We start from the raw sequence: 144,179 nt of genomic DNA on the forward strand, positions 1-144,179 counted from the left end.
AGCATATATTGGCATGTCTCTCAGGAAACATCTCACGGGGAGAAGGCCCACATGGTCGGATATGAAAGAGAGTGTAAAAAATTGTGAAAATACGTATGCTATACCAATTGTGTGTCAACCCTTTTTTCCCTCATCAAATTTTCTTTCTTCACCATATATAAATAGTAGCATATCTCATCATATGTAAGACCTCTCCCCTTGTTTTTTCCAAGGGGTCTTCTTGCCTTCAAACAGAATTTACTTCTCCGATAATTTTCAAATCATGATAAATTTATATTGGAGTATTGGACAGATCCTTAAACCTCTAAAGCTAAAAGAAGTTAGGGCAAACATTGACGTGAAGCAATGACTAAGAATTTAAATTCCATTCCTCTAGGATGTGAAAGAACCTGGAACAGTTAATGGGAGTACCCATAGACCAGAAGCTAGAAACATTTGATCTCTGTCATCTTCAAGCGATGGATAGAACATTTTGTCCAACAGATCTAAGAATTTACAAAAGAGCAACTTCAATCAAGCAGCCTGCAGCATGCCAAGCAGCAGAACTTTTGTCACCACAAAAGCACTTCTGTAACACAGCTTACATCTCCTGCCCTCCACTTCTCATGAAACATACTCTTCTAGCTTTGTGAAGTAGCAAAATACAATAGCAGGATGAAACAAAAGAAAATTTCTCATAAGCCAATAATCTTCCTATGCGACTGGTGTCCAAAAGAATCCCCATCACCATCATGGTCATGATGGTGAAAGATGAGCGTCAAAATTCCCACCAGGCACAACACAGAACCTACAAGAAGCTTGTCATATCGTTCCACCCAATGGAACTTGAGCTGGCTGGCACCGTAGAACGAGAGAGCAACAAGTGAGGTCATCACTGTTATGGTGCTGCAAATTAACGGCGAAGTTGTTAAGTTAGATGAACATAACAAATATTTCTACATGTATAATGTAGTACATTAAGAAGAAAAATCAAATGCTTTTGCCATCCCAAACAGTGTAGAGAAGAATATTCTCAGGACTTTTGAATTTATCCGAGTGTACAGTTTGCCACTACAAAAATTTGTAAACCATATGAACTTGATTTCAGAATAATGATGCACACACTTCCCTGTCAAACTGGTCAAGTACTGATATTCTGAGAATAATGAAATCATAATATAGAACACAAAGAAGCAATCTCACTTATCACATTTCCAACCATTTTAGTTGGCGAATCACTTTCATCACTGATTTTATTCAGTTTGTCCTGCGAGCTGTGAGACCATCAAGTCTTCCTTGCCGTGTTCACTTGAGTACTAGAATAATTTCCAGTATTAGTTCTAATTTCATAAAAACTAGGCAGTCACTCTTGAAACAGATAGAATTTGGAAAGACAAAAATGAGTCAAATACAACCAAGGCATGAAGGTCAAAACAAGTCTCAATGTCTCAAAAACTAGGCTGTCCAAGAATTATAGATGCTCATTTAGATAATAATGTTAGGTAATGTACAGAAATATATTATTTTCAGCTAATCCATATTGTATATACGAATCGAATCTATGTGATTTCTAAACACACCTAATCCATGGCCTACAATGCATTACCAATACAGAGTAAGAAACTGTATGAACATGCCAGAGTATCAGGTTTAAATCATTCAATGTATAGGTTGCATCAGATGGCACATCAGCAAGTCTAGGAATCCATAAAAAAAAAAATGCAGAAACATCAGCAAATTATTGTGCAAGCACCACAGACCTGAAAAGAAGCACTATGATAGCAAGCACCATCATGGATGATGAGTTTCCGACAGCAAGAAACACTGGAAGTGTAGTTGCACAGGGTGAAAGAGCAGGAACAAGGACAAGTCCAGCAACAGCCATTTTTTCCATGGGGTGGTTGTGCGCATGACTGTGACCACCCTTACCCAGCAGAAACAAAAGAATGTAGCTGCCCCCAAGAACTATGAGTAGCAGTGAAGCAAGTTTATGCACCGTTTCCTCACCAGCAATGGTGTTTGCCATGGTTATTGCTGTTATGCCAAGGAGCGCAGTTGAGATTACATGCAAAACTGCTCCAAATGCAGCTGCCAAATTTAAGGCAAGTTAGTAAGTACATTATTGGAAAACAACCAGTACATTCTGAGGGACTAGCTATCAGAGGAAAAAAGTATGCAACAGCTAGAACTCAAACTAATAGAATCCCTACTGGGAATTTGAACTTGAATACAGCTTCAAACTCAACAAAGATGATGTCATGGTTTCACCATTAAATAACATGCGAAGCTGCTCCACATGCAGCAGCTAAGTATAAGTGGGTAAATATATGATTGGCAATAACCATCACTCTCTCTCTCTCTCTCCCAACCCCCAATAAAAAAAAACACACCAATTTGAGTGGGACCACTCACCCAAGTATTTCATGTCTTTCAAAATGGAAATTTTTTGGGATTTGGGAAATATTCTTTTGTTAGGATAAAATCATTAAAACTAAGTCAAAGTTAGAAAACAAAAGTTTGGTTTTCCAGTGAGATAGAAGATGTTAATATAGACAAGTCCCCAGTAGTAATTTGACCTAGCTAAAAAAAAATGTTATGTGCATCATGCATGATGTAAGTGAAACTATAATACTCATTGTCAGCAATGCATGATACTCAGATATCCATAACAAGTTATTAACAGCTAAGATCACAAAGTACAAGTAAACCCAAATGACACGTGTACAAATAATAAAAATATAACATGGGAAATCACTTGCAAAATAACTGGGGTCATCACCACCGCAACTAGGGTGGATATTGTACTGCTATTGATTACATCTCTGTTAATCTGTTAATATAAATATTTTCTGAATACCAAACAAATCATAATTCATCTTTGCTTCTCTGTCAGCATCCAAAGGTAATTTCTGTGTGCTTTATATTTACTACTTTTTTCCTCAATAGTTTTAGAATGCATTTCCCTAAATATAGCGCAGATACATAACATGAGTAATTGAGGACAGACCAGTCTGACTCAGAAGTTGGAGGATAACTGTCTGGTTTAAATGGTTGGATTTTTATACCAGATCATAATCATGCCCACACAGTGACTGGTCTCTGGGGTGCTGTCTCTGATAGGGCTAGACTCACTAAAACAAGAAGTAGCTACACCCCACCCACAAGCAGGACTGTAGGGTATAAATTCCAGCAACAAAAGGGGATCGATGGCCAAGGAACCAAGGCCTAGATCAAGCCCAAGTTCTGGTCGACTGTGGAGATAAGGTAGAGGAACAATACTCCCAAGTTTGATGGGGGATCCAAGGGTTAGATTGATTGTTATAATAGGAAGAACAGAAAAGAAAGTAGGTATCATATTTATCAACAACCAATGCTTACAAACTGCTGGACAGACCAATACCAATCTAGAATCAAAGGTAGGGATTGATGGCTGAATAAATCTCTCGAAATATGTCATCAACTGATGGTTAGATGGATATTGAAAGATAGGAACAAAGGCATGAAATTAGTAAGTTGGGACAGATTTAGTAACTAACGAATTTGGAGCAGAACTAACCATTAGATGGGTTAAACTTCTGGTCAATAGAAGTCCTCCAACAATAGAACTCTTCAAAACACCACAAGAATCTGCTGGAAAGATTGGAATATATGAGGGAAAGAAAACTGCTGCAATGAAACTTCAAGGAAAGGTGCTGCAGGGTATGGGCGAGTGGAGAATGGACTGTTATTGATCTCTAATCACCACCAACAGCACTTTACTCCAATGGTACCAGCAGGCAATAACACAACTTCAGAAGGGTCTCGGACAGCTTCACAGAGGCTAGGGTTGCAGAAAAATAAAGTAAAAACAAATGGGAAGGAGAAGGGGATATGACCAAGGCCTCTCACTTATGGCCTTGGTCAGCATCTCATTAATTAGCAAGGCATCTCACAGCAAACAAGAGCACGAGGCCAATACTCATTCATTATCAAAATTGTGGGAAAGGCTCTAAGGCCCCTTACAGTACAAAGAGGAGTGTACTACCTCTAGAAAGGAAAGCAAATAAAATAGAAAATACTAAAATAGGCCACACATGTAGTAGTGGTGCCTTGTTCATCAAGGAAATAGAACTAATAAAAGTAGAAACTAAAGATACTACTAAGTATCATCAAGGAAATAGAACTAATAAAAGTAGAAACTAAAGATAATACTAAGCAACCAAAACAGAAACCAAGTAGAAACCAACGATACTGCTAAGTAACCAAAATAGAAACTAAGGCTAACTATTTAGAAGTACTACAAAACAAACCCACGATTCTGGTTTTGAGTGAACCAGCAAACACCCAAACCTTGGGCTTCGTCTGGCCTGAACCAAAAGTCCAGTTAAAGAACCATGGCCTAAGTATGGGCCTGGTTCTTCTTACTCTTGCAGATGCACTGTTTGTAGTGCAGCTTGTTACATCAGTCTCCCTCCCCTCCCCCCCCCCTCCCCTTCAATTGGCCATTAATCCATTAACTAATCACTTCAGCTTAGTTGCTTTTCCATCCCTCTGACAGCCCTATTGGCAGCAATCGATTCTCAATTTCAATAGGATGTACAGTTCAACCTCGTGAATTTTCTTACATGAAAGGGTTCCTAAGAGGAACTGCAGCAAGCAAAGAGTCACAACACCATGGAAATGCTTTATCTCCTGTTTATTCGAAATATCTGTTTAGGAAAAAAAATTTGCATCTTTGATGGTGAAGGTTTAAAGGTTCAATTGTCAAATCAGTTTAAGAACCAAAACAGCTAATGCAGTTGTTCAAGACATTAGTTCATTGAGGCAATCTCCACATTACCTGTTGAAGCAAATGCAGGAATTTCCAGCATGTTACATACTCAATGGTCAGAATGGGATTGATATGAAAAATTCAAATATTTCAGCTAGAATCAGTTTAACAATCTGATTAAAAATGCTATCAGACATAATCTCCATTGTGTTTTACGGCTTGAATAATTCATGAAATCCTCAATATCCTTTCAAACAAGGCAAAACGATTACAGGTGTCATATCTACTGTAAAATCAGAGCATAACGATGAAAAATCTTGAAGAAATCATAAGAAACTGATCCCCTCTCTTAGTCAGTTCGTTGAATGTGAGGAATCTTGGTGATGGAAGCGCTTAATATTTACAATGTTTCCACTTTCCTTGAAAAGTAACTTTGATTTGTATTCTTGAAGCTCAATATCATTGAATGTTCAATCCTTCATTGGCTATCAGATTTTGATGCTCTGAAATGAGAACCTGTGTAAGCTTTTACAGCCTCCAGATTCCTGCTTGGCCGGACCTTACTGTACAGCCCACATGGCCCAAATTTATTTGGGCAGGAAGGTAGGTACAGGGAACCCTGTTCACATGTCATGTTTTCAGCCCTAATGGAGTCGATATGGCAAAATAAGGCTTTCAAAGTCCATTAAAAAGTAAAATTAGTATGAAAATGGTTGAAACAAATGGACAGTGGAAAAAGGAAGAGAAAAATGTCAATAGATGGGGAGAAGGTGGTTAAATTTGGCTCTAAACTTTGAAAAGTGACCCACCAGACCACACCTATTTATCTAATGGTTGGAATTGGCACACCGGTTTTCCATGTGGCAAAAACAAGGTGAGCCGTATAGGAAGCCCTTCCTATGTGGACCATGCAAAGAACCTTTTGGCAATTTTCACATACAACTTTTAATCTTTTTTGTGCATGTATGGATGTCTTCTTTTCCTTGCCTAGAGGCTGGAATTGTTCTTTCTTAGAGGAAATTTCATTTGTACCTGTGTCTCTGGAGTTCATAAAATTATTAGTAAGGTCTCGTTAAATCCTCGTCATTTTAGGGCCAGAAACTTTATTTGTGAAAGGTTATTAAATTATAAAAGTAGCTAGTGCAAGGAGGCAGTGTTCTTCCCAAGGAAGAATGCCTGAGAGGGTTCAAATACAATGATGTTACACAATTTATAGACTGAAATACATGTTTTGGAACTCATACATTAGTTCAGTACAAAACCAACCCTTATAACTGGATGGCTATTTTCATTAACTTTCAACTCCCAAGCAAATTTTTCCTACCATCAGACTTTGACTCTCTACAATTGACAATTTAAACAGTCTGAATGCCGGGTCCAACAGTCACTGCAAACAATGAAAATAGCCTTCTTTATACTGTTTCTGCTAAAACCAGAAAGTTTGAGCCCCAACCACTGTATGTTAATGTTTTGCAGAAATATCAGGCAAGGTTCGAAGTTTTGGTTTCAACCAAAACCTGGTAAGTTTCGGCTGCAGGTTTTGACTGCTGGTTTCGAGGCTCAAATTGCCAAATTAGGTCTCAAAACTTATGGGAAACCCTATTTTAGGGCCACCAAACAGAGTGAAACCCTTAAAATGTAAACAAACACACCCAAAATGATAGTTTGGATTCGGACCTTAGGTTGGTAGTGTACGTTGTTGTATACTTTCTCTAATGTACTATTGTACACAAAATTAGTACTAGAACACACATAATTCAATCAAAACAACTAAAATATGCATTAGGAATGAATAAAAATAAATTAGAAACCATTTCACAATTATAAAATGTTATACATGGTCATTACAAAGATATTGATTTTCCCAAAAATCACAAAAAGTGAGGTTTTCTAAGAAGTTCTCCTCTTTGCAATCGAAACTGTCGAAACTAGCGAAACGATACCGAAACCCAAAACATGGTCGAAATTTTGCCAAAACTGTGAAATTTCAACTTAAACTTGGTAAGAATAAATAAACATAAATTAGAAACCATTTCATAATTATAAAACGTTATACATGGTCATTACAAAGATAAGGAAGTGATTTTCCCAAAAAACACAAAAAGCAAGGTTTTCTAGGAAGTTCCCCTCTTTGGAGTCGAAACTAGCGAAACAATACCGAAACCCAAAACATGGTCGAAATTTTGATTGAACCGATGCAATTTATAAAAAGGGTTTGACAGCAATGATATGAAACCGAAACATAGTCAAAATTTTGCCAAACTGTGAAATTTTGACCAAAACTTGGTAAGACCCAGGTATCGAACTTGATTTCATTTCAACCTCTGTCGAAACTGAAAATTTTCGTGAAAATTTCAGTCATTTCAACGGAAATTTTGGTTCTAGGAAAGGAAATATTCCATAAATGTTACATGTCCTCCTTGATTCATACTCAATACACATAACCAATCCAAAAGTTAAACAAGATAAATTTTACATTTCCTCCTTGTTTCGTACTCAATACACACAAGCAATCCAAAAGTTAAACAAGATTTGTATATTTTCTAAAATAAAAGGTAAAAAAAATTCTATAATATATAGACATCATAGTTAAGGAATTCATAAAATATTATTTTCAATACCTACAATAAGTAAAATTGGTGAAAGACAAGGAAATCTCCATAATAGTGATACCAGGAATAAGATAGAGAAACATAGGATGAAGAGGAATGATGCAATGTCATTTAAGGTTTCAGAATTTGAAAGTAACGATAAAATTACAAAGACCATGCAAGACAACTCATAATTGACCAAACTTCGTCCAAGAGGCTTAATTGGTCGAAGGAAAGCTGCAGTTATTAAAAAATAGATTATCTGCAATAAGGTGGTGGAGGTTTGCAGGTCTGCAAATCTGCAACTCTGAAACAGCGAAAAAAACCTTGTATCAAGTGATGATAAGGGCTCAAATGAAGGCGAATCAAAAGTTACAATGAAAAAGCAGAATATTGAAAACAGAACGTTGGACAGCGAAGAGAGAACTGAAAACAGAATACAAAAACTTAGTGCACAATCAAGGATTATGTGATGGAAATCCGCAATAGATCAGAATATAATGTACACTACTTAAATTCAAAAGAAAACTTGAATAAAAAAGGACCAGTCAGCATTTCTCACAGAGTTGAAGACCAACAACTGAAGTGGTTGAATAATTAAAATGGAGGAGAAGAAAATGACAAGATGATCAGTAGGTATCCACCTAGATAGTGAGGAAATTTATCCTCCATCATGAATCCACAAGGGCTGGACAGACACAAACACACACACTGTTGCTGAGCAAAAAACTCAATTGTTTTGCATGAATAGCGGACCAGATTACATGTCAAATTATAGATTTAAATTATTAATACTCCTCCCTACTAGATAATCAATTCCCATTAGGAACAAGCAACACTGCATTAGAAATTCAAAGGACTCTAAAAGAGACTCATATCTCCAAATAAATAGACTGAAAAAAACTACAACTACAAATCCTATTTGAATTAGGATTGCATAAAATAAAACTAAATAGATTAAATAACAACTACATAATTCACAAATCAACTAGGACTGACCCAAACTCAATTAGGGAAAAGAAACCCAAAAGGAGTGGGCCATGAGTGGAACCATTAACCTATTGGCTAGATGAACTGTGTCACCGAATGGACAGAGAGATTGCCAAGACCTTTTCCTGGGCTACCTAAGCCCATGACCTACATCACAAATAATAGAACAATTCTCCAGACATTGAAATTTTTTCAGAGAACTGATAGATTCCATGTCTTTATGATATGGACCAACTGTAACTTTGAATTGTAATAATTTATGCTCCTAACTTTTCCATTGCATATCCTCAAATTTGAATTCAATCAAAATAAGCCTTTTCCCAACTAGTTAGGGTCCACCAAGGGGGTACTGTTCCATCATTTTATTCTATTTACGATCATATCTTCATATGTTCCCACCAGCAAGCATTCATGTCTTTTGTAACCATCTCAAGCCAAGTCATTTCCAGCCTTCCTCATCCTTTCATCATCTTCAACTTGCAACACATAATTGGTTTGCTATTTGGTCTTCATTGCACATGCAACAGGATCCCTGGTTAGAGAATTAGCCTCAAAAGAAATGCATTTCAGGCAACAAGGGTGGCCAGAGTTCCTGGAGTAATCATCAGCAGCATTATCTTGAGAATTGAGATTCACAGTTTCTAAGTCTTTTCCTTTTTGGTAGGTTCCCATTCTAGCCTATTCTATGGGGGAGGGAAGATTAGAACCTGAAGGTTCGAACCCAAGACCTCCAGGTAGGATGGGTTTTTTACACACCACACCTACCCCCTGTGCTAGGCAGTGGTTCTCAGTTTCCAGTCTTTTATTGGAATTTTCCATTCTGACTTCTTTGCAGAGATGGAATATAACAATGGTTCATAGGGAACTCCCTATTATTGCAGTTTTGATGCCAACAGCCAGGAGTTTATAGTGTCAATTTTGTAATTTAATCTAATTTAGTAATATTCTATATAACCAGTTGTTTGTACCCACTTAAGAGATGAAATTATCATTTAGCAGCTCCTTACAGTGTCTCAATCTCCTCAGGTTGACCATGGATTGGGCCAATCATATGAGGAAAAGGGCTACCTTGTCTAACTCCTGATCATTCAGGCTGTGGCAGACTCTGACTACAAGTGATCACTACACCTATCTTCACATAACAGCCCCTGACTAAAGCCTCCTTACTGAAAATAATTCTGTGTGATGATAGAACCAACAATTTAAATAACTGCTCACAGATCTCTTTACAGAACCAACCCAATGAACCTTTCCAGCTTTGAAATTTAGTAACCGAGACTACGACCTATAAGAGGTTTCACTTCCAAACTCCCCCTCCCTTCAGAAGGACTACACTATATGGATTTGGTTCCATAAAAACACCATCCAATTAAATCTAGAGAGAGAAAGAGATTCCAAACTAGCTTTTCTCTCAAACTTGCAAAGTTCAAAATAGGCTGGAAAATGATGTTACCCGCAAATAGTTCCCAATATAGATCTCGAAAAGTGGGGAATCGCTAAATCAAGCATTCAAACTTGTCTAAAGCACGGATCTCGACTGTACATCAGAATATAAGGGTTTTACACTAAGAAGAGTATGATAATCAGACATAGATAGACTGAAAGAAAGACGGGATCTCAACAAGAAGAAGAACTTACTAACAAGAAGAGTCCTTGAAAGTGTCCAATTCTGTGCGCGACCAACGATCGAGAATGGCAGCCAATGCGTAGGGATAAAGGAATGAAGAAGAGAAACAGTGGCGATTCCTCCAATGGTAGACAGATCCTCGGCACTGAAACTCTCCATTTCCAAATTCTAATCTAAAGAACCGAAGAACAGAGACTCTTTTTAATGAATAGCTAGTTTTCGAAATTTGGTAAAACAAGGAAAAGAATGGAATGGTTTACAGAAAAAAGAGGTCCAAAAAGATCTGAAATTTTTCTCAATTTCTTCGTTCACGGGAACTGAAATTATTTCTTACATTACATGGCATTAGGTTTTGTGTCACTGTGTCAGGTGGTCTGGTGGCTCCAAATTTGTGGCGCTTTGATCCACATCATCATCTGTTGGATTTGCGAATTTTTCAAATGAAAAATAAAAATTTTAAAAAAAATGTAAAATACTTTCCCGAAGAAATTTTTTTTTTAACTTTACAGTACCTGGGTACGGAATTTGTCACAGACTTTGTCTGTCCTCATAGATAAAATGTGTTTTACTTGATTGAGTTGATTCGAAGGGCAGATCAAGTAATTTCACATTTACAGTTATTTTTTCCGCTTTTGGTTTCATTTTTCATTTTTATTTTCATTTTCATTTTGCTCTATTTAAGAAAAAAATCATTACTAAAAACCATTTTGATAAAAAATTAAAATCTATTTGGATTCTAATATTTATGTCTTTCACTCTGATTACAACGTATACATATATTGCAAGAGAACGCTAACGGGTCTTGTAACCCCTACACCAACACGATAGCCAATATAAATGCACATAGAAACTTGATCTGGGAAAATTTATCACCCCTAGTAGGGGGGGGTGCTGTGCGCATGGTGCGGTGCAGCACCGCCCATGTGTGCACAATGGACTTTGATTTGGATGCATTTAACCGGGGGCTGAATGATCTTTTTTATGGAAAATTGAACATCTCGTCATCTCACCATTTTCAACTCTTACACTTCATAATTTTATAGAGGGCCGATTCTTAAGACTGAGTTTTCCTCTATCCACAATGAATGGTATTTCATTCACTGCCGGTGTCAGATGGGGTAGGAGAGGACATCGCGAGGATGCTCTGAAAAAATACTAAAATCCTATCGTAGGATTGTAGGTGAATCGTCCTCTATGATACGGTTAGAAACCCCATCGTAACTACTAATAAAATACACTTTCAATTTAGTTGCAACTGATTTTGATGAAGTGAACTGCTGCGCAAAATTACCAGCCATTGTGAACGCATCAGGGAGTAATTGGCATCAACTGTCACTGGATATTTTGCATCAGAGAGAGCGGAAGAAAGTGTTTACGTCTTAATTGCTAATGGATAGAATTGTTTTCCCTTGCAGAGAACAGAACTCACTTTTAGCAAAATTTAATTAGATTATGGTACATCAAAGCAAGAGTAGTCCACAAAATGGAAGTAATCAAAGAATACAAGAATTTCTTATATGTTAGAATTTAGTAACCAACTTATTCATAGTTATCTGGGAAATAAGTTAGTGTAGGTTCCTATTGTTGGAACCAATGAAAAAAAATGTTTGGGGGGAGGGGGAGGGGATTAACACTAGGTTTAAGGTGTTAGCATGTGAGCGCAGCAACAAAAACTCGAGTGGTTTGGCAAACTGATCGTCCAGCTCCATCAACATCACGGGTCCATCCGGCACCATCAACATCATAGGTCCATATCAACTTCATGAATGAGCCTCAGCTGACCATCAAGGCAATGACAAGGGTTCTACAAAAAATTAGAAATCCCAATGAGTCGCGAAAAAATGCAAATTCAAGTACCAAACCACTAAATATTAGCTGTCTCTTATAGGGCCATCTTCAGATTCCTCTACTGATTCCATATTTGACTATAAGAAGCTTTAGTTGAATTTCTGTTCCTTACCAACATATTAAAGACTACTAAACATGCTTCATGTAAAACACAAAAGGTTCTCTCCATCTGCATAAGATTGTACTTAGGAAAAGTAATTTCGAGCACCAATTTTGTGAGCTGGTCTAGGTAGAGGAGAACAAGAAACAAGATAGAAACCAGAAGGCAGTAATCATAATCCCCAACCCCCATGAACAAATGGTACAAGACTAAGGTTTTTCAATAAGCCATCCAAGCAAAGCAAGTGACTTGCTTGACAACATAAATTAAGAACTTCCAAAAACAACATAGAGTAGAAAATCAGAGTTGAAAGAGAGAAAGCTGCAAACCTGTATATTACTAGAGACCCATGGGTTTAAGCAGAAGAATGCGAGAGAGAGAGAGAGAGAGAGAGAGAGCACCTACGATACTCTTGCAATACTTAGACGTCAGCTAAGCCTCACTGAGTTCTCCTTGCCTACTCTTGAGGGTGCTGGGTTTCCGGTAATGAAAATAGATGAACTGAAGAAGTATCTTAATAACATGTCAAGATTCTATTTTCTACAAGTTCATAATAATTTCTCTGAGGTTAATAAAATGGTACTTCAAATTCAAGAAGAGCAATAAAATTCCAGCAACAATCCTAACAGGAATCAGAATCTTGTAATAGACTAAAGTTATTTCTTCAAAAACTAATTTTCAATCATAATAATAAACCTTCAAGAAGAACAAGGAACACTTTCCTAACAATAACTAAGTCTAAAAGTTAATTAGGAAATACAGACACAAAACAAGAATTTATGCACTACATGGAAGGACAAAAAAGATCTGTAAAAAGATATGACAATTGTTCAATAGAAGTTTCTCCACAATCAGTAGGCACCAAGGAGAAACTGGCTTCCACCACAGGACCTATTTACTAATAATAATAAAGGGAAAGGAGTTCATCGATTGAAGTATTTCAGTATGAGGTACAACAGGGAATGTCGTCTAATACCCTGCTCCTTTTGTAGACAGGCATTCAGCCCCCACCCCCACCCCCCACACCCCCCCCCCCCCAAAAAAAAAAAAAACAAAAATTAGATCATTTTGGCATGATATATAAAGAAAAAGGATACAAAAAAATCCAGAAGCACACATCCTGCAGCATCCACCAGCCACGGCATATTCGGTCTGATTTTCGACCATCTCAAGCTGCTCACAAGTATGCTACATAACAGTTGAATAAAAAAAATTAACATTATCATATATTTAAGCCTTAAGAACTAGAATCAAACTAATCTAAGACCCATAAACCCAAAAAGTGAACCAACATTTCCTCACCAAGATATTTTGTATTACTAACAGAGAGACCAATCAAATGATACTAAAAACATAAGCATGAGGTCACAATTCCATAATATCTACCAAGCAATAGGCATCAACAAACAAGAACATTATGATAAAACAGTCACCTTGCCACATATGTTGCATTTCCAAGTAAAGCAAAGACGAACATTAATGGATTCAGCCCCTACACATAATAGAACAATGGAGATTAGACATGCGCCATATGGTCAAGCTCTTAGGATCCCATTCTACCCAAATACCTAAAGGAGCATTTCAAGTAACCATGAGTGAAATTTGATGTTTATTGAGGCTAAGAAATGATGCACGGACCTAAACAAGTGTGGGATTTCACATTAATACCAAGGGTGACATTTTAATTTGGGAAAAGGATGCAGCAAAGACATATAGATCATAGTTGTCACGGCGTCACGGCGATCCAAGTCGGTCAAGGGGTGTCATGTCGATATATCGACATGTCGCCCGCCATGGCATTGCCATGGCGAGCATGTCAACCATGTTTTATTTTTTATTTTCTCTATTTTTAATGTCATTTAGTATGATATAATATATATCCTATAACATCAAAAATCAACATGAAAGTGTACTACTGTTAAAGATATACCAGAATACCAACCGTAGGGGCATTCTGGTCTTTTTCTGTTTTATTTTTCTGTTTATTATATTTTATGTAATCCTAGATTCCTAGTCATATCTCGGCTAGGACTAGGGCTTTTCTTTTTTATTGTTTTTCCCTCAGCCTAGTTCTATTTTTGGGATTCCTAGTTGTATTAGGAATTCCTAATAGGATTAGGACTGAGGCAGCATTCATTCCTATTTGTACATTGATTTAGTGTTATTCAATTAATATAAATAAAGGGCCTGGGTGATCTATTTCGATCACTCAAGCATTCTCTCAGTTTTCTCTTCTAATATGGTATCAGAGCAGATATTTTCAATCTAGCCTGGTTCCTAACCCCCTTCCTTCCTTCCATTGTTCTCTTCTTAACCTTTTTTCACTCGATCTCCTGATCCTTCTCCTACCACTCGATCTTCTTCACTTTTTTTCTGTTTTTCTTCCTCAGTTAGGGCAGATCTAATGAGGTGATCTGTAAGATAGATGCTGTCCTAATCTTTTCACCTCAACAATTGATGATTTAACAGGTTTTTTGGTTCGATAGCTGCTGCCCACATCTCTGCAATTTTTTTGGAGTTCTCCCTATTGAAGATCAGTCTTCCCTTGACAATTGAAGCTGCTTTTCTTCTTGAGATCCACCTCTGCAGGTTTTTTGGACAGGTGCTGTCTCGATTTTTTTTCTTCCCCAGCATTGCAGGCTCTCACCATATCAAGTTACTTTAGGGTTTTGCTGAAAAACCCTACCAATCTTCGATCTGGTTTCTCTCTGTTCTCTGTGTGGGCTATTTTTTTTGAGGATCTTCATCAACTTTTAGTGCTGATTCTGCAGACTTCTATCACTGCTTTGAAGACCCCTAACTCCCAATCGATTTTCCCTTCTAGGGTTTTCCTCTAAAACCTTGCTTATCGATTCTGGAGTTAGGGCTGCTTGTTTCTGCCTTCTAATCCCTGTAGTTTGCTGCCAACTATCAAGTTTTATTTCAGTTTTGCAGCCACTATTTTTTTCTAAATTATGGGAGACTCAGAAGTGACCACAGCCAACTCTGGAGGTGATTCTCAGCCGCGGACAGAATTCCTCCCCTATGCTACTTCTATTAAACTTGATGGAACAAATTATCTTATATGGGCCAGGTCTCTCTCCTTGACTGTGGCTGGTAGGGGACTCAGTGGGCATCTTAATGGTACATCCAAACAGCCTACTGAAGAGGGCACTGCCAAGACCCGATGGGCTGCCAATGATGCTATGGTTATGTCTTTTATCTTGAACTCCATGCCACAAGATCTTTCCAGCCAGTATCTTCTTCATGACACAGCTGCACAAATATGGGCTGCTGCTAAGGGCACTTATGGCCAATTGGGGAATGATGCACAGGTGTATGACATTCGCAAGACACTCCATTCTACTACCCAAAAGGAGCTGTCCGTGACTAAGTACTATGCTGTCCTCAAAGGTTTGTGGCAACAATTAGATCACTATGCCCCCTTTCAGCCCACTACAGCTGCTGATGTTACTGCTTATTCAGCCTACGTGGATAAGTTTCGTGTTTATGACTTCCTGGCTGGTCTTAATTCTGATTATGATCCCATACGTGTGCAAGTCCTTGGTAGGGTGCCTTTCCCTACATTGGAGCAAGCCTTCTCTTATGTTCTCAATGAAGAAACACGTCGAGCTGCAATGATGTTGGGTACCTCTGTTGAAAGATCAGCCCTACAGGCTGCTGGTTCTAAAGGCACTTCATCTGACTCTACTGCCACTGCCACTGCTACTGCTGCTGCCCCTCCAAAGGAGCCTGTCAAGTGTGAACATTGCCATAAACTATATCACACTAAGGCTCAGTGCTGGAAATTACATGGAAAGCCGGCTGATTTTGAGGCTAAACGTGGCCGTGATAAACCTAAAAACAAAGCCAATCACACTGAAAGTGTAGCTCCGGCACCCACTGCTGACAATAGTTTCTCCCAGGAGGAGTTCCAGGCTCTCCGGCGTATGTTACAGTCTTCCACTACATCTGTTCCTGCCGGCTACTCCACACCATCAGGTTCCCACTTTGCCCGCTCAGGTATTCCTTTTGTTGGTCACTATGCATCGGTTGTCTCCGCTCCTTGGATTATAGACTCCGGTGCCACTGATCACATAACAGGTTCTTCTAACCTTTTTCATCAATATTCCCCTTCTTCTGGCAAAGATAAAGTTCGGGTGGCTGATGGTTCCCTCTCCTTTGTTTCCGGCAAGGGGTCCATTAGCTGCTCCCCTTCACTTACTCTATCCTCTATTTTGCACATTCCAAAATTTACTACTAATCTTCTCTCTATTAGTAGTATTACCAAGAACTTGAATTGCAAAGTGACTTTTTTCCTACTCATTGTGTCTTTCAAGAACTGGACTCGGGGAGGACGATTGGATCGGGTAGGCTGCATGGTGGATTGTATCTCCTTGATGATGGACCACAACAAGCTTTACCATCTCAATTTTGTCGGGCGATGAAAGAAATAACTGATTAGCCCTTCTACTGTAGGCATTATATTTTTTTTGCTTCCGAAAAAGAATTAAGAAAGACTCATGGTAACAATTCGAGCCGATGAAATTAGTAATATTATTCGTGAACGTATTGAGCAATATAGTAGAGAAGTAAAGATTGTGAATACTAGCCATCTTCTTTTTCTTCTGAATTGCACCAATGGCATTCTAGGTTAGGACACCCCTCCTTGGGCACTTTATCTCTTTTGTTTCCCACTTTGTTTAAAGATTGTAATAAGGAAGAATTTTTTTGTGAGCCTTGTGTCTTGGCCAAACAGACACGTTCCATTTATCCTATATCTAATAAACGCAGTTCTTCCCTATTTCACTTAGTTCATACTGATGTGTGGGGACCTAGTCGCAAGGCCTCTATTCATGGCCAACGATGGTTTGTTACATTTATTGACTGTCATTCCCATTTCACCTGGGTATACCTCATGCATAACAAGAGTGAAGTCTTCTCCTATTTTCAGCATTTCCATAAAATGATCCAAACCCAGTTTAATGCCTCTCTAAAAATTTTGAGAAGCGATAATGGGACAGAATATATGGAAGGTCCGTTCCAAAGATACCTTTCTGCCCATGGCATCTTACACCAAACCAGTTGGGTTGATACCCCAGCCCAAAATGGTGTGGCTGAAAGGAAAAATCGCCATCTCTTGGAAGTGGCTCGGGCCTTAATGTTTGCCCGTAATGTTCCCTCCTTTTATTGGGGAGATGCTATCCTTACTGCAACCTATTTGATTAATAGGTTGCCGACTCGGGTTCTTGCTTCCAAGTCCCCTATTGAGCTTTTACATGGCTCTTCCTTTTATATTGTTCGCCCTAAGGTGTTTGGGTGTGTCTGTTATGCTAGGGATACTAGATCTCCTGGCAAACTAGAGCCCGTAGTCTCCACTGCATATTTTTATGTTACTCTGCCACTCAAAAAGGGTACAAGTGTTATTATCCTCCTGCCCGCCGTACCATGGTCAGTATGGATGTTATCTTTCACGAAACTCTCTCGTATTATTCGTCCCCACCTCTTCAGGGGGAGAGTTCTAGTGAAGATGTGTTGACGGTAGACCCCCCTCTTAGGCATGTTTATGAGGAGTCTACTCCTGCTGTCCCTGCTATTCCTAGTATGCCTACCCCTACCCTTCCACCCATGTCAAGGGGAGCTATTCCTACACAGGGGGAGGTTCCCCATTCCCCTTCAGGGGGAGATGGTCTTGAACAAGGGGAGGTTTCCACAATTCCTGCTCAAGGGGAGGTCACCCCAGTCCAAAGAACCATTGGTGAATTTCAGCAAAGGACTGATGCGACAAATTTGAAGGTTTTTTCAAGGAATAAGACCAGAACTAGGGAGCTTCAATCCACTGTGACACCTGTTCCCGTCCAATTGCCAACTCCGGCTCCTGAACCTACTTCTCCACTTGGTAATACTTCTTATTTGGATCTCCCCATTGCTGTTCGCAAAGGTGTGAGAACTTGTACTCAACATCCTTTATCTCATGTTGTTTCTTATGAATCTTTGTCTCCATCCTTTCGTGCATTTGTTTCCTCGCTTTCTTCTGTTCGTATTCCTCAAAATTGGCAGGAAGCCATTACAAATGGAAAGTGGAAGGCAGCTATGATGGAAGAAATGGACGCCTTGAAAAAAAATAAAACATGGGAGCTTGTGACTCTTCCACCAGGGAAGCGAACTGTTAGATGCAAGTGGGTGTTTGTAGTGAAGCAGAAGGTGGATGAAACTGTGGATAGGTATAAGGCACGCCTCGTGGCCAAAGAATTTACTCAGACATATGGGATAGACTACCAGGAGACCTTTGCTCCTGTCGCTAAGCTGAATACTGTCCGAGTACTATTGTCTTGTGCAGTTAACCTTGGATGGGACTTACAACAGCTTGATGTGAAGAATGTCTTCCTTAATGGGGAACTCGATGAAGAGGTTTACATGGACATTCCACCAGGTTTTTCTTCTGACAGCAATCGAGGAAAGGTATACAGATTGAAACGTGCTCTCTATGGGTTGAAACAATCTCCTCGAGCATGGTTTGGCGGGTTGAAACAATCTCCTCGAGCATGGTTTGGCGGGTTTCACAAAGCAATGGTTTCTGTAGGTTACAAGCAGAGTAATGCAGATCACACTCTCTTTATCAAGAGAGTAGGCGAAAAACTCACTATCTTGATAGTCTACATTGATGATATTGTGGTCACTGGCAATGATGGTGTTGAGATCAGGAAGTTGAAGACATTTCTTGGTCAAGAGTTTGAAATTAAGGATCTAGGAAAATTAAGGCATTTTCTTGGGATGGAAGTTGCCAGATCTTCAAAAGGCATCTTTCTTTCCCAACGAAAATATGTCCTAGACCTACTGACTGAAACTGGTTTGTTAGGATGCAGTCCTTCAGATACTCCTATGGATGCAAATGTTCGTCTCAAGGAAAAGGAGGGTGATCCAATTGATAAAGGTCGATATCAAAGACTAGTGGGAAAGTTGATTTATCTCTCTCATACTCGTCCCGATATTGCTATTGCTGTTAGTCTTGTCAGTCAGTTTATGCATGATCCCTACACTTCACACATGGAGGCTGTTCTTAGGATTCTTCACTACTTGAAGTCCGCTCCTGGAAAAGGAATTCTCTTAGCTCCACATGGTCACCTACGCATTGAGGCGTATACTGATGCTGATTGGGCAAGATCCCTGGATCGGAAGTCTATTTCTGGTTACTGTTCTTTTGTGGGTGGTAATCTTGTCACCTGGCGTAGCAAGAAGCAAAATGTGGTGGCCCGTTCTAGTGCTGAGGCAGAGTTTCGTGCTATGGCACAAGGTATTTGTGAGCTACTTTGGTTAAAAGGTTTGCTACAAGATCTTAGCGTTGCTATTCGCCTTCCTATAATGTTATATTGCGATAACAAGGCTGCCATTAGCATTGCACATAATCCGGTACAGCATGATCGCACGAAGCATGTTGAGGTGGATCGGCATTTTATCGAGGAAAAGTTAGAGGAAGGCCTTATTTGTGTTCCTTATGTGAAGTCTACTGATCAGCTTGCTGATATGTTCACCAAGGGACTGCCTGGACGGGTCTTTCATCCTAGCCTAGTCAAGTTGGGCGTGCTTGATATCTTTGCTCCAACTTGGGGGGGAGTGTTAAAGATATACCAGAATACCAACCGTAGGGGTATTCTGGTCTTTTTCTGTTTATTATATTTTATGTAATCCTAGATTCCTAGTCATATCTCGGCTAGGACTAGTAGGGCTTTTCTTTTTTATTGTTTTTCCCTCAGCCTAGTTCTATTTTTTGGATTCCTAGTTGTATTAGGAATTCCTAATAGGATTAGGACTGAGGCAGCATTCATTCCTATTTGTACTTTGATTTAGTGTTATTCAATTAATATAAATAAAGGGCCTGGGTGATCTATTTCGATCACTCAAGCATTCTCTTAGTTTTCTCTTCTAATAACTACTAATTCACTATGGTTTAATTCATGAAAGTGTAATATCTATTAGTGTATATGAAAGTATGAAAACATAAATTAGCCTATCAAATAATTGAAAGCAATAGTCTTGACTGTGTGCAGGACAAGAAGAAGAAAAAAAAATACACCTTCTCTGTCTATGTGGAACTGTGGAAGCATGCAACTGCAAGGCAAGAAGTAGAAACAAAAAACCGAGAGGTTGTGTGCAAGCCTGCAAGGCTGCAATTGCAAGGCAACAAGAAGAAAAAAGGAAGAAAAAAAAAACTGAGAGGTCTGCGACTGTAAGCAAGCCTGCAACTGCAAGGCAAGAAGAAGAAAAAAGAAAAAAAAACCGAGAGTACTATGGTCTATGGCTGTAACTGGAATAAATCCCTCCCCTCTGTCTCTTGACTATCTCCCTGTGACTGTAGTCACTGTACAAGCAGTTGCGTAGAAGGAAAAAAAAAAAAAAACCGAGAGGCCCCCGTCTCTCTCGACTATCTCCCTGTCTCTGTGACTGTACAAGCAGTTGCGAAGAAGAAAAGAGAAAAAAAAAAAAAAAAAAAAAAAAACCGAGAGGACTACTAAGTACTAACTGAAATAAATCCCCCCCTTCTGTCTCTTGACTCTCTCCCTGTCTCTGTGTGTAACTGCGTATGTGTGGCTGTGCAAGGCAAGAAGACACAAAAAAAAAAAAAAAAAAAACGATACTAATAGTGCTGGCTGTAATCACTAATCATTACCGGAGGCTGGGAGGAGATTAGGAGAAGAACTGAAGAAGAAGAAGAGGACTGCCTGGGAGGAGAAGAACTGAACTCAAAGATCGAGTTGCCGGAGGACTGGGAGGAGGAAGAAGAACCAAAATTAAAAAAATAATAATAAAAAATTACTTACCTGGAGTCCTGGAGGTTGCCGGAGGTGGTTGCAACTTCGAACTTCGAAGGAGTGAAGACCTATGTCGCCGAGAATTGCAGGAAGCCTGGCCGGAATCTCGACCTCTTCTCACGAACTGTTCCTCTGTCTCGAGTCTCGACTCTCTCCTCTCGACTCTCGTCTCGAACAATTTTGGCATTGCGATTTCTATTTCCCCCCCCAATTAGGGTAATTAGGGTAATATGTTTGATGTTTTTAATTTTTTTATGTTAATGTGTATTGTAGGTGTATATTTTTAAGTTACACCTCCAATAGACATTAACGAAAAAGCATCTAAGCTATTAAATGGTTTTTTTTTTTTTTAAATTTAAGTCTAACTTTACATTCAAATGTACAAATATCGACCGACATGCCCATATATCGTGGTATGGCGTCCATGGCGACGCCATGGACGTCATATCGGACGATATTTTTACATTCACCATGGCGTACTTCGATATGTGCCTTTCCCCAGAGCCATGGCGACGCCATGACAACTATGATATAGATAGAGAAGGCAGGTTGGGACCCTTGATTTATGCCACATGGCATGCCAATTGAGCAAATTGGGAATGCAATGAGGATGCCATATATTGATCACGTGTTAAATTTGGAGCTGCAAACCAGTTGCAAGGCCCACCAAGTATTCTCTGGCAATTGAAAATTTTCATCTATGTTTTAACAATCCAAAACCATCAAAGATTATTAGTTTTGAACCATTTTTCTTTACTTTAGTTTTGACACATGGCAGGTTCCATCTAGACCCCATACTTGGCATATGAGCATGGGAGGGTGGGGACCTACCTCACTAAAATTTGGGCCCCAACCAACCTGCCATTTGCCAAATGTTGCTAACATTCTGCGAGCATGCAACTGGAGGCAGTTTGGACAGTACCATCTTTGCACTCCCTTTTAATCTTGGTGCGCATGACAATAGAAATTTATAAAAATAAGGAAATAAAATGACAGAATGTAAGAAAACTATGCTTGTCCAGAAAAAACTCTTCAATGAACATGAAGCACCTAAAACATAGAAGACAAGCAGGTTTACCTCAACATTGCCTCTCCTAATCTGCAAAACCGATTTAAAACAGATCTATGTTAGTTTGAATCACATACAATTAAATGGCAGTGTGAAGTATAACTCAAATAAAACCAGCATAGTCTGAAAAAGGCCCTCAAAAAACAAGGGTTATGAAAGCAACATTTTTGAACTACATCATTCCAAAATACTTCATACATTCTCATACATAACAGATCCAATCCACCTCCACCACCTCCTCTCTCTCTCTCTCGTTTATTTCCCATCTTCTTTTTTTTTGGGGGGTGGGGATTCTTTTCCTAACATAGACGTCAAAACTTGTAATTGCTAACGTAATAAATAGAAACATAACAATCATCCCATCAAACCATGATAAACTTTATTACATGTTCACAAAATCATGGCAAACTTTTGGAAGATGGGAAAATTGAATGACAAGAAAAAATTATAAAAACGCAAATTAGAATCTCACATTTAAGAAAATCTGAGGAACCCGTCCACCCATGTATATAGCTGCCATTGCCCAACCAAGAAAGGATCCAATGCCACTGTGTTCTTCAACTTCATTAACCAATAATAATCCACCACCATTCTGGAAAATCCAATCCAAAGAAAATCAAATGAACTATCCATGCCTACACTGGAAGGTACTGGAAGAAAGGGGGAGGGGGCAAAAGCTCAAAAAAGCCAAAGTTAGAAAGATTATTCCAACTAAGTAGGAAGTGTATAGAAACTTCAAGATCACAAAAAAAAACCATCAACTTTAATTGTGGTTTTATCTCACGCATGACCAATTTGAGGAAAACCACTTCTTCCCATTCATAATTAGATTCTTCCGCAATTTCATCAATCCCGTTTGTTTGATTGATGAGGAATTTTACAGCAAAACAACGCTTGACCAAAATGAAACTGTTGAGATAGGCTACGTTACCCACTTGAGGTAACCTAGTCCTAGTTGCTTTCATTACTTATTTTATTTTAATTAGTTTTTTTATTGTTTTATTCCTGTTTGTCCCCCCTATACGATTTCTATTTGGGATTCCTAGTTATAGTGGGAATTCCTAGTAGGAATAGGATTGGGGGGGGATTCATATCTATGCTGTAACTTGTTTTTATTATAAATAAGAGGCTGGGATGATCGATCAGATCAACTAAGCATTGTTTCCAAGGCTGTTTACATGGTATCAAAGCCTAATCTGATCTAGGAACAGCTACTCTCGATTTCTGGTTCTCTCCTCTCTCTTATTTCTCAGTTTTTCCTTTTTTTCTGATCTTCCCCTTTCTCGGTTTCTGGTTTTTTTTCTTTTTTCTTTCTCTCCATCACTCTCGGCCTTTTTTCCCCATCAGGGTAGCAACTATGAGGTGATATAGTGCAAATTCAGTTGCTGCCCTCAATGTCACCTCATTAAAGATCGAAGAACAAGAGGTGTGACCTATTTCTGCCGGCAGGTTTTTTCCAACCTTGGAGATCGAGCTATTTTTCAACTGGAGTTTGATTTCTGCACTTATGGAGATTGGTTCCTGCTATTATTGGTCTGCACCAGCCCTTGTTTGAAGACTGCAGCATTGGTTTAGATCCAATTCTGCATTTTTTCTGCATCTTTTTCCTGCAATTTGGGTTTCTGCAATCAGATTATATTCATAAATTTGTCAAAAATTTAGGACTTTTTATTGGCTCATTAGAAAGAGCTAATTTTTGGAAGTTCTTTTCCCTGCTATTAGAGGGAAACTCGACCTCAGTTTCAGCCTATTCTGCAAGCTGAAAATTCTGCAATTTCAAAACCCATTATTCACACTCGAATCAGGCTTTTTGAAGATCTGATTTTTTTCTCTGCTTGGCTGAATCATGGATGACTCAGAGATGACTACTGCTACTTCTGGAGGAGATCAAACCAGGTCTGATTTTCTCCCTTATGCTGCTGCCATCAAGCTTGATGGTACAAATTACTTAATTTGGGCCAGATCATTATCCCTAACAGTGGCTGGAAGGGGACTCACTGGCCATCTTACTGGCACCACCAAACAACCTACTGAAGAAGGGGCTGCTCGCACTAAATGGGCTGCCAATGATGCAATGGTAATGTCCTTTGTTCTAAACTCTATGACCACTGACCTCTCTAGTCAGTATCTTCTCCTTGACACTGCTACACAGATATGGACAGCTGTCAAGGGCACTTATGGTCGTTCAGGTAGTGGTGCTCACAGGTTTATGAAATTAGGAAGACACTCCAAAACACTACTCAGAAGGAGATGTCTGTCACCAAATACTATGCTGCCCTCAAATGTTTATGGCAACAATTGGATCACTATGCTCGGTTTCAGCCTACTACTACCACTGATATTACTGCCTACCACACCTATGTAGACCAATTCCGTGTCTATGATTTCCTGGCTGGCCTCAATGATGACTATGACCCTATTCGGGTGCAAGTCCTTGGACAGGTTCCTTTCCCTACTCTAGAGGAGACTTTTTCTTATGTTCACAGTGAAGAGACACGAAGGGCTGCCATGATGATTACTCCCAAAGTTGAGAGATCAGCCTTATAGACTGCTGGTTCCACTCCTGTTACTTCTGCTGACAGTGTTGTTACTTCTACTACTACCAGCAAAGAGCCTGTTAAGTGTGAGCATTGTCACAAACCATATCACACTAAGGCTCAGTGTTGGAAATTACATGGGAAGCCAGCTGATTTTGAGGCTAAACGTGGTTGTGCTAAGTCTAAAAACAAAGCCAATCACACTGAAAGTGTAGCTCCAACTCCCACTGCTGACATCGGTTTCTCCCAGGAAGAACTCCAAGCTCTACGTCGTATGCTGAACACATCTGCTGCCTCTACTACGTCTGCTGCCAATTTAGGTTCCTTCTTTGCCCGTGCAGGTATTTCCTCTGCTGGTCATTGTGCATCAGTAGCATCCACTCCATGGATTATAGATTCTGGTGCTACTTATCACATGACAGGTTCTTCCAGTCTTTTTAATACATATTCTCCTGCTTCTGGTAAGGATAAAGTCAAAATTGCTGATGGGTCTCTCTCCTCCATCTCAGGGAAATGATCCATTGGTTGTTCTCCTTCCCTTACACTATCATCTGTGTTGCATATTCCCAAATTTACAACTAACCTTCTTCCCATTAGCAGTATCACTAAATCCCTGAATTGTAAAGTGACTTTTTTTCCCACTCACTGTGTCTTTCAGGAACTGGACTCGGGGAAGACGATTGGATCGGGTAAAGTGCATGGTGGATTGTACCTACTTGATGGCAATCCTAAACATACTCAGACTTTACCTTCGGCATCTTTCTCCTCTGACTTACATAAATGGCACCCTAGACTAGGCCATCCCCCTTTAGGTACTTTATCAAATTTATTTCCTGCATTAGATAAAGACTATAATAAGGAAAACTTTTTTTGTGAGCCTTGTGTCTTGGCTAAACAGACACGTTCAACTTATCCTATTTCTAATAAAAGATCCTCGTCCTTATTCCATATTGTTCATACTGATGTGTGGGGGCCTAGTAGGAAAGCTTCCCTGACTGGCCATCGGTGGTATGTCACTTTCATTGACTGCTATTCTAGGTTCACTTGGGTATACCTTATGCACACAAAAAGTGAAGTTTTTTTATGTTTTCAGCACTTTCATCAAATGATTAAGACCCAATTTAATGCCACTCTTCAAATTTTAAGGAGTGACAATGGAAAAGAGTATATGGAAGGTCAGTTCCAACATTACCTTGCTGCGCATGGAATCCTCCATCAGACCAGCTGTGTCGATACTCTAGCCCAAAATGGTGTCGCTGAGAGAAAAAACCACCACCTCTTGGAGGTGGCTAGGGCTCTTATGTTTGCCCGCAATGTCCCTTCCCTTTATTGGGGGGATGCTGTCCTTACTGCAGCCTATTTAATTAATAGGCTGCCCAGTCGGGTTCTTCTCTCGAAAGCCCCTATTGAGCTATTATTTGGCTCTTTTTTTTTTATAGTCCCACCTAAGGTATTTGGCTTCGTTTGTTATGCTAGGGATAAAAGGTCCCCTGGTAAACTTGACCCACGTAGCCTCCGCTGCATTTTCTTGGGATACTCTGCTACCCAAAAGGGGTACAAATGTTACTACCCTCCATCACGCAGGACTTTTGTCAGCATGGATGTTGTCTTTCATGAAAATGTTCCATATTCTGTGTCCCCACCTCTTCAAGGGGAGAGTGTTAGTGAAGATGTGCTGACTATTGACTCTCCACCTCCACTTCAGTCTGTTTACCATGAGTCTGAACCAGTTCGGCCTGCCCCTGGTACCCCCTGAGTCAGGGGGAGAGGTTCCTATACAGGGAGAGACCGTTTCTATTCAGGGGGAGCAAGCTACCCCGGTCCAGACTCCTGCCCAGAGGACTATTAGTGAATTTCAGAGGAGGATTGATGCCAGTAATATGAAGACCCATGCAAGGAAACATAAGCAAGTTCAATCAACTGTTGCTCCAATACCCATCCAATTGCCGAACCCGGATCCAGAACCTGTCTCTCTACCTGGTAATGTTCCTGATTTACCTATTGCTCTTCGCAAATGTGTCAGATCTTGCACTCAGCATCCCATATCTCATGTTGTTTCTTATGATTCCCTTTCCCCATCCTTTCGTGCCTTTGTTTCCTCTCTTTCTTTTGTTCGTATTCCTAACAATTGGCAGGAAGCTTTATCAGCAGAAAGTGGAAGGCAGCTATGATGGAAGAAATGGAAGCCCTGAAAAAAAATAACACATGGGAGCTTGTGGTTCTTCCACCTGGGAAGAAAACCGTTGGATGCAAATGGGTGTTTGTGGTGAAACAGAAGGTGGATGGCACTGTGGATAGGTATAAGGTACGACTCGTGGCCAAAGGGTTTACTCAAACATACGGCATTGATTACCAGGAAACTTTTGCACCTGTTGCCAAGTTAAATACTGTTCGTGTGTTATTATCTTGTGCAGTTAACCTTGGATGGGATTTGCAGCAGCTAGATGTAAAAAATGTCTTCCTTAATGGGACACTGGATGAGGAGGTGTATATGGACATTCCACCAGGGTTCTCTTGTGACAGAAACCAAGGAAAAGTATGTAAACTGAAGCGTGCACTTTATGGGCTGAAGCAGTCACCTCGAGCATGGTTTGGGCGGTTCCACAAGGCCATGATTTCTGTGGACTATAAGTAGAGTAATGCTGATCACACACTCTTTATAAAGAGGGTTGGTGAAAAACTCACTATTCATATAGTCTACGTTGATGATATAGTGGTTAATGGCAATGATGGTGATGAGATCAGACGATTGAAGACCTTCCTTGGACAAGAATTTGAGATTAAGGATCTAGGGAAATTACGATGCTTTCTTGGGATTGAAGTAGCCAGATCTTCTAAAGGCATTTTTCTCTCCCAGAGGAAGTATGTCCTAGAGTTATTGGCTGAGACCGGGTTGCTTGGCTGTCATCCTTCAGATACCCCTATGGACCCTACTATTCGACCCAAGGAGAAAGAGGGTAAGCCTGTTGATAAAGGCCGGTACCAAAGACTTGTAGGGAAGCTGATTTATCTTTCACACACTCGTCCTGACATTGCTGTCGCCGTGAGTACTGTGAGCCAATTTATGCATGATCCCTACTCTTCACATATGGAGGCTGCTCTTCGTATCTTGCACTATTTGAAGTCAGCTCCTGGAAAAGGAATTCTTTTGTCTACGCATGGTCTTCTACGGATAGAAGCGTACACTGATGCTGATTAGGCTGGTTCTGCAGATCGCAAGTCTATTTCAGGGTATTGCTCCTTTGTAGGTGGAAATCTTGTCACGTGGCGTAGTAAGAAGCAAAATGTTGTTGCTCATTCTAGTGCCGAAGCTGAGTTTCGAGCTATGGCACAGGGTATTTATGAGTTACTCTGGCTTAAAGGGCTGCTACAAGATCTTGGTGTTCCTATTCGTCTTCCTATGATGTAATACTGTGACAACAAGGCTGCAATCAGCATAGCACACAACCCAGTACAGCATGATCGTACCAAGCATGTTGAGGTGGATAGGCATTTCATCAAAGAGAAGTTAGAAGAAGGGTTGATTTGCATTCCCTTTGTGACGTCTACTGATCAACTTGCAGATATCTTCACTAAGGGATTGTCTGGGAAGCTATTTCATCCAAATCTAGTCAAGTTGGGCATGATCGACATCTTTGCTCCAACTTGAGGGGGAGTGTTGAGATACGCTACGTTACCCACTTGGGGTAACCTAGTCCTAGTTGCTTTCATTACTTATTTTATTTTAATTAGTTTTTTTATTGTTTTATTCCTGTTTGTCCCCCCCTATACGATTTCTATTTGGGATTCCTAGTTATAGTGGGAATTCCTAGTAGGAATAGGATTGGGGGGGATTCATATCTATGCTGTAACTTGTTTTTATTATAAATAAGAGGCTGGGATGATCGATCAGATCATCTAAGCATTGTTTCCAAGGCTGTTTATAGAAACCAACAAACACATCACAGTCGTTGGAAAAGTCAAGACAAATAAAAAAGACAAACACATCATGTAAAAAAAAAAAAGAATTGCTTCTTACAAAAAGGAGGGGGGGAGAAAGTCCTCACATATAGATGGTTCATTATCAATCTGCCATATCTAACCTTCCTAAACAGTGTCTTTTGTTCAGACAAAAAGGTCAAATGGATATTATTGAATTACTGCCAATCCAACTGGAATTGCATTGAATTGATGGTCTTAAGTGTCGAGATGGTCAACTAACTGACCAGTGGATGAAAGGAACCATGGAGCTTTTATAGTTGTCACGGTGCCAAGGCGAGCCATGGAGGTGTCCAGGTGACACTTAGCAAGACACCTAAAGAAGGCCAAGGCATCCAAGGCAATTGCCATATTTGGTAAAAAAAAATATGCCACTTTGGGTATGCATATCAATTCCTGGGTAATATTTTCTCGTTTTCTTCCCCTTTTCCGCCTTCTTCCCAATTTTCCCCTTCCTTTGACTGGTTCTGTATTGGTGCCTAGACAAACAAAACCACTTGAACCTTGGGTGTCCCAGAGTGCCTTGTCGCCTAGATGATGCCTCAACACAACTCAACAACGGTTTTCAATGAAAAAAATTAAGTAATTGCATAATCTACCTGCAAAAGCTTTCTTCCTACACGAATTATGACTCCAGCTGGTTTCTCTATGTCAATGTCAGATCTATTATGCTCAGAAGGGTGTAGACCAAACATTTTGATGAATAATGTCATTGCAGAGACCTGCAACAAAGTAACTTTTAATGATAAAATTACAACTGGAAACAAATGAACACTACTGAGTTCTGGTCAATAGCTCACCACACAAAGAATGCTTTTCTTTTTTACAACTGATACAGATTTCGTAGAATCAATTTCATTAAGCAAAGGCTCTTGAAGAGAATGTCGATCAAGAGTGGTGATTGGAGATCTCGCTAAACATGCTCCTGTCGTAGGTGTAAGACTCTTTGATAAAGATCTTGCTGACCTGCCCATCCAATGATCCCAAATTAAGCAGCTCAAATTTGAAAGAAAATTTGACAATTGAAAAACAAGCAAGGATTGAGACCTGAAAATTTAATAGTTCCAACCCAAGTGCACAGAACAAAAAGCAAGAAAACCAAATGAATTAAATATGACCAAAGTATGTAAATATTCCTCTTCCCTTTTTCCATATGACTTAAATGGTTAGAAATTACAGTTACTTTATTAATTTGACAGTTATATCTATTTGAAACATTTTTAAGTTATACAGAATGTGATTTCATGTCAGATCACCTTGGATTCAAAGGCAGGAAACAAGGAGATATCGGAATTGGATATGGCACTTGCTACGAAAATTATAGAAATTTTATATAATTTTAAACAATGACTCTCCTTGTTACATAGATCATACTAACTAAAGATACAGTAGCTTGAAAAGGCATTCACATTGTGAACTTCTTCCACCATCATGAAGCCCCATTTGAAAAGAAAAAACAGAAGTAATATCTAATTTGAGATGCAGTTATTTTCTTGTAGGGTAAAAGTTTTCATATGACCCACCTTAAATCCTTAATAAGCTTATTAAGGCAGCCCAAATATCTGCCAAGTGGCAGATCAAATAGGGCCCAAATTTTGTGGGCAGATGGACTGAAGGTTGCCCCATCACATGTAAGATTTTAGCCCAAACAGAGTTTGGTAAGAGGTAAAATACAGGTTTGAAAATTCAGAACTATGGGAGAGTGCACAGTAGTGATCAGAGTACCATAGGTGTGCATAGGCATACATGGGGGCGCATGCCAATTTTACATAGTGTATTTGATTGAATTACACTCTGGAATTGGACATATGACTAATCCAGATCATGTACTATCTATCCTATGGTCTGAATTGCCACATCATTATTCTATATGGCACAATGAGGATGTGCCACGATAAGTTTGTCAAAGTGGGCCGCGACACGAGTTTTTCCTTTTTTGCATCTTCCATTAGTTCCTTACTATAGGGTAAATATAATAAAATACTAAAATAGTCAGATGTCAGTCTTGATTCTTGAGCCTAAAGTAGTTGTTGCTAGATGAGAGGGATTGGGTCCTAGGTAGTTGCGTATTGTTGCTCTTATGTTATGTCTTCTGTTTCTTTCCTTATTCCTTTTGCTGAACGCTATCATATAGCTTAAATTGAATTTCTTTCATATACCATTCACTCTATTTATCTTGCTTTCCTATCCAAAACAAAACTTAAAAGTATAAAACAGAAATATTCCACAGAAAAGTGCTTTTTATAATTTTCTTTATCAGAATACCAACAAATTGCATGTTGTTAAGTGGATCTGAATTAGAACTCTATGCTTGGATGATTAATTCATCCCAAGCACCTTCTTATTTATAAGAATAATAGAATAGTAAAATATGTACATGAGCAATGTGGGACTAAACCACATAATACAAAACTAATTAAATAACAAAGAAAAGGTCCAGAATACCCCCACGGTATTCTGGCCATATATCTAACACTCCCCCTCAAGTTGGAGCATATATATCATGCATGCCCAACTTGACTAAGATAGGACGAAACAGCTTGCTACTCAGTCCCTTAGTGAACACATCAGCCAGTTGATCAGTAGACTTCACAAAAGGAACACAAATGAGGCCGGCCTCAAGCTTCTCCTTGATGAAATGTCGGTCAACCTCCACGTGTTTAGTACGATCATGCTGGACAGGGTTATGAGCAATGCTAATGGCTGTTTTATTGTCACAATAAAGCATCATGGGAAGATGGACAGCAACACCGATATCCTGTAATAATCCTCTAAGCCACAGAAGTTCACAAATTCCTTGGGCCATCGCACGAAACTCAGCTTCAGCACTGGACCTGGCCACAACATTCTGCTTCTTGCTACGCCATGTGACAAGGTTCCCACCAACAAAGGAACAGTAACCAGAGATAGATTTCCTGTCAGGAGAACCAGCCCAATCGGCATCAGTATAGGCTTCAATCTTAAGGTGACCCGTGGGAGATAGAAGGATTCCCTTTCCTGGAGCAGACTTCAAATACCTCAAAATACGACGGACTGCATCCATATGAGAGGAATAGGGATCATGCATGAACTGGCTCACCAAACTCACAGCAACTGCAATGTCAGGTCGTGTGTGAGAAAGGTAGATTAACTTGCCCACTAACCGCTGATAAATACCCTTGTCAACAGGCTCACCCTCTTTCTCCCTAAGTTTTGTAGTAGCTTCCATAGGAGTATCCGAAGGATGACACCTAGCAGCCCTGTGTCACTCAATAGATCAAGGACATATTTTCTTTGAGAAAGAAAGATGCCCTTTGAAGAGCGAGCAACTTCTATCCCTAGAAAATATTTCAGAGGACCAAGATCTTTGACCTCAAACTCATGGCCAAGGAGGAGCTTCAAATCCCTGATAGCATCACCATCATTACCAGTGACCACAATATCATCCACATAGACTATGAGAAGAGTTGCCTTGTCACCAACTCGTCTCGATAAACAAAGTGTGATCAGCATTACTCGCCTATAACCTGCTGAAATCATAGCCTTGTGAAATCGCCAAACCATGCCCTAGGTGACTGTTTCAGCCCATAAAGTGCACGCTTCAGTCTACAGACCTTGCCCTTGGTCCTATCATCAGAGAATCCTGGTGGAATGTCCATATAGACCTCCTCCTCAAGCTCCCATGGAGGAAGGCATTCTTGACATCTACTCGTGAAGATCCCACCCAAGATTTATAAGACAAGATAATAGCACCCGGACAGTGTTGAAGCCGCACCGGGCAAAGGTCTCCGATAGTCAACTCCATAAGTTTGAGTGAACCCCTTTGCAACCAGACGTGCCTTATATCGATCCACGGAACCATCGCCTTTGTTTGACCACGAAGACCCATCTACATCCAACTGGTTTCTTTCCCGGAGGAAGAGTCACAAGCTCCCATGTATTATTTTTATGTAGTGCTCTCATTTCTTCCAACATTGCTGCCTTCCAATTTCTATCTGTAGATGCTTCCTGCCAAGTTTTAGGAATCGAAACAGAAGAAAGAGAAGATACAAAAGCACGAAAAGATGGAGAAAGAGAGCTATAAGAAACAACATGAGATATGGGATGTAAAGTACAAGTCCTAGTACCTTTGCGGTGAGCAATAGGTAGGTCGGAAGAAGAGGGATTACCAGGAGATGGAGGATCTGGATCTGGAGCCGACAATTGGATGGGTATTGGTGCTAAAGGGGATTCTGCAACCCTCTGTTGGTTCTGCCCCTTGTGTAGGTGAGTATGTTGGAATTGTCAATTCTCTTCTGAAATGCACCAATAGTTCTCTGGACTGGAGTCAGCTCCCCCTGAATAGGAACATTAACAACACAATTTTCTTCTCCTTGATACAGCCTCAGAAATTTGGGCTGCTTGCAAGGAGACTTATGGACAGCTTGGCAATGATGCCCAGGTATATGAAATCAGGAAGAAGGTCCTTCACACTACTCAGGGAGAATTGACAGTCTCAAATACTATGCTACCTTGCGCAGCCTTTGGCAAGCAATTGGACCATTTTTCGATTTTCACCCAATGCAGTGCAGCTATTACTTCTTATAAGCAACACATGGACAAAATCAGGGTTTATGATTTCTTGGCAGGATTAAATGTGGAGTATGATCAGATTCAGGTTCAAGTGTTGGGTCACAAGCCTTTTCCCACACTTCAACATATATGCCCTAGTCTCCTCGAAGAAAACCGTAGGGCTGCCATGTTGCACCCCCCTATTATCGACAGATCGCCTCTCCAGTGCCGCCCGCCACTCCCGCACCTAGTGGCATTGCTTCTCTTGGTGATTCTACTACAGGGTCTGTTGTTTGTGAGTACTGTCACAAACCTTACCACACCAAGGAGAAGTGCTGGAAACTTCATGGGAAACCGGCTGATTTTGAAGCTAAAAGGGCTGCCAAGACAAAGATAAAGACAAAGACCAAGGCCCATCAGACTGAGATCTGTTATCGCAACTCCTGCATCGACACTGGTCTATCCCAGGATGATCTACAGGCCCTCCTACGTATGCTCAGGACTTCACGCCGCCGCTCTACTACATCGCCACGCCAATTCCTCGCCTCCTTCAGTTCACACTTTGCCGGCCGGTATTCCATTTGCAGGTCATTGTGCCTCTGTGGCTTCCCATCCTTGGATCATAGATTCTGGAGCTACAGATCATATGACCGGTTCCTCTAGTCTGTTTCACAGATATTCTCCCACTTCTGGGAAAGATAAGGTCAAAGTGGCTGATGGGTCCCTTTCTTCAATATCTGGAAAAGGACTCATCAATTGCACTTCCTCTCTTCCCTTGTCTTCTGTTTTACATATTCCTAATTTTACTACTAACCTTCTTTCCATTAGTAGTATTACTCGTGATCTTAACTGCAAAGTCACTTTTTTTTCCATCTCATTGTGTGTTTCAGGATCTGGCCTCTGGGAAGACGATTGGATTGGGTAAAGTGCATGGTGGCTTGTACCTACTTGATGACGGTCGCTTCTCTCCACCACCATTGCCTTCTCCGCTGCATCAGAACTCCTTGGTCTCTTCTGAACTTTACCAGTGGCACTCTCGGTTAGGTCACCCCCCTTTCGGAATTTTAGCTCATTTATTTCCTCGTTTGGTCACCCTACATACTAAGGATGACTTTTTTTGTGAGGCTTGTGTTCTGGCCAAACAGACACGTTCAAATTATCCTATTTCAAATAAAAGGAGTTCTTCTTGGTTTCATTTGGTACATTCTGATGTTTGGGGCCCTAGTCGCAAGCCCTCTATTTCTGGTCATCGCTGGTTTGTCTCTTTTATTGATTGTCATTCTCGGAACACTTGGGTATATCTTTTGCACACTAAAAATCAGGTTTTCTCATGTTTTAAGCATTTTCATAAGATGATTCAAACTCAGTTCCAGGCTACTCTCCAAATATTGAGAAGTGATAATGGAACCGAGTTTACTGAATCACAATTTCAAACATATTTGGCTGATCATGGCATCATTCACCAAACTAGTTGTGTTGATACCCCTGCCCAGAATGGTGTGGCAGAAAGGAAAAACCGCCATTTGTTGGAAATGGCCCGGGCTTTGATGTTTGGGAGGAATGTTCCTTCTCAATATTGGGGGGATGCGGTTCTCACTGCCGCCTATCTCATCAATAGGCTCCCTTCTCGGGTTCTTAATTCCCGTACCCCCTCTGATATTTTACTGGGCCATTCCTCCTTTATTGTCCCTCCCAAAGTATTTGGGTGTGTGTGTTATGCTAGGGATACCAGATCTCCAGGCAAGCTTGAGCCTCGTGGGCTCCGTTGTATTTTCTTGGGTTATTCTCCCACCCAGAAAGGTTATAAGTGTTACCATCCCCCTTCCCGTCGTACCTTGGTGAGTATGGATGTTGTTTTCCATGAGGCCCTTTCTTATTATTCTTCACCACCTCTTCAAGGGGAGAGTTCTAGTGAAGATGTGCCCTTTGAGATTCCTCCACTAGAGGTTCCTCTGGCTGCTGTCCAGCCTCCTTTGACGGCACCCACGGCTGCTGTCCAACCTCCTTTGGATGATGTCCAACCTCCTCCGGCTGTTCCTCCCTCACCTAATGGGAATCCTTTACAGGGGGAGACCATAGAAAATAGTGTTGTTAATGTTCCTATTCAGGGGGAGCTGACTCCAGTCCAGAGAACTATTGGTGCATTTCAGAAGAGAATTGACAATTCCAACATACTCACCTACACAAGGGGCAGAACCAAGGATGAAAGCCTTCTAATAATGAAGGAATAAGTGTCTCCAAGAATCAGCAACAGCAGCCAGAGAAAACCTTGAGATCGATATTTTCAGGGTTTTGAAAAAAACCCTGAAATTGCTGAAATCGATAAGATGATGTGAGGCCTGAAAAATGACTGTATGAGGCTGAAATTGCAGGCGAAGGACACTTGAACAGATGTGAAGCACTCCTCAAAAAATCAGAATTAACTGATAAGTGGAACCCCAAGATCGACAATTGTCAGGGTTTTGAAAAAAACCCTGAAAGTGTGAAGAGATATCGATCTTGAGAACTTGATGTAGCTTGATGTAGGTGCTGGAATACTGATCTGCCGCAGGTCTGAAGCTCCAATATAGTGAACAAAATCCTTGTAATATAATGTGAATCTGTCCAATGAAGGCTGAAGTCTTCAATATTCGCAGCAAAGGAGGACAGCACCTTATCGATCAATTCTTCATATCATGAAGTGAGGTAACAAGGGAGGGCAGCAGCTGGATCAATAGATCACCTCATCAGTGCTGCCCTATGGGACAAAGAAGAACAATGCAAAACAGAGGAAAGAAGAGGAGAGAAGAGAACAGGAGAGAGATCGAGAATTAGAGAAGGGGAGGGAATCGTGGATGGTTCTAATTCATAACCCGCTCTGATACCATGTTAAGTGGATCTGAATTAGAACTCTATGCTTGGATGATTAATTCATCCTAAGCACCTTCTTATTTATAAGAATAATAGAATAGTAAAATATGTACATGAGCAATGTGGGACTAAACCACATAATACAAAACTAATTAAATAACAAAGAAAAGGTCCAGAATACCCCCACGGTATTCTGGCCATATATCTAACACATGTGTTTCCAAAAATATCGATGATAATATATTAATAAGGATTTTGAAACTTTTGACATGAGCTATTAGTGGGAGAACCCAACAAATGCCCTTCATGGGGTATTGAGCTGACTTGGAACAGGGCACTGCTATCTAGGCAATGCCCTATTTCATGTGTAGTTTAGATTTACCATATTATCTATCTACATGGCTGGACTGGAGGATATGCAACAATAGAGTTTTACAACATTCAACCTTTTCCCTACATTAAAATGCCTGATCTCTAGTTTACTAGACTGGAAGGATAGGGACCAAAGTCAACACAGGATATTAGGAGCAAGAATTAGTAAGATTATCCAAAGAGAAATCATTGGGAGCAAGATTTTAGGTAACAAAAGTGACTAATAAAGTCCATACATGGTTTTGCACACAGAGAATTTCAAGGAGAAGAGAATTACGTGTAATAAAATGTTCTTCCATGGGAGCCTTTAGGAGAACTGACTGCAATTGGTGAGCTTGTCAATACAACATCACCAGGCTTGGTTTTATTCTCACCGACAGTACTGTCTTTATCAATTGTCTCTTTTTGCAAAAGCATGCCACCCTAAATCGACAAACCTATCAGGAAGCAAGTAACAAAAAAAAGAGGAGCATGGAAAGATGGAAACATGTACACACACAATGGTAAATATAAATTGCAGTGAAGGAAAAATAACAGTCAGAGAAAGTGCAATGCAGTAAGGAAGCAATCAACTACTATAATTGGCTGAAACATACAGGTCAAATCACAATTCGACTAATCAATGGAGATTGAAGTTGAAACATTGTGTACATCCACCGGACAATTCCCAGAATTTCCTCCTAACAATAATAAGGGCTGAGGGATCAGGGATTCTGTCAACCATAAAACAAATCAAATACAGTCCTCAAAGCCTAAGTGAGTTCATTTGTATTTCTTTATTTCTTCTTTTTTTTAAATAAACAATTCTTTAATTACGGTATTGATTTCAAATCTGTATATTTTGAGGTAACTGCGTCATGTATTGTCCGTTGTTTTTCAATGAACTAATGAAGACTACTATAAAAATGTGCTGTACAATTAACGGAAATTACTGTTAAGGTTCCATGGGAATGTCCACATGCCATAAAATGTTTAATATTACTGAATTAAGTATGACACATGTTACCAAATGAACCCATGAAAAATATGGTCACTGTAATCTGCATCAGAAATTTCCTTGAGAATAATATTGAGATTTAACCACACCCATGAAACAGTCGCAAGATAAAAATGAAGGCTGTTTTCTTACAAGGTCATGGATTTTTTTTTAATTTTTTTTTGAGGGGGGGGGGGGGAGGTAAGTACTGTTAATTGGATTATAAAGCACAAATATTAGGTCCTACGGGAGACAATTTTAAATAAGTGTGCTGTTAGAATAATGTACTCCAGAATACCGTGGGGGTATTTTATGTTATTAAGTGTTTACTTGGCTATGTGGGTTTAGTCCCACATCACCTAGTTATATTATTTGTAACTTCCCCTCTATTATAAATAGAGAGGTCTTTCTCTCATTAATACAAGCTATTCTATTATTTTCTTTCCTCTCTCTAACCCACGATTCAACCAACATGGTATCAAAGCTGGTTTGATCTAGGTTAGAGAGAAAAAAAACTCTAATTTCTCCCTCCTTTCCTTCCAATCAATCTCTCCTCTTCTTCTCCTTTTTTTCGTTTTTTTCCTGCTCCTGTTTTTCTCCTTTTCAGCCCAAAAACAGGAGCAGCACTAATGAGGTAAACATATATCGATGATTTAGTGCTGCCACCCTTTCTCTTCTATCAATTTTTATTAAAAAAACAGTTGGAAGCCTCTTTTGCGATTTGGAGTTCCTCCCATTTTGAGATCAGATTTCGATAAACCTGATCCTCTAACAGAGGAACACCCTGTGCAGCCTTTTTCCAGCCATATGTTACCCTATTCCTACACCTAACTCCCCTCTTTTCTTTCTCTCCATCAATTATTAACTTTTCCAGCCTAAATCCCCAAATTGATTTCAACTTGTCAGGGTTTTTTAAAACCCTGACTCCAATCAATTTTGGGGTTTTCCCTTGTCAGATGTAGCCAATATTTCAGGGATATCCCCCAACTAATCCAAGCCCTAATCGACCTCCGTTTGAACACAGTCTGAAGGTTGGATCTGTCCCTACAGCAAAATCTACTCATCCTGCCTTTTTTGTTCCCTGTTAAAACCCTAACTCAAATCGATATTAGGGTTCCAGGTTTAAGTTCTTGCTGCCTTTTAAGGGACGATTACTCCACCTACAGAGACCACTCGACCTCAGTATTTGCCTCTTTCCAAGAGTTGGAAGACCCCCAACCTCAATCGATCCTTCTTTTCAGGGTTTTTTCAAAACCCTGACCCATAACAATTTTAGGTTTAGGGTTGTTTGCTGCTATTGGAGTTTTTTTTGTTGGTGTTTCTACCATCAAGAAGGACATTCTACTTCAATTATTTATGGCTTGAAGAAGGTCTATTGCACAAGATAGCTGCTGCCCTCCTTTTCTGCGATTTTTTGGTGTTTCTCCCACATGAAGATCAAATCTCAATTACCAAGGAGATTGGTTATTCGAACAGGAGATACCTTTCAGTAGTTGCGGTTAGCATGTATTACAATCAGCTAGCACCTTTGACAAGTCATCCTCACTTTTGTTGAAGCCTCCTTCCCTACAATCGATATTCCCTTTCAGGGCTTTTTCCAAAACCCTGGCTATAATCGATCTAAGGGGTAGGACAGTCCACTATTGCTGATTTTATGAGGAGAGTTTTATCAACATCAGAGGAGTATTCAGCCCATTATTCAGCATCTTACATCAGGTTTTTTAGTAAAAATTACAAATCATTCTGTTGGCTTGGTTTCTTCAATTTACAACCTATTTCACTTACTTATTACTCTATGGCTGGCTGCTTCAACTGCCTACAGATGTGTCTGGTTATTTATCTTATTTTGCTGGTTATTTTTTAGCTTCACTACCTACCTGGCTGGTGTTATTGATTGGCTTCTGTAAGCATGACTGGTTGATGTGTTACTGCTGCCTTCATGTGGAATCCTGCTGCCCTATGATTGTGACTGAGTTCCCTTTTATTGGAGATCGAATTTCTTTCATTATTGAAGACTCGAATCTGCTACCCTGGAGATCAGCCTATTTGGGATTACACCAGTGTTCCACGATTTTTTGGTTGCACCTACGAAGTTATTCAGTTATGTGAAGCTTCTCTGGTTCAAATCCAGCATACTTTGGAGCTTGAATCCTAGCATTGTTACTGATTCAGATCTGATCCAGTTTTGTTGAGGCTACTTCCATTCATTGCTGTCCGGATATCTTCTTAGTACTGTCTAGCATATGGGAGTTTCTACCTTGGAATCTTTTGCACAATTGCTCCTCCTTGTTTGAAGATTGATCAAGCCTTGACAAATGGAGCATTTCCTTACTTCGAATCAGATCTGTATACTTTTCAGATTTGAATATTGGAGTTAGGAGTTTCTCCCCTGCAGGGGGTTCCATTCAAAGTGTTTGTTTGATTGATGGAAGATGGTTGGAGCTTTCTATGTTGCCTAAGTTGATCCTACTCCATTATCCCACTACTATTTTTCTTTCACCACCTTCCAAAACATACCTTTGGCATTACCCATAACACCCTTGGAAGTTCATGGTATTCTCTTCTTTACCATTTCTTCTTTTTCCATTACACTTGGCAGCCATTGAACCATTTTGGAATGTTATGTTTTGCCCTATCTCGAACCTAATCTCTCTTATGTCCACGTGCACTACACGTGAGGGGGGGATTATATACAGTATACCTGCAACTATTGCAGAGAGCAGAACATGCAGGGACACTTGGTGCAAAACATAGAAGGTCAGAGGTTTCATCATTGCCAATGAGTATCTACCTTGTTATTGGGTTACGTTTGCCGTAAGGGGGAGGCTGGTGTTAAAAGTTTTGAAGATGTTTGGTTATTGCCTGCCCATATGAGATCCTACAGTTTGGTTGTTTTTCCGCTGCTTGATCTTTATTGCTGCCTGACTCATCTGCTTGCTGCCCTAGTTACTTACCTTCAAGATTATCAGTCAGAGATTCATCCCTGGACAATTGTTGAAGATTGGTGACAATTTATCAAGTCTGCCCAAGTTTGAAGGTCTATTTTTTTCAAGTTCTTGAAGGTCTATTTGGGAGTTGCATTCATTTTGGAGTTGGATTCTGCTACAACTTATTTTTCCCCATTTTTCATTCAAATTGGGCATTAGAACCTTGTATGCGCCAACTTGAGGGGAAGTGTTAGCATTGTTATGGAGAGAGTTTTTTCTTTTAGAGTTTTTTTCTTTTAGTCCAAGCTGGATCTTCCTACTTTCTTATTTGTACAATCCAGCTTGAGGGGGAGTGTTAGAATAATGTACTCCAAAATACCGTGGGGGTATTTTATGTTATTAAGTGTTTAGTTGGCTGTGTGGGTTTAGTCCCATATCGCCTAGCTTATATTATTTGTAACTTCCCCTCTATTATAAATAGAGGGGTCTTTCTCTCATTAATACAAGCTACTCACGAGCTGTGGCTAATACCCGAGGCATAAAAGAAGCATTTTCTACGGGATCCCGAAACCACCAGCCACCCCGACCTAATTCATGATGAGCCCACCAACTTCCTGGCTAGATGCCTACGGTTAAAAACCACTGACATGTCAAGATCCAAATTCGAATTGGTTCCTGGTCCTGGTCAGAGACCACTGTGTTCGCGCCGGCGGTCCAACAAAGAGGTGAAGTAGTGGTATCTTTCTTTCCATTACGAACGACACGCTTCGCCTACTCCCTCCCCGTGTCCGCGGGTTGATCTTCCAACATTGGTGGCGCAAGTGCTAACTCTAAATTCAAATTGTGGGGTTGACCTAGGGCAAGCGCCAAATCGATCGCCTCCTGCCCCTGCCTCAGACGTCTATGAGAATAGCTTGTATTAATGAGAGAAAGACCCCTCTATTATAAATAGAGGGGAAGTTACAAATAATATAAGCTAGGCAATGTGGGACTAAACCCACACAGCCAACTAAACACTTAATAACATAAAATACCCCCAAAAGGACCAGAATACCCCCACGGTATTCTGGAGTACATTATTCTAACACTCCCCCTCAAGCTGGATTGTACAAATAAGAAAGTAGGAAGATCCAGCTTGGACTAAAAGAAAAAAACTCTAAAAGCAAAACTCTCTCCATAACAATGCTAACATGTGCAGTCAATAGGATCATTGGTGTGTTTTAGGAATTTTTTTTTTTTTAATTTCTAAAAGAGTCCTAAAAGTCACTTAAGTCTTTTAGGAAGTTTCTACGTTTCAAAGTTTATACTTTTTTAAGAAACATTCACATTATGGGTCCAAGAACAGTCGAAAGTTTCTTTTCAATTTGCTTCTACCCAAGACTTAATTTATTGAACAGCCAAAATTTTTCTGAACAAGTGATGGAATATGATATGAGAGTTTGTTTATGTGAGGTATGCTTGTGTGACCAACATTTGACTGATGGTTTCTCTTTTCTTCTTTTCTCTACAATCCACCCTTTTTATGCTTCTTGTTTTTCTAGGTCCTGTTTGCAGCCCTAAAACAGTATCTTGTACATGTTCCTTCAATGTTTATTTTATTTTTTTAAACCCTAATCCTTTTCCCACCATCTGTTCCCAATAGTTCAGGCTTTTTGTTCAGCCACAGAGATCTGAAACCCTAGGCTGTCTTACATCATCCCAAGGGAAGATAACATGCAGATTTGTGCGCAAGAAAAGAATTTTCCTAAATCTTCTACTCTAACAGGAATTCTTCAACCCTTAATCCCTTATGAACTGCTTTGTTTAATCTACAACAAATTTATTATCAGACATCAAATGCATGCCATAATAAATTAATAAATAAGTGAAGGCAACAAATCTGATGAAATATGGTTAAGGATACATAAGAAGAATAAATTTTGACCTTCTGATCTCGTCTACGGGATTTCAAGTGGTGATAGATGTGACGGTAGTATATAGTTTGTGATGCCAGAACCACAGTCGTAATTGTGTACAACTGCAAAACACAATTGAAGCAGTTAAGTACAAATTCATTCCACAAATACAAACAGGTACCTAGGAAATTGATCAAGGAAGTAATTCCTTGACCACCAACCTAGTTTGGGCAACATTCACACTAATCTACCCATTCAGACCATTGGATGGATAAATATGGTACTATTGGAGATCGGTAAGGTGTCAATTTCAGAGCCAAATCCAATCATATACTCCCATATATCATCATTTTCCTCTTATGTTTAAGGAATTAACTGATTTTTCTTCTCAAGCCTTTTTTAAGCTTCAAAAAGTCATGTAGCAAGATACTACGGCTGTGTGCGTGTGTGTGTGTGTACATAAACAATGAAGTAGAGCAGAAAATGTGTGCACTGCTGGAACTCTTACCACTGCCATATAGTATTGCGTCGGAAGCTGCAAAGTAGAGCAAAAAATGTTTAGTGAATAGAAAGCCATTGATCGCATACACCTAGGAAATAAATTATCAACCCTACCAATAGACTAACAATGAATAATTATGATACTTTCATTATCCTATGCTACATTATAGACATTTTGATTTCATGTTACATTGTAATCCCAGATCAAGATGTCCCAATACCCAAAGTAGAGTGAATTTCAAAGGAATCTGCACTATTAGCACTCTAGAACCAGACATGCCAAATTACACTAATCTTGTTAAGCATGCATCCAAACAACTGGAATAGAGGGTGGCAAATAGCTAATTATCAATATGGATCCGTTGTCGCACAATGTAGGTTATCTGTGTCTATCTAGTCCAAACTAGGATCCTAGACAGAGATTAATGTCCATGTCCCATGTTATCCCAGTCCATATCCAACCTGATTCATCTGAGACATTGTATTTCAATCAAACTTATTTTGCAGGTAATTAAGAGCACAATTAAACCCAAAAAAATTGCTTCAAGGTTAGAACTCCAAAACCGGTTAAATACAAAACTTTTCCCGACTAAAACTAATTATATACAACACATCAACTAAAATTTGGGATTTTTCGAAGAGCACAAACATTGTGGGACTAATGACCCACTTCCTTATCCTTTTACTCTAAATTTTGAAATGCTTTTCATAATTACCAGGGTATTGTACTGAACTTATTAAAAAATATATCAGTTGTCTTGCAGATTAGTTAATGGTTTGGGAAAAGAAAATGGCAATCACTAAGGGATCAAGTATTCTGTTACATCTTATTCTTAAATTCAGTCCAAAAGAATCATGATGTCCAAATTTCCCAACCTAGTCTTCAAATATGACATGTTATTCTTGTCCTAGACCTGAATTTCTGAAGAAGAAATTTTTTGGGACCCGGTTTTAATTGAGTTGGACAGAATGTTACTGTTCTTTGGTTAAAATATTGCCACCCATAAACCAGAGGTCGTTGAATTATCCATTTAAGGAGTAGCCCATTTTTTTGGTAACACTGATTGAAAGTGCTAAGGCTTCTGGTTTAAGAATGTAAGCCAACGAAGCCTCATCGCAGATAACTTTGAAAACAGTTGAGAAGATGAAGCGCACCGCAATAATTTTTATAACTAACCTGGAAGTGATTCAAAAAGGGGTTAAGGTTAGGTCAACTCACATCACAACATCAGCAAGCATGGAATATAATATATATCTTATTACATTACACTGTGGGCTGTGTAATGATGATACACCTTTGAAAAACAAATGAGTGAGTTATTCTTTTTTCTTTTTTTTTTGGGTGTCAATTATGGTATTATTCATAAGTTACCAATTAATTCAAAACGAAAACTAATATCCTTCTAACTTGATAAAAGTTGTAAAGGAGAGTTAACCTTGAAATCCTTGCAAAACTATCTGAAACAACTAAAGACCAATTTCCCGTCAAAGCTATAAAAATATATAATCATTCATTTTCCGCTAAAATTTTGAAATAACACACATTTAATTAGATAAGTTTCAAAAACTTTGAAAACAGGTAAGAATAATTGCCAAGCAAAAAACAGTAATTAATAAATGATCTGATTCCTGTAACATGGCATTAAAGCGTTAAAACAAAAATGGTTTAACATACAAAATCAGACTTCACTGCAAAAGAATGATCGTTTGCACTGTCTATACAGGGTTATCTTTAGATCAACTAGCAACCTAGAACAAATAGTGCATCAGACACTGGGTCAACCAGGCCTCCAATCCAGATCATTTGGTGTGTCGAAAGTCCATTTCAGTCTAAACCAATTATTACTTTTAAACCAAGTTTTAAACACTACCCAATAAGATTGACATTATGCTATTCCTTGGCAAATTTGATTAAGTATGAGTTTTACAAAATTATTTCATGGTGCAGATATTTCCACCCAAAAAAAATGAGGGATGAACTTACAGTGGCTGGCTCCAGCAAACAGCCAAAAAGGTTGAAAAGATCTCTGCAATTGAAGAAAATATGCAAGGCATCAAGTGCTACAGAAGAATGAAGCAAGCAACTTTCAACCAGGAAATAAAGTATTCAACAAGAAGTAAAATGAAATTCCACAATGCATAGACCAAGTGAAAGTGTCACCGAACCAGACACTAGAGAGCTTCCATTTTTTCTTCTAATTTTGATTTCTATGCAAAATTTACTATAAATAAACTGACATAAACAATGATAAGCAGCATGTTTATTAGATAACACAGCCAACACATATTCAAATAACACCATAAGTCTAAAAGCCTCCACCTTCCCAACTATTATCCAAAATGGGCCCTGGTTTTTAATGTAAATGAACTATGGAACTAAATTTTGTTTAACAAAAAATTGACTTCATCTGAAATACATCTACTAGTGCTCCATATCATGATGTTTATCATAAAGAAGTTAATCAGTCTATTATATGACTCAAATAAATGCATTCAAACAACATGATATCCAGTAGGTCCCCATCTCTTGTTGCTGATACAAAAAATGACCAACTTCTTCCTCTTAACATAATATCTGAAACAAACCCTTGACTAGTAGTTATCCAGAAAGAGATCCTAGATTTGCATATCTTCTGATAATATAAGACTGGTTTGAATTTGAACTTGCAGCAACAATCCACTTCTCCTTATTCTTGAGAACTTCGTACCGACAGAGAAATCTAGCATTCTTACTGACTATTGAAACAGAATTCTACTAAAAGATAAACAATGTCTCCAGATTACATTCATAATCTCTTTGAAAGAGTTGAACAAATATTTTGAAAAAGAACACTAGGTCATTTTTTATGATCAAATAAATTAGATGGAAACAAAAATATAGATTGGAAAAAGAACAGTGAGGTATACAATCCTTACCCGACTATCCATGTCATTAGGAAAGCAATGGAAAGTCCCTCTGTTGTCTTTTCCTTGTAGTTTGTGATGATTTGCGGCACTTCAGCAACACCCCAGCTGATCACACTAACCATACCCAGACCTAATGACATTCCATCTTTTACATCGCAAAGACAATACTTCATATAGATTCTAGCCCATCGTGAGCAATGCTGATTTCTAGGGCAAACAGGCAAAGAGCCTTTACGTAGGCCCATCACATCCGATGATCTCGGACCTCTGATTAAAAGAAGGACGAATGATAAAAAAAAAATTATTATGTAAGGTAAATATCAGTAAGCCTTCTTCAACATGAATTTATGAATCACTCTTCAACCAATAGAATCACTCTAAGAAATTGATACTGAGAATTAATAGGACTAACTAAATAGATGTCAATCACAGATTAAACTTCATGAAAATGTCATAAGAAAATATATACATGAAGATTTAAGGGCATAGCAGAGTCCTAGACACTAAAATGATAAAACTAACAAAATCTGAATTTTCTGTATATGTGTCTCTAAAAATAGGGCTGTGTGGTCTAAAAACAGAAGAAAACTCGTTAAAACAACCAACTTCAGGAAATGGGCCAGAGACTTGAGAAATGCATGACATAAGATGAAGCTGAGAACTCAGTAAGTTTCAGTTGAGCAAGCGAACGGGACATTTCTCCTGAAATTTTGAAAAGAAAAACCAAAAAAGGATGGAGAGCTAATCCATGAACCTTTGTAGAATATCAAATTACAGCCCCTTAAAACTTCAAAAGAAAAAAGATGAAACTAAATGCCAAGAATACAGGAAGTTCCTTGAAAATAGAGTTCAGATTAACAACCTTAACTACAAATCACATACTGATATGTGTTTTAGGAATCATTGTTGAGGAAAAGAAACTAAATAAAAGATTACATCCAAAATACAAATAATTCGGTTCTAAAATATACTTGTCAACATGGGCAGGGATAGGAAAAAAAATAAAAACCAAATTGAAACAGAACATTCGCATATGAGCTATATTACCAAAAGCTTTGTTAAGGACATAAATTAGACTCTGGATATTGCAGAGAAGTTTTCAATGGACCAGAAAACCAGCAAAACCTCCTAACCTAGAATATCAATAACAGAAAGAAGTAGGTTTCATTGGCCAACAATAAACAGAAACAGAGCAAGCAAAGATAAGGATTCCAAAAACCTGTGCGAGACCATTCAAATACTATCACCCTATCAAATTCTGTAACTTTTCAGGACAAAGAGATCAACTCCAAAACCAACCATTCGGATAAGGCAAGATGCCAACAAGAACCCATAAACCAATTATCAGAAAGAAAGGGTCAATTTCTGTCTTCTGCAAATCAATCAACCCGTGCCACAACACTTTCTCTTGTGATTTAAGAGCCAAAACCCAAAAATAAGAACTTGAAAGTAACCATCAAAACTTGTTTTCTCTACCCACAACAACAAAATGCATATGGATTTCAATCACTATTATTAAAACAATACCGTTTCAGAAGAAAAACAAAGATTTCAATATTCACGCGTGAAGGAGATGAGAGACATATAAGAGATATGTCTCGGCTTACTAGAGTCCAAAAGATTGGGAGAAAAACTTTTGAAGTAATTGAGGTATTGAGATTATAGAATGTCGTTCTTGGAAAAGCCAACTGTAGCTGGCAAAAACTGGTGTGGACGTGGCAAAAATAGGAAGAATCGCAACCAACGCGCCGCGAGAGGTGCTGTAAACAGTTTAGAATATTGACACGTTGATGACTTCTAAAGGTCTTGATCAGTTGCCTTTTTTTTAGCTGCTTTCGAACGTCAATTCCACTCTTTCTTAACCCGAACCTGAGTTAAATCCGATTCAACCCTAATTGGAATGAGACGAAAGAATTATTATTATTATTTTTTTTTGGGTTATTTCCAAATGCCCCCCTAAAAATGGCCAAATTTACAATTGCCCTCCTGAACTTTCACTAATTTTACATGCACCCCTGCTTTCCAAACTAAGTACCAATCTAGTCCCTCCCGTTAGTCAGAGACGTTATGTTGTAATGCATCCTAGTTTTTGGACCATTCTGCCCCTTAATAAGTAAGAATGACCAAAATGCCCTTCAAAAAAAAACCTGCAACTCATCTTCTCCAAATCGATTTGGGGAAGATAAGTTGCAGGTATCCTTGTAGGGAACACCATGGAACCAATCTTGATTCACTCTCGTTCCTTTCCCTCTTCCATTTGCTTTAGGTTTTAACCCATTTGTATCTGTGTTTCTAGCTTTTGCTTTTAACTCTCCGATCAGCTTTATTTATGTTCACAATCTAGGGTTTGTTAATTATTACCGTCTTCAAAATGACAGTTTAAGTTCAAAGAGTAATAACTAATGGAATTTTATACTGCTTTGATTAGGTTAAAAAATTTCGGATTCGTGAGATGGAAGTCATTCACGTAAGGTCGTTGGAACTACAAACGATGGGGTGGATTTGATCCTGTATCGAGTGCAAATGCGAAACCTCCTGGAGTTGAGTTGTGGGTTGTCTTCGATGTCCCCAAGATCAGGTCGATTCAACCTGAAAAAATCTAACCCACAACTTCTCGGGTCTCTTCTGTGCTTCGATTAACTTCTATGTCCGCACAATTTCCTCCCCATCTCCTTCTTCTCCGCCTAGGTTTCCTCTTCTTCTATTTTTTCTGATCCACATTTCTTTGCACCATAGCCGACAATGGATTCTAGAGAGCTTGAAAAAAAACTGATGGCAGCCAATGGATTCTGATTCTATGTTGGATTTGAAAAGATGGGAACAAAAGAAAAGAAATAGGGACCTGATGCTTATTGGGAGGGAAAATGGAAAAGGACATCAAAGACATGATGGGATCAGAATGATAAATTAGTTGAGGATGGGTGTGGCCATGGCTGGAATTCAGATTGGGGTTTTGTTTAGACAAGGATGTGGGATAGATTAGAAGTAAAAAGAAATGGAGAAGAGAATCAGTGATGGTGGAATGAGGGTTTTTAGAATGAAAATGACAAAAAAGAGAAAAGAATAAGGATTGAAAGGAGGAGAAATAAGGGTTAGTGGAGATGATGGCGGTTTTAGCAGAGATGGGTTTCGAGAGAGGGTTGGTGATGGGGTTTCGGAAATGGAAGATGTATTTGCTTTGGGGCTTGGAATCATCTACTGCTTATGCTTCTTCACATTGGAGCTTTCGACCATTATCAGCTACCCTTAGATATGGTGCTCTGCCACAGGAGGTTGTTTTTACTGAGAACCTAACTCCCTGGTTGAAGTTGCTCCCTTGTCGAGATAAAGCTGGGCTTGCTGTTCTAATGGACAGACCTTCTATCTATAGCCTGCAACTCATCTTTCCCCAATCGATTTGGGGAAGATGAGTTGTAGGTTTTTTTTTTTAAGGGGGCATTTTGGTCATTCTACCCTATTAAGGGGCTGAATGGTCAAAAAACTACAATCCGTTATAACATAACGTCTCTGACTAACGGGAGGGACTAGATTGGTACTTAGTTTGGAAAGCAAGGGTGCACGTGGAATTAGTGAAAGTTTAGGGGGCAACTATAAGTTTGGCCATTTTCAGGGGGGCATTTGGAAATAACCCTTGTTTATTTTTGTATTGAGAAATCTTATTCATGGCCTCATGGGAAAGAGGGGAAAAATATCACCTCAATTTGCTTGCTCATCAATTTCCTCAATTCCCTCTAATAGAGTAAGGTGGGCCTCACCACGGGTAGTATATTAGGGCAGGGGATAGGGTGGTCATTTCTGCCCTTCTATTAGATGGAATTGAGAAAATTGAGGGTAGGCAAATTAAGGGGATAAAGATCCAGAAAGAGGAGCATGAGACATCCGAAAAATTATCACCTCAATTTGCTTGTCCGTCAATTTTCTCAATTCCCCTAATAGAGGGAGGTAGACCCCACCTGGGTAGTGTGTGTGGGTAGGGGGTAGCGTAGTCATTTATGCCCCCTATTAGTTGAAATTGAGGAAAGTGAGGGACAAACAAATTAAGGGGATAAAGATCCTAAGGCATTCTAATTACAAAGATCAAAGAGCTAAGGAGTAGAATTGGGCCACAGTGTTTTGCTTTCCAAAGACGGATTTCTGGCTAGAGAATGAGCAATAAAGTTTACATCCCTATGAACATGTGAATGTCTTCTACAATTCTAGCTATAGCCAACGGAGGAGGAACAAAACAAAAGAATGTTTGTGTCTTATAGGTAACGTGGGTGAAGTCCAATTCAACCCTAGTTAGAATGAGATAAGAGGGCTTTTGGTAATACTTTGATAATCGTTTTTTCAAGCCGTGACTTAGGCATATAAAAAAAGGAATAAAGTAAGTGTCTGAATCATCCGGTCTGTTTTCACGCTCCAGAACGAACCAAATTAAAAATATGGTGTACCAAGAATGCCCAACAAAACATGGTTACCCTGCATCTCGAGATCGTTTTGAGGAAACAAATATGGGTAAGGGATCATTATCTGCTCCATTTCCCGGGCAGGTCCATTTTCCCAAGTTCATCAAATAAGGGATGAAAATGATCACCCTACCCCTACCCGAGTGAGGTCCACCCCTATTAGAGGCACTTGGGGAATGGAGCATATAATTTTGTAGGTATTTGTTCCCCATTTTCTGGATAAAACATGAACGTTTATCTACTCCATTTCCTAGATAGGTCAATTCCCCCAAGTTCGTCTAATAGATGGGTCGAACTAACCACCCTGCCCCAACACACTGTCTGCCCGGGTTTGAAATGGAGCAGGTAAAAATATATAAACATCCTTATCGTTTGATGAGTGTTCAACACTACTTCCAGCAACCGAACTTGAGCCTCCAATCATAGGAGTCCCTTAGTTACTAATTTTGCATTTTATACACGTATCTAGACGTTTCATTCAAAAAAACGTATTTTACCATATATTTTTGTATATATGGCAAAAAAACTCATTTTTTAAGTGCACCCGTATTAGATACGTATTAAATGCGTTTAATACTTTTTAACTTAAGTTTAGTTTTGTTTAAAAAAAAAAAAAAAACTCAAAACTTAAAAAAGAACAAATGCATAACAAAACCCTCGCATAATACGATTTTGGTCTTCTTCTCTTTGAACCCTAGTCGTTGGTTGCCCCCATTCCATTCATCTTCTTCATCTCCGTTCTCATTTTAGTTCAGCTAGACGATTAATTGCAGTTGGGTAAATCAATGATTGTAGAGCTGGACAAGCTTTGTTCCTCTTCTTTGTCTTTGTACGCCAAACGGTTGCAGTGGTGGCCTAGTCGGAACACTCAATTTGAGGCTCTCTTCTTTGTCTTTGTAAGTCGTTCCTCATTTTTTTCTTGTTTGTTTGTTTTTTTTTTCTGCTTCATGTTTGTGTGGTTTAATTCAAGGAACAAAATTTCATAACAAATATGATTCTGAGTAACATTAATTGACAAAATTGCTATTTGATGCAATTGATCTTTGACTATAATTCTAATACCATGTGAAGTAGTAAATCGTTAAGCACAAGCTTGGCAGCAGCCAGCAGGTCATATGAGATCTACATATGAATATATAAAATTTTAACCTGTTACTAAGGTACATGAACTTTCATTGGTGATGTTAGTTCATCTTATAGATGAGTTCTTTGATGTGAGCTAACTTAGAAATGAGTTATAGAACACATTATTTTTTATTTTTAACTTTCATTGGTGATGTTAGTTCATCTTATGGATGAGTTTTTTGATGTGAGCTAACTTAGAAATGAGTTATAGAACACATTATGTCTTATTTTTATTTTTTTTATGCCTGATAAAATATTTTTATTGATATTTTGATTTGTTAAATAATAATTTTATGAGATGTAATTACGAAATATTATATTGCGTTTATTTTATTTGTAAGTTTTCTTTTGACAAAATCATTGTTTATATGCTATTATTTTGTTTATTATATTACCCCAGATGTTTTTTAAATTATTATTACAGTCCGTTTAATTAGTGAACGTATCAGTAACTGTTTAATTGCCGTTCCCGAATTTGCTGAAGTAAGAGCAGTCCTGGTTTACATTCAACTTTAGCCGCATTCTCTGATCTCTCGATTGTAGCAGACTACTTTGGGAGGTCCAGAAAAGTTGCTGGTTGGAGTTGCAGAATTGTGAAGTCGAGAGAAGTTGCTGGTTGGGGCTACAGATCTTCTTCTCCATAAATCTCAGGTAGGCGACCCTCTACACTCTCTTTTCTCTCTCAATCCTCTGCCAGCTCTCTATCTCTCAAAAACCTAGAACCCCCTAAATATTCAATCTCAGGTAGGCAAGGTTTAAATAAATTTCTGATCGTGCAAGCGGGGTTTGGGGAAATCTTGGTTTGGTTTGAATCTCAGTTGTATTTTTTGTTGTGGTAACTGTAAACAAGAGGTTTATTGTCTTCTTTAGTACTGCTGTGTTGAATTTTAGTTCTTTCCTTGTTTTTTGCGTAAGAAATTTGAAAGTCTTCTACACCATCATCCGGATGCCTGTGTTTTAGTGTTTTCCGAAACGATTGAACTTGATTTCTTTATGGACTTTGTGAAGGATGGGTATGCTCTCTAACCACATTTCCCTATTTGCATATTTAAAAAATTTATTATCAATTTATTGTCTATGGCTTTGATTGTAGTTCTATATATTGGCAGTAGAAATGAATTATATATCACATTTACTGTATTCAGTGAAATACAGTGACGAGTTTTGGTGTTTAGAACATCGGAAAGAACAATAGAAAGATTTAGCTTAAGTGCCTCAATAAGTCCACAGTTGGTAAGCCAATGTGCTCGTTATGGACTAAATTATGGAAATATAGGATACTGATTATGCCAACCACAGTGGGTTATGAATCACCTTATGATTTTGGAATAGTTGTGTACCTTTTAAGGCTTTAAAACAGTTAGATTTCTACAGTTTTTTCAATTTTCTTTTCTCTTTTGTTTTAAAACTGCTAGTTCATTCGGAAAAAACAGATTAACGGGGGGTGGGGTGGGGTGGGGGGATAATAAAATATATAGATAATTTATTTTTTTAAAAGAAAAGAAGTCAATCATTATGCAGATGGACCTCTTTACTTCTTATATCAGACCCATTCAGGGCCTTGATTCTCAAATGTAATTTCAGTTTCCATGGAGACTGACAACAGCAAATGAGGTGGCAGCAGATGATTTAGCCAAATAAATGGTGTCCCACAAACCGCCCTGAACCCCACTTTCTTGAATCACACTATTTGTCAATGCAAAAGCCACCCATCCCCCAATGAAAAAGCACCCATTATCTCATACACCTCACTTCTATCAATTAATACACCCTATGAGAGGATCCAAGAATGCAGGGGAATGGTGGCGGATATGGCCATAAATTTTCCCGTTTACTCCAGCAACTCTGCAACTGAATTTAGTTTCGAAGACCAGTAAAATCCAGGAGTCGTTTTTACCCCCCAAAAGACAGGTTTGTATATTATACGCGTTTAGAACGGTTGGCCATAAATTTTCCCTTTTACTCTGGCAACTCTGCAATTGATTTTAGTTTCGAAGACTAGGAAAAATTCAGGGGGCATTTTTGCCCCCAAAAAGATGGGTTCATGTATTATATGTGTTTAGAACGGTCGGTGTTGGTTTTGGGTTATTTGTTTTTGGGAGAGGGTTGGGTATGGCACCAACTTTCAATAAGCTAGTGGCATACACCAATCACAGGGCTGGACACAGGAGGACAAAGGGGTCTTTTCCAAAAGAGGAGAGAGGATGCCACATGTTGGGCTCCCTGGCCGTGTGCCAGCCTTTTCCCTTTATTTTTTTATGGACAAACCGGCTGGACCGACAGGCAGCTGATAGAACTGACTGATATTTTCCCCTTCATTTCAATAGTAGGTTTAGTCTTCATCTTCATTCTTCGGCGTCTGCTTCTGCCATTCTGGACTCTAGAGCCCTCGATTGTTCACCATTGCACTCTCTGTCTTCTCCATCCAACCCCTCTCAGCTCTCAAAAAATCCCACAGTGTTCCCGGATTTTTTTTCCACTATTGACCTGGAACTGAAACCAATCCTCTGTTGACAACCTCTGGTGGTAACTGAAACCCATCCTTTGTGCTGAACTTCCATTTGATGGTAGTGAAGGTTTTCAGTACAATTTTTTATTGAATTAAGAACATATTACCATTGGAGATCTCTAACAATATTTTGCTGTAAAATAAAACCAGCACAACATGAGCATTCCTTGTTTCCTCATCTCGAGAGTCCTTTGTCAAGCTGATGATTTAGTGAGACTCTGAACTGAAGTAATTTCAAACAATCTTATCTTTCCATATGTGTTGTTGCAGTGATTTGGCAGCGGAATTTCATTAATATCTGATAGTTCTATTGAGTTTCTTTCTCCAACCAGCTATAATGGAGATTAATTTGGGAAAACTTCCATTTGATCTCGATTTTCATCCTTCGAGTCCACTTGTCAGCGCAGGTCTTATCAATGGTGACCTACTCCTGTAAGTACAACAAGAAAAGTCCCATTTGCTTGTCATTTGTGGTTATCTTGATTGAGTTTCTGAAAACCATATTGAATTCATACTGGATCAGGTACCGTTATGCTACCGATTCACAGCCACAAAGGTAAACTGAAGAATCTATCTGATTATGGTCTAATTAGTTTATAGCCAGTTCATCACATCCAATGTGTCTTCATTTATGCAGACAACGCAGTATTCTATGATTTCTATTGGTCTTGCAATTGTTTGGTTTGATAAAAGTCAGGCTCTTATCCTGTTTGTTTGCTCCTTATTCCCATTCTTTTAGGCTGTTGGAAATTCATGCACACTCTGAATCATGTAGAGCTGTTCGATTCATTGATGGAGGCCGTGGTATTGCTATTCATCTTTCTGTTATTTATTTGTTTGGCTTAACTTAATATATATATATATATATATATATATATATATATATATATATATATATATATATATATAAAACTTGTTGTAACCAAGGTTTGGTTAAAACAAGATTGTAACCTTACTTTTTTCCCCCTTGTCTTTTTCTCGAAAGTTATTTTTGTCATGCTTAAGAAAGGGTTTTCAAAAACTAAGTTGAAAGTGTTATCGTTACGTCACTTTCGAAAGCTGTCATTGTCCAAGTGAAATGATAAGATTACCCCTGCATAAATTAACTTTGGGGAATAAGTGAATGGGCAAAGAAGTAAGGTTACGACTTTTTAGTTCACCTTCTTGGTGGCAACAAGATGCACCCTATATATATATATATATACTATTTTATTTATTCACACGTATTCTATCTTTACATGACACGTAAGGTTTAAAACCATTTTTATGTTCATTTGTAACTAAATTAAATTTGTTTTGGATGGAATGTATGCATTCAGCGATTCTGACCGGATCTCCAGATTGCTCAATTCTGGCCACAGACGTGGAAACTGGTTCCACCATTGCTCGTCTAGAAGATGCCCATGGGTGTGTTTTTTGATATCCTACCAAATTGCCATCCATTTCTTCCTTCTTCAGCCCTTTCCATTTGGTCTTTTGTCTGCTCAGCTGCTTCAAAATTGATAATGATGTGTTTTCCTCATGAACAGTGCTGCTGTGAATCGCTTGGTCAACCTGACGGCGACTACTATTGCCTCAGGAGATGATGAGGGTTGTATTAAGGTGCCTTACAATTAATTATATCATAATTTTCCTTTTGTTATGGATAATGTATTAAGGTGCCTTACATAACGCATATCTCTATTTTCCTTTCTTAATGAATTGTGTATTTTGAAAATCTATTTCTTGATTATAATTAGTATGTTTGTTTTCCCCCCCTTTGCTTATAGAGTTATTGGTTTAGTTGTGGTCATATGAGATGTGACTATTACAAAAATGAATACATTCAATGGAACTTAGGAGTGGCACCAATAAGCGACAAGATGGGGGGATAGCAAAATTAGGGATAATCCATTGAGATGGTTTGGTCATGTGGTGGAATGGGTGACCAATAAACCCTCTGGTGTAAGGTCTGATTCATTTGAATTGGAGGTGTTAAAAGTAAAAGGGGAAGGCTGAAAATGACTTTGTTAAACTGATGATAAGACATTATTTTATGAGATAATAAAAGATACTGTCCTAGAATTTATTAAAAACAAAAATGTTTTCCTAGAAGAGTGGAATGTTGGAACAGATTTGTGTAGCCAACCTCAGATAGTTGCTATAAAGCTAAAAATTAGTGAATTTAGAGACATGGGGTCAAACTTGCTAGAAAATGTGGGTTTATTGTATTGAAGATTTGCAGAACATCTTTTCTCTACCTATTCTTTGTTAGCCAAAAAAAGGTGTTGAGGTAATTTCACAATTTCTGCTGGAATGGATTATTCTTGCATGTCCTTCATGAATGTAAAGATCATACTGGTTATTGACCCATCTTGATTTGGGCTGCCATGTCTTTTGTGGCTCTGTTTTGTTCAGTAGGTTGCATTTGAGCATTTTGCAAGAAGTTCATTTGCTTTACCCATGGAGGATTTTTTCTTGTCCCCAATCATTGGGTTCCTTTAGAATATTTGGACCATGTTTGCTGTTTTGAACCTGAATTATCAAAGCTACCTTTGCTGACTTATCTTGTTTGATAGTGTATGGATTAAGCATCCCATAGGCTTTTTTACATACTGATATCCATCCAATAGAGGACTGTCTTTCCTGGATCTGAAGAGATGGTGACTAGTCTGATTAAAATCCTTGAAAACCTGCTTGACAGACCAGTCAAAAGGAACATGTTGGCTCAGTGGGCTGTGGTCGTACTTTCAAAATGCAGAGCAGCAGAGTCAACTCCGTAGATAAAATGCCAGTTTGTGTTTTATTTTACATGGATATTGGTATGCAATTCAGAATCCAACATGGGCTCAGGCTGTTGGCCTCCAAAAATAAGATATGGGAACTTGGAGTGCCATGTGGCATTTATAATTTTGGAATGTTCTAAAATAAAGTTTCTATGAATCTATCATATTAATATCTCTTGAAGTGCTACCAAAGTGATCAAATTATTTATGCATACATACTTGTGTGTGCGGCAAGACAGTTCTGTCATATAAATAAACTTTTACAACACATTAATTAGATTCTTTGAGTACTTCCCTTTACCATTTACCGCTCTTTGTTCTTAGTGTACCCTTTATTTCAATTTTTTTTTTGCTTCTATTTTCTCTTAATACACCAAGGCAACAGTCAGTGTTTTTTATGTTATTGGTGTTCCTAGATATTGGACATGGGTGTTTCTCCTTTTTCAAAGTGATTACCTAATACCAATTGTATAGCTAAAAGATAGCTATATTTGCATAGCATTCGTCGGTGCTTTTACATCTACAGATCATCACCTTGACATGTTCTATGTCCTTATCCCTTCTTGTGGACAAGGTACTACTGAATGTTGAGTTCATGTTTAGTTTGTTTGCATATGATTGTTGTAGAGTTTGTAATATGGAAAAGTTGCTTTAGATGGCCTGTCGAGGCAAGCTTGCTTAAGGCTCTGTATGGTAATGTTTTTAAAAAGTGGTTCTGGTGTTTTTCCATTTTTTTGGGAACAGAAACGGGGTAAAAACTGTATGGCAAGTCTGCTTTGTTTTTTTGTTTTTAAACGAACCGGGCACTTGGCACACTTTTGAGCCAATATGAGAAACACCAAAAGTATGTTTCTCACATTTGAAAAAGACTTCTACCAATTTTCGGTGAAACACCTTCTGACTTAAGTTAGCGTGGGGCAATAATGGAATTTGCCATCTAAAACATAACAATATGTAAAAGTAGCCCTAAATCGCTTAGCAAGCACGACAACCTCTGCAACTTGCCGTCTCCATCTTTGCGCAAAGTCTCTGCAACTCGACCTCTCCATCTTCGTGCACGACCTCTGCTACCCGATCTCTCCTCTTCGTGCACAACCTCTACATGACCTCTCCTCTTCGCGCTTGAGCTCTGCAACTCATCTTCTCCATCTTCACGCTCAACGTCTGCAACTCGACCTCTTAGGCTCTCTTTGGTATCATTTTTATTTTTGATTTTTGCCTATTTAACAAAAATCATTAATGAAAATCATTTTTTATCAAAATGCAAAAATCGTTTGGTAACCAATAGACATAATAGATTGTCTACTAGGAAATAGGTTTGGTATAGCTGTATGCATAATGTTTTTTATGGAGAAGGTACCCCTCTTCTCCAACTTTAGAATCAAAACCAGTAAAGAGAGAGACTTATACCTCCGAACAACCAGAAATCTTGATCACAAAAACCTCTACTCCGAACAAACAACTGTCATTGACGAGGTATCCTCTATTTGCTTTCTAATCCAAGATTGTCTGACCATATACGTACCTCGGACTGCTTGTCTCGAATCTGATTAAAGATGGAGAGACTGAAAATCACATTGATCTCCCATGCGGGAGGGAGTGAACTTGTTTGTGCTATCACCAAGTAAAGAGAGATATGGTTTGTTTCTTCTCTGCTCTTGCTTCAAATCTGAAAATATAAATCACGGACACATAGAGAGCTCTACAAAGGATACATAACAAGAACAGAGCCCACCCCACAGTGTCACAGCAAACCCATGAAGCCTTATCTGCGTCAATAACATGATTCAAATGTCCATTATTCAGAGTTCGCAACCTCAAATAAAAAAGCAAAACAAAAACAAGAACAAGAAAAGCGGAAACTCCGCCATTGGAGAAAGGAAGGTGTTTTCCTAAACAGATGAATATCAAGGAAAAATAATTTAAAAAAAAAGACGAAGAAGGAAAAGAGAAACGATGGACTGAAGAAAGAACTTACATTGCTCCTTTGATCGACAACAAAAACAACCAAAGATGAAGGAGAGAAGGTAACTCCTACATAAATTCTGGCTGGTTTCTGAAACGATAAATCTGGAACTCAACCGACGGGCCACTAGAAATCTGGAAAACTTGTTTACTTACCCTTTAACTTTTGTAGAAGTGTTGGAATCCACAAAGGAAAAGGAATCAGGGGTGTTCAAGTGGGGATTAGTACCCTGCTGTGAATCTTTTAGAATGGGTTAAAATTACGTTGAGGAAGTGAGTGGAGAACAGCAAAAGAAGATAGTGGGAAAGAAGTGATAATGAGGAGGGTGAAACGGAGTTGCAGGGATAGGGTGGGGAGAGGTTGCGGTACAGGGTGGTTGGGGGGAGTGAGGTTGCAGGAAGAAGAAGAAGAAGGCGGAAGGGTGGGGGGGGGGGCTTGAATTTCTATAAAACCCAAATGAAATGACTATTTTGCCCTTCAAATTTGGGACTAATTAACACGTGTTCATTAAAGCACCGCACAAATAGCGAAAAACACTTTTCAGCCAAAAATCATAAATGGCTTTCAACCTCTTTTTGGTTTTTGGTTTTTGTTTTTTTTCAATCATTTTTAAATAGAAACAATTTTCATAAATGATACCAAACGCAACCAAAAACGTTTTTTAAGTCAAAAATCAGAAATAAAAACTATGCCAAAGATGGCCTTATCTTCGCATTCTGATGGATATTTTGTGATTTAGGGCTTGAAACCGATGGTTAATTTGTGATTTATGGTTTGAAATAGCTGTTAATTTGTGAACAATGGTGGATATTTTGTGATTTAGGGCTTGAAACCGATGGTTAATTTGTGAAATATGCTTTGAAATAGAGATTAATTTGTGAAAAACAATGGTCATTTTGTGATTTAGGGCTTGAAACCGATGGTTAATTTGTGAAAAACGATGGTTACAGAAATGGTTTTGTTAGGTGCGAGCCATACAGAATTCTGTGTCTTGAAGCTTATAGAAACGTTTTTTTTTTCAGTGTTATCCTACAACATTTCAGGTCGCAGAAATGCTAAAAAAAACACAGTAACACAGAAAAGTGTGCCAGGCCTAAAAACACTCAAAAAACACAGAAACGTTGACATACAGAGCCTAACTTGTGTTGGATTGCGGTAGGAGGTTATATCCCTTGGTTGAGTCACCTACAAAGTTTCGGGTACCATATTTTAAAAATAAATAACTCATTTTATCAGAAGTGAATAGAGTAATACAATCAGGATCAAGATAATATGCAACTCAGCCCAATGGTACAACCTCAATTTATAGATTTTATTAATAGGAATAAATTACAGAAGTAACCCTTTAACAGAATAATGATTAGCCTCAGGATAAGTCAACAAGGATAGTCTTATCTAACCAGTCTTAACAGCTGAACAAAGCATCGGCATCTGTATTCACCCTCACTGATGCAGATTTATCACCAAACTGGGCTTCTTTGCTTTGGAATAAGTCTAGGGTTGGGTTATATACATATTGGGCCTTTGATCCCATTGGTTTTCTATGTAATAGGTCTTTATGGACCTAAAATATGGATAATAGGGTTGCATACAGGATTAGTTGTTTTAGTTCCATACTTAGTTTTATTTTGGTGTTTTTGTTCATAAATTGAACCGGTTCAACCAATGGTTCAATTTAAATGTAGTAGTTTTCTTTTAGGGAAATTTATATTTACCTCCCCTGTACTTTGAAAGTATTACACCAGCCTCCCCTCTGGGTTCATCAATTACATCCGTACCCCTAACACTAACTCTGTTAGTTTTGTAACTGAAAAGACAATATTGCCCCTTTCACATGTTGCCTATAAGAATAAACCCACAGTTCATTTTCAAATCTTACCGTTGCATCTCCTGGGATCCACTTCCAACTCCGACGACCTTTCCTTGCAGCTCATTGGTGTCGCCGTTCCATCTAATGTCCGTGTTCTCGGGTTTGTTTGCAGTTGGTAAATAGAACCCTATAGCCACAGTGCTTGTGTATGTTCTCTTTGTGATGCTCGTATGCTTCCCTAAATTGATTCTTCCAACATTGTTCCTATACATATTCCTGATAGAAATATGGAACTACTGGTACCAGCTAACTACTGGAAGGATATAGACAGTGATTGGGGATGTAGCAACACAAGGGGAGCGGATCCAAGCGCTATTGAGCTGGTGGGATCCTCGTGCCACAGCAATTTTTGTGACATTCTGTCTCGTTGCTGCACTAATAATGTTGTATGCGACGCCTTTTCAGGTGGTGGCTGCTATTGCCGGCTTCTACTTTATGAGGAATCAAGGTTCCATCATAGGTTGCTGGGAGTGGCAATCAACTTCTTCCGTCGTCATTCACCAAAAAAAAAAAAAAAAACTTCCGTCGTCTGCCTGTAAGGATGGACGTATGTTGTAAATTGGCGTATCGGCATTTCTCGGAGAGTTAACAGATTCTTTTGTAGATCTTTCTTTCCCCTGTTTCTAGTTGTTGCATGTGATGGGTTGGGTTCGTAGGAGGGTTCCAGCATAAAACTAGTATCAAATTTATCAATCACAAGAGATGAGCTTTTCGTCAGAGATTGCATGGATGAGGGAGGAAGAAAACTAGTTTTAAGAATTATGATTATACTTCTCAAGATAAGGTGGGGGTAGAAATGTAAACTCATTATAATAAGGGTATTTTGGACATTTAGAGATTTTGTAGAAGGTGATGTCATCACTTAACTGTTGGTTGCTAACGTTAGGAGTGTGTTTGTAAGAATCTTTCAAAGTATAGGGGAGGCTTATGAAATAGATGAAACCAGAGGGGAGATTGGTGTAATTGTTTGAAAACACAAGGGTGGTAGATGTAAATTTCCCTTTCTTTTAAGTGTTTGGTGAGGTTGGATTAGGACTCTGTTTCGAGTCTATTTCAGGTTCCTAGTCAGTTTAAGTTACCTAATAGGTTAAGGATTAGGTTAGGCCTTTCTTTTTAGTGTAGGAGTCTATTTTTGAGTCTTTTATACAAGGTTGTAAGGGGGCAAGCATTGAACATGAATTTTGATATTAATGAAAAGCTTTTGCGGCTCTTCTTCTCCATTGAAGATTTTTGCTTGTGTTTGATCAAGGCTGTTGGGATTGGTGTTTCATCCAATCGATACCTTGCGGTGTGAAGTCCGGGTGGTTCTTTGAAGTTTTCATTCAAGTTCAATTCAAGTTCTGGTTTTTATTCAAGTTTTGCATCAAACAGGCTACCCAGGGAATTCTGCAATTAAATTAAGTTTGAATCATCCCCAACCCCTACCATTCTTCTTCTAACCTTCAATACACCCAAACCCTAAATTCCCCCTTTTGTTTTCAAATTTTCTCAAGACCTAAATCCATTACAGACCCAACCGGCCATCAAAACCCTCCCATATTTGGATCAAATTCTCCCCTTACCCATTGTAAAACTCTATCCAAGTCTGGTCCACTTTTGACCACTTTAAACCGTAGATTCCATCTTCTTCTTTCACAAAACCCAAAATCCTACCTCAAACCTTGCTGCCGAGTCATTCCAGCACACTTCCCTCCATTAAAACCTAACGTAACCTTCACTGGAAGACTCCCCAACATCAACTTGAACTAACCCTACCATCAAACCCTAGGCCTACTAAACCCTAACCCTAATTTGACCAAAATACCTATTTTTGACCTACCCGAATTACTGTCCATAGCAGATCCTGGTTATTAGGCTTCTAGTTGGTTCCTACCAATCAAGAACTACATTACTCACCTTCTTTTTCTTATGGATATTCCTAACACTCCTCAAGCTGGAGTATAAATTACGCATATCCAACTTGTACAAGTATGATGAAACTGTAATTTACTCAAGGATTTAGTGAAGAGGTATTGGAATGTAGTTAAGTGGGCGAGCCTTGGCGCAATGGTTAAGTTACACTATTGCAACCTGTTGGTTGCAAATTCGAAACTTGGAAACAGCCTCTTCTACGAAACAGGGGGTAAGGCTGCGTACATTTGCCCCTCCCGGACCCTGCAGTAGCGGGAGCCTCGTGCACTGGGTTGTTCTTTATATCGGAATGTAGATTGCTGCTTGATTGTACAACATAATCGTAGGTTTTGGGATCCTCATTTTTATTTCTTGAAGATGAGATTTAACCCTCAAATTTGAGTTGAATGATTGGAATGAACGAAAGTTTGTTGAGAAAGTGTGTGAGCTCTCCCCCTAACCCTCTCTTCTCTCCTTCCTATATAGTTCAGTTCATCTTTTTTTCTTAGGTGTGATCTCTCCTCCCTCTTCTCTTCTACTATTCTTGTTCTTCCTACTCGAGGGTTCCCCTGTTTTCTTCTAAGTTTCAGGTATTCTTTGTTACAACATCTCTCAGTTTGTTCTGATTTGTCTACCTCAACCAATTCTGGTTTGCCTGTGGTAGATTGTGCAACAACACCAATCGTAGCTCGAAAACCCGTTTTGGTAGGCCATTTTGGTTAGACCAAAATTACTGAAATGCACCGAAATTGGCGAAAGTTCGATGAAACCATAGTTGTCATGGTGCAACAATCCGGCAATCCAGGCAAAGCCCACCTGGATGCCTAGGTGTTGCCTTGACAACTATGACTGAAACAGTGCATTTTTGTCTATAATGTACAGATGACCAATATCTCACGTAAACAGTTAATTTTTGTGTACAATGTGGACATGTTCGAAATGACCAAAATTTCACTGAAATAGTGTCGATTACTTAATTTGGCTATTATTTCATCTCGGTCCTCGTCGAAATCACCAAAATTTCGGCTAGTTTTTGAACTATGACAGTGATTAGAGTATTTTCAAGGCCTATTGATATCTTTAAAAACCAGTATTGGTTCTTGTCGAGCAAAGGATGGATTCATGCAATAGTGGAAAGGGATTCAGCTAATGTGATTAGATGGATGACAGTTTCAAGCGAGGCTTCTTGGAAATATGATCACCCAATAAGGCCTATCTGGCAGCTTGTGGCACAACCTAATTTTGAGTTCCATTGGCAGCCAAAGAGTGCAAATGAAGTTGCAGAGGATTGGCTAAGCAACGAGGTGGTTAGACTCTGAATCTGTTTTGGGGATTCTTTGTTTTTTTTTTGGTAAAGATCTTGATGCAGATTCATCATAGAAATAGGCTTATTTCTTTAGAAATAAGTCTAGGGTTGGGTTATATGTATGTTGGGCCTTTGTTCCCAAGGGTTTTTTTATGTAATAGGCCACTTTAATGAGCCTAAACTAGGGGTATATAGGTTGCATACGGGATTAGCCCAATATTTAGTTATTTTTATGTTTTTAGATTGAACCGGTTTAGAATTGGTTGCATCCAATTGGTTCAATTGGTCTAATTTAAGTGAAGTGTTCCTATTGGTCAATAGGTTCTTATATCCTATTGGCTAACATGGAATCTTCTTTAAATTAGTTGTTTTAAGTAGTCTTTTATTTTAAATTAGTAATTTTATTTCAATTAGGACCCTTCCACGATTTTAAGTGAGGAGGTAGTTAGATTGTACTAGGATTTGGCTTAGGCCTTTATTATAAATAAAACAAATCGTGGGAGGCTCCCACACACAGATTTTTGAATTTAAAAAATACAGATTTCGTGGCTGCCAATGCTGCTGTTCCTTGCTTCCTTGTGAGTGTATGCATCCTTGTGGATTTCAAGGTGGAAGGGTGGGTGGATTCCTGCGACTCTTTACGCCGTGACGGCTGGAGGATCTCTCTTCAAAGGTGGTTTCATCCTTCAACAATTCAAGCTACTGCCGGAGGATTCCAGTGTGAGTTTGGATTTTAAATTTCTGTTTTAGCTTTCCTTCCCTTCCCCATTCGATCCCCTTTCATTTTCTGTTTTATTCTCATAAACCCTAGTACTCTAAATTCTGTCCAGCCATATCCTACCATCAAAATCCTTTCAAAATTCAGTCATAGCATCCTTGTCCCAACCCTTTCATTCGATCCAGTTCTGGGCTTGATCAGATCTGTCCAAACCCTAATTTCTGTAAACTCTTTTAGCCATTAAACCCTAAAAATTACAGATTCCCCACATCTGACCATCAAAACCCTCTCATATTTGGATTGAACCTCCCTCCCACAGTCCCCTAAACTCGATCCCAAGCGTAGCCCTAAACCCTCATTAAAAACCCTAGTTTTGGTTGTTTTCCTAATTCTAAAGCCTGAAACCCTAACCCTAATTCTGCAAAAATTTAAAACTGATCCAAATTCAGTTATTTTTATCCCATAATGACCCCCTAGACCTGCAGATTAAAACCATATAAAACCCATTCCCAAATTCCCATCCTAAACCCTAACTTTGCCCTAAAACAACCCCAACTCTGCCCCAAACAGCAGGCTTAATCAGAACCTGATTCTACTTGGCTCCTAGTAGGATTAGCTCCTATTCTAGGACTACATTAGATCTGTTTTGGGGATTCCATTCCATTGTGAGAGGTAGTTTCAATCCACAATTGTAATGATTGGGGTTGAGGGTGTGGATTGTCTGAGGAGGTTGCTGGTCTTATTGTTATTGTTGTTGGTGCATTCTATATATTCTTTTGTACTACTATGTTGTGCTCCTTTCCATTACTAGAATTTGTTGCTTATCCAAAAAAAAGAGAAAGAAATTTGGAAGGGATAACCCCTGTTTTTGGGTAGTCCATAGTTGTACCTTGGATTTTCTAAAGGATTATGCCCTGAAAACTGGAAGCATTATACTTCCAAAAAAAACCATTCTCCAGGTGAGCTGCAAAATATTCCATTAATCATAAAAGGAATATTCCATTCATAATAAAACGTTGATGTTCATAGTGTATGTGTAGATTCTTTATCTCCCAACTAAACTATAACTGTAAAAATTTTAATCTTGTCCTGGACTTATAGATTGCTAGAATTCTATAAAACTGTCCCAAATCAACTTAGATTGCTTAGATCTCAATCTTGTTGTGGAGATAACTGAATAATGTGTGAAGTGCCAGCAAAAATCATGTAAACAGTTGTTAGATATATGGTCAGAATACCGTGGGGGTATTCTGACCCTTATACCCTCTTTATTTTGTTATTTTGTTATTTCGGTATATGTGGTTTAGTCCCACATTGCTAATGTACTAAGTGTTAATTATTCATTATAATTATAAATATAGAAGTGCTTAGGATGCATTAATCATCCAAGCATAGAGTTCTAATTCAGATCCACTTAACATGGTATCAGAGCTGGTTATGAATTAGAACCATCCACGATTCCCTCCCCTTCTCTGATTCTCGATCTCTCTCCTGTTCTCTTCTCTCCTCTTCTTTCCTTTGTTTTGCATTGTTCTTCTTTGTCCCATAGGGCAGCACTGATGAGGTGATCTATTGATCCAGCTGCTGCCCTCCCTTGTTACCTCACTTCATGATATGAAGAATTGATCGATAAGGTACTGCCCTCCTTTGCTGCGAATATTGAAGACTTCAGCCTTCATTGGACAGATTCACACTATATTACAAGGACCTTGTTCACTATATTGGAGCTTCAGACCTGCGGCAGATCAGTATTCCAGCACCTACATCAAGCTACATCAAGTTCCAGCCCTCAAGATTGATATCTCTTCACACTTTTAGGGTTTTTTCAAAACCCTGACAATTGTCGATCTTGGGGTTCCACTTATCAGTTAATTCTGATTTTTTTAGGAGTGCTTCACTTCTGTTCAAGTGTCCTTCGACTGCAATTTCAGCCTCATACAGTCATTTTTCAGGCCTCACATCATCTTATCGATTTCAGCAATTTCAGGGTTTTTTTCAAAACCCTGAAAATATCGATCTCAAGGTTTTCTCTGGCTGCTGTTGCTGATTCTTAGAGACACTTATTCCTTCATTATTAGAGGGCTTTCATCCTTGTTTCAGCCCTTAACTTGGAGGTGTTCTTGGTTTTCTCTTCACAACAGCCCTCTTCTCCGATTTGGGATTCTTCACTGTCTCCATGGGTGACTCTGTGGATTCGACTGCTACTTATGTTGGTGATGGAAACAGCAAACCGAGTATCATACTTTCTCTCCAAATCCAATCAAGTTGGATGGCACCAATTACCTACTTTGGTCTAGGTCGCCTCCTTTGCCATTGCTGGCGTGGCCTTACCGGTCATATTAGGGGATCCTTGCTATGCCTACCGAGGTTGGGGCTGCTCAAGATAAGTGGCTTGCCAACAATGGAGTTCTTATGTCCTACTTGATTGGTTCTATGGTTACAGATCTACAACACAATTTTCTTCTCCTTGATACAGCCTCAGAAATTTGGGTTGCTTGCAAGGAGACTTATGGACAGCTTGGCAATGATGCCCAGGTATATGAAATCAGGAAGAAGGTCCTTCACACTACTCAGGGAGAATTGACAGTCTCCAAATACTATGCTACCTTGCATAGCCTTTGGCAGCAATTGGACCATTTTTCTGATTTTCACCCAAGTACAGCTGCAGATATTACTTCTTATAAGCAACACATGGACAAGATCAGGGTTTATGATTTCTTGGCAGGATTAAATGTGGAGTATGATCAGATTCGGGTTCAAGTGTTGGGTCACAAGCCTTTTCCCACACTTGAACAGTCATATGCCCTAGTCTCCTCTGAAGAAAACCATAGGGCTGCCATGTTGCACCCTCCTATTACTGACAGATCAGCTCTCCAGGCTGCTGCCCCTGCCACTCCTGCACCTAGTGGCATTGCTTCTCTTGGTGATTCTACTACAGGGTCTGTTGTTTGTGAGTACTGTCACAAACCTTACCACACCAAGGAGAAGTGCTGGAAACTTCATGGGAAACCGGCTGATTTTGAAGCTAAAAGGGCTGCCAAGACAAAGATAAAGACAAAGACCAAGGCCCATCGATCGAGATCTATCGCAGCTCTCAAGCATCGACACCTGGTCTATCCTAGGATGATCTACGTGCACTCCTACGTATGCTCAGGTCTTCCGCTACTGCTGCTTCTACTACATCAGCCACTACCAATTCTTCAGCTCCTTCAGGTTCACACTTTGCCCGGTCAGGTATTTTATTTGGAGGTCATTGTGCTTCTATGGCTTCCCATCCTTGGATCATAGATTCTGGAGCTACAGATCATATGACTGGTTCCTCTAATCTGTTTCACAGATATTCTCCCACTTCTGGGAAAGATAAGGTCAAAGTGGCTGATGGTTCCCTTTCTTCCATATCTGGAAAAGGAATCATCAACTGCACTTCCTCTCTTCCCTTGTCTTCTGTTTTGCACATTCCTAATTTTACTACTAACCTTCTTTCAATTAGTAGTATTACTCGTGATCTAAACTGCAAAGTCATTTTTTTCCCTTCTCATTGTGTGTTTCAGGATCTGGACTCTGGGAAGACGATTGGATTGGGTAAAGTGCACGGTGGCTATGCACGCTTGATGACGGACGCTTCTCTCCACCACCACCTTCTCCGCCGACTCAGAACTCCTTGGTCTCTTCTGAACTCTCCCAGTGGCACTCTCGGTTAGGTCTCCCCCCTTTTGGAATTTTAGCTCATTTATTTCCTCGTTTGGTCACCCTTCGTACTAAGGATGATTTTTTTTGAGGCTTGTGTTCTGGCCAAACAGACACGTTCAACTTATCCAATTTCAAATAAAATGAGTTCTTTTTGTTTTCAATTAGTGCATTCTGACGTTTGGGGTCCTAGTCGTAAACCATCTATTTATGGTCATCGTTGGTTTGTCTCTTTCATTGATTGTCATTCTCGGAACACTTGGGTGTATCCTTTGCACACAAAAAACCAAGTTTTTTCATGTTTTCATCACTTTCATAAAATGGTCCAAACTCAGTTCCAGGCTACTCTTAAAGTATTGAGAAGTGATAATGGAACAGAGTATACAGAATCCCAATTTCAAAAATATTTGACTAATCATGGAATCATTCATCAAACGAGTTGTGTTGATACCCCTGCCCAGAATGGTGTGGCGGAAAGAAAAAATCGCCACTTGTTAGAAATGGCTAGGGCTTTGATATTTGAGAAGAATGTCCCGTCTCAGTATTGGGGGGATGCGGTCCTCACTGCGGCCTATCTCATCAATAGGCTACCCTCTAGGGTTCTTAACTCTCGTAGCCCCTCTGATATTTTACTGGGTAATTCCTCCTTTATTGTGCCGCCCAAGGTGTTTGGTTGTGTGTGTTATGCTAGGGATACAAGATCTCCAGGGAAACTTGAGCCTCGGGGGCTCCGTTGTATTTTCTTGGGTTATTCACCGACCCAGAAGGGTTATAAATGCTACCATTCCCCTTCCCGCCGTACCATGGTTAGTATGGATGTTATTTTCCACGAGTCCCTTTCTTATTATTCTTCGCCACCTCTTCAGAGGGAGAGTTCTAGTGAAGATGTGTCCTTTGAGATTCCTCTACCTGAGGTTCCTCTGGCGGCTGCCCAGCCTTCTTTACCACCCACGGCTGCTACCCAGCCTTTTGTGGTTGCTTCCCATCCTACTTTGGCGACTGCCCAACCACCTCTGGCTGTGCCTCCTTCACCTAATGGGAATCCTTTACAGGGGGAGACCATAGAAAATAGTGGTGTTAATGTTCTAATCCAGGGGGAGCTAACTCCAGTCCAGAGAACTATTGGTGAATTTCAGAAGAGAATTGACAACTCCAACATGATCACCTATACAAGGGGCAGATCCACCAGAGGGCAGCTGCATCCCACTGTAGCACCAGTACCCATCCAATTGCCGGCTCCAGACACGGATCCTACATCTCCTGGTAATCCATCTACTTCCGACCTACCTATTGCACTTCGCAAAGGTACTAGGACTTGCACTTTACATCCCATATCTCATTTTGTTTCTTATAACTCTCTTTCTCCCTCTTTTCGTGCCTTTGTATCTTCTCTTTCCTCTATCTCGATTCCTAGAAATTGGCAGGAAGCATCTACAGATGGAAAGTGGAAGGCAGCAATGTTGGAAGAAATGAGAGCACTTCACAAAAATAATACGTGGGATCTTGTGGCTCTTCCTCCAGGAAAAAAACCAGTGGGATGTAGATGGGTCTTCGTGGTTAAACAGAAGGCTGATGGTTCGGTGGATAGGTATAAGGCCTGTCTGGTTGCAAAGGGGTTCACTCAAACTTATGGAGTTGATTATCAGGAGACCTTTGCACCAGTGGCAAAGCTCAACACCGTCAGGGTGTTATTATCTTGTGCTGCAAATCTTGGGTGGGATCTTCAGCAGTTAGATGTCAAAAATGCCTTCCTCCATGGGGAGCTTGAGGAAGAGGTATATATGGACATTCCACCAGGTTTTTCTGATGACAGGACTAAGGGCAGGGTTTGTAAATTGAAGCGTGCCTTTTATGGTTTGAAGCAGTCACCTAGGGCCTGGTTTGGCAGATTTCATAAGGCTATGATTTCAGCAGGTTACAAGCAGAGCAATGCTGATCACACTTTGTTCATTAAACGGCTTGGTAACAAGGTTACTCTTCTCATAGTCTATGTGGATGATATTGTGGTCACTGGTAATGATGATCTTTGCAATCAGGGATTTGAAAATTCTTCTTGGCCGTGAGTTTGAGGTCAAAGATCTTGGTCCTCTTAAATATTTTCTAGGGATAGAAGTTGCTCGATCTTCAAAGGGCATCATTCTTTCTCAAAGAAAATATGTCCTTGATCTATTGACTGAGACAGGGCTGCTAGGCTGTCATCCTTCCGATACTCCTATGGAAGCTACTACAAAACTTAGGGAGAAAGAGGGTGAGCCTGTTGACAAGGGTGCTTATCAGCGATTAGTGGGCAAACTAATCTATCTTTCTCACAAACGCCCTGACATTGCAGTTGCTGTAAGTTTGGTGAGTCAGTTCATGCATGATCCCTATTCCTCTCATATGGATGCAGTCCGTCGTATTTTGAGGTATTTAAAGTCTGCTCCAGGAAAGGGAATCCTTCTATCTCCCAATGGTCACTTGAAGATTGAAGCCTATACTGATGCCGATTGGGCTGGTTCTCCTGACAGAAAACCTATCTCTGGCTACTGTTCCTTTGTGGGTGGGAACCTTGTCACATGGCGTAGCAAAAAGCAGAATGTTGTGGCAAGGTCTAGTGCTGAAGCCGAGTTCCATGCAATGGCACAAGGCATTTGTGAACTTCTGTGGCTTAGAGGATTATTGCAGGATATCGGTGTTGCTGTCCATCTTCCTATGATGCTTTATTGTGACAATAAAGCCGCCATTAGCATTGCTCATAACTCTGTCTAGCATGATCATACTAAACACGTGGAGGTTGATCGACATTTCATCAAGGAGAAGCTTGAAGCCGGCCTCATTTGTGTTCCCTTTGTAAAATCTACTGATCAACTAGCTGATGTGTTCACTAAGGGACTGAGTAGCAAGCTGTTTCATCCTATCTTAGTCAAGTTGGGCATGCATGATATATATGCTCCAACTTGAGGGGGGAGTGTTAGATATATGGTCAGAATACCGTGGGGGTATTCTGACCCTTATACCCTCTTTATTTTGTTATTTCGGTATATGTGGTTTAGTCCCACATTGCTAATGTACTAAGTGTTAATTATTCATTATAATTATAAATATAGAAGTGCTTAGGATGCATTAATCATCCAAGCATAGAGTTCTAATTCAGATCCACTTAACAACAGTTAAGTTTTCACCCTTGTGATAGAGGCTTGAAGTAAAAAAGAGACAGAACTAGTGCTTAGACTCAAATTGTATTTCTAGAAAAAAAATTAAAATGACTCAAATGTCAAAATTACATTACAGCTACAAGAATTAAAAAACTAATCCAAAATAAATTCCATATTTATTGGACTCAGATCTAATAACGGAAGTAAAAGTATTGTTGCTGTCCAAAATATGAGAAGCCATGAGTTACAAAAATAAAAAACCATTTCACCAAGCTAGTACATCTGTGCCTCTTTGCTTAATTGTGGCCCACTCAAATCATTGATTTATAATTTTTTCCGTTTGGCTAATTTGCAGAAATTTCTAGAAATGTTTGGTAGTGTACTTTGTCTCTGCATCAGCATGACACTTGTCATTGTTGTTTTTGTTGCGTTAGTAACTATTTTCAATTTTTTTTTAAATAGTAACTATTTAAATTATCTGTAGCATGTACTAATGGAGATTGGAAAAGATTGCATTGAAGGGTTTTGTTATTATATCTCATTTTTCTCTCAATTTTCTTTATCCAGGTATGGGACACTCGACAGCGTTCCTGTTGTAACTCCTTCAATGCCCATGAAGAATATATTTCCGATATGACCTTTGCCTCTGATTCAATGAAACTTTTGGGAACAAGGTAAATGATGCTTTGCTGACTTTTCCACAATGAAGATGATTCTGTTAAATCAAGGATCAATATTGTACTTGCAGTTTTATTTTTTCTAGTTATTTTTGGTGAGCAATATATTTTGATTGTTCAGTGAATTGTGTTTAATTAATTTGTTTGAATGCTAATGTTACCATGAGCGACATCCCGTGCTGTGCACGTTGCCCATTGGGTTAAATTGACCAAATTGTGACGTTGTAAATAAATAATTAAATCTGAAAAAGTTGCCAAGCATAACAATGTAGCATGTTTCTGTGAAAATGGAGTTGTTATCAAGTTGGCATGGATGGTGGTTGCTGATTCTGTGCTGCTTCTTCACTTCAAAATATGAGGTTGCGGTTTTCTCAATTGTGGGCAATTGATGTGGAAGCATCCATGGAAAGAAATTCCATGATCTGATTCATCGTTCGTTACAGAATAACAGACTGAGATTGGAGTTTGGGAGCATAATATTAGAAAAAATTGGATTATTTCGGTCTCTATGTTTTGGGGCTATTTTTGGGAGGTCAAAATTCATCCCTTCAGTGGGGATTTTGGTGTCATTCAAAAGCTTATTCAATTACCTTTCTGATGACATCAAGATTATACAATTTCATGCTATGTTTTAAAATTTATGATTAATTTACTAGTATGGCGTCAATCTGTGACAGGATTCCTCTTTTAGTTAGTGTAATTAGATAGGAGTTCCATTTAGACTTCATTCTTAAATTAGTATTTATATTTCTTTAATAAAGGGTTCAAGCACTTATCAGAGTTGCTAATTTGTAATTAGTCTTATTAGGAATTCTTTTTTCAGTGTCAGCTAGTCAAACTCATGTGGGGAATTGGGGATTTGTTTATTACCTATGTAAAGCATTCGAACTGGCATATGTTGGGTGGCATTATTTAGTTTTTGCTTATGGTTAAGAGGATGTGATGCGGGAGCATATGGGGCCCACAAGCACTACCAGCATGCAAGGTTCTAAAACTCGGGTCTCGGTGGCATCTTGGCCCAGCCAGAAACTGAGACGAGTCGAGATCTCGGCGAGTTACTGCATTTTTTTTTTGGACTCGGACCCCCAACTCGGTGGGTTTTACACATATTTTGGGTCTGGAACTTGGTATTCAGCCTATTTCAGGCCATTTAAACACAATGACATGCCCATATTTCCCAAAAATCAAGTCCAAATATGAGTTTCACTTTGGACCATAGGTTGGTAGGCGACGAGTCGTACTAAAACAACCTACTCTACACATAATTTAGTAAAACATAGCAAATTAGCAATCAAAACATTCTAATTAGTACATATCAATCAAAACATTCAAATAAAAAGTACATTACATCAATGTTCTCTGAATTTGTTACATAAAATGTGATCGAACAATAAATTCATCCCCCATATTGATCCACAAAGAATTCCCATGTCATAGAATTGCTGAAGTGTTGCGCATAGTGTGACAAAGCCTCCATATAAGTGTTCGAGTTCTGTTCATGTAGCTTAGTTTATATTCTAAGTTAGATGGGTGAAATGGGGGAAAAAAATGGGTCAAAACCCATATCCATACCCGATACCGAGGTCTCGAGATCTCGCCAAGAAATTGCATTTTTATAACGTAAAAAATCAGGGAAAAAACTTCAAAATTGGACTCAGATGCATGGGTCGAGACGGTACCGGGATCTCGCCGAGAAAATGCACTTTTATAATGCGTATGGCATCTTGACTCGAGTTTTTGAAAAACCGAGAAACTCGGCGAGATCTCGCGAGTTCTCGAACCATGCCAGCATGCTTCAGGGGTTTTATGTTTATGGCCTTAGATTCAAGTACTTGTGTTTTATTTTGTTTGTTTATGTACTGTTATTATTGTCCTCCATGTTCTTTTAAAAGTCATGTGATTGTCATGGGACTAACGTTTAGGGTTAACTAGTCCATTTATGTCTTGAGGGCAACGACACCTGGGATAGGCAGCTACTATAAAATAGATAAGGAGACTTTTCTGTTCTGGGAAGTTGAAGAAAGGAGGATGTGCTGTTCTTGGTACTAGCAAACCTTAGAATCCCTAGTGTTTTTTTTGGGTCTTTAATTCATAAAAAAGAAGGATGTGCGTTCTTGTTTCCATTCTGAAAGTCCTGCTAAGGTGCGTTCTACACCTAGACCTGCACTATAGCAGAGAATGTTTAAGTGGTTGTGTTCCATCAAAATGGATCTCTTCCAAGTGGTCTGGCGGTCAAACCCTAGATTTGTTCATCATGCATAAGCCTCTTATCTTTTCTCTTTCTTCTTCAATTTTCTATGCTTAAGTATGCAGTTTAAGTTGGACCTCTCACTGGAAGGTTTGTGAGATCTGCCTGCATCGGGAAGTGTCCTACAAATCATAGGTTTGGTGTTTGTCTTCCTCAATACAGAATGGTTAATTGCTGTGCACTTTTGATTGAACCTAGTCTTTAGTTATTACCATGCGGCCATGCCAAATTTGGACAATTTGACTTTAACTTATTCTCTGGAGAACTATCTCATACATATGATGTCATTATTTGCTTGCTGATTTTTTAAACAATGTCTAAGATACAGTCTATTACTGTCTTGCTATAATTGTATAGTGGAGATGGGACTCTATCTGTATGCAGTCTTCGAAGAAATAAGGTTAGTTATTTCTTTTGACTCTATAAATGTAATAGTATTTATAGGATGCAGACCTTTTTCCTTTTCTATCTTTGGAATTTTAGAATCTGCTTATTTCTTAAATGCTAATCATAGGTACAAACGCGATCCGAGTTCTCAGAAGATGAGCTGCTGTCAGTAGTTCTTATGAAGGTATATACATATTTTCTTTCAACTTGAAATAATGGATTTTTTTTCTTGATTTTAGTGTGTTTTGCATAAAGCCATAAACACATGACAAGTGTGGTTGGGTACACTTACAGTCACCTGTATATGTGAACTGGTAATTTGTAATTATTTTTCCCCTTGCAATTTTGTAATTGTTTTTAATAAAGTTATGTTTGAATAGAACTCTGTAGTGCAATTATAAGGATCTACACTGGTAATATCTCGATTATATATATATTACCACAAATTGGTTGCTCCATATGACTTATCAGGGTAGGAAAAAATGTTATTGCCCCAAGTGAGATATTCCTTCTGGAAAGGGTAAGGCTTAGAAACTGGTGAAAACATGTGCTTTTTTTTTGAGAGAGAGAGGGGGGGGGGGGGGAACGACTCAAAGCTGTGGAGTTGGGTATAGGAATCCAACTTATTTTAAGATGGGTTTAGCTTCTTAGGTAAGTCAGTGGGGTTTGAAAATCTGGAATAGTGCCAAACTAGGAGGTGTCTTTGTGTGTTTGGCATGGGTTTCAGCAATGTTCCTGAAGTCGTGAGACTTCATCATGTTGTAATATCTTGTGATTAATGGTGGAAATTGTGAAAGAGGATATTGAAAAGGAAGGGTGAAAAAAGAAAAGAAAAGAAAGAAAGATGCTATGATTAAGTACTTTTCTTCTTTCATGGTCTCTCTCTTATAAGTAGGTTTTTTTTTTTTTTTTTTTTTTGAATAGAATGGTCGCAAAGTTATATGTGGAACTCAATCTGGATCTTTATTACTCTATTCTTGGGGACATTTCAAGGATTGCAGGTATGCTACTGTGAACTGTGGTGATATACTTCGACTGAAATAGTGAAATTTATTAAGAAATTATATGTTGCATCTATCCATAGTAGTGATTGTTAAGAAGGCATTTTGACATTCAATGATCTTCTGAGAAAATGTTTAAATCTCTTATGTTTTTTGATTTGCAGTGACCGATTCATCAAACTTTGTCCAAACTCTGTTGATGCACTACTGAAGGTGATTGAGCTTGTTCATTATTTTCTTCTGTTGCATTTCAAGGTGGCTGATGTGCTTTCAAGTAAATAACTAGTAGTGTGCTTTTCATGTGTCAGCTTGATGAAGATAGAGTTATTACTGGGTCAGAGAATGGACTCATCAGGTGAGAAGATTTCTTGTGTATAAAGTAAAGGGATGTAAAGAAACTGTTGTTGCTGGCATGTGTCCTGCATGCAGGCAGGTGGAAATTGCCATTTACGTGGTTCTACTATATTTTGATTAACATAAGGCCATCTTCGTACATGTTGGCCATGTATATGACATACATATAGGTAGATTAAGTACTCTCTTCTTTTTTCTCCCATTACTGAATATCCTAGTTCATGTACAGCTTGGTAGGCATCTTACCCAACCAAGTAATTCAACCAGTGGCAGAGCATTCAGAATATCCTGTTGAGCGCCTTGGTACGATCTCTGATCTCTTTCTTTTTGAGGAAATCTAGGACACCCCATGGCCTATGCAGAGCAGCTTCTCACTGCCCATACACCGTGGATCATTTATCTTGCTGCTTGGGGAGATATTGATTGAAAATTTGATATATTGCTGTGATCCTAAAAGCCTGATCTGCATAATATTTATTTTATGATTGTTAACAGCCTTGAGAATCAATGCTTGGATGATCTGGATCGATCACCCCAGCCTCTTATTTATAATAAAAACAAATTACAGCAGAAATATGAATCCCCCCAATCCTATTCCTACTAGGAATTCCCATTAGAACTAGGAATCCCAAATAAAAATCGTAAGAGGGAAAAAACCAGAAATAAAACAACTAAAACACAACTAAAATAAGTAATAAAAAGCAAATAGGACTAGGTTACCCCCTAGTGGGTAACGTAGCCTAATCTCAACACTCCCCGTCAAGTTGGAGCAAAGATGTCGATCATGCCCAACTTGACTAGATTGGGATGAAACAGTTTCCCAGACAATCCCTTAGTGAAGATATCTGCAAGTTGATCAGTATACGTTACAAAGGGAATGCAAATCAGCCCTTCTTCTAACTTCTCTTTGAAGAAATGCCTATCCACCTGATGTAAACTGGCTGTCTAAAACCAGCCGCAGGTGTAGGGATTCTTCCCTACACCAGCCTAAGTAACCATCGGGTAGGTGTAGGGATGAATCCCTACACTAGCAACAATCGTGGGGATTTTTAGTATTTGTTTTATTTTTATTGAGTTGTAATCTAATTAGGATTCCTAGTGCAAATCTGAATCCTAATTAGAAGTCCTAAGTCCTAGTTAGCATTCCTATTTTGAGTCCTAGTCCTAGTTGGCATTCCTATTTCTATTTTGAGTCCTAGTCATAGTTAGGATTTATTTTATGTCCAGCCTTGAAGGCTATATAATGTAAAGAGCTCCATTGAGCCCCCCCACGATTTAATGAAGAAGATTATTGCTTTAATGCATTCCACTGTCCTGAGATAGGCTGTGAAGGTGAGGCTGAGATAGCCTTCACTAGTTCACTGTTTTCTCTCCTTCGAGTGCATTCAAGTTTGTCAAGTTTGTTGCTGCCGATTGTGTGAAGGTTCAAAGATTAGTTACTCAGATCTGTTCTCAGTCCAAGGATCCATCCAACACAAGTAAGCTTTCATCCCAATCCCCTAACCCTTCTTCTCCTATCCGTACCATCAAACCCTAACTCCATTAACCCTAACCCTCAGTTCATCTAATCCTCCATTCTGCCCTAACCAATTGCATTATACCCAAGCAGATTCTGGTTCTGGTTTTAGTTGGATTGACATCCATCTGGAATTACATTATTTGGTATCAAAGCCTAGCTATGGGTTCTCCAAAATCAAGTGACCCAACCACTCTACAAGAATCGGCTGAGATAGTCAAGGTTTTATCTCAAGATGTGAAGACCATCAAGCAACAAGGTTGATGTCTTGTCACAACAAGGTCCTACTGCACCTCCACAAGCAAATATCACAAAGCTGAAGTCTGCTTGCTTCATACACTAACAACCGACATCCACGTAGGTTACCACGAGAGGGTTCCCACACTACGCAACACAGGATCAATAACAATTCTACCTATGAAGAAGATGAAGATCACGATGGAAATCAGTATTATCGTGATGATAAGCATAAGGTAAAACTGGATCTGAAGGAATATAACGGGAAACATGACCCTATTGCATTCCATGACTGGTTGAGTGCTCTAGATGACTACTTCAAGTGGTTTCGGTTGTCTGAAGACCGAAAGATGCAGCTGGCCACGACTAAGTTAACTGGAGGAGCCAGAGATTGGTGGCGTACACATGAAGACAGGTTGATCCATCGTCACATGGAACCAATTACTTGGGCAGCTATGAAAGAGATTCTCAAAGAGAAGTACTTACCTCCTTCTTATCGAGGCGTTTGCATGATCAAGCTGAACACTATACGACAAGGTACCTTAACGAGTTGAGGAGTATATTGATAAATTCAATGACTTACTCTCACGTACGGGTGTAGATGAGAATGATGACCAGCTTATATCCCGTTTCAAGTTGGGATTGAGGGTTGACATTAAAGACAAGATAGGCGTGGTTGAAATATATAATTTGAATCACTGTTTTGAAAAGGCCATGGATGCTGAAGATTTAATCAAGGCTGCCCCGCGAAGATTCACACCGCAGTCCGGTGATATTAGGAGAACCTTTACTCCTAACAGATCTAGTGGTTTCCCTACCCGAGCTCCACCAACTACAGAGGAAAAGGGTAAGGCCCCCATGGGTAGTCAAACACCTAACAAGTGTTTCCATTGCCAACAAGATGGTCATTATGCAAGGTACTGCCCCCAAAGAGGGAAGTCCAATTCAGTGATTGCAGCCATGGAAACTAGTCCAGATGTCCAAGTTTGTGACCCGCAGTTTAATGACAATTGGGCCGTTAATGCTGCTCTTGAAGGAGAAGACTATGATGATACTTTGGAAGACGAAATTTATGAGGTAAATGTAGTAACTCGCATTCTGGTTGCCGAATCTAAAGGAGAGGACTGGCGTCGACATTGCATCTTTTATACACTGATGGATAGCGGGACAGCAACAGCACAAGTGATCGTGGACAGCGGTAGTTGTGTCAACGTGGTTTCCAAAGCTTTTGTCATTGAAGAGAAGCTTAAAGCTGAACCTCACCCACAACCATACAAGGTATCCTTACTTAATAATGATACTTTAGAGGTTAATCAGCGATGCTCGAGTGCCACTCAAGATTTCTGGTTACGAGGAGAATGTCCAGTGCGATATAATTCCTATGATTCGATCGATGTCTTACTTGGGAGACCATGGATGTATGATAACAATGTATTGACGGGAGGTACAAAAAATCAGTGTTTCTTTGACTTCAAAGGGAAACCACTGGTTCTCAACCCCCTCAATGTACCATTGATGAGGCCAAGGCTTAGAGCTGCCCAGCTGAAGCGACAACAGGTCTTGAAAACTATTGACAATAGACAGCCAATGAAAGGAGGGTCAAGCAGCAAGGCACCACATGCTAGTACTAGTACTACTAAAGCACAACCCATGGAGCAACGAATTCTGTCCCTGCCTCACCGAGAATTCCTTACTACAAGTGAAGAGACAGGGGTTGATACTAGCCCTGGTCACAAGAGCAGTGTCACCAACCCCTACCACTATTCATCCCAAATCCATAAAAGATCTGCTTGATGATTTCTCAGATCTAGTACCAGACGATCTTCCAGATGAGCTACCTCCTATGAGGGATATTCAGCATGCCATTGATCTAGTACCAGGTTCGGTGCTACCAAATCTGCCCACTTATCGTCTCAGCCCTACTGAGCATGCCGAGCTCAAGAGACAAGTAGATGACCTGATTCGCAAGGGGTTTATTGTTGAGAGCATGAGCCCATGTGCTGTTCCAGCATTACTTACTCCAAAGAAAGATGGTACATGGAGGATGTGTATTGATAGCAGGGCAATAAACAAGATCACCGTCAAATACAGGTTTCCTATTCCAAGACTTGACGACATGTTAGACATGCTCACAGGTGCTTCCATCTTTTCGAAGATTGACTTAAAGAGCGGATATCATCAGATTCGGGTCCGCCCAGGAGATGAGTGGAAGACTACTTTCAAGACAAAGGATGGTCTATATGAATGGAAGGTGATGCCTTTCGGTCTCACAAATGCTCCAAGCACCTTCATGCGTGTAATGACACAAGTACTTCGTCCATTCATCGGTAAGTTTCTTGTGGTTTACTTTGATGACATTCTTATCTACAGCCACACCACCGAGGAGCATCTCGATCATCTAAAGCAAGTGATGAGAGTGTTACGTATAGAGAAACTCTTCATCAACCTCAAAAAGTGTTCTTTTATGTTACCTAAGGTTATCTTCCTTGGGTTTATTATATCTTCAGAGGGGTTGAAGCTGATCCGGAGAAAGTGCAAAGCATAGTCGATTGGCGATGCCACACACCTTGACAGAGGTTAGGAGTTTCCACGGCCTAGCATCTTTTATCGGCGTTTTATTCGAAACTTCAGCGGCATCATGGCACCCATTACTGAGTGCATGAGAGAAAGTAAGGGCAAATTCCAGTGGACACCGGCTGCTACCAAAGCATTTTCCTTGATCAAGCAAAAGATGACCGAGGCACCTGTTCTACGGCTCCCAAACTTTGATGTCATATTTGAGGTGGCTACAGATGCATCCCATGTTGGGATTGGAGGAGTTCTCATGCAATCAAATCATCCCATTGCCTTCTATAGTGAGAAACTCAACGATGCTAAGCGGCGTTATTCTACCTATGATTTGGAGCTTTATGCAGTGATCCAGATTATAAAGCATTGGAGACACTACCTTGTGGGCAAAGAATTTATTCTATACTCTGACCATGAGGCCCTTAAGTATCTCCATTCTCAGCGATCCATAAGCAACCGCCATGCTAAATGGATCGCCTATCTCCAGGAGTTTCATTTCGTTCTGAAGTACAAGGCAGGCAAAGAGAACCAGGTCGCTGATGCGCTAAGTCGGAAAGTTCTCACCCTATCCACCTCTTCTACTCACAAGACAGGCATCGAACATATCGAGATGAGTACACACTGATGTTGATTTTTCCCCCATTCATACTACATTACAAAGAGGGGAACGATGCCAAATACTCCCTACGTGATGGATATCTCTTCTTCGGGACACGCCTATGTATCCCTAACACATCCTTTCGGCAGCACCTCATTAGGGAACTACATGGCGGTGGCATGGGAGGGCATTTTGGCATTAGCAAGACATATGCTGCAGTTGCTGATTTGTATTATTGGCCACATCTTCAGCGTGACGTCCAACAGGTGATTCAGCGTTGTCGAGATTGTCAGCTTGCCAAGGGTGATAAGCAAAACACGGGCCTCTACACACCTCTTCCAGTGCCTCATGCACCCTGGTTACATATCAGCATGGATTTCGTTCTCGGCCTCCCATCTACACGGGAGCGTCATGACTCTATATTTGTGGTGGTGGACAGGTTTTCGAAAATGGTTCATTTCATTCCTTGTCGGAAGACATTTGATGCCAGTCACATCGCCAAGCTCTTCTTCAAAGAGGTCGTACGTATTCATGGGCTACCCGAGTCTATTGTTTCTGATCGTGATGTCAAATTCACTAGCTATTTTTGGAAGACCTTGTGGATGAAGACCAATACCAAGCTGAAGTTCTCCACCGCCTTTCATCCCCAGACAGATGGGCAGACTGAAGTGGTTAATCGCAGTTTAGGCAATCTCCTCCGATGTCTTGTTCGTGATCATGCGAAAGATTGGCCTTCTGTCCTTGATATCGCCGAGTTCGCGTACAATAGTTCTGTCAATCGGACCACTGGCCGTACTCCATTTGAGATTGTTTTGGGTCTGCAACCCAAGCGCCCCGTGGACTTGCTTCCTCTTCCTCCTCATGTTCGTGTTAGTGTGGACGCTGATGAGTTCCTCCGCCACATCACCGAGGTCCATACCGAGCGAACCCGACGCATTGCTATTAACAATGAAGGTTACAAGGCAGCAGCTGATCGTCATCGCCGATACGTGGAATTCCAACCTGGTGATTTGGTGATGGTTCGTATTTCTCCTGAGCGACTTCCTCCTGGAACCAATCACAAGCTCCACCCTCGCAAAATGGGTCCTTTCAAGGTGCAACAACGCATTGGGACCAATGCCTATATGCTCGAGCTTCCTCCGTCTATGAAGATTAACAATGTTTTCAACGTGGCCGATCTCACTCTTTATGTCGGCCACCATTCGGACGACGGTGATATCGCACATGCTCTCGCCTCCCACGTTTACCACTCCATTGCGATGTCATTGAGAATGTGCTTGATAACAAGTTTACTACTATGCGGGGTGGTCGCGGCTATTACTCTTTCCTTGTGAAATGGAAGGATCGCCCTGATAGTGACAGTACCTGGATTCACGCCGACGACTTCAGGCGCCTTGATCCTGATCTCTACGAGCGCTACATGTCTTTCATCCATTCGTCGGAGACGAATGTTTTTGAGAAGGGGGGAGTTGATGTAAACTGGCTGTCTAAAACCAGCCGCAGGTGTAGGGATTCTTCCCTACACCAGCCTAAGTAACCATCGGGTAGGTGTAGGGATGAATCCCTACACTAGCAACAATCGTGGGGATTTTTAGTATTTGTTTTATTTTTATTGAGTTGTAATCTAATTAGGATTCCTAGTGCAAATCTGAATCCTAATTAGAAGTCCTAAGTCCTAGTTAGCATTCCTATTTTGAGTCCTAGTCCTAGTTGGCATTCCTATTTCTATTTTGAGTCCTAGTCATAGTTAGGATTTATTTTATGTCCAGCCTTGAAGGCTATATAATGTAAAGAGCTCCATTGAGCCCCCCACGATTTAATGAAGAAGATTATTGCTTTAATGCATTCCACTGTCCGAGATATTGTGAAGGTGAGGTGAGATAGCCTTCACTAGTTCACTTTTTTCTCTCCTTCGAGTGCATTCAAGTTTGTCAAGTTTGTTCGCCGATTGTGTGAAGGTTCAAAGATTAGTTACTCAGATCTGTTCTCAGTCCAAGGATCCATCCAACACAAGTAAGCTTTCATCCCAATCCCCTAACCCTTCTTCTCCTATCCGTACCATCAAACCCTAACTCCATTAACCCTAACCCTCAGTTCATCTAATCCTCCATTCTGCCCTAACCAATTGCATTATACCCAAGCAGATTCTGGTTCTGGTTTTAGTTGGATTGACATCCATCTGGAATTACATTACCACCTCAACATGCTTGGTACGATCATTCTGCACTGGGTTGTGTACTATGCTGATTGCAGCCTTGTTGTCATAATACAACATCATAGGAAGACGAATAGGAACACCAAGATCTTGTAGCAGCCCTTTAAGCCAGAGTAACTCACAAATACCCTGTGCCATAGCTCTAAACTCAGCTTCGGCACTAGAACGAGCAACAACATTTTGCTTCTTACTACGCCACGTGACAAAATTTCCACCTACAAAGGAGCAATACCCCGAGATAGACTTGCGATCTGCAGAACCTGCCCAATCAGCATCAGTGTATGCTTCTATCCGTAGATGACCATGCGTAGACAAAAGAATTCCTTTTCCAGGAGCTGACTTCAAATAGTGCAAGATACAAAGAGCAGCCTCCATATGTGAAGAGTAGGGATCATGTATAAACTGGCTCACAGTACTCACGACGACAGCAATGTCAGGACGAGTGTGTGAAAGATAAATCAGCTTCCCTACAAGTCTTTGGTACCGGCCTTTATCAACAGGCTCACCCTCTTTCTCCTTGAGTCGAACAGTAGGGTCCATAGGAGTATCTGAAGGATGACAGCCAAGCAACCCGGTCTCAGCCAATAAGTCTAGGACATAGTTCCTCTGGGAGAGAAAAATGACTTTAGAAGATCTGGCTACTTCAATCCCAAGAAAGTATCGTAGTTTCCCTAGATCTTTAATCTCAAATTCTTGTCCAAGGAAAGTCTTCAACCGTCTGATCTCATCACCATCATTGCCAGTAACCACTATATCATCAACGTAGACTATAAGAACAGTGAGTTATCACCAATCCTCTTTATAAAGAGTGTGTGATCAGCATTACTCTGCTTATAGCCCACAGAAATCATGGCCTTGTGGAACCGCCCAAACCATGCTCGAGGTGACTACTTCAGCCCATAAAGTGCACGTTTCAGTTTACATACTTTTCCTTGGTTTCTGTCATAAGAGAACCCTGGTGGAATGTCCATATACACCTCCTCATCTAGTGTTCCATTTAGGAAGGCATTTTTTACATTTAGCTGTTGCAAATCCCATCCAAGGTTGACTGCACAAGATAATAACACACGAACAGTATTTAACTTGGCAACAGGTGCAAAAGTTTCCTGGTAATCAATGCCGTATGTCTGAGTGAACCCTTTGGCCACGAGTCGTGCCTTATACCTATCCACAGTGCCATCCACCTTCTGTTTCACCACAAACACCCATTTGCATCCAACGGTTTTCTTCCCACGTGGAAGAACCACAAGCTCCCATGTGTTATTTTTTTCCAGGGCTTCCATTTCTTCCATCATAGCTGCCTTCCACTTTCCGTCTGATAAAGCTTCTGGCCAATTGTTAGGAATACGAACAGAAGAAAGAGAGGAAACAAAGGCATGAAAGGATGGGGAAAGGAATCATAAGAAACAACATGAGATATGGGATGCTGAGTGCAAGATCTGACACCTTTGCGAAGAGCAATAGGTAAATCAGGAACATTACCAGGTGAAGAGGAAGGTTCTGGATCCGGGTTCGGCAATTGGATGGGTACTGGAGCAACAATTGGTTGAATCTCCTTATGTTTTCTTGCATAGGTCTTTATATTACTGGCATCAATCCTCCTCTGAAATTCACTAATAGTCCTCTGGACAGGAGTCTGGACTGGGGTAGCTTGCTCCCCCTGAATAGAAATGGTCTCCCCCTGTATAGGAACCTCTCCCCCTGACTCAGGGGGAGTACCAAGGGCAAGCCGAACTGGTTCAGACTCATGGTAAACAGACTGAAGTGGAGGTGGAGAGTCAATAGTCGGCACATCTTCACTAACACTCTCCCCCTGAAGAGGTGGGGACACATAATATGGACCATTTTCATGAAAGACAACATCTATGCTGACAAAAGTCCTGCGTGATGGAGGGTAGTAACATTTGTACCCCTTTTGGGTAGCAGAGTATCCCAAGAAAATGCAGCGGAGGCTACGTGGGTCAAGTTTACCAGGGGACCTGGTATCCCTGGCATAACAAATGCAGCCAAATAGCTTAGGTGGGACTATAAAGGAAAAAGCGCCAAGTAATAGCTCAATAGGGGCTTTCGAAAGAAGAACCCGACTGGGCAGCCGATTAATTAAATAGGCTGCAGTAAGGACAGCATCCCCCCAATACAGGGAAGGGACATTGCGAGCAAACATAAGAGCCCTAGCCACTTCCAAGAGGTGGCGGTTTTTCTCTCAGCCACACCATTTTGGGCTGGAGTATCGACACAGCTGGTCTGATGGAGGATTCCATGTGCAGCAAGGTATTTTTGGAACTGACCTTCCATATATTCTTTTCCATTGTCACTCCTTAAAATTTGAAGAGTGGCATTAAATTGGGTCTTAATCATTTGATGAAATTGCTAAAAACACAAAAAAACTTCACTTTTTGTGTGCATAAGGTATACCCAAGTGAACCTAGAATAACAGTCAATGAAAGTGACATACCACCGATGGCCAGTCAGGGAAGCTCTCCTACTAGGCCCCCACACATCAGTATGAACAATATGGAATAAGGAAGACGATCTTTTATTAGAAATAGGATAAATTGAACGTGTCTGTTTAGCCAAGACACAAGGCTCACCAAAAAAGTCTTCCTTATTACAGTCTTTAACTAATGCAGGAAATAAATTGGATAAAGTACCTAAGGGGGGATGGCCTAGTCTAGAGTACCATTTATGTAAGTCAGAGGAGAAAGATGCCGAAGGTAAAGTCTGAGTATGTTTAGGATCGCCATCAAGTAGGTACAATCCACCATGCACTTTACCCGATCCAATCGTCTTCCCCGAGTCCAGTTTCTAAAAGACATAGTGAGTGGGAAAAAAAGTCACTTTACAATTCAGGGATTTAGTGATACTACTAATGGAAAGATGGTTAGTTGTAAATTTGGGAATATGCAACACAGATGATAGTGTAAGGGAAGGAGAGCAACCAATGGATCCTTTCCCTGAGATGGAGGAGAGAGACCCATCAGCAATTTTGACTTTATCCTTACCAGAAGCAGGAGAATATGTATTAAAAAGACTGGAAGAACCTTTCATGTGATCAGTAGCACCAGAATCTATGATCCATGGAGTAGATGCTACTGATGCACAATGACCAGCAAAGGAAATACCTGCCCGGGCAAAGAAGGAACCTGAATTGGCAGCAGACGTAGTAGAGGCATCAGTTGTGTTCAGCATACGACGTAGAGCCTGGAGTTCTTCCTAGGAGAAACGGATGTCAGCAGTGGGAATTGGAGCTACACTTTCAGTGTGATTGGCTTTGTTTTTAGACTTAGCACGACCACGTTTAGCCTCAAAATCAGTTGGCTTTCCATGTAATTTCCAACACTGAGCCTTAGTGTGATATGGTTTGTGACAATGCTCACACTTAACAGGCTCTTTGGTAGTAGTAGTAGTAGAAGCAGCAATGCTGTTAGAAGAAGCAACAGGAATGGGGCCAACAGTCTGTAAGGCTGATCGCTCAAGTTTAGGAGTAATCATCATGGTAGCCCTTCTTGTTTCTTCACTGTGAACATAAGAAAAGGTCTCCTCTAGTGTGGGGAAAGGAACCAGTCCAAGGATTTGCACCCAAATAGGGTCATAGTCATCATTGAGGCCAGCCAGGAAATCATAGACACGAAATTGGTCTACATAGGTGTGGTAGGCAGCACTATCAGCAGTAGTAGTAGGCTGAAACCTAGCATAGTGATCTAATTGCTGCCATAAACACTTGAGGGCAGCATAGTATTTGGTGACAGACATCTCCTTCTGAGTAGTGGTTTGGAGTGTCTTCCTAATTTCATATACCTGAGCACCACTACCTGAACGACCATAAGTGCCCTTGACAGCTGTCCATATTTGTGTAGCAGTGTCAAGGAGAAGATACCGACTAGAGAGGTCAGTGGTCATAGAGTTCAGAACAAAGGACATTACCATTGCATCATTGGCAGCCCATTTAGTACGAGCCGCACCTTCTTCAGTAGGCTGTTTGGTGGTGCCAGCAAGATGACCAGTGAGTCCCCTACCAGCCACTGTTAGGAATAATGATCTGGCCCAAATGAAGTAGTTGGTACCATCAAGTTTAATGGCAGCAGCATAGGGAAGAAAATCAGACCTTGTTTGATCTCCCCCAGAAGTAGCAGTAGTCATCTCTGAGTCACCCATGTTTCAGCCAAGCAAAACAACAAAAAAACAGATCTGCAGAGAGATCCTGATCGCAGACTGCCCTGTGGTATTAACAACAAGAGCTGGAAGACAGCAACCAACTGCCCTTAAACCAGAACCGAGAAGCATGGTTTAAGAAAAAACCCTAAGAAGGTAATAGATCTGGTTTTAGGGGTCTTCAAATGCTGAGGAAAAAATCTGCAGATATAAGGTCTTCAAAGGCTGAGAAAAAACTGCAGATATAAGGTCTTCAAAGGCTGAGAATAAACTGCATTGATGGTACTGATTGGTAATGAAGTAGCTTCTCCAGAAAAAAGAACCAAAAGTCGACAAAGTTAGGGTTTGTTGTGCAAAACCCTGAATAGAGATCGATGGAGGAAGTGCTTCAATCTGGAGAAGAAAACCTGTGATAGCAGCTGTCCAATAGAAACTGCAGGAATGGATCCCAATATTCAAACCAGTGTCAGATTGATAGAGGAGACTGATCTGCAGGTGGGGAGAACTCCAAACAAAATCGCAGAGGAGAGGGCAGCAGCTATCGATCCAAAAAAAGCTTCTTAAAGCATGAAGGGATGAGGTGATTAATTAGGGCCGCATCTAAACAATAGATCACCTCATTAGATCTGCCCTAATGCAGAAGAAGAAACCAAAAAAAGGTGAAGAAGATCGAGTGAAAGAAGGGGGGGGGGGGGAAGGATGGGATCGAATGAAAGGGAAAAACAGAGAAAACTTAGAAGGAGAGAACCAGAAATCGAGAAAGCTGTTCTTAGATCAGATTCTGCTCTGATACCATGTTGACAGCCTTGAGAATCAATGCTTGGATGATCTGAATCGATCACCCCAGCCTCTTTTTTATAATAAAAACAAATTACAGCAGAGATATGAATCCCCCCAATCCTATTCCTACTAGGAATTCCCATTAGAACTAGGAATCCCAAATAGAAATCGTAAGAGGGAAAAAACCAGAAATAAAACAACTAAAACACAACTAAAATAAGTAATAAAAAGCAAATAGGACTAGGTTACCCCCTAGTGGGTAACGTAGCCTAATCTCAACAATGATTAATGCCAAAGAATTCGTCTTGTGGAAGTTGTATCCATGAAACTGTATTCTACATATAATTCAGGTCACTGGAACTTCTGTTTCTGGGTTTGTAGCTTTAGGCAATGCTGTTAGGTTGTGGTTGGCAGTCTGAAGAGAGGGCGGGCCTTGGTGCAATGGTTAAGGTTGCTCCACTGTGACCAAGAGGTCATGGGTTCGAGTCTGGAATCAGCCTCTCTGTGAAAGCAGGGGTAAGGCTGCGTACCTTATGACCCTCCTCAGACCCCACAGTGGTGGGAGCCTCGTGCACTGGGTACGCCCTTTGGTTGGCAGTCTGAAAGAATCAACTGCCACAACTGCTGGTCTGACCTGAGAATAATTCCCCAGAAACAGATATGTTTGGACATTTCAGTTGGTGGTCTCAATGGGCTACTGTCTTGTCTGATGCTTGGTGGAAAAACGGCTTTGTACTAAGAAACTTATGAAGGGTAGAACTAAAGAAATGATGAGCTAGGATATCTCGCTTCTGACCTTTTACTGACCTTTAATTTGTGCCTAACGTATTACTTGATTTTGCAGCTTTTTCTTCTGATAGGAAGCTTCTGGGCAGTATTTCACATGATCAAATGTTGAAGGTGTGTGGATGCCTCTCTCTCTCTCTCTCTGCCTCTGTTTACCAATCGGGCTGTTTAACTTAAATAAAGGCCTTTGGTGGTCTTCACTAATATTGAAAATGTGAAAGGACAATTTGACAGTTTTTATAGTGCAAAATATACTATCAATGACTAATTTTAAACAATTGGATATTGTTTACGAAAAGTACGAGAAAAGGGGCTACAACCAGGGGTTGGGTGGTGGCAGAGGTCATGTGAAATCATACACAAAAGTAAAATTCATTGCAACACTTCCCCACTCCAAACACCCCCCCCCCCCCGAAAAAAGAAGAAGGTGAGCATCCCAATTATCCAAAATTTAAGAATATTTGTTCAAGTCAGTCAAATAATTCGCTTTATGTACATTTATTTAATTTGTCTGGCCTAGTCCACCCTCTTTTAATCATGTTTTCCCATTACTACATTCCCTAATATGGGTTCCCACCACCTATGTACATATTACCCTTAAGGTAGGCGTAAGCTAGGAACCTTATTTATGTGTTATTCTTTCACTAAATTTATTTCTAAATTTTCCGATTTGACTTCTATTATTTAATATAGCTATCCTTAGGTTCTAACACGGAATTTATCTAACTTGAAGCTCATCTCTTTGATTTTTACTTAAAGTCCCTTGATCATGATTTAGTGAGTAGTTTTTTTATCTCCCCTAACCGTATCTTTATGTATGTGCATATATATATATATATGCCATATTTGTATCATACAACAAGGCATAACAGCCAATTTGACATGCTTAAATCATCTTGTGAAACCATAATAATAGCAAAAATTCCATTAGTTTATAGCTCATAACAGCGTGCTATATATATATATATACACATTCATTCCCAAAACAACATAAATTATAAAACTCTAGTTCACATTGTGAGAGCATATTATATATTTTTGCATACTCTAATTAGTGACATATCAACCAACCATAATGTAGGCCCATATAGGAGCCCATTACAAAACATTGCTATAGACCATATCTTCTTCAACCTTTGTTTTCTTTTTCATTCTTTCCTTTTCGTATTTCTCTCTTTCTTCTGTTTTTTTTTTTTGGGGGGGTCAAACAGTGGCTGAATAGCCACATGGGTGGGAACTGGGAAGAGAAAATGGGGTGTTTACAATGGGCATCACCACCCACACACTAGAGCACAAGAGGGGGTTTTCACCAGGCCAGCCAGACCCCTATCTCTTCTTTCTATTCCCCTTAAACTCTCTCTCTTGGTTTCTCCTCTCATGCACCCTTCTCTCCATCTCTCTTTTTTTTCTTATTATTTCAGAATTCTTAACCCAAAATTCCCCCCAAATCAGAAATGGAGATATGGGAACCTACCTTCTTGAAGAATCAACTCCTTGAGCTACTCCTTCCACCTTCCTCCTTATCCCCTTCTTGATTGCAACAAATAATCTTCAAAAGCTCCAACTTCCTCTATTTCCTCTCTTATTTCTCTCTTCTTTCTCCCCTTTCTTTCTTGTCTTTCAAACTTGGTAGTAGAATGAGTAAAGCTCATACAAGCCTTTACTCCCTCCTTCCTTTGGTAAGTTTTCCATACTACCCCTCGTAGCCCGTAGCTCTTATCCCCACAAGCCAATAGTGTTCAACGGAGCCTTACCCATATTTTGCAGTTTCCCATGCAACCTACCATTTAAGTCACATTTACCAATGCAACAAGAACCCATTTGAACCAAATTAATCCAAATTGAACCCATCAACCCAGTTCCTCTCAAATGAACCTAAATTAATCAACCCATGCCTATAACCAATACATTATTTAAATTTACAAGATATGGGGTGTTACGACCTATTGGGTGGTGGGGTGAAACCCATATTTCGGTCTGATCAGGTCACTTAATACTGAATTGATGGTTAAGAGAGACGGGAATGTGAGGGGTGATTGCTTGAAAGGGGAGGAAGAGGAAATTGTTTTTTTTTTTTTGGGGGGGGGGGGGGGTTGGTGTTGCAAAATTGTCAGAAAACTCAGGTGGGAGAGGGAAGGACACTGTTTGGGTAATTTTACAATACCCTTTAGGTGGTTACTTTTGTAAAATGAATCTCAATTTTAGGTAATCTAGTGTTTCCCCCTCCCCCCCCCCCCCCCTCCGTCCCCCACCTTTTTTTTTTTGTGCATGAGTTAGTATTGGACCACTGTAGCTATGATGTGATCTCCCCTTTACCTCAACCGTTACCAGAGATTGAATTTAATAATATTTTGCTATTTGGTTCTATGCATTTTGTTGGATGTAGCTCTGGGACTTGGATGAGTTATTGGAAGGTGGAGCAAATAAAATGGAGAGTGAGGCTTTTGTGGCTGACAGTGACAGTGATAGTGATGAGATGGATGTGGACATTAAGACCCCTCAGAAATCCTCCAAAGGTGTGTCAAGTATCTCCACTTGTTAGAAAACAGTGATGATTCATTGTTATGCTCTATTTGCGGATACCTACTATTTAAGATGAATACTATTAAGGTTTTCAGCCTCTCTCAACTGAGGCTGAAATATTTGAAATTTGTTTGATAATGAAGATCAATATTGCCTGTATTGTTTTATGGCATTGGATTTGAAAAAGCCTGCTTGTATTTTACAGGGACAAGGAGGAAAAACGCAAATAAAGGACATGCTTCTAACAACGCATCCAGCAGTTTCTTTGTGGATTTGTAGTGAAATGTTAGGGATTAGTGCTTTCCTCTCAATTTATACTTGCCGTGTGTGAAAAGGGAATTCCCATTTTAGGGATATTATGCATCTATCTATGCAAATTTTGACAGTTAGTGAATTCCATTAGCTATTAAACTCTTTTAGTGCAGTTGTGAGGAACCATAGCCAAGCTCTGCTGGGTGATGCTCTAATTTCAGACACGTAGCCCATGTACTCTATTCACATGGTAAGTTTCATCCCTGGAAGTTGATATCCATCAAGAGTACAGTTTTGAACAATTGCAGGAAATCAGCATTTGGATTTAAGTTTGATGGATCATTATACAAGAGTAAGAACACAACGGATGGGGGGGAATCACGGCATTGGACCATGAAGTTTGCCGTGTGGCCAGTCTAGAGATTGCCTGTCTATCCAATGGTTGGTTTAGCCAGATCATAAATGGCTGTTTTGGCTAGGTCGTTTGGAATGAGTTTTTGTTTGTGACATTTTCCTCGATTTCTTTGAGATGCTTTGAAGGTTTTTTTTTTTTGTTTTTGATTTTTCCAACTCTTCTACAATCGGGCAGGTATTATATATGTTAAAGATTTTTCTTAGGAGACTTTTTTAAGCTAATCTATAGTCTTCTTTTGGTTGTTACCTAGGATGAATTGCTTTCATTTTGGTTGTAAATATGGTCTTTAGAAAACTTCAGACATTTGTTTACATGATTATGAAGAATTAATAGTTCATGATGAGAGTCTAAGATGATTGAATTTCTACTTTTTTGGGACAATTTCTCAGATCTATTAGATAAGAACCGAAATTACATGATAAGTAGGTTTCAAATTTGTTTTACATCCACTATTTTCCATTTTGAAAAGATTTGCTCAATCCCCAAAATTGGTTAGTACTCATGCCATGCAAAGCCACATTCCAAGACAGAGAACTTTCTCCCTAACTTTATATACCTCAATTAAAAGTATAGGAAATCGACATGAAAAATAACCATCAAATCCTTCTGGAATTGGTCCAAGAATTTTCTTAAAACAGATAATAAAACTAATTGTTGATAAATGTAACCATCAAATCCTTCTGGAAGTTTCTCCATAATGATTCAACTTAATTGTTTTGCATGACCCGTAACTACCAAACTGATATTGCCTGTAACAACTAATATTATTAATGAATGTAGCTTCCATCATTTCATCCCATTTTCCACCCAAAGCAACAAGTACAACACTTTCTAATGTGTTTAGGAGTTCAGATTCAATTCCTCTATCTTCTATTTTTATCCTGTCACTGGTGTCTCGAAGAAATGAGAGTTGCTTCTCAGAACTCCAAAACAAAGGATGGTGCAATACCTCCATCGCCTTGGGCCTAGGGAAAAAAAATTAGAGGAACCTGGTGAATAAAATTAAATAAAATAGATAAATTCATAACCCAAAAACAAAGGAAGTGTGTAAATGAATTTCTTGCATTAATGAATGGGCCGGGGTGTAACAGTTAGTGATTGCCTGAATTGGTGCAGTCAGCTAAACTGCAATCCAATCAATAAGACTGATTGAGCTAATTAAATTAGAAGGATGGTCCACCACAGTGCATATATACAATAAGCTATAGTTTGATTTGTAAGATAAGGAGGTCCATGAACAAATCTCTCCTTTTTTTCTTTGGGGGAGCATGGTTTGGGCCTTTGGGGTATCGGATTGGATGGGTCGATTTTGGCCGGATCGGATCGATATTGGCCACGATCGATCCTGATACCGATCCGATCCAGCTGTACGGACAGGAGTAAAAATGTAAAAAAATTAGTTTTTTTTTTTAATAAGAAAACAGGGACAAAAGTGACATATTTGCTCGAGTTTGGATGATCCCGATCCGTATCGGTCGAACCGATCCAACCGATACCAAGATCACGAACCATGGGGGGAGGGATGCCAAGGGAATGGGAATTAAAAGAAATTCTATTAAGTTAATTGATCAAATTAGAAGGAATTGGGCCTAATAGTATTCATCAAAATCAGGAGACAAAACTACTTGAATGAAGAACTAAAACACTAAAACACAGACATCCAGATGATGGTGTAGAAGACTTTCAAATTTCTTATTCAAAAAGCAAGGAAAGAACTAAAATTCAACACAGCAGTACTAAAGAACAAAAAATACAACTGAGAAGAGAGAACTCTCACCGAGGAAGGCAAGAGAAATCATCAGGTTCTTGACAAAGGTAGTCTGCTACACTCGAGATCAGAGAATGCAAACCATGGCTGCTACAATTGGAGGATCAAGTTTGGTTGCAGGTAGTGGTGCTGATCACTCTTCAAACGATAGGAGATGTTTTATCGGGAAAATGAGGAACAAATACCCATTCTTGTTTCCTCAAAACCATGTTGAGATGCAGAAACATAACCATGTTTCGTTTGGCGTTCTTGGGACCATATTTTTAACTTGGTTCATTCTTGGCACAGAAAAACAGATCGGACCATCAAAACACTTTATTCATTTTTTCTTTGTCCAAACAATCCCTGGCTTGAAAAAACAATTCAAGAGTGTTACCAAACGCCCACTAAGTGTTTGTGCGTTATAAATGGTTGTTTTCAACCTAACCTTAGGTGACAAACAAAGTGTAAAAACTTAGAATCATTACGGGTTTCGGTATCAGCCAAGACTGATATCGTATCTGATACCAATTCCTAAATCCTTGGTCACAATTGATTTGATCAATCTGATTCCAATTTTAAAACAATGATCCAGATTGGTTACGATCGATTCCAATCCAGATAGAAAATCTTGGAATCTGGTTAAAGATAAATCAGATAATCTACCTTGATTGTAGTATGGGACAGAATTGGGATTGGCCTTGACCGATTTCAATCTGGATTAACCGATTTGATCCGATTTTTAAATCGTTGGATCGATGTTGAAAATTCCAAGTCAAATCAATTAATTCTGTTATAATACGGCATAGAAATGTTTTTTATTAGGAGATGAAAAGTGATCTACCCAAAAAAAAAAAAAAAAAAAAAACCGAAATGAAAAGTGATTAAATGGAAAGATTTTGCTACATCTATGTATCTCTATATATTGAGTTATATTCTACTTTAATTACCTGATCACCTTATTTAGCGTGCATTCTTTTGGCCAAAAACATTTTACATCAATCTGATCACCACAATTTAGAATGGTATTGTTAGTATTAAATCACTCAAAAAAGTTCGAATAACAAACAAGATACATCTTATATTATTCCAAGACATTGTGTTATTATTGTTTTTGAAGAAATGGTAAACGGGTAGGAACTAGTTTTTCAGGGTGCCTTTAATTATTAGTGTCCACAGAAAATTATCTCCTCCAGTTCCCCAGTCCCCCTCCTTCTAATGAGGGGGGTAGACTCCATCCGGGCAGAGTGTTTAGACAGGGGTAGGGTGGTCATTACGCACCCCCTTGTTAGGGGTACTGAGGAACTGGAGGGGATAGGGATTCTAGTGTCCATACGTGTCACACAAAAATGTAGGGTATATTGAAAACATCATTGATTGGTGAAGGAAAACTTCACCAAACAAATTACCCTTTTTTTTTTTTCCCCCCTCTTTTTCTAATCAAGATTTAGTTTTAGGTTATGTTTGGTTGGCAAGAAATGGATATAAAAGAAAAGAAAAAAAATTCATTTTCTTTTTCAATTTGAGGAGGGAGATAGACACATAATCAATCACTGTATTATAATGACAAAAAACATGATGACACAATTGATTAATTTATGTGTCCATCTCTTTCCTAAAGTTCAAATTTTTTTGAATATTTTCTGCTCTTTTCTATCCATTTCTTGTCAATCAAACCTAGCCTAAGGAATTGTTCATCACAAATGGAAGGTCTTCATTAAATGTAAAAAGAAAATTGGTGAGAAAATAAGCGGCTGACTAATAAAAAATAGGGAGAAAGTTCTCTGTCCGGGAGTGTGGCCTATGTCAGCACTCCCATGAGTCTATCTCTCTCCTCCCTATTTGAAAAGACAGCTCTACCCCCTTGTTATAGGGAGGAGAGAGATAGACACATGGGAGTGTTGGCGTAGGCCACACTCTCGGATAGAAAACTGCTTCCCTAAAAAATATTCTAAAATATGCATCCATCAACCAAGGGGTGAAAAAACAACAAAATGTGATGCTATGATCCACTGACATTATCATACCCTATAAAGTTATTAATTGCTAGAGTAAATTATAATGGTTCTAATGTTGATCATGGTTTTTATAAATCATTATCCACACAATATTAGCACAAATAACTGAATATATAACCAAAGCTTTTTCCACGAAGCTATTTCTACAATTGTCATAATTTTTGTTAAAAAAAGGGCAAGAGATAGTTGTTTGGTCATGTAGCACTGGTACCAACACGGGGGCCAACGAAAGCACGCGCATAGATCTATTGGAATGAGATTTTTAATTTCACTGGGGGATGAACAAATTCACGTGATCGTGTGTCTAGCCACAAATGATATTACTACACTTACAAAAAAAACTATATCACTACACAATGGTGATTCAATACTTGCTATAGCAATCACAAGATGTAATTAACCATCTTTTATTTGTTATAGTTTGACACCAAAACGATAAAAATAACTTACAAAAATTTGGTTTCCTCCAACGTCGCACTTAATAATGACTCAAAAAAAATCTTGACATTTGAAGTTAACAAAAAAACACTCAATACTCTACCCTTTACAATCTAGAAAAGGGTCAAATACTAAAAAAATTTACAAAATAGCTTTTCTTTCTATACATGGGCAAAACTTATGGTGGGACTCATCATGCAAAAGATGGCTGTAAAAGAGAGAACATAAATTGTGTGAATAGCAGTTTTTTTTTTTGGAATTGGAGAGTTTTAATAGGGGGGGGGGGGGGGGGGGGGGGGGGGGGGAGGGGATAGGGGATGGGGATAGGCCCCAAGGTGGTTTGAACTCATGACCTCTTATTTGAGGAGTTGGCCTTTTGCCAACCCAGCTGACCCCTTGGGGTCATGTGGTCGGTACTTGATATCATGAGTTAAACGTTTCACCATATTCATTTGAATGGTGCAAAATAAATTTTAACAATAGATCCAATGGACGGTGTCGGTGGTGTATCAATCTCGGCTGATATTGATTGATATTGATCGGTTGTATTAGATTGGATCAGATCATTTTATCCCAAAAAATACTGATAACATCGATTTTTGAACCATTTTACCCTTCAATGATATCGATACCACCAAATAAAAGGTTCAAAATCGACTTATTCGATCACGACCGATTCCGATCTGACTAATTCTGATCCGGATAGGATGATTCGATCAATCTGATTCCAAATTTTGAAATAGTGATCTATTGGTTCCGACCGATTCTGATTCAGATAGAAAACCTTAGAATTGGGTTGTAGATGAACTACCCAATTGATTCAGCTAGGATCATACGGAATCAGGATTGGCCTAGGTCGAGACTGATCTGGATCAAGCTGAAGTAGATGATTTGATCCAATTTTTAAAGGGAAAATATCACCCCCCTCCCCTCTAAGTTTTTTTAATAGGGGCAATTACTCTCACTATCCTACACTTAGCCTATATTTACTAAAACTACCCTACCTTAAACTTCTTTTCTATTACTACCCTACTTTTAAACTTTTACATCTCCTTCTACCCTCATGTTTTTAAATAACGAGATTGTTCTTCCTTTTTCCCCTACTAACCTGTTAATCTATTTAACCTCCCATTCATCTTCTACTTTTGACCTCTTTTGTCATTAAAATAGTTAAAAATGAAAGCACCCACCCACTTCTTCTCGCTCCCATTTTTTGCTCCATTCTTTTTTTATTTTTATGTTTTTTCTTCAATTTATTTATTTAATTAATTTTTTATTCAATATTTCATCCTCATCGTTCTTCTTCAAAGTTCGAACAGATCATGGTTCTAAGTATCGGTATCGTATCGCTCACCCGTATCAGGCAATACATATTGTTTTTGCTAGTCATCGATACCGATACCATGCCGATATCGTATCAGTAGCACGGTATGGACAAGGGGTAAAATGGTTGGAAAACTCATTTTTCAAGGAGATTCAGGGGTAATTTTGCCCGATACAGCTGATCCAGGCCGATACTGTATCGGTAGCACGGTATGGACAAGGGGTAAAATGGTTAGAAAAAACTCATTTTTTAAGGAGATCCAGGGGTAATTTTACCTGATACAATCAATCTAGGCCGATACCGTATCGGTATTGTATTAATTTTACAGGTTATTGATACCCGTTCCAATACCGTGCGTCGACTCTCTTCAAAGCACCCCACTTCTTCTCTCTTCTTGTTTTTATTTAATTTTTTTTATTTATTTCTGAATAGAGTTGATCTGTTTCATGGTTTTAGTGCACGATATCAGAATGAGTATCGGTAACCTGCAAAACCGATACTATACCGATACGGTATATGCCTGGATTGGCTGTATCGGACAAAATTACCACGGAATCTCCTTAAAAATGAGTTTTCTGACCTTTTTATCCCTTGTTTGTATCGTGCTACCGATCTGGTATCGGCACGGTATTGGTATCTGTGACTAGCAAAATCGGTACGTATTGCCCGATATGAGCGATAAGCTACCGATACTTAGAATCATGATCTGTTCGAAGAAGAACAATGAGAATGAAATGTTGAATAAAAAATTAATTAAATAAAAAGATTGAAGAAAAAACAAAGAAAAAAAAGTTGACTGTTGTAAAAAACGGGAGAGTGAAGGAATGGGTGGGTGCTTTCATTTCTTATGACAAAAAAATAAGTGAAAAAGTAGAAGATGAATGGTAGGTTAAATAGATTAACAGGTTACTAGGTGAAAAGGAAGGGCAAGTTGGATATTTAAAAATATGAGGGTAGAAGGAGATGTAAAAGTTTAAAAGCAGGGTAGCATTAGAAAATAAGTTTAAGATAGGATAGTTTTAGTAAATATAGACTAAGTATAGGGGAGTGATAGTAATTGCCCTTTCTTAATATCAATCTAATATCCAAGTTTTGAAAAGTGATAATGCCGTCCCTACTTTTTAAAGATTCTATCAACTGTACCTAAGTGATTAACTCTGTTAAAATAATATATGAAATAACGATATTACCCTTTTTTAATTGAAGTTAATGGGTGGATCCACCAACCTAATCCTGGCGTACATTAGCACCTTCTCAGCAGTGCACGTTAACAAATCCCAATTACTTAACTTAAAAAAACCTTTTTTTTTTAAATTAATGAGGGGAATTAGACGGGGAATATTCCCCATCGTCTTCCCCAAATCGACAAACAGGGCAAAAAACCCTTTTAGGGTTTCAATTCACCCACCGCCGCCCCTTGTAGGGGCCAAAAGGAGGGCCGGCAGCCTTGAAACTCATGGGCGAATGACAGGCCTTCACCGGCGACCACGGCAGAAGCCTTTCCTGCAACTCCGCCTCGACTCTCTGCGTTTCTTCTTCTTCTTCCGCCAGCACCACCATCATCGCCACCATTGCCCGATCATCTTCCACCGCTAGCACCACCTCCAGCACTAAAAAGTCTTTCTTTCCAATTTAATGATTTTCTTGAAACGAGAAGCTATGAACATTGACCCTTTATATATATACAGTGGGGAAGGGGAAAGTTTGAAAGTTAGAACCAAGGCGGAGAATCGGATCAAATCGGAAGAATGAGGAGATAATTCCTCCTAGTGGATCTTAAAATCCTTGTGGGTGCTTCAATAACCTACTATTGACGACCATTCGCTCCAGGTACTACCCATCAAATCTATTGGTTTAGGGTTTTATTTTCCCAATTCTAACAGGTTCTCTGTTTGTTTGTGTTTTGTCTACTGTTAGTTTAGTTTGTTGAATGTATGTATTTTAATTGAGATTGGGTGTTATTGGAATCGATGGATAGAAGATGGATGTGCAATTTTTTCAAGATTCTGTTCTAATTTCGGATTATTGTTGTTATTACTGTACCGATCAATAACTCTGCTGCAGGCAGGTACAGTAGTAAGATAGAACATGGATTCCCTTCTCGACTATTTCACTGCTATTAATTTTCCCAGCTGCTGCTGCTCAACTACATACGTAGGTACCAATAATTGAAAGCGGTTGAAGAACTCGATCTACTGAAAATTGCAATGGTGTTGTCAAGAATAATAATATTGCACAAAAAGTAAGGGGTTGCAAGAGGAGGAGGAAGAAGAAGAAGAAGAAGAAGAAGAAGAAGAAGAAGAAGGAGGAGACAGAGAGGGATGGAGGAGCTGAGTTAGAAGATGGAAATAGGGTTCGGCGGTGGTGGAAGAGGATAGGAAATGGGGTTTTGGGTTGAAAGGTAATCTGGGGTTTTAGAAAAATTGGATATGCTTACGTAATCACAAAAGTAGGGGAGGGTACTATTATTTTTAAAATTTGAGTATTAGATTGATATTAAAAAACGTAGGAGAGGGTATTATTATTTTTAAAATTTGGGTATTAGATTGATATTAAGAAAACTTAGAGGGGAGGGGATGATATTTTCCCATTTTTAAATTCTTGGATAAATGTCGAAAATTCCAAGTCAAATCAACTGATTTGCTAATTCTGATATAGTTTGAGAAATAAAAAGTGACCAAATGTGAAAATTCTACTAAATCTTTGTATCTAGGCTTTCTTTGGTATGATTTATGTTTGTATCTATATCTTGGTCCAAACTTGGTAAATTTATCGTGTGTTTTATTTATAAGGGGAGGAAATCACACACAAAGCTCAGTAAACTGAGAAATTTCAGTTTAGGTACAACTTATATAAGCTCTCTCTTCTCCTTGTTCACTAGTGGTTTCCTATGTGGCTCATAGAGGGAAATGAAGGGAAAATTTTAGGTATGATTCAGCTTACTCTAGTAGAAGAATTGGGTTTTTTTTCTTCTAAAAATAGGTGCAATGATAAAAATTTCTCTCGATTTTAATGGAAAAAACACATGCTAATTAATGGTTTACCAATAAATAAGAACAAATAGGTGGTTTGTAATTTATTATAATATGATTAATTACCTGGTCACCCTATCTGACGGGCATTCATTTGGCAAAAAATTCTACACCAACCTGACTACAACAATCTAAATTTGTATGGTAACTTATCAAACAAGTCCCTTCATCAAGATATGTAATATTAGGTTACTCAAAGAAGTTTGAAAAACAAGCAAGATACATCTTATATTATTCAAAGGCATGGGGCTATACTGTTTTTAATGAAAAAGTTATTTGGTAAAATGGATAGGACCGAGTTTTACTTCAGCTACGGTCAATGGGGTCTTTGATTGGTGTTCATAGGATATCGCGCAACAATGGAGATATATATTGAAACAGTCATTGGAAGAAAAAGTTATCCCAAACAAATAAATTTTTTTTTTTGAGAATTTGACTATTTCTACCACTGTACTTTACCTTAATTAAATTTTCCACCCCTCTATTTTCAATTATTATTATTTCTTCCTCCTCTACTGTTAATAATCTATTACTATTAGAGCTATGTGGTTGAGAAAAAAATTTAGTGCCCAAAATAACCCTAGGTGCATGTAAAATGACCCTTTTACCCTTATAAAAGGATAAGAACTAGACATCCTTTCATTTCATCTTCATCCTCCTAACCTCATATCAAAGGCACGCTGAATCTATCTAGGATCAATTCTCTAGATCTCTCTTTGGGATCCATCATTTTCTTCTTTGCGATAGAGACCTTCTTCAATTCGGTTGGGATTCATGGGCGAAGCTATCATTGCAACTTCACCGACCATTGTTGCTAAACAAGCTCCAATTTAGATGAAACTGATGATGACCTGAGATAAGAATCTTATGTGTTTGAATTCTTGCTGTGCCCTAGAATTCCACTAGTCCATGTATGAGATGGGGTCTTTAAGGTTGTATGCGATGAAAGCTGGCTCAGTGACTTGGATCACTGAATCCTGTAGAGAGTAAGAGATCAAGTTTATTTTTTCCCCCTTGTTTTTTCTGGGAATGCAAAATGCAGAGATCAAATACTAAAAGGACATAATGAGGAGGATTGTGTAGAGAGGAAAAGCTTACCAGAAAATTTCCAATCTTGGTGTAGAAATTTGTATCGGATGAACTAGGCATTTCCCAAGCAGTCAAATCTCTTACCTGAAATATTGGGCAATTCCCAAGTATTCAAGATGAAAAAAGGGTAGCATTGTAATTATATTTTTGATGTTTTAGTACAAGGGTAAAATAATTTTTTCCAAACGACAAATAACAAGAAGTCAACACCGCAGCCAGAGATGGTCCAAGTTTAATAATTGAAAATTGTAGGGCAAAGTTTGGGGAGGGGTCAGTAAATTTTCCTTTCTCTTTTGGTGAACCCCAAAACAAATAACTCAGGTATCCAAATTATTACATGCTTCAACCAAATCAAGGGCTCACATGATGGTCCTCCTAGGGTTTCTCCTTTTCTAATCAAGATCTAGTTTTAAGGAATTGTTCATCATAAATGCAAGGTGTTCATTAAATGTAATTTTTTTTTTTTGTGAAAATAAGCTCACTCAGAAAACTATATTCTAACAAATGCATCCACCAACCAAGGGGTGAAAAAGCAAAAAATATGATGATTTGAACAACAGACATCATCCTCTGTTAGTATCATAAAACTGCCTCAAACCGGAACACCCAATAAAATCCTTAATTGCAAAACTTAAGTATAATGGTTACTATGTTGATGATGATTTTTATAAATCATTATCCACACAATATTAGCAAAAGTGACTAAATATATAACCAAAGTTTTTTGATGAAGCTACTTCTAACTATCATAAATTAAAAAAAAATAAAAATTCACAATCTTGCAACTGAAGGTATTGATCGGTTTCAATGTACCTCATTCTCAAATGAGCTTTTATTTTTTTCTTCATAAAACTTCAAAATGATATTGCTACACAATGGTGACTTGGTACTTGCTATAACTATCATAAGATGTAATTGATCAACTTTTATTTGGAATAGTATGATACCAACAAGATACAAATAACTTACAAATTTGGTTTCCTCCAACACCGTAATTAGTAAATAACTCAAAAAAATCTGGACATTCGAAGTTGACAAAAAAATAAAAAGAACTCAATTACTCTAGCTCTTTACAATGTGGGAAAGGTTATATGTGATAAAAAAAAAACTATTATTAGCTTTTCTTTCCATAGATCGGCATAACTTATGGTGTGACTCATCATGCAAAAGATACTTATAATTAAAAGAGAACATAAATTGTGTGAATATCAGAATATTAATAGCTAGCATGTAAGGGTGTCAATGTTTGCCGAGCACTGAAACCGTTTCGTACCAAATTATCTATACAAACCGTATTGAATAAATTCAATATGGTATCGGTATGAGATATCTGTACTGAGTCTGTATTTGATACGATATCGGTATCGTTAAACTCCTCTCCAATGAGGTATCCAACGGCTGGGCCGGCTGGCACACATCCCGGCGTGTGCTCAAGGATGTGTGCCAACCATCCCAGCCATTGGATGCTCATTGGGCACCCCCTGGGTAGCACGCTCATTGGACATGAACCGGATCCATATCGGTATGGACTTAACATTTACACCATATTGTATCGATACTATACCAAATACCTATATCGAATACTATCGAATCGATTCGATATAGTATCAATATGAGATACCTGTATTGAATCAGTATTCGGTATTATATCGATATGGGGTATATATATGCAATGTACCTTACTGATTGACATCCTTACTAGCATATAGTCTAGGATGTAATCAGTATCATGAGTTCAACATTTCATCATATTCATTTGAATGGTGCAAAATGAATTTTAATAATAGATCCAATGGAACGGCTCAAATATTTAAAACTCGTGTGATGATACTAAGAGCGAAATCTATTTCAAGGCCAACCTATAAGACATCTTTGAACATTTAATTCGTAGGATTTAATGTGTTTTTTCTCCAAAATATTCCTCTGGAGCATTGTTGGAAAACCAGGTTTACTGATTTGGCCTTGTTAAACCAAGTCAAGATTAGTCATGTTTTTAAAATTTTATTATGCAATAAATATGTATAAATTAGTAAACAATATACAAATACAGAAAAATATGGGGAAAAAAAAAATCAAGTAATCATATATCAATGCATTTTGAGTTTATACCATTGAACAAGAGAAGGGAGTCAAGCAGTTGAGGCTTTCTTATTGTTTTAGATTATGGATTTACTATTTAGTTAACTTCGTTTCTAAGTGAACTGGTTTATGATTTTTTTAAGGGTTACATACGCATGCCCCCTAAAATGCACCCAATATTCCTCTTGCCCCCCTAAGGTTCTGACAAGTCCACACGCATCCACTAAAAATTCCACGTACCACCCCTACTTTACCCCCCTAAAACCATTTAAGTCCACACTAGGCGTTAAATGCTAAAAAATGACCAAACTACCATTTCTTCTATCTTTTCTAAAATTTGAAAAGATCTAATTGCCTTAACCTATTTGCTAAAATTTGAAAAGACCAAAATGCCCTCATCTTCCCCAAATCATCTTCTTTTACAATGTAGATACCCAATACTACTACCACCACCACCATCCCCACCACCACCCACCATTAACACCATCACCACCATGAAGCCCCACCTCCAACTCCTCCACCTTTACCAATTCCATCACCGAGTCCCCCTCCCTTGCCTATTCCTCCACCAACACCGCCGCCCTTATCATTGAAATTCAGGCAGCCATTAAACCTGAATTTTTAGTTTGGGTTAGTTTGACCTTACAAACTTGAGTTGTGGATCAAATTGAAAAGCTGGTTCAATGTATTCCTAATACAGTCTTATTTGACTCAAACCATTTATGACTCAGTCTCGTCATATTTTACCCTGGTTTAGTCTACACGACTCTTGACCAGTTTTTTCAAAATTTGACTCGGCTCACCAACAACTGCTTAGCTCAGTTGGTGAGCCGTGGTGCGCTTCATGCCCATGCTCACCAAGAGGTCTCAAGTTCGAGGGTCCCCCCCCCTCCCCCCCCCCCCCCCTCTTTCTATCAACTATATATGTAAAAACTCCCAATTAACCAAAAAACCCAGTTTTCCAACTATCTGGACAAGATTTTTTCTTTCTTTCTTTTGGTGAATCTGAAGTAAGATTCTTATTGTGATTTGAAGAGACAGAAGGTCTTGGGAATTTACACTTTTGGACCCCTTAAATAACTAACACATCATTTCATAAGGGCAAAAGAAATCGTTATCTCTACAAAAAAGAAGAAGTATCATTACAGATTTTGTTTGTCCCCTCCTTGATTACAAATTACTAAAAAGATGAAAAAGTAAGATTACAATTTTGTTGTAACCAATTAACTACAGTAAGATTTTTCTTTCGATAAATTGACTAGTGTCTTTTACTGCACCTAAATTGCATTTTCTGTATAAATTATGTATACAGACTTTTTGAGTTTGGTAACAGTTTTGAATCGTCTTTTCAAGCCAGGGAGTGTATTGGGCACACTTTTGAATCGTTTTTTCAAGCCAGGAAGTGTATTGGGCACAAAAAAAACAGAGAAAACGGAATAAAGTATTTGGATGGTCCGATCTGTTTTCCTGTACCCAAGAACGAACCAAGTTAAAAATATGGTCCCAAGAATGCCCCTACGAAAGTTACCCATGTTTCTGCATCTCGAGATGGTTTTGAGGAAACAGATATGGGTATTTGTTCCCCATTTTCCCGATAAAACATCCCTATCTTTTGAAGAGCACTCAACACCACTTCTTGCTGTCAAACTTGAGCCTCTGAAATCATAGCAACCCTGGTTTGCATTGTCTGATCACAATTGTAGCAGACTACATTTGTCAAGAAGCTTCTGATTTCTGTTGCCTTCGTCTGTGAGCATTCTCTTCTCTCAAGAATTGTGAAGTCGAGAGAAGTTGCAGGTTTTTAACCATTTTTTATTTAAGATAGTTTGACACCAAAAAAGATACAAATAACTTACAAATTTGGTTTCCTCCAACATCACACTCAATAATGACCCAATAAAAAAATTCTTGACATTGGAAGTCAACAAAAGAAAAACTCAATGCTTTAGCTCTTTACGATCTAGAAAAGGGTCAGATACTATAAAAAAAAAATAATTACAAAATAGCTATTCTTTCTATACGTGGGCAAAACTTATGGTGGGACTCATCATGCAAAATATGGCTGTAAAAGAGAGAACATAAATTGTGTGAATAGCAGCAAAATATTAATAGCTAGCATGTACTCTAACATGTGGTCGGTATTTGGTATCATGAGTTCAACGTTTCACCGTAGTCATTTGAATGGTGCAAAATAAATTTTAAAAATAGATCTAATGGACGATATCGGTGTTGTATCAATCTCAACTGGTACTGATATTGATATTGATATTGATTAATTGGTTGTATCAGATTGGATCAGACCATTTTATTCCCAGAAACACTGATATCATCGATTTTTGAACCATTTTACCCTTCAATGATATTGATACCACCAAATAAAAGGTTCAAAATCGATTTATTTGATCACGCCCAAATCCGATCTGACTAATTCTTATCCGAATAGGATGATTCGATCAAAATTTAATTCCAATTTTTGAAATAGTGATCTATTGGTTCCGATCGATTCTGATTCAAATAGAAAACCCTAGAATTGGGTTGTAGATGAACTACCCAATTGATTCAACTAGGATCATACGGAACCGGGATCGGCCTTGGCTGAGATCGATCTGGATCAAGCTGAATTAGATGACTTGATCCAATTTTTAAATCCTTGGATAAATGTCGAAAATTCCAAGTCAAATCCACTGATTTGCTAATTCTGATATAGTTTGAGAAATAAAAAGTGACCAAATGTGAAAATTCTGCTAAATCTGTGTATCTAGGCTTTATTTGGTATGATTTATGTTTGTATCTATATCTTGTTCCAAACTAACTTGGTAAGTTTGTCATGTGTTTTTTCTCATAGGGGGAGGAAATCACACACAAAGCCCAAACTTGGTAAGTTCGTCCAGTGTTTTTAAAAAAAAAAAAACCAAATTCAATCACACGAACAGAAGGCAAATGTAATTCTGAGTAAACTGAGAAATTTCACTGTAATTACAACTTATATAAGCTCTCTCTTCTCCTTGTTCACTAGTGGTTTCCAATGTTGCTAGCCTATGAGTAAGAATAATTGATTTGTGTACACAAATCACAAAGACAATGGATCATCTTCACTTAATTAGTACAGGTGAACGTAGATGTGAGAGGTAATTACTTGTCCTTTTTGTTTTCATTAATACCCTTTTTATCCTTATAAATAGCAAAAATGGGATAAGTGGCGTAACTCTCACACGTATGTGTATGATAATTGGACTCAATCACAAATAGGTGGTTTGTAATTTATTCTAATTTAAGAAGACGGTGAGAAATAACTTAGTTTAATCTGGACCAATCTCTACAACCATGCACTCTTCTTTCATCTTCGTCCTATCTCTTCTTTCTCGTCCTTCTCATTCTAACCCAAATCTATTATATTTCTACAACAAGTAGGGATCATCGGCTTTGATCATGCCACTAGGCATTTGATTAGGACATTACACAATGATCCGAACACTTTGTCTCATCTCTTCGATACGGATACAGTAACGATCATAGCGATCTCCTCTGGTACCTACATACCTCTGGTACGAACTGGTACGTCAGGATCCGATTGGTCATGAACATCGTAAGGTGTTGCTCTTCGCAAATCCCAGCATACCCCTGGTTGGGATGGGTAGGCCCACCACTTCACTTTCACTTAGGCCAGGGCCAAGTCAGTGGGGGACCCTGTCGGACTCCTTCCCCCCAAAACAAATTGTACGTGCTTTTGGAACAAGACCGGGGCGCCATAGGGAGCCTTAGATGGACGAATGAAGCCAGCATCAAGTAAATCCTTCAATTGCTTCCTTAGCTCTTTTAACTCCGGTGGTGACATCCAGTAAGGTGCCATGGCTGCTGGCTGGGCACTGGGCTCCAGCTCGATGGCATGATCCACCTCCCTCCTAGGTGGCCCTGCTATGTCCTTTTGAAAAATGGATGAAACTACAGAATAGCTCCGAAAATTGACCTAGAGAAACAAATGGTGTCCAGAAATAAAAGGGCTCAAGCCTGGGATAGAGCGATCCATCCGTATAATTCAATAATAAATAAAAATTGGATCATAAATAAGATAAATAGAGCATTCTTTTGGAACATTCTAAGATGGTATTGTAACTTATCAAACAAGTCCCTTCATCAAGACTTGTAGTATTAGGTTAGTCAAGCAAGTCTGAATAACAAGCAAGATACATTGCACCAATGCAAAGATTCAACTTTACACCCCTCTATTTTCAATTATTATTACTCTCTGACCCAGCCCGTTAGTGTTCGTCTCTTAAGTGGTGATATGTGAAAGAATATTGTGTCCAAAATAATGCATGTAATATGACCTTTTTATCCTTATAAGGATGAGAGGCACCTTTCATTTTTTAATTTTTTGGAAAAAAAGAGTTTGTATTAATAAAATAATTATTATAGGGAAATTACATTTGGATCTAGCCTATGCGATGTGACAGAGCAGGGCCGCACACGTAATGACCGCCGGACAGCTGAGTCGTAGATGATCTGCATTGATTACATTCTGGTATAAAAGGATGAAGGGCACCCTTTCATTTCATCATTTCTTACTCTGACATCACATTGCAGATTTCTGAATGGGATCCATGGGATCCATCTATTCATCTTTTCTCTGCGGCGGTGAAGGCTTCTTCGGTTGGGATTCATGACTTTCATCTCTAGGCGGAGCTGTCACTGCAACTTCACCGACCATCCTGCTGCCAAAACAATTCCAATTCAGATGGAACTGATGATGACATGAGATGATGTATGTGATTCGAAAAGAAAAGAACTGAAATTTGGAATTTTTGTGAAATCTCGCGATGCCCTGGAATTCCATTGGTGAAGTGATGTTAAACATCGAACCCGTCGTCGATGTCTAAGATGGGGTCTTTGAGGTTGCATGCATTGAAAACTTGCTCAATGACTTGGATCACTGAATCTTGACTTGGTGGATAGAGAGAGAACACTGCACAGTAAGAATTCAAGTTTATTTTTTTTTCCCTCCCAAAACCCATGAATGAAATGGGTTTCAGATACTTTGTAAGTTCTTTTTCTGGAGAATGCAAAATGCAGAGATCACATACTAAAAGTATATAATTTGGAGGATTGCAGAGATTAAAGGGTAACAACCTTCTCCCAATCTCTCTTTCTTTCCAATTTTCTCCCCCTTACCTGTCTCTTTCAAATTCTCTTTTTGCTCTCAGTTTTTTCTCTCCGTTGTCCCATTTCTTCTACCAACTCCAACTAGAGAAAAACCAAGAAAAGCCTGAAAAAACGCCCTTTCTTCTTTCTTCTCCCTAATTGCACAAAACCAGAATTTCAGAAGCCCTTAAAATGATGAAGACGATCAGATAAGAAATCAGAAAACCCAGAGCCCTTTCCAAAACCAGCAGAAGAAACTCCCAACCCAAGAATTGCAGAAATCAAAACCGGTAGAACCAAAAACCCTAGAACCTTCTCGTTTTGGGTTTTCCATTTCAGATCTCAGGAATTAAATTTTATGAATTTTTAAAATTCCCATCTCACATGACGGTTCTATGATGTTGGTAGACATTTTTATGATGTTCGATTCATCGCTGGTCATCATCATCATCATCTCTGGCAAGACACTCTTTTCGACTTGTGGAGCTCTGAATATAGCGGAACACCAATTGTTATGCTTTAATCATTAATTGCTAAACTAAATTATAATGGTTAATATGTTCATGATTATTTTTATAGATCATTATCCACACAATATTAGCAAAATTAGAGTAACTGAATATCAAAGCTTTTTTGACGAAGCTACTTCTACTTTTAAAAAACAATTCACAGTCTTGCAACTGAAAGTATTGATCGGTTTCAGTGTATCTCATGGTCAAAATGAGAGCTTTCATTCTTTTCTTCTTAAAACTTCAAAATGATATTGCTACACAATAGTGAATCAGTACTTGCTATAGCAATAATAAGATGTAATTGATCATCTTTTATTTGGAATAGTATGACCCCAAAAAGATACAAATAACTTACAAATTTAGTTTCCTCCAACATCGCACTTAGTAAATAACTCATAAAAATCTGGACATTCGAAGTTCAAAAAAATAAAAAAAATACTCAATTACTCTAGTTCTTTACAATGTGGAAAAGGTTATATGTTATAAAAAAAAAACTATAAATAGCTTTTCTTTCCATAGATCGGCATAACTTATGGTGTGACTCATCATGCAAAAGATAGTTATAATTAAAAGAGAACATAAATTGTGTATATCAAAACATTAATAGCTAGCATGTAAGGGTGTCAATGTTTCCTGAGTACCGAAATCGTTTCGTACTGAATTATCTATACCAAACCGTACTGAATAAATTCAATATGGTATCGATATGAGATATCTATACCGAGTCGGTATTTGGTACGGTATCGATAGCGTTAAGCTCCTCTCCAATGAGGTATCCAATGGCTGGACCGGCTGGCACACATCCCGGCATACGCTCAATGGTGTGTGCCAACCATCCCAGCCATTGGATGCTCATTGGGCATTCCCTGGGCAACGCGTTCATTGGATAGGAGCTGGATCCGTATTGGTATGGGCATAACATTTAACATCATATCATACCGATACCATACCAAATACCTATACCAAATAATATCGAATCGATTCAATACAATATCGATATGAGATACCTGTACCGAATCAATATTCAATATAGTATTGGTATGGGGTATATGTGCAATTTACCGTATTGATTGACATCCTTACTAGCATGTAGTGTAGCATGTAATCAGTATCATGACTTCAACATTTCATCATATTCATTTGAATGGTGCAAAACAAATTTTAATAATAGGTCCAATGGAATGGCTCAACTATTTAAAATTCGTGTGATGATACACTTAACAAAATGGAAAAATTTCTTCTGAAACCCACAACATTTTAGTAAATGGTATCGATATGATGTTGTATCAATCTAAACCGACAACAATATCGATACTGGTTGGTCGTATCAGATTGGACCAGAACATTGGATCCCAAAAAAGTACTAATATCATCATTTTTTAACCATTTTACCGGATCTGGCTCCTCTCCAGCGCACTTGTGCGCCGGATGGGGTCCAGTGCACATCGTGCGGCTGGGGGGCTCCGATCTACACCATCACATTCATCCCGATGCAGTGGCATGTGGATCGAGGCCTCCCGAGCTGGACAATGTACGCTGGACATCGTCCCACGTGGGAGAGGAGCTCAATCCCATTTTACCCTCTGACAATATCGATACCACCAATCCCTATTGATACTGTAGAACTTTAGATAACTCACAAACTACAGATCAAAACAGCACCAAAGTTGGGTCAAGTTAGGCTCTAGGGTAGGCCTATAATTCCCCACAGTATCACAGCAAACAGCCCAAGGTTTTGGGTTCAATCGAAGATCAACTATATGCTGTAAGTAGACCTAAAACAAAGCATACAGAGAAGGTATAAAACTGAAAGGGCCGATGTTCTGTGTGCAGTAGCGCAGTCCATGTCCAGACACATGGGTCTGCCATTCAGGGGGAGTAGGGTGGTCATTTTGCCCACCCCCATGTGTCTGGGCGTAGCCTGCACCCCCGACACAGAGAACATTTAACCTTAACAAAATCAGGTACAAGATCTTCCCAATAAGTACTGATGTCGAGTAGAACAGAAAACAAGAAGAAGAAAAACCTATCTCAAGCTGAGCAGTCTTACATTGTTTATATTTATATAGAAATAAAATAGCCAAATTTGAAATGTTTTGAAATTAAATATACCATAATGCAAGAATCATTACAAACCGTAATATTGATTTGATTTCATTTTCCTTGATTTCCCTTGCAACCAATCAAACTAACAAGAATAACCATGTGTACAAATTCTCTTCTTCAGTCCAATCAAAGGTCAGACAACGTAGATGAAGAAATTACCCCTTCACCAAGGGTTACAAGAAACAAGTCCTAATCAAATTTTTTTTTTTGTACAACTATGGTTATTAATATCACGATACCAATACATTTTGATCCTAATTGGACAGTGTTGCCTTCAATTTTAATAATAATAAAAAAAAAACAGATTTTCCCTTAGTTGTTTGGTTGTAAGGACAATTTAAACGGAAGGGTAGAGAAATTTTCAAAACTACCAAAAAAAAAAAAAAAAAAAAACTTGTGGAATCATTACTCCATGTATATCACAAACTCCAAATCATACCATATTTGATTATTAAATTTCAATTTACTTTACATCCATTTCTCCTTGGTTTAAAAATAAAATAAATATTACATTTAAAATGTATCATTACTAAATAAGATAAAAAATTTATTTAATTTTTACAATAAAATAGATAATGATTACAAAAGTTTCTTTTTCCCTTTTGAATAATTTCCCTTTCCCTTCCCCTTCCCCTTCCTTTAATTTCTCTTCCAACCAAACGTAACCTTATAAACCGTTCTACCAATACAGGATCAGCCAAATATCAGTACTGGCCTACTGGCCTCGGCTGATACCAATACAGCCGATCTGATACCAATATTTGATTCCATGTGCACAACTGCTTCAAACACAACCCCTCCCCTCCCCCCCATTTTTGTGGATTCGTGAGGATTCTTCTTTGCACCACATGATAACTGCTTTGGCTGTTATCCACAGATCGATTTCCATAAATGTAATGAACGATCACAGCCTACCTATTGTATAATCACAATGAAGAAAGCTACACTATTCCACTATTGTCTGAATACTTAAGGTGCTGCAATAAGATGTCTGACAACAATGGATGAAAAATTGGAGCAGCAACTTCATTATTTCATTTACTGTGTGAACAAATGAATGATTAAGGACTTTCGACAAACTAGATTAGTGATAAAGAAAATATCATTAGACATCAGGTACCCTTATCTCTAGAATGTCAGCAGTCATTTAGAAGGCAGGGTTTTGAGATCAATTTCATTTAGAAAAGAAGGAACAATAACCGCCTGCTGAACAACAAAGCCAGCCTTCTGGCAAGCATCTTCAAGAAGCTTCACTTGTGAAGGCCCATCTGGACAAAATGCAATTACAGCTCCTCCACTTCCAGTAAATTTTGAAGCTGCTCCCACCCTTCTGGCTACTTCCACCATCTCTATATTCAGAGAACCGAGTGCATCATCTCCAAACATCTGCCTGTGTTACACACGAACACTGAAATTTAGTAATATGAACACCAAAGAGAAGGGTGTGTGGAGGACACAACCAACCAAGACTGTCAATCAAATGTACATGGCCAAATGGGTGTAGCTGGGGGCATCTTAAATAGGTGCTAACTGATGGTAACTAATGTTTACATATACCTCAAAATTCTGGATGTAATAGAATTTTTTTTTTACCTTCGAAGTTCAAAATTACGATTAATAAGTTCTGCGAGTCTGGTGTAGTCCTTTTCAAGTAAGGCTGTACGGCCTTCGAAAGCAACATTTGCAACTTCTGTCATTGATGATATTATAAACTCATCACCGTCAAGCCACCTTTTACAAACAGTACTATGTACCTGCTTTGACAAGTATTTTATTAAATAAAAAATAGAAAACTAATATATGTGTTACAACAGAATGATAACCAGTTACCAAAATGTAAAAAAGTAAGCTTCCCCCCCCCCCCCCCAAGCCCCCTTTTAGGGGACCCAAAGTGACAAGTGGAACCATGCATTATCTAGATTCTTAGAGCCAAAGCTCCAAATATTTTGAAGACAATCATAATATCCAAGCACGGGATGATTAGATGATTTTTCTTGATTCACTCTTCAATCTAGAAGATCAAACAATACGACCCTCCCCAAAAATATCACATCATGCCACATTAATAATTAGGCAGAATTTGTAGTATGGCCAACTCCCAACACAAGCACTCCCTGATGAATGTTATGCAGCAACCAAAAACTTCTGTGATGATGTTTTGCGGGACATTAGCTTTTTCAGTGGCGATCTTTCTGGTTAGGTGTCAAAACTTAGAAGTGCACATATTAGTCCAAAGACTAAGCATGAGAACACCTAAAACAGATAAAGCCCCAGTTATGGACACCCATTACAAGGCAGATCTGTGCAACTTCTGAGTATAAAAAATAAGTTAAGAGAGATTAGGAAGACAATAACAGAACCCAACCTTCCCAGAATCACTCGGATTTTCAGCATAAATGAGATAGAGAGGAGGAAGAACACTGACATCCATGGGTGTATAAATGCCATGCCCCAAGTCATCCATATGTTCCTTGCTAAAATCCTGCAAGATATCAAATTTGAAATTGGTAATTGGGAAAATATAATCGAATGCCAATTAGGTGTCTGTATCACAATTTAAATATTTTGTACCATGTAAACAAGTCCCCCATAGACCTGTGCAACCCGGTCTTGAAGACCAGCAACAATTCCAAGCTGCTTCTCCGCATCAAGAATAAGGTTAGGCCTGATCTCAACTTTAACCAGATGCCGGACTTTATAGAAGTCAAGGAGGCAATTCAAGGCAGCACATACAATGGCACTGGAACCTGAAAGTCCTGTCTGAAGAGTGAAAATGTTAAGCCATACTTCATCCATCTGATGGATAATAAATAAACAAAGGCACTCAAATGAGCTCCTGAGAGAAAATATTATCCTAATATAGAATAAGACTACACATGCTATTAAAAATGACAAATGTGATTAAAACCTAGAATACAAGTTCCACCGATCAAATCATATCTGAGAGGAAGAAAAAAGTAAATAATAATGAAGGAAGATAAACATTTCAAGTAACATACTATTTAAAATGTCTAAACTGTATGGGATTTGCAAAAGAAAATCAAATAACAAATTGTGCAGCTTTGAGACGCAATCATATCTATGTTCTATAATAGAAAGAGGAATGTCTTAGAGGGTCCATTTTCTTTGCTTGAGTGACTCGTGCGAAAGCCGCTGATCGTAGACCACCCTTCGTTTGCTCCATTTGTGATTGTAGACCACCGTCCGTTTGCTGGAATACAAAGAGAGAACGAGCCATAAAGAGTGGAGTCAGGAAGCAAGCACGCAAGAAAGCCGTTGTTCCCCTGCAAGTTGTTTTGTTTGCCTTCCCTGTCGCTATTGCCTGCAAACCCCCTCATTTGGTTGATCAGTCTACGTCTATCCATTGTGACCAAGTGGTCATGGGTTCGATTCTCTGGAAACAGCCTCTCTGCAAAGCAGAGGTAAGGCTGTGTACATTATGACCCTCCCCAGACCCCACAGTGGCGGGAGCTTCGTGCACTGGGTATGCCCTTTTAATGTCTTAATTTATTCCCACCATAATGCCAGCTAGTGGATTGGCCAAATAGACACATATGGGGAAGGGGGCATGCTTTGCAATGTGCAAACAGAAAACTGAAACAGGAATTGATCTATTTGTGGCTTGAACATGTGCATAAAGAAGAAATATATATTAATTGGATAGATATATCATCTGCATTCAAACTTTAATTGAGATTCCAACAGTAAAAAATCATTTATCAAAAGACCTATCCTGATTTCTAAAAGAAAGACATAACCTGATATCCAAAAGAAAGATAAATATGCTATAACATCTAGTCAAAAGAGAGATAAACATGCTATGACATCTAGTGACAGCAGGTAATACTTTTTCAATTTCACGCAGAGCACTTTTTAAACTGCAAATCTGCAAATAGAGTTGATCATATGATGCTTGAGCTTGTAAACTTGACTACTGATAAAGTTTCAGATACAAGGTCGGTTTGGTTCAGTTGCCACATTACAGATGAATGAACAAAAGGTAGAAGTAACCCTGTTCTTTTTTTGCTTAGAAGGTAGAAGGAAACATAATTTAATTGGTACTAAAAGACAAAGTGGGTGATTTCACAGAGACGATCCCTGGATTGGGCAAGCTAGAGTGACACCAGCAGTTATATCACTCTTCCTTTGTCCTCATTAATACCAAATACAGCAGAAAAAATACAGATTACATATAACGGAATGAAGGACGGACAGTATTAGGAGTAGATACAAAATAATGATTAAACTCCCTGCTTTAGAGAAATGTAAAATGGGTAAGTAAGTATGCCGAGAACAAAGCTCAACACACAGCCAATAATCAGAAACCCTGACTTGATTTGGTAGATATCATCACCCCCGTCCCAACCAAAAAAGGAGAAGAAGAAATAGAAAAAAGGGTGGGCTGTGGGGTTTGAGGTATGATCATAACTAAGTAATCGTACAGCTTAACATTCAATCAATTGAGACATCCTCCTGGTCACAATGAATTTCCATTCATTTTACCAAATGATAAAATGAAAGGAAAAATATGAGTGCTGCAATACTACATAACTATAATATCTAAGGAGTAAATATACCAGACAGCCAATTTGCTACTACTGCTACTCCCCCTTGACGACAGTTTCTAATACACCTTTTGGACCGCCAAAAGCCACAATTAAAGGCTTCTCTAAATCTATCAAAATCATAAGGGAAAAACCAATGGGATGTCTCGGGAGATTATTTATAGGAAATATTTGCTGAAGGAAATGCCCAGGTTTTATATGGCCTTTGGTTAAAAGGGCGTACCCAGTGTACGAGGCTCCCGCCACTGCAGGGTCTGGGGAGGGTCATAATATACAAGCCTTACCCCTGCTTTGCAGAGAGGCTGTTTCCAGAGACTTGAACCCGTGACCACTTGGTCACAATGGAGCAACCTAACCGTTGCACCAAGGTCCATCCTCTTTATATGGCCTTTGGTTGCCTCATAAAATATATAAGAAATAATAATAGAAATAGGCATCTTAAGTTATTCTCAGAACCAATGAGTGAATGAAACAGTAACTAAGACTACTCAGAAGCAGCTACAAATATTTCAATTAGTACCTCGTGAAAATTACAGGAATAGTGTCACTGAGTGTTTTTGGAAGTGCAAGACAAGGAAAGAAGTCACCTTATTGGTTAGTAAATAAGCAGTTGTCTCTCATACAACAATATGTTAAGGATGTGCAAGCTATAGCAGATGCTTACCAAACCTACGTGCAACTTGAGGCTTTTTGAACAAAGGAAACATTCTTCCCAGTCCTTTCATTATTATTAGATTTTTGTTATATATATATCCCCAAAGAAATCATAAACTTGCAGCAGAGTCACAGATGCTGAAATAAGTTGTTCCTTCCCATAGAATCCACCTTCCTGAATAACATCCTACTAGACCAATTATTGTAGTTCATAACATTTGCATGACATTTCCCAAAATAAGATCTTTTGGCAATTGTTGACAACATAGAAAACAGTACTGGAATCTTCAAAATCATATATTCATCATAGGTATATGGCACTAACAGTTCTTTTTCAAATCTGCACTGCTATCTCAAACCCCACCCCAAAATAAAAATGTTGCTGCAACCCTTTACCTGACGAGGGATATTGGTTTCATATGACAGCGTGAAATTCCCACCATTAAGATCAATCTTGTTGTCTTTACAATGATGGTAAAAAACTTTACAAATCGCCATAACTAAGCGCACCCCTCCATAATAACCTTCATTTTGTAAGCGATTCACCTGCAAGATGAATCTGTAAGCATGCTGATGAAATGGAAATTTAAAAGCGATCAGATACAGATAAAGACATTCATAACAGAACTGCAAACCAAAGAACAGCTTGAGTTAGAACTGATAATATTTGTAAAGCGACTTTAGCATGAAATATTTTACATATTTGAGGTTCAAAGATGGAGTAATAACTTTGAAAGTGAATGCTTTAGTCAATAAATCTGTTTAATTAGAGCATGCACAATAACACCATGCATACAAAAAAACCTAGAGCCAAGGGAAAACAATTTAAGATTAGAGTTGCCTTATTGAGTTTAAATTTAACAAATTCAAAGTTCAAAAAAGCCAACCCAAGACTTCTCTTGCTGTGTAGGCTACTTAACCAATCAACTGGATGGCAAGATGATGCAGATCTGAAAGTGTATTCAAGGAGGAAGAAGGCTGCTGCCTAGCAGCCACGATTTTGATTTTTGTACCTGGGTTGTTTTAATTTTTTTCTTATGCCTAGTTTTGGTTCAGTTAGATTAACCGGTTGGGTCAATTTAAGTTGTGGTTTAATTTAAGTAAGTTATTAGATTTTATTTTACCTTGGGTAATTGTTAGTAGTTAACTCACATCAGTTAGAAACTGATTGCGCCTCGTACTCCAAGCAAAGAGGGGCCGGTTGGAGTTTCCTATTTGGTCCCTTGCTGCTTTTCTCTATTATTATCTACAGAAGCAACCCAAGAGGGCAGACTAAGCCCACGATTTGTCTAAGAAAACATAGCTGTTGCTGCTTGCTGCTCTCCCGTGGAGATTCCTTGGTGTGTGATCTAAGGAGGAAGGGACTAGTGTTCGATCAAGTTGACTCCTTGCGGTGTGAAACCCAGGAGGCTGATTCATGCTTGTGTTTTCATCCTACCATTGTTCTGAGGCTGTTAGAAGACTCTTCTCTGCAACCGATCCCTTCGAAGGAAGACACTCAAAATCCTGTTAGTTTCTAATTTTGTGCCAACCTTCTAATTCTGTTCCCTTCCTCCCCTGCCCAATCTAGCCATCAACTTTCTCCCATATTTTGATCAAGCCTTATACCCTATGAGAGGACCACTCGATCCAAATCTTAGGTCCATTGGACCATTGGATCTGCTGCTATTGATTTTCTCCCTCAACCTATTTGTGTGTTAAGTTTTCTGCAGTTTTTTTGACCTGTTTATGAAATCGGTAGGGAGGATTTAACTTTCTGATTGCATAGTGACCTGTGGTATTAAGTTCTACTTTGGTTCAGACCTTTGTCAATATACCTCAGCCCTGTTCTAAGTTTCTAAACTGTTTTCTGTTTTAAATCCCTGCTACTGTAACCGATTACATATCCTCACCTGTGCTGCTGTGCTGCTGGTTAGAATACTTTTAGATTGTCTCCTTTATTGTGCTTCCATTCCATCCTAATATTTAAAACTTTGTTTCATGCCCTTACCTGAGTTTTCCTTAAGCTTGATTCATTCCCTGGTTTAAGATCCTATTTCTGGGATTTTTTGAGTGCATTCAAACTAGTCTTACATTACAAGATGTCTTATATTTTAATTTCTATGTCATCTCATGTGTCACTGTAACTGGATGGATGGCCAGCTCCAAACTTTGAATCCATGAGCCACAGAACAGTCCTCACTTTAGCTGGACTGAAAGTGGATAATTAAAGATTCAATTACATTTGTCCATAACAAAGAATACATAACTCCCTTTTGCTGCTGCAAGCAATTCTAACAACCTTAAACGCATAGCATAGTTATCAAGGCGGGAAGGTGACCATGGCATTTTAGAGGGTCAAAATTCAAGGCGACACCGCCATGATGGCAAGGCGCCCGCCATGGCATCCAAGGCGTCCAAGACGACCAAGGAGCCTAGAACGCCGACGCCTTGATAACTAATTGCATAATAATGTTGTAACTCGATTCTACAAGTAGCAGGAAAACCCAAATTTATGAATTCCCAAAAGAAAAACAAGCACATCTGAGGGAGGCACGAAGCAATTACCTTCGGATTATTGTCCATTTCTCCCCTTACTCATATAATCAGTAATGTATAGCATAGAAAGGAAATTTTTGAAAATTACAACAACAGGAAATGTTTGATGAAACAAATTCATAAGAGATGTCCCACCACAAACTTAATGAGACAGACAGATCATATTAATAATTATTAAACACAGTTTAGAGAGAGAGGGGGAGAAATCACACCATGAAAGTCAAATTAGCTTGATCTAAATCAAAAACAAAACAAGCCAAATCATCTCCAGAGAGAGAGAGAGAGAGAGAGAGAGGGGGGGGGGGGACAAACCATTTGATCCATGGAATTGAACTGAACAAGATCATGGCGAGGGTGGGGGCGGATGATGAGATTGTCAGAGGGCTCCAACTTAACAGAAGCATAAAAATTGCCAACACTGAAAGAGATGGTCCGACCGAAATAGACATCACTAGGGTTTCCAAGGAAGCCAACTCTGGCATAGGCCTTGTGCTCGATAATGGCGATGGAACCATCATCGTTACTCATTGTAATCCTGCTTCTTCTCTTCTCCGAATTACACCCATCATCCAATTCCACCATTTCTCTCTTATTTATAACAAGAAACAGAGTAAGACACGATCCGGTGGGACCTGGATTTCAGGCGAAATACGCCAAATAAAGTAATACAATGAAAAAAGATATCCCAGTAAGCTGGATCAGAACTTCTGGTTGGTTTTACCTTCTTCTCCCTAGTTTTTCTCTATTTTTTCTTTCCTTCTGCTAACTGTGGTAATCGATCCTCTGTTTCAATCTCCCAACAAACTAACTAACCCCATATATAATCCGGAAAAAAAGAAGCGAATTTGTATGAAAATCTAACCAACAAAAAAAAAAAAAAGGGAAATTATCAGTGCCACCCGCACACCCACTAACTACTATAATATCAATCATTACCCATTTTTGAACGGTGTTAACATATGAAATTTCTTTGACTAATATACCTTTATTATAAAAATATAAAAAATCTATTCCTAAACAAATTTCTTATTTTACCCTCCCCATCTCATCTTCCACCTCCACCGAAACTTCCGCCCCCACTCATTTTCAGCCACCGCGGCCCTACTACACAACCTCCACTCCCACTCCCACTGCTCTCCCCCACCACCACCCGTCCCTGCCACTCGCTCCCATCCCTAAATAGAACAATAAGAGCAAAAACAGTAACGACCAACAACCGAAAGCAAAACCAAAAAACCACTTCCACGATTCTAGTTCCAAACCAAACAACTTTCTTAAAAGGTTTCTGCTTAGGCAAAGATGCATCTCTCATCGAAAACAAATATTACCTCTGCTGCTCGATTCAAAAGGTTTAATTAAGAAACCAGAATTTGTTAGAGTTATTATCCAATGTCTTTACTCCCTGGGCTATAAAAAGTCAGCATCTCAATTGGAATTTGAATCTGGAATTTCTTACAAATCATGGAATTCACAGCATATTGCTTCCATTAATATATGGATGCTATGGGCACCCACCCAGAAGTGTACACACTCATTAACATGTCATGCAGGTATTTGCTATTGAGAGACAAATGTTTACAAATACACCAAAGTCTTAATGTGAATTGGAATGACTGTATCACCACTCTTGTTGCACTTGAGGATTTGGTAGAAGAAATTTGAGCTTCAGCTTCATAATCTTCAGGCAGTTTATCCTGGAGTGCTTGAACCGTGGAAGCAACATGGGGTTGGGGTCGGAGGTGGGAACGATGAAAGGGAGCAGATCATTAACCAGCTGTTGACGGAGATGGACGGCTTCTCCGGCAACAACGGCATAATCACATTTGCTGCTACCGACAGGCCTGGTGTTCTTGATGCAACTTTGCTAAGGCCTGACAGAGGATGAGAAGGTGGAAGGGGTAAAATAGGGTATGGTGAACATTTCAACCACATAAAGCTCCTAATTCTCCCATCTAATCAGTACTGTAGAGACGCATCTCTCATCGACAACAAGTATTAAATGAATCAGAAACGAAGCTCAGGCGAAAAATTACCGGGATCTGAACTGATAGAGCAGAGCTAAGGCTTCAACAGAAACTCAAAAGTGAAGTAGAAGAAGACAAGGCAACCAAGGAAGCTTAATTATTTCTCTTTCCATCTCACCACCTCTAATGACTTGTTTTAAGAAATATGGCTTGGTCTATAAGGTTTGTTGACAGAGGAGTGAGAGAAGAGAAAGGGGGCTCAATCGGAATCAGACGAGAAGAAGAAGGGGGTTCGCCGCAGCAACTTGAGCTTGTGATCAAGTGAGACTGAGACTTGGAGAGGGAACTCGCCTCTGCAACTCGAGCTTGGTCCGAGAACTGAAGGATGTGCGATCCGGGGTGAGGAAGATGTTGCGGTGGATTCTCCAAGGTTGTCGATGAATGTGAGGAAGAAAAGGGTTTGTGGGTGTTTTAATTGAAAGGGTAGATTAGGTACTTTGCCAACTAAGAAGGGTAGAATTGTCTTTTAAAAAATATTAAATAGCTGACATCACCACTTAACAGTTTTTAACTAACGGTAGGGGGACTGTGTGGAATTAGTTTGGTAAAGCAAGGGGTGGTGCTGATATTATGGTAGCTAGTGGGTGTGCTTTAAAATATAGGCAAATGTCAGGGGGTGGCGCTGATAATTTCCCAAAAAAAAAACCACTTAAAATAAGGTGTTAATTGAGAATCGAAAAGTGCCGTTTAAAACTGAACCGAATCAAACCGAAGTAAATTGGTTTAGTTTTGGTTTCCAAAACTAGAATCTTTTCTAGGTTCAGTTCGGTTTCAATTTCATGTCTAAAACCGAATAAGGAATCGTAAAAAATTATATATTTTTTAACCAATTGTGGATGATTAATTCTTTTCTATTTTAGTGTTTTGGGAAAAGTTTGGTGGACTACGATCCTAAAAAATAAAGGTTTTTTATTGATGAACATGTAAAAAAATTGGCCCAAATATTTAATATAGGACCTAAACTGAATATGAAACCAAATTAAAACCACTAAGAAGCTGAATACAAACCCAAAATGAACCGAGTTGACTCGATTTTGGTTTTGAAAATGTATTCCTATTCTTGGTTCGATTTGGTTTTGATTCCTACGTTTTATTTCTTAAACCGAACAGATTGACACCCTTACTTAAAACTACATCATCAATCATAAACATAAACTGTGTCTGACAAGTAACTACTGCATCTATCATCGCCTTGAAATAGCAGTCTCAGGGTCGATTGTAATTGTCCAGATTCAGTCCAATTTGGTCTGACCATGGTTCGTAATCTCAAATTGGATCGGGCAATATCGAGGCCAATCCCGAGATTAGACCAATCCTTTCTTGGTCATATGGAGCAGCTACAAGATCGTAAAAATACGGTCGGATCAGGCGATACGTTCCTCTCCGATCACTTCAGTGGTTGATTGTTTTGGAATTTTTTCAAAGTTTTTTAAGTTTTTTAATTTGTATATTTTTTTTTTGGAATTGGGAGCTTTATATATATTTTTTGTATAGAGGGGGGGGGGGATTGAACCAGGGAGGGGATAAGGTACCAGCCAGGAGACTCGAACTCGAGACCTCCTGGTGAGCATGGGCATGAAGCGCACCACAACTCACCAACTGAGCTAGGTTCGCCGATAATAACGACCCTTCCAATGTCACAACACCTACCGACCCTAGTTGCTACATGACCCAATCCATTAAAAAAACTTGTGGGGTCTTTTGACCAATCTGGATCAATATCACCCATGACCGATCCAGGGACCGATCCCTTAGGTTTGAAAACCGAACGATCCTATCCCCAAAACCATTAAATCAGTCGTTTCTGAAATAGTGAATTGGATTCATTCCGGCCAATTCCAATTGTGGAGTCGGTCTCGAAAGTCGTAGAATTGGGCTGTAGATTATCTAACCTACTTAGGGATGTAAACGGATCGGATTCGGCTTGGATAGTGCTATATCCGCATCCGCATCCGATTAGCTTTCGGACAGATTCAGATAGTGCTAAACGGATACGAACACGGATACAGATCGGATATTTTGTCCGTTTACATGTAAATATAGCTTTTCGGATAGCTATAGCCTATCCGTATCCGCATCCGTTTAGCTTTCGGACGGATTCGGTTAGTGCTAAACAGATACAGACACGGATATGGAAACGGATTTTGACTATTCATTTACACCCCTAAACCTACTGATTCGTTGGGATCAATCTGATCCGGATCTGTCAGAAATTGGGATCATTATCGGCTGATTCTGATCTTGATCAGACTGAATCAACCGATCTGATCTGGTTTTTAAATCCTTGTTTCGGTGTAAAAAATTCGACTAATTCCAAGTCGAATTGGTTCATTGAGAAATGACCCAAATATTTTTACTAAGAAATAAAAAGTGACCCAAATGTAACATTAGGGTTTAACCCCAATCCCCTTGTGGTTCTTAACCAGATTAATCAATGGCTCGTTGATATGCATATTTTCAGCTCTCTAGTTGGCTCTATAGTTGCATGGCCTATTCATTTTCATGGTTGCTTTGAGCCTTCTTCTAGACATGGTGGATGGATTGCTTTAATTTTTTCTCAATATATTCTTGTTTGAGGATATATGAACTGAATTTTTATCGCATGCGGTTCCTTGACCGGTGCGGTTCCCTAGTGCCTCTCACAAGAGGAGCGTGGACCCCACCCAGGCGGAGTGCTGGGTCAAGTGCCCCGGGTGGGTCCCATCCCCTCTTGTGAGAGGCACTAGAGAACCGCACCGGTCAGGGAACCGTAGATGATAATGATTCTATATGAACTCTGCTTTCACTGGATGTTTACAAGAACCATAAATGTAACTTCATTTATGTCGTCCTATGCATTAAAAAAATGAGACACGTGATTGGACATTGGTTTGTTTCATATTCAATTGATTATTAGATTTTTCGCTGGGATAAAAAACTTAGCCCAATGTTAAGATTGTAAATATTTTAGTTCGATAAATAATTAGCCTTTTTCTATAAACTAATAGATGATTAGACACTAAACAAAAATTGTAAAATGTAAACAATACATTGTAAATCATAACTTAACACAGGGCTGGGCCACGCTAGGCTTAGCCCGAGGCCTCAACCTTGGCCCAGCCTGACTGAGCCTGAAAATTTCAATTCTAACCAATCCTTAGGGTTGAAAAATCCAGTCCAGTCCCTGTTTGGGCTTAGGCCGAGCAAGGGTGGGCTCGGGTCAACAAAGTCAAACTTACACTCCTAAGAGAAAGAGATGGTTTATGTGATGCGTTGTTGCCGTTTCTCTAGAGACTATTACCGATTTCCCTCGACAATGCTGCGCGGAAGGAATTAGGGAAAGAGATGGTTTCCTTTCTGTGCTGCCAAAAGCAAAGAAATGAGAAGGAAGAGAAATGAATTTTGAATGGTGTTTTTTTTTTTTTAAAAAAAAAGAATTATAAAAAACAGATGCTTCAAAGTACTTAATATTTTGCTGAATCCAAACCATATCTTGGGGGTTTGTTTTTTATACGGTAAAATACAGTACATTTATATAACATGTGTATAAAACACAAATTAACTAACAAAGATCCAACCACATCAAAGGCACATTTGGCGTTTCTCTGGAGACAATTATCGATTTCCCTTGACAATGCTCTGCAGAAGGCATTAGGGAAAGGGATAGTTTCTTTTCCGTGCTGTCATTTCTATGGAAAGTAAACGACCTCGCAGTAGCTCTGTTGGTTGCACTGGAACTGGAAGAGAGGGGCTGTACAAAAGCAAAGAAATGAGAATTGAAGGAAGAGAAATGAGTCAATTTGAATGGTGTTTTTTTTTTTTAAAGTTATAAAAAATAGATCCTTCAAAATACACAAATTTTTGCTGAATCCAAACCATATCTTGGGGGTTGGTGTTTTATACGGTAAAATACAGTACAATCATAAAATATATGTATAAAATACAAATTAACTAACAAAAGTCCAAACAAATCAAAAGCACATTTGGTTGTCATCCTTTTTGGTTTTCTGTGTCAAATTCAAGGCATTGTTCATCAGAAATGCAATGTTTTATTAAAATCTAATTCTTATATTTTTTTTTTTTGGTCAATCCTATAGAAAGGCCCATAGGCCAACTGCAATCTACAACTAGGGGGGGAGGGGAGGAGGAAAGGGGAGGGGGAAAGGTGCCTTTATGGCACAGATGCAAACCTGGAGAGTCGAACACATGACCTCCAGGGGGCATGCTCCAACTAGCAATGCTACCACCCAACCGAGCTAGCGGTTGTTTGCACATACACCATTCTTTGTTATAAACATAAAATTGCCTAGAACAAGAACACCAAAAATAACGCTTAAGTGCTATCACAAGATGTAATTGACCATATTTTACTTGAAGAGTACTATAACATTTAAAAGATACAAAGAAAACTTACAAATTTGGTTTCCTCCAACATCACAACTAGCAATGACCCAAACAAAAAAACCTGGCATCAAAAGTTAAAAAATATAAGAAGAAGAACCCAATTACCAGCTCTTTATTTTTTTTTGGTAGAAAATAATTACCAGCTCTTTACAATTTGGAGAAGTGTTAGATACAGTAAAAACTACCAATAACTTTTATTTCTATAATTAGGCAAGCTTATGGTGGGACTCATCATGCAAAAGATGATTATAAAAAAGAATATAAATTGTGTGAATAGGAGAGTGTTAATAGTTAGCATGTACTCTACAGTCAGCATTTCTTTATATTCATTTGAATGCTGCAAAATAAATTATAACAATAGGTCCAACAGAATGAGTCAACAAAGAGTATATAGTGTGATGATACACTTAATAAAATAGAAAAATTTTCTTCTAATACGTACCCACAATGTCCCACAATGTTTTAATATACGGTATTGGTGGCTGTATTAGTATTGGTCGATATCGATATCGATACTGATTGGCCGCATCAGATTATATAGAACCATTTTAATTATCTCAAAAAAATACCAATTCCACCGATTTTTGGACCATTTTACCCTCCGATGGTATCATATCACCAATCTGTATTGGTATTGTATCGCTATTAATATCCTTAATCTTATGTAGGAGCATTAAATAAACGAGAAAGTGGACATGAGAGTTGCTCTGATGGTTTGCGCCTATCTTGTCACTGGTAGGCCCTGGGCTGTGGTCTTGGTTTAGAGACCCCCATTGCACAAAAGCAATGATTGGTAAGCACGGCACACCCTGGGGCCCATTGGGAGCCCAGTCATCCTTCGGGCTACCGCTGTGTTGGGCCCACCTTGACACTAAATAATAAATAAATGAGAAAAGAATAAGCGGAGGTGTTATAATAAGTTTTTTCTTTTTTATTATTTTTTTAAAAAAGGTCGATCTAAGGGTGGGTCGGGTGTCATAAGGGTAATTTCAATATTCCATCATAGCTCATAGAAGTTGTTTGGCACTCCATTAATAAGCTTACAAGAAAGAGGGAAAATTATCTCCTCCAGTTCTCTATTGGGCCCAATATCTCAGTTCCTCTAATAGGGGGTGTGAACCTCATCCGGACAGAGTGTTCGAGCAAGGGTAGGGTGGTCATTCCAACCCCCCTTGTTAGAGGAACTGGGGAACTGGAGGTAGGAGACTTTGTAACTAACTCCTATTCTAAAGTCAGATAGGTACAACTCTAAAGTAGCAAGACATTCAATACCCATGTGGTTCTTAACCAGATTAATCGATGGCTCATTGATATGCATATTTTCAGTTCTCTTGTTAGCTCTATAGTTGCTTCACTTATTCCTTGTCCTTGTTCTTCACTCCTTTCAATCCCTCTATTTTCCGTTCTTACATCCTCTCTAAGGAACAGTCAATTTTTATTATTTCATGCTTGCTTTGAGCCTTCTTCTAGACGTGGTGGATGGGTTGCTTTAATTTTTTTCTCAATATATTCTTTGTTATGTATGTCTCGAATTCTTGTACCTGTTTTGAAGAATGACTCACTTTGACATTTTTGGTGGTCATTCAAATGAAACTTTTTCTGAGATCTGTGATAATAGCAGAGGGCTTGGGCCTATCATTGATCTTGTGGGGGGGTGCGGAGACAAAGTCCCCGTGGTACGGTTCAATGATCTGATGGAGGAGTATTTATATTCTTTACCCGCTTTGTTGTAGAGAGAGTGAGATTTAGGATTTCTGGGAGAGAGAGCAGCAATGCCGTTTTTGGTGTTCTTGAGAGATCTCCATTGTAACTTTATCTAATTTACATATGAAACATCTTCAGTTTTGCCATTGGTGTATGAACCACGTTAAATCTCAGTGTTCATCTTGCTCTGTTTTCATTTTTATTCATGTTTTGTTTGGTGTTTGTTCTAACATTCTTGTTTGGGGATACATGCACTACGCTTTCACAGGATGTTTACAAGGACCTAAAGCACAATGTCTCTTGCAAGGGCTGCAGGGAGCTTTGAAACAGAGATTCGAAGAGATAGACGTCTGAACCAATATTAACACTTTTTAATTGGTGGATTGATTCTAAAGCTCACAGAAGAAGACGAAGACACCTCACATCTTCATCATCAATAGGTTGGGGCTAACAATACGAAAAGATTGGGTAAATTTCAGTCCATGAGAAGTTCCATTAATGGATTGGAGTGGATTTGTAGGTTTGGGGAAGATAAGTTGTCGGTTAAACCAATTGGAGAAGATGAGGGTTGGGCAAAGAGGTCTTTTCAAATTATAGGGGTAGTTTGATCAATAAAAAAAGTTTTTAGCATTTAACGCCTAAAATCAACCGTGTGGACTTAAATGACTTTAGGGGGTAAAGTAGAGGTGGTACATGGAATTTTGAGGGTGAGTGTGGACTTGTCAGAATCTTAGGGGCATGAGGAATATTGGGTGCATTTTAGAGGTACGTGTATTTTTTACCTGTTTAAATCCCAAACTAACTACTGGGTCTCAGATTTGTTGACTTAGCATCCCCATCTTCAGGTTCAATATTCTGTGCTTGGTATCATTCCCACCTCCATTGAAACTCACCTTGTACTCAAGGTGAACAGAAGGGTACAGTCTCTGAAATGCAGTGGTATCCTCCCAAGAAGCCTCCTCCAAAGCCAAATTCTTCCAATGAACTAAACATTGAGGAACCCAAGAACCTTGCTTCCATATTGTTCGTTCACCAATGATGGCTAAGGGTTCAAACTCGGGTTTTGAGGCCTCACTGTCAAGAGACTATTATCGATTTCCCTCGACAATGCTCTGCTGAAGGAATTAGGGAAAGGGATGGTTTCCTTTCCGTGCTGCCATTTCTATGGAAAGTAAACATGATTGACATCGTGGTTGCTCTGGAACCGGAAGAGGGGCTGTACAAAAGCAAAGAAATGTGAAGGAAGAGAAATGAGTCAATTGGCGGTTTTTTTTAATTACAAATAACGGGTCCTTCAAAGTACACAATTTTTTGCTGAATCCAGACCGTGGTTTGTGTTTTATATAGTAAAATAAGTATAATCATATAATATAGGGAAAATAACTTGGACACCCCTAGATTATTACCCGTTTTCTTAATATCCCCATTTTTCAAAACTTTACTGGACACCCGCATTTTACCATTTCTTTCAAGTAGGTACTGTTCGTTAGTCAGTCACTGTTTAGTGATGATGTCATGGATTATAAAAATCCAAAATATCCAAACTACCCTTTAAGGGTAGTGAAGTGAGTGCAGTGACCCTTTTACCCTCCCTCTTCTTCCTCCGTGAAGTGAGTGCAGTGACCCTTTTACCCTCTTTCTTCCTCCTCCTGCAACCCACCGCCCTAGCCCTAGTGGAAACCAACCCACCACCACCCCCCGCCCTCAGAAATAGAACAGGGCAGGGAATAACCATATTCATGGCCTCAGGCCACCACCCCTGCCATCGCTAACCCTCCCAATTATAGATTGGTGAGATTGGTAAGACGGTACAAGAAAACTAATAATTAGAACCACCCATAACCCATAACAGCTGCAATCAAAGTCCCAAAAAGAGGAAAAATTGACAACCAATCTATGAAACACATCAAAAACGCTTTGTTTGCCATCATCTTTGTGGCCTGGTATCTGGGATCTATCCTAAACTCGTTTTGTTTATCACTTTCTCTTCTCTAGTTTCTCTCGTACTGGGGCTCGTTTCTCATCTCTCTTTCCCTTTTGATGTATAAACCCTAAAAACCCTTAAATCTTCCTCTCTCGATTGCTCTGCCAATGGACAAAGAATCGGCAACAGGTATGGGATCGGAACTCATCCTCCATAGTTCGTCTTTGGCAGAACAGCGACTGAACCATATTGTTGCAGCTGATTTATCCAAAATGCAATTGGCTTTTCCTCTGAAATCTTCATCATCCAAGGATCGTCACACCAAGATTAATGGGGGAGGGCATCGAGTCCGGATGCCAGCACAAAGCGTATCTTTCAACTGACCCGGGAACTAGGCCACCGATCAGATGGTGAGACTATTGAGTGGTTGCTCCGCCAGACGGAGTCCTCGGTCATAGCAGCCACGACACCAGCACCATTCCAGCTTCTTCTATCTCCACTAGTTGTAGGAACAAGAAGTTAAAGGGTAAGTTGGTAATTTTAACTTCATTTTCAATTGAATAGGTGATAAGGGTAAAATAGACATTTCCATTTAAACACTAATAGCATGCTAACACTGTCAGGTTTTAGGGGGTGTCAAGTAATTATTTGAAAAGTTGAATAATATAAGAAAATGGGAATAATCTAGGGGTGTCCAAGTAATTTTAAGAAAGGTCCAACCAAATCAAAGGCTCATTTGGTGGTCACCTTTTTGGTTTTCTGTGTCTAATTCAAGGCATTGTTAATCACAAATGCAGTATTTTACTAAATCTAATTCTTATTTTTTTACAAACCACATACACCATTCTTTTGTTAGTAACATAAAATTGCCTAGAGCTAGAACACCGAAAATAATCCTTAAGTGCTATCACAAGATGTAATTGATCATATATTATTTGGAGTAATATAACATTTAAAAGATATAAAAAAAAAAGAAAGAAAACTTACAAATTTGATTTCCTCCAACATCATAACTAGCAATGACCCCCCCCCCCCAAAAAAAAAATCCTAACATCAAAAGTTTGTTTAAAAAGAAGAAGAACCCTGTTACCAGCTCTTTACAATATGGAGAAGTGTTAGATACAGTAAAAACTATCAATAACTTTTATTTCAATAGATAGGCAAAACTTATGGTGGGACCCATCATGCAAAAGATGATTATAAAAAAAAACATAAATAGTGTGAATAGGAGAGTGTTAATGAATTAGCATGTACAATAAATTCAGCATTTCTTCATATCATGAATTCAACATTTCTTTATATTCATTTGAATGCTGCAAAATAAATTTTAATAATAGGTCCAACAGAATGACTCAACAAAGAGTATATTGTGTGATGATACACTTAATAAAATAGAAATTTTGTTTCATCTAATACCCACAATGTCCCACAATGTTTTGATATACAGTATTGGTGGCTGTATTAGTTTCGGTCGATATCGATACCAATGCTGATTGGCTGCATCAGGTTATATAGAACCATTTTATCTCCAAAAATATCAATACCATCAATTTTATGACCATTTTACTCTCCAATGGTATCATATCACCGATCTGTATTGGTATTGTATCGATATTAATATCCTTAATCTTATGTACGTAGGAGCGTTAAATAATCATGATTCTTCTTCAAACTTTCTTTATGTGACTACCTAAATGAGAAAGCAGACATGTGAGTTGCTCAGATGGTTTGCGCCTATCTTGTCACTGGTAGGCCCAGGGCTGTGGTCTTGGTTTGGAGACCCCCATTGCACAAAATGATTGGTAAGCACGGCGAACCTTAGGGCCCATTGGGAGCCCAGTCTTCCTTCGGGCTACCACTGTATTGGGCCCACCTTGACACCAAATAATAAATAAATGAGAAAAGAGTAAGCTGAGGTGTCATAATAAGTTTTTTTTTTTTCTTTCAAAAGGTCGATCTAAGGGTGGGTCTGGGTTGTCATAAGGGTAATTCCATCATAGCCATAGAAGTTGTTTGGCACTCCATTAATAAGCTAACAAGAAAGAGGGAAAATTATCTCCTCTAGCTTCCTGTCCGGTTCAGTTCTTTAGTTCCTCTAATAGGGGGGGGTGTGAACCCCACCCAAATAGTGTGTTTGGGCAGGGGTAGAGTGGTCATTTCAGCTCCCCTTGTTAGAGGAACTGGGAAACTGGAGGTAGGAGACTCTGTAACTAACTCCTATTCTAAAGTCAGATAGGTCCAACTCTGAAGTAGCCAGAAATTCAATACCTGGTTCTTAACCAGATAATCGATGGTTCGTTTATATGCATATTTTCAGTTCTCCTGTTAGCTCTATAGTTGCATCGCTTATTCCTTCTCCTTGTTCTCCACTCCTTTCAACCCCTCTATTTTCCGCTCTTACATCCCTCTAAGGATCATTCAATTTTTATTATTTCATGGTTGCTTTGAGCCTTCTTCTGGACTTAGTGGATGGGTTGCTTTAGTTTTTTTCTCAATATATTCTTTGTTATGTATGTCTCGAATTCTTGTACCCATTTTGAAAAATGATTCACTTTGACATTTTTGGTGGCGACTCAAATGAAACATTTTCTGAGATCTGTGATGGTGGCGGAGGCTTGGGCCTATCATTGATCATGTTGGGGGTGCGGAGGCAAAGTCCCACCGGTGCAGTTCAACCTGGTCTGATGGAGGAGTATTTATATTCTTTACCCGCTTTGTTGTAGAGAGAGTGAGATTTAGGGTTTTTCGATTTAGGGTTCCTGAGAGAGAGAGAGAGAGAGAGAGAGAGAGAGAGAGAGAGAGAAAGAGAGAGAGAGAGAGAGAGAGAGAGAGCAGCAATGTCGTTTGGTGTTCTTGAGAGATCTCCATTGTATCTTTCTCTAATTTACATGTGAAACATTTTCAGCTTCGCTGGTGTACATATGAAACATATTCAGCTTTGCTCGTGGACTTAATACACCATATTGGCGTATGAGCCATGTTAAAACTCAGTGTCCATCTTGCTCTGTTTTCATTTTTAGTCATGTTTTGTTTGGTGTTTGTTCTAACATTCTTGTTTGGGGATATATGAACTACAATTTCACAGGATGTTTACAAGGACCTAAAGCACGATGTCTCTTGTAAGGGCTGCAGGGAGCTTTGGAATAGAGATTCGAAGAGATAGACGTTTGAACCAATATTTGCACTTTTTAATTGGTCGATTGGTTCTAAAGCTCCAGTGCACTGGCCATGGAAGGTTTTCTTGTTGTTTAAAGTCTTTTAGTGCAGTAACTATAACAAACAAAGAATTTCATATGATGTATCTAGTACAAGGGTTATATCTAAGTGCATTAACCTCTCATATTTGGGGTCCTCTAGCTCTGGTTGCTTTGTTAGATGTTTTTGGTCAATTTTCTTTGCTTTTATTTTTAATGTAATATTAGATTACTCAAAGTTTGAATAACAAGCATCAAACATCTATGTGGAGGGTTTCCTACGCTACCAACATGGGAAGGGATTTGTATGCTACCACCAATTAATAGTTTGAAAAAAGTATCAATCCATGTGGATCCCATAATTTAAAAAAAAAAAGAAAAAAAAAAAAAAGAATACATATATAGGAAAAATTTTGCGAACGAATAGTGTGCGGATCTTTCCCCCAACATGTTATATTATTCAAAGGCATAGTGTTATTCCCCCCCCCCCAAAAAAAATGGTCATTATTACTATTTTTAAAGAAAAACAAATTAGTTTTACCCCAAAAAAATTAAAATAAAATACACAGGTACGTAACTCCATATCCTAATTATAACATGGTCCAACACTCCAACCCATAAACCATAGTTAATTAAAACGGAACAACATAAAAATGGCGTCTCCCACATCGGGGGTGTGTGTGTGTGATGTGTGTTGTGTATATCCGCTATTTCACAGTCATAAAGTTGCTTAAACTTTCAGGATTGGTGTGTGGCTTGTGTGATTACACTTTCATAACCATAGCTAGTTAACACGGAACAACATAAAAATGTTGTCTCCCATATTGGGTGTGTGTGTGGTGTGTGTTGTGTATATTCGCTATTCCACGGTCATAAAAATCGAGTAACCTTTCAGGATTGGTGTGTGCCTTATGTGATTACACTTTCATAAAAAAAAGTATGAAAACGAATAGGATGGTTAAAATACATTCAATTATTTGAAAATGAAAAAAAAAAACACACGAACTGCATAAATTGAATATGAAACTAAAAAACGACAAATAAATTGAATAATTGTTACTTTTTTAGTAAGAAATAGAAATAATTATTATTTAAATACATGCATTGAGGTTGAAGACAAATAAATTCCACAATAAATAAAAAAAATTAAACATTTTGAACAAATTAATAAGAGTTAATTTATTTATTTACTGATTAAAAATACTTCCACAGTTCTACATCAAAATCCACCCGCAACACACCACCCAATAAAATTGGGCTTCCATTCTTTTTTAAGCCCTCGTAATTTCGAATTGGGATCAGCTACCCACATGGAGACAAGTGGAGACAGATCTGATCCCTCCATGGGACGTGGGTCCCACACCCTAGAGCGGGTCCCACACCCCATGGAGAGTTCAGATCTGTCCCCATCCGTCCCCATGATTTCCCCTTGAAAATTAGCATCACACACAGCTACACAAGACCGACCTCAACTACCTCCATCTATCATCACTAAAAACTTTGCACAACCCTGGTTTTTGGGCCAGAGGTTGTGCGATGAGGGAATGAAGGGATGATTTTCCGAGCTACGGGAAGAGAGAAAGGGGATGGTTTCTATGCCCAGATGTTGCCGTTTCTTTGGAGACCATCACTGATTCCCCTTAACAATGATCTGTCGGATGGGCTGGAAAAAAAAGTTTCTAAAATAAGAGGAGGAATTATCCAAAGGGATTGTTTTCATTACCGTGCTGTCACTCCTATAGAAACTAAACACAATTGATGTCGCAATTGCTCGGCTGGTTGCGTTGGAACCGGAAGAGGGGAACTATGAAAAAACAATGAAATGACAAAGAAGAAAATGAGTTAATTAAAAAAAAAAAGGATACTTCATGTTTTATAATGGTAAAATACACTACAATCATATAATATACATACAAAACACAAATTAACATTTAAAAGACACAAAGAACTTACAAATTTAGTTTCCTCCAACATCACAACTGGCAATGACCCCCCTCCCCCCCAAAAAAAAAACCCTGACATCTAAAGTAAAAAAGAAAGAAAGAAATAAATAAATAAAGAACTCAATTATCCTAGCTCTTTACAATGTAGAGAAGGGTTAGATACTGCAAAAAACTACCAATAACTTTTATTTCTATTGATAAGTAAAATTTATGGTGGAACTCATCATGCAAAAGATGATTTTAAAAAAGAACATAAATTGTGTGAATAGCAGAATGTTAATAGTTAGCATGTACTGCTGTATCATGAATTCAGCATTTCTTCATATTCATTTGAATGTTGCAAAATAAATTTTAAAAATTGGTCCAACAGATGCGTGTGGATCTTTTATTATATTATTCAAAGGTATGGTGACTATTACTATTTTTAAAGAAAATCAAATAGGTTTTACCGGAAGTACAAAAAAAAAAAAAACAACAAATAATTGGTAAAACAAGTAACTTGACATCCTAATTCTTTTCTTGGTAGTTTTTTTTGTTTTGCCTTGTTTTTTATATCATTCTCAACCAGATCCAAACCAGTTTTTGATCCAATTATAGTGGTTGGTAGGGTTGGTCTTGTAGTTTGCAATTTTATAATATTATTTTATTATTAGGCGTTATATACATAGGATTTTTCAGTTTTCCAGTTTCATTGTTTAGTCTAGGGGTGTCAATTTAGGACTAGAACCGATAACTTGAACCGATCCGGACCACTTAATAGCTTATTAGGACGGATCTGGTCCTAGCGATGTACAATTGGTCTGGACTGGTTCTGGTCCGTGTCTCCCAATGATTTTAGAACCAATAGCCCATTAAGGATTTGGTAGCACCGGAACCGTTGGAACCGGATGATATGTAAACAAATTGAATGAGAAATTAGATCTCTAAAACCCTAAAAGGCTTTAAACCCTAACCTATTAATAATATTACACTCTTTGAGACTTTTAACTAGCTCTCTTTAGGTATATGAGTTGAGTTTGAAATGAAAATTATGATCTTAAAGCTGTCTCTTTATTTATATATGCATCAATGTCTTTATTTTGGGTTCTACAAGGGCTATATCTATGTATGATGAAGCTCCCGTTTTCCTAGAGAAACTCTCATTGTTCTTGTTTTGAGCTTAATAATGTTTGGAACTAATTAGAAATTAGACCAAGACCACTCATTAGTTAACTGTCATGGGTCTCAGATTAGGATTCGGTAAACTTATTGGTCCAATTATGGTCTTGACACCTTAGAGTTAGAACCGCTAAAGATCCGAATCAATAGCCCAGAACCGGACCAATTGACACACCTAGTTTAGTCTAATTCAGAGATTCCTGAATTGCTTGAGTGCAATTTCTTTTTATACACATGCTTATAATGCATCAAATTCGTGAATGATTGAAATTAAAATTTGAGTTGGTTTTTTTGGCCTCTCACGGCTGTGGAGTTGTGTGCAGCCAGGTTGGTCGAGCAATTTCTTCGTTAAAGAACCTTCAAAAACCCAGTTTTCTTTTTCTTTGCCAAATTACTATCATACAATAAATGTTGGAACCAGTGCTTGGTAGTGGAAGCGACAATTTGTTGCATTAATGTTGGGGGTGGGTGTCTCTAATTTAACACATTTCTTAGTCAGCAATTATTTGATAAAATAATAACATTAGTTTCTCAAAATGATACTGCTCCTTTTATTTTTTGCCGTTTCCAATGTGGCATTGTGCAATTTCTATTGAGACTATGACCAGTTGCCTTTAGCCGCTGCTCTGCCAATCAACGCTGAGTGGGAGGAGTTTTGAGAATTGGATGAGAGAATGAAAGGATTGGTGTGGGATCGTTATCGCGTCAAGTATTTGATGCGGTCAAGTGTGCATCGGGCCCACTGTGTGCACATGGGCGGTGTCCAGCCGCACGATGCATGGGATCGTTATCGCGTCAAGTACTTGACGCGGTCAAGTGTGCATCGTGCGGCCCACTGTGCGCACATGGGCGGTGCCCAGCCGCACTATGCACACTTGACCTCGTCAAGTACTTGACGTGATAATTTTCCATTGGTGTGTGTGAGGAGAGAAAGGATGGCGTCAATGTCTTGCTGTTGTTGTTTCCCTAGAGACCATCAGCATTTGCCCTCTCCAAGACTCTCTCGAATGCGCTAGAATAAAGTTCTGGGACGAGGGAAGGGATTAGGGAAAAGTATGGTTTACTTGCCCTTCTGCCGAAATGCTTTCCCGTTTGTATTGGAACAAGATGAAATTAGCTATGCAAGAACAAAGAAGTGAAAGGAAGAGAAATAGGTTAATTTATACGGTAAAATATAATACAAACATATATTACACGTATAAAGCGCAAATTAACTAACAAATGTCTAACCAAATCAAAGGCTCACTTGATGGTCATCCTTTTTGGTTTGCTATGTCTAATTCAAGGCATTGTTTATCACAATCATTAAATGTAAATTTTTTTTTAACAAACCACAAACATCATTCTCTATTAGCAACATAAAATTGCCTAGAACAAGAACACCAAAAATATCTCTTTAATTGCTATCACAAGATGTAATTGACTGGAGTTTAATTAGAGTAGTATAACATTTAAAAGATACAAAATACTTACAAATTTGGTTTCCTCCAACATCACAATTAGCAATGACCCAAAAAAAAATCCTGACATCTAAAAAAAACTCAATTACCCTAGCTCTCTATACAATCTGGAAAAGGATTAGATATTCTAAAAAACTACAAATAAATTTTATTTCTATAGATAGACAAAACTTACGGTGGCACTCATCATGCAAAAGATGATTATAAAAGAGAATATAAATTGTGTGAACAGCAAAGTGTTAATAGTTACTAGTTAGTATTTACTCTAACCTGTAAACTGCATCATGCATTCAACATTTCATCATATTCATTTGAATGCTGCAAAATAAATTCTAATTTAATATGGGTAAAAATACCATGAATATTTGTACATTTTTTTTTCTTTTTCTCTTGAAGTCTGTCTTGTGGGTGGGTGGGTGGGTGGGGTGGGCGTCTACTGTTTTCTACATACTATTCACATATTTTCCTTACATTTCAAAAGAAAATAGAAGGAACCCTTTAAATATTGATATCTTTTAAATCTTTGGTTTTAATCTAGACTGTTTCTTGTTTCTTGCTTCTTGTTAGGGTGTTGGACCACCCTTTAAATATTCATATCTTTTAAATCTTGGGTAAAATACACGTATCCCCTGTAATGCACCCAATATTCCTTGTACCCCCTAAGCTTCTGATAAGTAGGGGTGTAAATAAATAACTGAAATCCGTTTCCGTATCCGTTTAGTACTATCCGAATCCGTCTGAAAGCTAAACGGATGCGGATACAGATATGCTATAGCTATTCCAAAAGTTATATTTACATGTAAATGGATAAAATATCCGATCCGTATCCGTTGAGCACTATCCAAATCCATCCGATAGCTAATCGAATGAGGATGCGAATATAGTACTATCCGAGCCGAATCCAATCCGTTTACAGCCCTACTGATAAGTCCACGTACCACCCCTCAATATTTCACGTACCACCCCTACTTTATCCCCCTAAAGCCATTTAAGTTCAAAATGCTAAAAAATAATCAAACTACCCTTTATTCTATCTTTTATAAAATTTGAAAATACCTAATTACCCTGATCTATTTGCTAAAATTTAAAAAGACCAAAATATCCTTACCTTCCCCGAATCATCATCTTCATTTACATATCCAATACCACCACCACCACGTACCATACCAGCCCTTCAAACTCAAAGTTCAAAATCCTCTGTTTTCGAGTGTCCGTGGCAAAGCAAATATATTTTTAAAGGGCAGGGAAATCAGGAATCTTGGATGGCTTCGAATTTCGATCGGTGGGAGAAGGATCCGTTCTTCTCCGCGGCTGAGGAAGATCAGGAATCAGCTGACAGCTACTTCAAAATTGGGATTTTCTTGTAATTATCTAGGGCTTGGTTAATTCTCTTTGCATTTAAGGATCATTAAAATTCTAACTTTCTCCCAATCGCTGTTTTTTTATTGATTGAAGGATGGAATCGGATAATAGAACCTGGTTACACGAAACCAAGGACGCGTCGAACATCTGCGATGTCGATGAGCTGCTCAGGGACCTACATACAACCCTTGGCACTGCCAAATGGTAGGTGGCTTTCAGATCACTTTGTTTCTGTTCTGAGATTAGGGTTTTCGAAACGTTGTTGACTTGATTGTTGAGTTTGTCACTGCAGTTAGAGGAGCGTGGGCAGTCAGCTCGAGCTATGTTGATAGCTCTAGCTCGGCAGAAGATGGGAGAGCCAGGCACCACCAATTTATTGTTGCTATCGAATTTCGGATTTCTTCGGTTGAGAACTCGTTGAAGGAATCAGCCGTCGCGGAAGGCAAGTCGACGTTGCCTTGGGTTCATTTGGATGAAGGTGAACGGGATGAGCTCGCCTTGTTTCTCTCAGGACCTTTAATAGACAGGGCCACTCCCTCTGGTACGATTCCTACTAGAGACGAAGAAGAAGGGAATTTGCAGGGAGCGCGTGGAGAAACAGTGTCTTCTTGTTCGAAGAATTCTTCGCATCCGGCCGAGTGGGGTTCACATGAGACTGAGGATAGGTTTCACGGGCATCGGAGGATATCTCTTGTAGTTCGGTACGGTGATGATGGTGTTAATGGTGGGTGGCGGCGGTGGTAGTGGTAGTGGTAGGTATGTAAAAGAAGATGAAGATTTGGGGAAGATCGAAAGTATTTTGGTCTTTTTTTCAAATTTCAACAAATAGGTCAAGGCAATTAGGTATTTTTAAATTAAAAAAAAAAGATAGAAGAAAAGGTCATTTAACCATTTTTAAGTATTTTGGACTTAAATGACTTTAGGAGGATAAAGTAGAGGTAGTGCGTGGACCTATCAGAAGCTTAGGGGTACGAGGAATATTGGATGCATTACAGGGTACGTGTATTTTCCCTTTAAATCTTTGGATTTAATCTAAACTGTTTCTTGCTCCTTGTTAGCGTGTTGGACCATTTATTAAAAGTGGTATTTACCCTTTTAATAAATACAAAGAAAACTTATTTATTAGTTGCTAACCCTGTTCTCCGATTTATATGGCGGAGCTATTGTACAAAATGGCGGTGAATGGGCATCCCATGCTTGAGTCAGCGCTGAGGAAGGAGGCACCGGAGTACAATTCGGTGATGTTCGATGAGCTATTAGCGAAAATGGTCGACTTTGATTATTATACACCAGATAGCACTAGAATGCGGGTATATAACCGAGAAAACCCTCAACGACCATTGGAATTCTGGCCGCAGAATTATACGGAGGAGGGATCCAGCTCAGGGTTGAAGCCCGAGGTTTGCACCTGCACCTGCATGAAGGAGCATAAGCTACTGAAGAAAGAAGTAGCCACCCTGAAAAGGTATAACAGTATTATTCAATTATATTTAAAAAAAAAATATATATATATATATATATATAGAAATTTCTGTTTAACATTATTATTTAACTATATTATATGTTGGTTTCATTTCCACAGACAAGTTCAGACGCTGCTCTCCAACAAGAAGCAGGCGGAGTAAGATGCACAAATATTATGTAACCAATTCGGTCTGGGTTTTTTCGATCGATTTGATCGGTTCAAACTAGGTTTTGACATCCCTAGTCCATATGTAAGCAAGGAAAATTGCTCAAAATGTAATTCAACGTTTTAATAATAAAATTACCAAAATGCAATTAAATGGATATGAATATGAAATACAAAGATGCACTTGCCTGGTCCTCCAACCTTTTAATAATTAAAAAAACAAAAGAATCCCTAACTATTGCTCTCTCTCTCTCCCTCTCTATTTTGTTTTCACGTTCACATATATTAATGACAGAAATAAATGTGGATTTGTAACTCTCGGATTGGAGTAGAACCCGCATCAACCCATGCAACCAAAATGGGTGGGGTCGAAGTGAAACCCACCCAGATGGCATGCTTAGTGAGCAATGGAATGGCAGTGATTTAATTTGTTTGGCTTCTAAAGGCCGTATAAACATGTATAGTGTTGTGGCAACGTTTCTAGAGGCTGTGGCAGTGTACTAGTTGACTTGGCATAAGTGGATTCGTGAAACAGGTCAGACACAGGTTGGATTGTTTATTGAAACTTCTAGGCATGGGTGGCAGTGTTCAGAGGTGTTTAATAGGTTTTATGATGTTTGATGATGTTTGACAGAGGCAGAAAGCAACAGGTTTTTAATTCATGTCAATTTCCAAAAGTTCACCATATATAGGAACATGACAAAGAAGTAACTTTGGAACATCTTCTTGACAGAATCTGAAAAACTCATGAACTGGAGAGTTGTAGCGTGATGAGTCGTCTTTCCCTCGCAACTGGAATAACTAAATTACAAGTTCGTATGGAAAAGTTATGTTGATTTCCATACAATTGCGCGATTTAGATGCAAATCCGGATAGACTGCAAGTTCAGAAGTGATACAGCACATACAACACGTATTCTGAGGTGTTTTGACTGTGTTTGGGTGTGCACTGATGCATTTGGTATATGTTGGATGAGTTCGGCTTGCAAAGTGGCTTGATTATGAGTTCCTTTTACCTATAAGGTTGTGGGGCTCACCAAGGGATGACATAGCTTTGATGTAGCATCAACGTGCCAAATTGATAGGCCACATGGCTTTTTGAAGCAGTGGCAAGGCCACCTGGGCAGAGGATTCGCCTCTCTTGCAATGGAGTTACACTTCAGCGGAGAGAGTAGTTGCAGAAGGTTTCAGGCGTGAGAGACAAGGGATTTGCGTGAGAGAGAAGGGCTTTTGGGTTTTGGGTTTTGGGTTTTGCGAGAGAAGAGTTTGGGTTTTTGGGTTTTGGGTTTTGCGTTTTCATCGGAAACGCATCTCTATTTTTTCACCTTTTGATCTTTCATTTGAGCTGAAGAATAGAAGAAGCTTCAAATCCGTGCTTCTCAATTCCTGATCTTTTCATGTTTTTTCAATCGGTCTAGTCCTTGAGAACAAAAGATTGGACCATGTATGCCAAACACATTTTTATTCTATATGCACTCCCGTAGAACAAAAGAACATTAGAAGCATTCTCCAGAAGTGTTACCAAACAGAACCTCAATTGATATCACAAGATGTAATTGACCGGAGTTTATTTAGAGTAATATAACATTTAAAAGATACAAAATACTTACAAATTTGGTTTCCTCCAACATCCCAATTAGCAATGACCCAAAAAAAAATCCTGACATCTGAAAAAAACTCAATTACCCTAGCTCTCTTTACAATCTGGAAAAGGATTAGATATTCTAAAAAACTACAAATAAATTTTATTTCTATAGATAGACAAAACTTATGGTGGCACTCATCATGCAAAAGATGATTATAAAAAAGAATATAAGTTGTGTGAACAGCAAAGTGTTAATGGTTACTAGTTAGTATTTACTCTACCCTGTAACCTGCATCATGCATTCAACAGTTCATCATATTCATTTCAATGCTGCAAAATAAATTCTAATTTAATATGGATAAAAATACCGTGAATATTTTGTACATTTTTTTTTCTTTTTCTCTTGAATTCTGTCTTGTGGGTGGGTGGGGCGACTACTGTTTTCTGCATACTATTCACATATTTTCCTTACATTTCAAAAGAAAATAGAAGGAACCCTTTAAATATTGATATCTTTTAAATATTTGGTTTTAATCTAGACTGTTTCTTGCTTCTTGTTAGGGTGTTGGACCATAATTTGAAAAATCAGGTTTTCTCACTCGACTCGTGTTTCAAAAAAACCTGGTGACTCAGTCTTGTCAAACATGGTCTAGGTGGGTCATGTTTTAAAATTTTTTAATGCAATAAATAAGTATAAATTAGTAAAAAAAATTAAAAAAATACAAAGAATATAGGGAAAAATCGGAAAAATAAAAAATAAAAAATCAAGGAATCACATATCAATGCATTTTTGAGTTTATATCAATGAACAAGAGAAGGGAGTCGAGGAGTTAGGGTTTCTTACTGTTTTAAAATACATATTTACTATTTTATTCAACTCAGTTTCTAAGTGGACCAACTTTAGGGTTTTTTAAAAAATGACTAAACTTGTTGAGTTTGTCATGACTTGAGTAAAAATACCGAGTCTTATTTGACTCGGTCGATTTATGATCCAGTCTCGTCATTGACCAGGTTTTCTGAAATTTTGACTTCACTCGAGTCTCACCCCAGTAAAAATCCAGTTTTCCAACTATGCGTTGGACAAGAAAATTGGCTGCTTTTCATTCCGATCCTTGCAAAAATTGGACTACCGATTCAGGGTGTCAACCGGTCGGGTCTAGTTGGGCCTAGCCAGGCCTCATGGTGCTTAAAGCCTGCAACGTGACCGCTCATTTAAGTCTTCAGGCCTGGTCGGGCTAGGTCCGGTTTCGGGCTATAATTGGACTAGTGTAATCGGTCCTTAATCGGGACTTAACCGGGCTGTGGGCATGTTTAACTCTACATGGGTCTTAACCGGGCCTTGATCGGGCCTTAACAAATTAAGAGTAAAAGAATTTACACCTGATCTTCTCATTCATCTTTCATCTTGATGGTGAGTATATCTTCTCATCGTCTCTCTCCTTATTGAATATCTTCTTGAAACTTAATTACAGAGAGAAAACAGAAAGAATAATCCATGTGCAAGGATTCCTTCTGAATAACTGAGGCCATGGGTCAATCATTGCATTTCCTACCGAATAATAAGTTCTTCTTCTCCTTCTTTTTCTAAATGAATAACTGAGGCCATTGCTCAATCATTATATTTCCTACCAAATTAATAAGAAGAACAAGGTGAAGGTCACCACCTACTTATGACTTAAAAATTGTTAAGGATTTAAATGTAATGGAATTGTAGCCATTAATCGGGCCTTAACAGATTAAGAGTAATAGAATATGTTAATTATTCAATGTGGAGCCTAGCTATTTGATCCCTTTTTATTAGATAGCATATTGAATATCACTCACGGTTGTTAAGGAGGACTAATAAAACACAACCAAAGTGGGGGTAGGATCATGAACAATTTATAAATATTCAGTACACCAGGTTTCAAAACTAGCAAATAAGATCGGGCTGATCGGGCACCCGACGGGCTAAGACCCCACACTGGGACCGCACGTTAAGCCCGACATGTTTAGTAAACGGGCCGGGCCGGGCTTTAGTAAACAGATTGGGCCGATTGAGTAAACGTTTCAGGCTTTAGTAAACGGCTCGGGCCAGGCTTTACACACCATCAAATATCCAGTATGTATGGTGCACACTGGATATAACTCATTTGATTGGCATATGTAAGTGTGTTTATTTTAAAAAATATATATTTTCTTTTCTTTTTCTCTTGGTAACCAAACATCAAGAATCTTTTCATTTCATTTCTTTTCTAGATACTTTTTTATTTTATTTTTTTTTCTATGCATGTCTAGACAACCAAACACAACCTCAAAGAAGTTGAATTAAAAGCAATAAAGATCTTATAATATTGAAACCAGGGCATATTATGGAAGGTCAAGAAACTATAAAAATTGAAGAAAATAAAACAAGGCATCCAAACAGAAGGGGGAAGCAAAAAATGTGATGCTACGAATCACAAACACCAATCACTGTAACAGCCAAGTGCAGAGCTAGGTGGAGTTTTTCTGCTATGTCTTTGATGGTTGAGCCCTTGATGTATTGGTGGAATAGATTCTCTCTTTAAAGACATTTGTTTTTGTTCAGACTCTCTAGGACTCATCCCTTGCCTAAATAGGACTGCAGAACTGTGAAACTCAAGCATTGAGAAAAAGGGGCTGATTTCTTCTGAGCATCTATTATTTTATTTGGTAAACATATTTCTAGCTATTATTTGGAACTTACAAATTTGGCTTCCTCCAACATGGCAATTAGCAATCACACAAAAAAATCTAGACATTTAAAGTGAAAAAAGAACTCAAATTCCTTAGCCCTTTACAATTTGGAAAAGGATTAGATACTGTAAAAGACTAAAAATAACTTTTATTTCCAAGGATAGGCAAACTTATGGTGGGGTTCATCATATAAAATATGATTATAAATCATAGAATATAAATTACGTGAAAAGCAATGTATAAATTGCACGTCATCACCCCCTGGTTTTCAAGCGAAGCTCAGATCACCCCCTGGTTTTTGAAAAAACTCAAATCACCTCCTCTACAGTAACGATGTTAGTCTGCTGTTAGTTATTGGAGTGAAAGGATTATTTTACCCCTGTACTAAAACATTATAATTACATTTATAATACTACCCTTCCTTCATCTTCAACATTGGTCAAGGGTAGTTTAGGGATTTAAATTTATTTAACTGGCTGACATCATCACTTAACAACATAAAACTAACAGAAGCGACTAATTTGTCATATTG

General features: G+C 38.9%; 4 protein-coding genes across 5 annotated transcripts; 1 reads left to right on the plus strand and 3 right to left on the minus strand.

Moving 5' to 3' along the window:
• Positions 1–382: 382 nt before the first annotated feature.
• Positions 383–10,170, minus strand: LOC122671015. Its single transcript, XM_043868093.1, has 3 exons — positions 9,949–10,170; positions 1,740–2,067; positions 383–885 (listed from the first exon to the last, which is right to left on the minus strand). Exons 1-3 carry the CDS (start codon positions 10,094–10,096, stop codon positions 675–677), a joined length of 687 nt encoding a protein of 228 aa, XP_043724028.1. The 5' UTR covers positions 10,097–10,170; the 3' UTR covers positions 383–674.
• Positions 10,171–12,267: 2,097 nt separating this feature from the next.
• On the minus strand, positions 12,268–46,613 carry LOC122671014. Of its 2 annotated transcripts, XM_043868091.1 has the most exons (13): positions 46,512–46,613; positions 45,226–45,483; positions 44,294–44,336; positions 42,317–42,343; positions 41,838–41,930; positions 36,288–36,433; positions 29,059–29,224; positions 28,858–28,980; positions 22,216–22,335; positions 21,753–21,773; positions 13,319–13,377; positions 12,983–13,073; positions 12,268–12,398 (listed from the first exon to the last, which is right to left on the minus strand). In XM_043868091.1, exons 2-13 carry the CDS (start codon positions 45,459–45,461, stop codon positions 12,318–12,320), a joined length of 1,206 nt encoding a protein of 401 aa, XP_043724026.1. In that variant the 5' UTR covers positions 45,462–45,483; positions 46,512–46,613; the 3' UTR covers positions 12,268–12,317. The 2 variants fall into 2 exon arrangements, with proteins under 2 accessions (XP_043724026.1, XP_043724027.1); XM_043868092.1 differs by lacking the exon at positions 21,753–21,773.
• A 6,936-nt stretch (positions 46,614–53,549) lies between these two features.
• LOC122670540 (WD repeat-containing protein 55-like) lies at positions 53,550–91,203 on the plus strand. Its single transcript, XM_043867465.1, has 15 exons — positions 53,550–53,730; positions 53,822–53,854; positions 54,038–54,102; positions 54,618–54,705; positions 54,828–54,900; positions 71,202–71,308; positions 73,917–73,959; positions 74,074–74,130; positions 74,871–74,947; positions 75,112–75,160; positions 75,256–75,302; positions 75,531–75,604; positions 88,212–88,267; positions 90,540–90,669; positions 90,882–91,203. The coding sequence occupies exons 1-15, from the start codon at positions 53,636–53,638 to the stop codon at positions 90,953–90,955; spliced, it is 1,068 nt and encodes a 355-aa protein (XP_043723400.1). The 5' UTR covers positions 53,550–53,635; the 3' UTR covers positions 90,956–91,203.
• Positions 91,204–111,914: 20,711 nt separating this feature from the next.
• LOC122672484 (glucuronokinase 1-like) lies at positions 111,915–119,166 on the minus strand. The gene is made up of 6 exons (XM_043869948.1): positions 118,897–119,166; positions 116,443–116,592; positions 113,399–113,587; positions 113,193–113,309; positions 112,421–112,581; positions 111,915–112,217 (listed from the first exon to the last, which is right to left on the minus strand). Exons 1-6 carry the CDS (start codon positions 119,164–119,166, stop codon positions 111,971–111,973), a joined length of 1,134 nt encoding a protein of 377 aa, XP_043725883.1. The 3' UTR covers positions 111,915–111,970.
• Positions 119,167–144,179: the final 25,013 nt, after the last annotated feature.

This window comes from Telopea speciosissima, chromosome 8, assembly GCF_018873765.1.
Source record: "Telopea speciosissima isolate NSW1024214 ecotype Mountain lineage chromosome 8, Tspe_v1, whole genome shotgun sequence".
NCBI lineage: Eukaryota > Viridiplantae > Streptophyta > Magnoliopsida > Proteales > Proteaceae > Telopea > Telopea speciosissima.

What these genes read in the sequence shown, in the direction of transcription:
- LOC122671015 (XM_043868093.1), bottom strand. Translation starts at nt 10,096, where the DNA reads ATGGAGAGTTTCAGTGCCGAGGATCTGTCTACCATTGGAGGAATCGCC. An exon ending in TTCAAGGACTCTTCTTGTTA is followed by an intron (nt 2,068 to 9,948) that starts GTAAGTTCTTCT and finishes TAAATTTGGCAG; the next exon opens with CTGCATTTGGAGCAGTTTTG. An exon ending in ATCATAGTGCTTCTTTTCAG is followed by an intron (nt 886 to 1,739) that starts GTCTGTGGTGCT and finishes GTTAATTTGCAG; the next exon opens with CACCATAACAGTGATGACCT.
- LOC122671014 (XM_043868091.1), bottom strand. Translation starts at nt 45,461, where the DNA reads ATGGGCCTACGTAAAGGCTCTTTGCCTGTTTGCCCTAGAAATCAGCAT. An exon ending in CCCGTAGACGAGATCAGAAG is followed by an intron (nt 36,434 to 41,837) that starts GTCAAAATTTAT and finishes TTGTCGATTTAG; the next exon opens with GGTGGCATGCTTTTGCAAAA. An exon ending in GTGTGCTTCTGGATTTTTTT is followed by an intron (nt 12,399 to 12,982) that starts GTATCCTTTTTC and finishes CATGTTATTAAG; the next exon opens with ATACTTCTTCAGTTCATCTA.
- LOC122670540 (XM_043867465.1), top strand. Translation starts at nt 53,636, where the DNA reads ATGGAGATTAATTTGGGAAAACTTCCATTTGATCTCGATTTTCATCCT. An exon ending in ATCAATGGTGACCTACTCCT is followed by an intron (nt 53,731 to 53,821) that starts GTAAGTACAACA and finishes ATACTGGATCAG; the next exon opens with GTACCGTTATGCTACCGATT. An exon ending in CTGTTGATGCACTACTGAAG is followed by an intron (nt 75,161 to 75,255) that starts GTGATTGAGCTT and finishes TTCATGTGTCAG; the next exon opens with CTTGATGAAGATAGAGTTAT.
- LOC122672484 (XM_043869948.1), bottom strand. Translation starts at nt 119,166, where the DNA reads ATGGTGGAATTGGATGATGGGTGTAATTCGGAGAAGAGAAGAAGCAGG. An exon ending in TCAATTCCATGGATCAAATG is followed by an intron (nt 116,593 to 118,896) that starts GTTTGTCCCCCC and finishes TTCATCTTGCAG; the next exon opens with GTGAATCGCTTACAAAATGA. An exon ending in ATGGGGGACTTGTTTACATG is followed by an intron (nt 113,310 to 113,398) that starts GTACAAAATATT and finishes GATATCTTGCAG; the next exon opens with GATTTTAGCAAGGAACATAT.